General features: G+C 37.3%; 11 protein-coding genes, 1 long non-coding RNA gene and 1 pseudogene across 24 annotated transcripts; 7 read left to right on the top strand and 6 right to left on the bottom strand.

The window, feature by feature from the left end:
* Positions 1-13,075: 13,075 nt before the first annotated feature.
* LOC107631461 (serine/arginine-rich splicing factor RSZ21) lies at positions 13,076-16,288 on the top strand. 4 transcript variants are annotated; one of them, XM_016334918.3, is made up of 6 exons: positions 13,076-13,277; positions 13,368-13,478; positions 13,986-14,074; positions 14,252-14,480; positions 14,804-14,929; positions 15,047-16,288. In XM_016334918.3, the coding sequence occupies exons 2-6, from the start codon at positions 13,390-13,392 to the stop codon at positions 15,051-15,053; spliced, it is 540 nt and encodes a 179-aa protein (XP_016190404.1). In that variant the 5' UTR covers positions 13,076-13,277; positions 13,368-13,389; the 3' UTR covers positions 15,054-16,288. The 4 variants fall into 4 exon arrangements, with proteins under 4 accessions (XP_016190404.1, XP_016190407.1, XP_088362872.1 ...); XM_016334921.3 differs by having other exon boundaries at positions 13,077-13,277; positions 14,252-14,468; XM_088506746.1 differs by having other exon boundaries at positions 13,155-13,293; positions 14,252-14,468.
* Positions 16,289-16,501: 213 nt separating this feature from the next.
* Positions 16,502-19,105, bottom strand: LOC107631462 (spermidine synthase 1). Its single transcript, XM_016334922.3, has 9 exons — positions 18,894-19,105; positions 18,537-18,613; positions 18,305-18,427; positions 18,078-18,182; positions 17,790-17,862; positions 17,629-17,700; positions 17,323-17,518; positions 16,951-17,077; positions 16,502-16,812 (listed from the first exon to the last, which is right to left on the bottom strand). Exons 1-9 carry the CDS (start codon positions 19,030-19,032, stop codon positions 16,747-16,749), a joined length of 978 nt encoding a protein of 325 aa, XP_016190408.1. The 5' UTR covers positions 19,033-19,105; the 3' UTR covers positions 16,502-16,746.
* Positions 19,106-26,418: 7,313 nt separating this feature from the next.
* On the top strand, positions 26,419-30,524 carry LOC107631463 (benzaldehyde dehydrogenase, mitochondrial). The gene is made up of 11 exons (XM_016334923.3): positions 26,419-26,865; positions 27,432-27,569; positions 27,740-27,882; positions 27,987-28,140; positions 28,231-28,460; positions 28,588-28,677; positions 28,950-29,123; positions 29,216-29,353; positions 29,672-29,809; positions 29,904-29,965; positions 30,039-30,524. Exons 1-11 carry the CDS (start codon positions 26,799-26,801, stop codon positions 30,310-30,312), a joined length of 1,608 nt encoding a protein of 535 aa, XP_016190409.1. The 5' UTR covers positions 26,419-26,798; the 3' UTR covers positions 30,313-30,524.
* Positions 30,525-39,144: 8,620 nt separating this feature from the next.
* Positions 39,145-41,630, bottom strand: XTH33 (xyloglucan:xyloglucosyl transferase 33). Its single transcript, XM_016334924.3, has 4 exons — positions 41,085-41,630; positions 40,904-41,004; positions 40,580-40,788; positions 39,145-39,749 (listed from the first exon to the last, which is right to left on the bottom strand). The coding sequence occupies exons 1-4, from the start codon at positions 41,317-41,319 to the stop codon at positions 39,374-39,376; spliced, it is 921 nt and encodes a 306-aa protein (XP_016190410.1). The 5' UTR covers positions 41,320-41,630; the 3' UTR covers positions 39,145-39,373.
* Positions 41,631-50,437: 8,807 nt separating this feature from the next.
* LOC107633837 (uncharacterized) lies at positions 50,438-51,826 on the top strand. Its single transcript, XM_016337433.2, has one exon. It carries the CDS (start codon positions 50,438-50,440, stop codon positions 51,824-51,826), a length of 1,389 nt encoding a protein of 462 aa, XP_016192919.2.
* Positions 51,827-57,606: 5,780 nt separating this feature from the next.
* Positions 57,607-59,354, top strand: LOC107631469 (uncharacterized). The gene is made up of 3 exons (XR_002359868.2): positions 57,607-58,271; positions 58,501-58,779; positions 58,874-59,354. It is a non-coding gene; the product is annotated as an uncharacterized LOC107631469 (long non-coding RNA).
* Positions 57,935-61,035, bottom strand: LOC107631467 (putative serine/threonine-protein kinase PBL1). Of its 3 annotated transcripts, XM_021119650.2 has the most exons (9): positions 60,927-61,035; positions 60,127-60,668; positions 59,952-59,993; positions 59,750-59,863; positions 59,554-59,652; positions 59,034-59,255; positions 58,849-58,964; positions 58,489-58,749; positions 57,935-58,241 (listed from the first exon to the last, which is right to left on the bottom strand). In XM_021119650.2, the coding sequence occupies exons 1-9, from the start codon at positions 60,998-61,000 to the stop codon at positions 58,050-58,052; spliced, it is 1,662 nt and encodes a 553-aa protein (XP_020975309.1). In that variant the 5' UTR covers positions 61,001-61,035; the 3' UTR covers positions 57,935-58,049. The 3 variants fall into 3 exon arrangements, with proteins under 3 accessions (XP_020975309.1, XP_016190412.2, XP_088366035.1); XM_016334926.3 differs by lacking the exon at positions 60,927-61,035 and having other exon boundaries at positions 60,127-60,814; XM_088509909.1 differs by lacking the exon at positions 60,927-61,035 and having other exon boundaries at positions 59,750-59,806; positions 60,127-60,814.
* An 884-nt stretch (positions 61,036-61,919) lies between these two features.
* LOC107631466 (splicing factor PWI domain-containing protein / RNA recognition motif (RRM)-containing protein) lies at positions 61,920-67,717 on the bottom strand. Of its 3 annotated transcripts, XM_088509928.1 has the most exons (8): positions 66,443-66,583; positions 66,190-66,237; positions 65,443-65,699; positions 65,188-65,340; positions 64,506-64,914; positions 63,671-64,345; positions 62,994-63,592; positions 61,920-62,385 (listed from the first exon to the last, which is right to left on the bottom strand). In XM_088509928.1, exons 3-8 carry the CDS (start codon positions 65,695-65,697, stop codon positions 62,137-62,139), a joined length of 2,340 nt encoding a protein of 779 aa, XP_088366054.1. In that variant the 5' UTR covers positions 65,698-65,699; positions 66,190-66,237; positions 66,443-66,583; the 3' UTR covers positions 61,920-62,136. The 3 variants fall into 3 exon arrangements, with proteins under 3 accessions (XP_088366054.1, XP_020975308.2, XP_088366052.1); XM_021119649.2 differs by lacking the exons at positions 66,190-66,237; positions 66,443-66,583 and adding an exon at positions 66,927-67,717; XM_088509926.1 differs by lacking the exons at positions 66,190-66,237; positions 66,443-66,583 and adding an exon at positions 65,833-65,888.
* A 16,032-nt stretch (positions 67,718-83,749) lies between these two features.
* On the top strand, positions 83,750-86,171 carry LOC107633775 (protein FAR-RED IMPAIRED RESPONSE 1-like; annotated as a pseudogene).
* A 13,526-nt stretch (positions 86,172-99,697) lies between these two features.
* LOC148572584 (uncharacterized) lies at positions 99,698-100,120 on the top strand. Its single transcript, XM_088508525.1, has one exon. The coding sequence runs from the start codon at positions 99,698-99,700 to the stop codon at positions 100,118-100,120; it is 423 nt and encodes a 140-aa protein (XP_088364651.1).
* An 18,513-nt stretch (positions 100,121-118,633) lies between these two features.
* On the top strand, positions 118,634-125,020 carry ULP1D (UB-like protease 1D). 2 transcript variants are annotated; one of them, XM_088509312.1, is made up of 14 exons: positions 118,634-119,208; positions 119,446-119,500; positions 119,856-119,953; positions 120,044-120,300; positions 120,836-120,884; positions 121,078-121,169; positions 121,253-121,285; positions 121,381-121,476; positions 122,084-122,186; positions 122,876-122,973; positions 123,500-123,622; positions 124,017-124,131; positions 124,236-124,343; positions 124,484-125,020. In XM_088509312.1, exons 1-14 carry the CDS (start codon positions 118,888-118,890, stop codon positions 124,673-124,675), a joined length of 1,740 nt encoding a protein of 579 aa, XP_088365438.1. In that variant the 5' UTR covers positions 118,634-118,887; the 3' UTR covers positions 124,676-125,020. The 2 variants fall into 2 exon arrangements, with proteins under 2 accessions (XP_088365438.1, XP_088365439.1); XM_088509313.1 differs by lacking the exons at positions 124,017-124,131; positions 124,236-124,343; positions 124,484-125,020 and adding an exon at positions 123,746-123,984.
* Positions 125,021-129,889: 4,869 nt separating this feature from the next.
* On the bottom strand, positions 129,890-134,914 carry LOC107631310 (uncharacterized). Its single transcript, XM_016334717.3, has 20 exons — positions 134,860-134,914; positions 134,659-134,764; positions 134,124-134,161; positions 134,009-134,031; positions 133,724-133,830; positions 133,578-133,629; positions 133,402-133,486; positions 132,970-133,060; positions 132,601-132,639; positions 132,439-132,503; positions 132,283-132,345; positions 132,064-132,119; positions 131,906-131,979; positions 131,700-131,792; positions 131,509-131,610; positions 131,217-131,297; positions 131,017-131,105; positions 130,899-130,914; positions 130,337-130,447; positions 129,890-130,237 (listed from the first exon to the last, which is right to left on the bottom strand). Exons 2-20 carry the CDS (start codon positions 134,749-134,751, stop codon positions 130,118-130,120), a joined length of 1,398 nt encoding a protein of 465 aa, XP_016190203.2. The 5' UTR covers positions 134,752-134,764; positions 134,860-134,914; the 3' UTR covers positions 129,890-130,117.
* A 1,427-nt stretch (positions 134,915-136,341) lies between these two features.
* Positions 136,342-140,120, bottom strand: LOC107631311 (Radical SAM superfamily protein). Of its 5 annotated transcripts, none has more exons than XM_016334719.3 (9): positions 139,868-140,120; positions 139,709-139,791; positions 139,100-139,202; positions 138,777-138,874; positions 138,493-138,623; positions 138,084-138,192; positions 137,586-137,777; positions 137,366-137,502; positions 136,342-136,923 (listed from the first exon to the last, which is right to left on the bottom strand). In XM_016334719.3, exons 1-9 carry the CDS (start codon positions 140,061-140,063, stop codon positions 136,635-136,637), a joined length of 1,338 nt encoding a protein of 445 aa, XP_016190205.1. In that variant the 5' UTR covers positions 140,064-140,120; the 3' UTR covers positions 136,342-136,634. The 5 variants fall into 5 exon arrangements, with proteins under 5 accessions (XP_016190205.1, XP_016190204.1, XP_088364970.1 ...); XM_016334718.3 differs by having other exon boundaries at positions 139,709-139,797; positions 139,868-140,117; XM_088508844.1 differs by having other exon boundaries at positions 138,493-138,633; positions 139,709-139,797; positions 139,868-140,095.
* Between the last annotated feature and the right edge of the window lie 2,545 nt (positions 140,121-142,665).

Genomic DNA, 142,665 nt, shown 5'->3' with positions numbered 1-142,665 from the left:
AAAAATAATATTGATTATTATCTATTTTATTTATTTAGATTTATAATTAAATTTGATATAATTGTAGCAAGTATCTATAATTAATAGTAACATGATACTATAACTTTAAGTTGTATAATATAATAAAAAAAAACGTAGCAATTTATATTTGCTTCCTATATAGCAGTAATATTATATATTTATATATCTCTTCTTTTAGCTCTCTTTCCTAAAAATATTGGCACATAATTAATGTAGATATATAACATATATACTGACTGTTCATACCCTGGGTCGAGCTGTCCAATCCGGGATGTTAAGCGACACGGCGACCGACCTCTTCAGGTCCGACTATCCGATCTCTTCTTAAAGGATTGGCCAAATCAACAGAAAAAGCCCAATAAAGGGCCCAAATAGAGGAACACGACCCAAATCCAAAGGCAATTCAAGCCTATAGAGATAAAGGCGGTTCCCTTGAAGATAAGCTGACTTCACTTGAAATAAGATAAGATAAGACAAGATAACTACTTATCTTATCAGAAAGGTCAGCCCACACTATTATAAATACACTGGAGCACCCAGGTATAACTCATACTCTGATTCTACATAAAACCTGCTTAATACCCGTGCTAACTTAAGCATCGGAGTCTCTTGCAGGTACCCCCCACCCTCCGGTGACCAAGGATCAGCAGTGCTGTAAGTCCAGCAAGTCGGATACAATAGCTCCGGCCGCCATCAGCCAGCCGGACACATTATCTCTGACCAGTACAGAAGATCTCGTCCGAGATCGACCTCCAGTTTCAGGTAACCCTCGGAACATTGGCGCCGTTGCCGGGAAAACTGGAAGTCATCCCACCACCATGGCGGACGGCCATGACAACGACCACGATTCAGATCTGGAAAACAGAACGCCGCACAAAAACGCGGACACCACACTGAAAGATACCCCAGAATCCAACGGAGATAAAAATTCATCAAATCCGGGAGCAATAGAGGCGCTTCAAGATCGGTTGAAACAACTTGAGAAAGAAACCCAACAACAACAAGAGATCAGAAAGGATCTACAAAGAGAGATACGACGACGCCGAGAATTGGAAGAAAAACTACAGCAATTAGAAGCCGATCTCAAATCAAAAACCCCTCGGACTACTCCTGAGGAAAAGTCACGCAAAGAACAAGATCCATTCACAAGGGAAATCATGAAAACCAAAATTCCAAAAGACTTCAAACTCCCGGATATGATTTTGTACGACGGCACCACAGATCCTAACCATCATCTCAGCAATTTCAGAAGCAGAATGTACCTTACCGATGCCTTAGATGCCGTTCGCTGCAAAGCTTTTCCAACAACTCTCACGAAGACAGCAATCAGATGGTTCGACAACTTACCTCCAAAGTCCATCTCAAAATTTGACGACCTGGCCAAAAAGTTCTTGGCTAGATTCTCCATCCAGAGGGATAAGGCCAAGCACGCCCCCAGTTTACTGGGGATCAAGCAAGGAGATCGGGAAAGTCTCTGCAACTACATGGAAAGATTCAACAAAACATGCATGGACATACAAAGTTTACCAACAGAGGCCGCCATCATGGGACTCATCAATGGCCTGCGAGAGGGACCTTTTAGCCAATCTATATCAAAGAAATACCCTACCTCCTTAGACGAAGTACAGGAGCGAGCAGAAAAATACATCAACATGGAAGAGAATGCTTGGCTAGGAGAAACCTCAAAATCTGGGGCCCCCTATCGAGACAAAGACAAGGAATCCAAAAGGAAAGAAGATCGACAAGGGGAGAAAATAAAAAAATACCATAATTACACTCCTCTCAAGGTATCCCTGGTCGACGTATACAAAGAAGTCTGTCATACGGAGAAAATTTCCCCAGCACGGCCACTTAAAGGCAAAAGAGGAGGAGGAAACCGGAAGGAGTATTGCGAATACCATCGAGTCCGAGGACACTCCACCAACGAGTGCTTCGACTTAAAGAATATCATAGAAAAATTGGTGAGAGAAGGAAGATTAGATCGCTTTCTGGCTACCCGAGATGATGACCAAAGAAAGAGACGAAGGGACGAAGATGACGGACGAGCTGAGCGATCACCTCGGACACCAGAAAGACACGTCCACATGATACACGGGGGATTCGCAGGAGGCGGGATCTCCAAATCATCCCGAAAAAGATATCTCAAAGAAGTATATCATGTCGAGGGAAAGGAGGAAGCACCCGACATCCCTGCGATAACATTCACTAAAGAGGACGCATCCGGCATCATCTCAGGACACGACGACCTCATGGTCATCACTATTATACTGGCAAATGCCAATCTACACCGCACATTAGTAGACTAAGGAAGTTCTGCCGATATCTTATTCAAAACAGCCTTCGACAAACTCGGCTTAGACGAAAAGGAGCTTAGAGCATACCCGAATAGTCTGTTCGGACTAGGAGATACCCCGGTACAACTACTAGGATACGTATCGCTACACACAACCTTCGGAAAAGGGAACCAATCCAGGACCCTCAAGATAGACTACATCGTGGTCGACGTAAGTTCAGCCTACAATGCCCTAATAGGTCGGACAACACTCAATCAACTCGGTGCAATAGTCTCAACTTCACATCTATGCATGAAATTCTCAACTACAGAGGGGATAGCCACGGTAAAAGCAGATCAAAAGATGGCACGCCGTTGTTATAACAAAAGTCTAAACCTCAGAGGCAGAGGAGAAGAGTTTCATACAATTGAGCTTGACGGAGTTCAGCGACGAGGAGAACTCCGTCCGCAGCCGGAAGGCGAGATAGAGAAGGTTCAGATCGGAGACATCTCGGACAAAACAACTAATATCGGAACGATCCTAAGAGGAGACTCAAAAGAATTACTGATACAATTCTTACGCGATAATGTCGATCTCTTCGCATGGAAAGCCGCAAATATGCCGGGTATAGACCCCAAGCTAATGTGCCACAAGTTGGCGGTCTATCCGGGATCCCGGCCGGTACAGCAGAAACGAAGAAAACTTGGGCCAGAGCGATCCCAAGCGGTGGAAGAGCAAGTACAGGCACTACTGGAGGCAGGATTCATAAGAGAAGTCAAGTATCCATTATGGCTAGCCAACGTCGTCTTGGTGAAAAAATCAAATGGGAAGTGGCGAATGTGTACCGATTACACCGATCTCAACAAAGCCTGCCCAAAAGATCCTTACCCATTCCGAAGTATCGACGCTCTGGTAGATGCCTCCTCCGGATATAGATACCTCTCGTTTATGGACGCATACTCGGGATACAACCAAATCCCCAATGTATCCACCAGATCAAGAAAAGACCTCATTTTTAATGCCAAAAGCAAATTACTGCTACATCGTAATGCCTTTCGGTCTCAAGAACGCGGGAGCTACTTATCAAAGGCTGATGAATAAAGTCTTCTCAGACCACATTGGAAAGATCATGGAAGTCTATGTGGATGACATGTTGATAAAGACACAAAGCGAAGATACATTATAAGGAAGCACGACATGCGACTTAATCCGGCAAAATGCACATTTGCGGTAGAAGCAGGCAAATTCCTAGGTTTCATGCTCACACAAAGAGGAATTGAAGCAAACCCGAATAAATGCCAAGCCATACTCAACATGAAGAGCCCGACCTGTGTCAAAGAAGTACAGCAACTCAACGGGAGATTGGCCGCCCTATCCAGATTCTTAGCAGGGGCAGCGATAAGATCTCTCCCCTTCTATGCTACTTTAAGGAAGGAAAAACAGTTCGAATGGACGACAGAATGCGAACAAGCCTTCCAGGACTGCAAGAAGTTCTTAGGACGACCGCCTATCTTATCTCGACCACGAGAAGGAGAACCACTCGTACTATATCTCGCAGTAGGAAGCCGGGCAATAGCCTCAGCACTAGTCAGAGAAGACGAAAGAGGGCAACAACCCGTCTACTTCATTAGCAAAGCACTACAGGGATTCGAGCTGAACTACCAGAAAATAGAAAAGTTTGCCTATACTCTCATTCTAACATCTCGACGACTTCGCCCGTACTTCCAGGCTCACACCATTAAGGTTCGAACCAACCAGCCCATAAAAGGAATATTGCAGAAAACAGATTTAGCAGGCAGAATTTACAATGGGCAGTCAAGTTATCAGAATTCGACCTCCAATATGAAGCTTGGACGGCCATTAAATCACAGTATCTAGCCGATTTTATCGCAGAATTCACAGATGCCTTGGAGACCCCCACAGAATGGAATCTCTACGTGGACGGTTCTTCAAATAAGACTGGAAGCGGCGCAGGCGTGATAATAGAAAGCAACCAAGGAACCCAAGTCGAGCTCTCCCTCAAGTTCGGGTTCCCGGCCTCAAACAACCAGGTGGAATACGAAGCGTTATTAGCCGGTGTGAAGCTGGCTACAGAGGTTGGAGCTCAAAAACTCAACATTTACAGCGATTCACAAGTAGTTACCTCGCAGATAACAAGGAGCTATCAAGCCAAAGATCCCACAATGAAAAAGTATTTGGATAAAACCAAGGAACAGCTCGGACAACTCGGGGAATATAAAATCTACTACATACCCCGCGAATAAAATGCCCGAGCTGACGCACTCTCAAAACTAGCCAGCACCAAACCAGGGGGCAACAATAGAAGCCTCATCCAGGAAATGCTACAGAACCCGTCAATATCGGAAGAGGAAAAAATCCTAGCTATCACAAGTCAGGATCAAGAATGGATGACCCCCATAATTAACTACCTCAAAGCAGAGATGCTCCCCACAGAGGAAAAAGAGGCGAAAATATTAAAAAGGGAGGCACAGTACTACACTATTATAAACAACATCCTGTACAAAAGAGGGATCTCAATACCACTACTAAAATGTGTGCCGACCAACAACACAAAGGAAGTGTTAGAAGAAGTACACGACGGCATGTGCGGCAATCATCTCGGAGCACGAGCTCTTGCCAAAAAAGTACTCCAAGCGGGATTTTATTGGCCAACCCTACAGAAGGAAGCTATAGAATTTGTAAAGACATGTCCACCATGTCAGAAACATGCCAACTTCCACATCGCCCCGCCAGAAGAGCTCATCAGTGTAACCTCGCCCTGGCCATTTGTAAAATGGGGACTCGATCTTCTCGGACCCTTTCCCCAGGGATCAGGACAAGTAAAATTCCTCATAGTCGGAGTAGACTATTTTACAAAATGGATAGAGGCAGAGCCCCTAGCCAACGCCACTGCTCAAAGAAGTCGGAAATTCCTATACAGGAACATTGTCACGAGGTTCGGAGTTCCATACTCCATCACCACAGACAATGGCACTCAATTCACAGACGCATGCTTCAGGAGACTAGTAGCCGACTTGAATATAAAGCACCATTTCACCTCCGTCGAACACCCTCAAGCCAATGGACAGGCCGAAGCTGCCAACAAAGTCATATTGGCTGGGTTAAAATGGAGACTACAAGATGCAAAGGGAGCTTGGGCCGAAGAACTTCCGCAAGTCCTATGGGCATATCGAACAACGCCACACTCCACGACAAATGAATCACCCTTTCGACTAGCATACGGAGTGGAGACAATGATCCCAGTAGAGATCGAGAAAGGGTTACCCAGAGTAGTCCACTACAATGAAAAGGCCAACTCTCAACTTCAGAAGGAAGAACTCGACCTACTACCTGAAATTCAGGAAAGAGCTCGGATCAGGGAAGAAGCACTAAAACGTCGAATGGCTTCCAGATATAATCAAAAGGTAGTGCCAAGAAGTTTCACGGAGAACAACCTCATCCTAATCCGAAATGATATTGGAACAACTCGATCAGGAGAAGGAAAGTTGGCAGCAAACTGGAAAGGACCCTACCGAGTTGTAAAAGTACTCGGGAAGGGCTACTACAGACTGTCCGAACTCGATGGACGAGAGCTTCCCAGATCATGGCACGCCTGCAACTTAAGAAAGTACTACAGCTAGAAAAGTAAAAGATCTCACCATTGGATGCACTCTTTTTCCTGAAAAGGTTTTTTAATGAGGCACCAAGTTGAGACACAAACGCTATAAAGGGATGAAAAATTCCCACATGTACATATTTGCACGTTCCTTTGAATAAATATATATTTTAGATATTCTACAAGATTTCAAGACGCATTAATCTGAAGTATTCATCGTCCGATTATAAAGCAACAGATCGGCAGAAATTGAAAAAATAATTTCACTGCACGATCACGATAAAGATAACCGTCTGATAAAGGTGAAAATGCGATTCACCCAAAGGACGATCTAGAGATGACAACCACTTTCTACAAATCGGCAAAGATGAACACTGAAAAATGTAAGAAGTTATCGAAAGTGATCTAAAAAAGAACCTGCGAGGTCTTACGGATTGCTAAAATAATAACTTAAAGACTGGCCGACATTAAGAAGTCGGACCAAGTCTACCCAAGTTATAAGTAAACCCTGGAAAGAGGTCTAGCCAACCCTATTAAAGATGATTACTTTAACTTAGAAGGGCCCGACATAACAAAGTCAGCCCAAAACTAAAAAGTTATACAAGTAGTCCCTGAAAGAGACATGACAAAGGTCCAAAAAAGAGGACTACAAGCATAACTTAAAGGGGACCGACATAACGAAGTCAGACTCCTACTACTAAAAAGTTATTTGCAAAAATAACTTAAAGGAGACCGATATAACGAAGTCGGACTCCTACTACTAAAAAGTTATTTGCAAAAATAACTTAAAGGAGACCGATATAACGAAGTCGGACTCCTACTACTAAAAAATTATTTGCAAAAATAACTTAAAGGAGACCGATATAATGAAGTCGGACTCCTACTACTAAAAAGTTATAAAAGTAATCCCTGAAAGAGACCTGACGAAGGTCCAAAAAGGAGGACCACAAAAATAACTTAAAGGAGACTGACATGACGAAGTCGGACTCCTACTACTAAAAAGTTATAAAAGCAAATCCTGAAAGAGATCGGACGAAGATCCAGGAAAGAGGATTACAAAACGACTTGGAGGACCAACTTGAAGAAATCGATTATAAATCGTCATAAATACGAGCAAGAGCGAGAAAATCGAAAAACAAGTTGGACCCACATAGCCATAACCTCAAAAGACCCAAGTTACAAATAATAAAGCAAATCCGAAGAGGACGAGCAGCAGGGTTCCAACATCCTCAGAAAACAAAAAAATACCAAGTTAAGTGCAAAAGCATGATATAATCTACAAAGATATAAAGCTTCAAAGGCCACCAAAATCTACCTCAAAAGCTGGAAAGTTACTTTTGTTGGTCAAAACAAAAAGTTGCTAGGCAAGCAACGAGAAAGTACCAGCAGTTAACAAAACATAAAAAGTTTAAAAAGCCCACAAGCCGGGCCAACTACATAAATATCCAGAATAAATGGGCTAAGGGTCAGAAGACTTTCTAGCAGCATCAGTCTGAGGAGACGGAGGACGAGTCTAGAGAGGAACAGCATCTATAGTACCATCATCCCGGTTTAAGATCTGACAGTCAGGATCGGAAGCGGGAGGGTCGACCTCGGCAGGAACAGCAGGAATTGACACCTTGGCAGAGGACACAGGGGGAGGTTCAACGTCATCATCATCCTCGTCATCAGGGACAATCTTGCCATCCCTGACGACGTTATCTAGGCTAAAGAGGGTCAGGTCGGCCTCGGGAGCAATAACCCGAACTTGTTCCTTCAGGTTCTCATAGGCAGCAGTTACACTACCAACAAGATGACCTTGAAGTTCGGAGTAATTAGCTCGGGCATTCTCCAACTCCTCCCTCAGGCGCAATACCTCCCGGTAAGATGTCACATAACTATCCTTATGTCTCATAGCCGTGTCTTCGGCCAGCCTCACAGAAGCCGCCAAAGAGATGGAACTCGCCTTCTCATTCTCCAAATCTTTTTCCAACTTGGGCACCTTCACCTCAAGCTCCTCCTTCAAGCCTTTCATCCGATCAAACTCCTGTTTGGCCTCCTCCATAAAAGCTTTAGTGGCATGGAGAGGAAGACTTTGAGTAGTTCGATATAAGACCGCTCCCATGTGGGCCATCTTGATACTACTCCGAGTTATGTAATCAAAATGATGAAGAAACGACACGTCGTCCATGGGGAGAACACCATAAGGGTCGATTTGTTGATCTACAAACTCGACCGCATCAAAGTTAGGAGCATCAAGGTTGAAAGGCTCAATTGTTTTTTGCTTTTTACTAGGAGGAGTACCAGAAGCTGCAGCAGAAGATTGTGGAGGATCGACCAGACGAACCCGAGGAATAGGAATTGCTTTCCTCAGTCCGGGAGAACTCAGCACAGGAGGTATCACTGGAACCTGAGAAGATCCATCTCCGGCCGCCTTGGCCGAGATGTTTAGAGCAGCAGTGGCCTTCTTCGCCTTCTTGTAGGCCTTCATAGAATCATTATTTTTCGACATCTCTGAAAATACAGAATCAACCACAAAAGACAAGTTACAACATAGGAAGAGAAAAGCTCAGAAGCAAGTATAAAAACAAGTCAGACAGTACCCAAAACAGTTCGAACCAAAGATAGATCACTCAAGAATCTTTTTGTATCCAGATGGGGAGGTTTCCCCCACAGATCTTCAAGAAAAACTACAAAGGCCCGCTCAACCTCACTAAGCATCTCCCATGTATAACGTGGCACTCTCACATTCTTTTGCCACTCTAGAGGAAAAGCGGGCTCATCATTTTCATCAAGAAAAAAGGGGCGGACCCCCTCAACAGCACGAACTCGGAAGAAATAGTTCTTAAAATCTTTAAATGACTCATCATACATGGCAAAAACTTTATGCCCCTGGGCCGATCTGAAAGAGACCCAGGAAGCTTTCTTTTTGGAGGAACCTCTGGGCTTGGCCGAGACGAAAAGATAAAGGAAAAGAGTTTCAGAAGGTGTTATGCCTAATTCTTGGCAAAGCAGTTGAAATATTTTGATAAAACCCCAGGAATTTGGGTGAAGCTGGGACGGAGCAATGTTACATGACCACAACAGGTCGGTTTCAAAAGCAGTAAAAGAAAAAGTAACGTTTAATTGGCTAAAGAAGTATTCATAAGCATAGAAGAAGGGACGCTCCCCCTCGATGGAAGTCAGAAAACAAACTCTCTCATCAGAATCAGGGGCAACAAGCTCATAATCCCCCTCACGAGCACGGTTACCACAAATCCTATGGCGCTTCCTCAGCTCTGTGCAAAATTCAGCATCCACAACAGAAACACACAACAAGACAAGGGAGTCCAGCCAATCGGACATCCCCTCGGGAACTCTGGAAGACATCTCTACAATATTATTGCGAGAAGACATGAGGCCAACTAATCCTACAAGTAAGAAAAGAAGATGGGATTACTAAAAACATCTCGGACAAGGGAGAAAACAACTCAATACGATACAGGCGAACACATAGAAAAAGAGAACTCCAAGACTCAAACAAAAGTCCTAGGGTATCCTTTGGAGGCAATAATAAAGCAAGGTTTCTAGTAGAAATCTACTTCTCGCACCCCAGCATCTCTCAAAACAAGAAAAGATGGTTTCAAACAGCAAGCATTTTCCATCAAAATAAAACACAAAAGTCTTCAAAAACATTGCCTTACAGAAAACATCCCCAAAACATCAAGTACACCAAGAAGAAACCATAAAAAATGCAAACTTTCTTGGAATCAGGCGAAGCAACAGTCAAATAAAGCAAGAAACAGATACGGATTCTTCTGGATAAACGGTATCAGAACAAGAACAACAAAGAACATGCAAAGCATTAAAACAAAAGCAAAAAAGGATCATGCAGAAGATAAAGAAAACTCCCAGAAACGCACATTTCAACAACAACAGGACACAATGAAAACAGAAAGGTCCAAACTTTTCTCTAAAGGAGGATCAAAATCAAAACCTCATCACAAAGACAAAAGCAAAGCACGAAACGGGACTAACCTGGAGGCGAAAGAAGCTTCGAGGAGAAAAATGGAGGTGCAGAAACGGAAGCTGCCCAGAAAACCGCCGAGCGAAGCCGCAACGCAAGAAAAGCAGAAATATGGGTGAAAGGCAGAGAGCGAGAGAACAAAGAAAGAAATTGCGGAGAAGTTACGAAAAGAGTGAAGGAGAGAAACCGTTTCTGGGTTTTCAAAAATCAAAATAAAGAGCCAAAGGGAAACGGGGTAATTAATGTTAAAATTAATGAAAACATTAAACCCTCGCACGTTCCCAAAGCGCCGATATAAAAGCGCGCGCTTTTAGAGGAAAAACGTTCTACATTCAAAAAGCTCTACAAAGAAAAGAATCGACAAAAGTGCTCGAGTTCGGCTTCGCTATAAGAAGTTCGAAGTCAAAAAACTTGACCTCAAAGCAGAAGATCGAGCTCAAGCAGGGGCACTGTTCATACCCTGGATCGAGCTGTCCGATCCGGGATGTTTAGCGACACGGCGACCGACCTCTTCAGGTTTGACTATCCGATCTCTTCTTAAAGAGATCGGCCAAATCAACAGAAAAAGTCCAATAAAGGGCCCAAATAGAGGAACACGACCCAAATCCAAAGGCAATTCAAGCCTATAGAGATAAAGGCGGTTCCCTTGAAGATAAGCTGACTTCACTTGAAATAAGATAAGATAAGACAAGATAACTAACTTATCTTATTAGAAAGGTCAGCCCACACTACTATAAATACACTGGAGTACCCAGGTATAACTCATACTCTGATTCTACATAAAACCTGCTTAATACCCGTACTAACTTAAGCATCGGAGTCTCTTGCAGGTACCCCCCACCCTCCGGTGACCAAGGATCAGCAGTGCTGTAAGTCCAGCAAGTCGGATACAACAGCTCCGGCCGCCATCAGCCAGCTGGACACGTTATCTCCGACCAGTACAGAAGATCTCGTCCGAGATCGACCTCCAGTTTCAGGTAACCCTTGGAACACTGACCAATTATCTCCATTGAATTAATCATAAAATTTAATAAAAGATAATAACATAATTTTTATTTAATTGTAGCAAGTATCTCCATTAAAAATTAAAATTTCTCTATTAAAAAAATTATATACAATTTGCGTATAAATGGGGCTGGGATTGGAGACTATATATCGATATCAAACATAAAAGCTTATTGCACGTATTGTGGAACAATATATATATAAAAGAAAATATTTATAACAAAAAAATATTTAATATATATGATTTAAATATTTTTATGTATAATTAATATATATGTATAAATAAGGAAATACTTAGAATTATTTAACAAAATTAATACATACGTATATATAAATAAAGAAATTATTGTAATTTTTGAAGATTACACATGAATTTATTTAATTTCAAGCTAACTTTTCTTCTCCTTAATGAGTTTATATTAAATTTTTTGTTTTTCAATGTTCATTTTCTTTGTTTATTTTCAATGAAAAAGTCATTAAGTGAGATATTCGTAAAAACCATCAAGAGAAAAGACAAAGATAGTTATTAAGAAAAAGTCAGAAAATTATGTCAAAACTCTTTTATATATTTTTTTGTTTTGTACACATGATTTTGAGGGGATTCCTTTGTTAAGGTGGGTGAGTACTTAGTGGTTGCAAATCTAGGAAGTGAACCTAGCCAAATATAACTTGGATAAAAGTTGAGTTTGTCCCAGATAAGATTAAGTTGAATCCTAAAAAAATTGGTATTTGTAATCATTGTGAATGATAGTGAAAATTTCACCACTATTGTGGAAAAGATTGGATGTAGGTTACATTACACATGGTGACTAAACCAAGATAGTGTGATTTTTTCTTCTCTATTCTTCTTCTATTTTCTTTTGATATGAGACAAAATAAAAGTGTCTCCTATATTGCCTATTTCATAGAAATCATAACTATTCAAAAGTAAAGAGTTGTTCTATTCTTGATCACATCATGAAAAGATAAAATAAAATTATCGCCTAAAATTTCAACTTAACAGACTTAATAGCAACTAAGTTTTAATCAGAAGCAAAAAACAAAAGAAATTAAAAAAGAAGGTCATAGATTCAACTCTCTTTTTTTAAGCCATTTACAAATTTTCAAAAAGAATGATGTGATAAATGGAACTTCTTATATAATAAGTGAAACTCTAACATTAACAAATGAGTCATGTCATGGTTTTTTTGTTAACGGTACAAATCTTTGATCACGACTAGATATTTTTAATACGTTTTTTAATTATTTGAGTGCATTTTTTATTATTAACAAAAATTCAAAAAAAATTATGTCAACGTCAAGATAATTAAAATGTATTTTTTGAGATTTATTCTTAATTGAAAATTACTTCTATAGAACTACAAATGGTCAATGAATTGTTTATGGTCGGCGAAATTTTTGAAGATTTATCAACACGAAACAAAGATATAATGAATATAATATATTACATGGTGTTGTAGATAGTTGTTTTGGTTTTAAATGTCAACTAGAAATTTCATCATGTTAGAGGTGTGGGAAAAATCTGGATGCAACGATTGTGGAGAGAATAGAGGTTGAAAAAAAAGTGAGTTGGGTGTTAGAGAGATGGACCTTTTGAAATTGTGTGGAAAGTTTACAACGAGGAGATTACTAGTACAGGTGCATTGGAAGAAGTTGTGAATGGCATAAAAATATGAAACTTTGATCGTCGGTGAAATTGACCATTTGAATTAGCAATGTACTTGGACCAAAGGAGAGATCATCGCCAAGAAAAGGAGTAGAACACTAACAAATGAGAGAACCAAAGTGTAACCAGATGACAGAAGAAGAAGAGATAAAGAGAAGATCATGAGGAAATCAGGAAGCAATGCAGGCTAGTGTGGTGGTTTTATGTTGAAATCAGCTGACTTGTCTGTTTAAATAAATGTTAAAAGTTTGAATTTTAACTTATATATATAATAATTTATTGACCAACAACAAAATTTGTAAGTAGAGATTAGATTAATGTTAAATTAATTTTTAACTTGTCGAGTAAAAATATAAAATTAATACTAAATTAAAATTAAATAGATATATATTTAGTTCTTATTTGTGAGATATAAAATCACACTTTTTTTATGTATATATTTTTTTGGGGGTGGGGGGTGGGGGAATAGATTTTTCAGGTATACATAAGATCTCATTATCTTTTCTCCCATTTTGGGATACGATGAGCCCAAATTGTAGGCCTATATTTGCCCGAAACTTTGACCAAATAAAATCAGCCCGAAACGACAGCGTAAAGGTGCAAAAAATACGCAAAATAAAAAGGTTTTAGGGTTTTAGAGCTCTACGATTTCCCTTTCCGATCATCCAGAAGATTCGTTACACTTTCAGCTAAGCTTTGATTTCATCCTCGGTATTCTTCTTTCTCTGTAAGGATAATTGATTTTCACGTTCACTTCTCGAACTATCTGTTCCTCCATCTAAGCTTTTTTCGGTCCTGTAGGGTGGTTCTGATTTTATTGACGATGGCTCGGGTCTATATTGGGAATCTGGACCCTCGTGTGTCTGAGAGGGATCTCGAAGATGAATTTCGTTTATTTGGTGTTCTTCGGAGGTAAATTCTCTTCAAAGTTATTTCCTTTTATTTTTTTTTTCCCAATGAAAATCACTTATGTTGGTTACCAAATTCAAACTCGTGTAAAAGGAGTAGTAACCAAATTAACAGTTTCTGACATAAATTAAGTGGTTATTTTGTTCATAAAACGAGTATATATGTTGCAAAATTTATACCAACAATTTATCTTTTTTAAAAAAGCAAAAATCCCGTAAATAAAAGGTTCTTTTTTGTTTTACTGATAATAATATTCTTTTTTATTATTTTATTTTTCTAGTAATTCCAATTGAAGATATGTATTTTGTGAAGTTCACTGTTCTCTTTGGCAGCTGAACTCATCAGTTTTTGTCTATTTCGAGATAATAGTTTGTATCTGTGTTTGTTATTTGTTTGTGCTAGTAATGCTTCTAAACCTGCGTTTTTTTTTCAATGGTTCACGAGTCTTGTTATATATTCATGGTTTCTTTTACATTTCTATTGGCAATAAATATGTTAAATTTGATGCAGTGTCTGGGTTGCTCGTAGACCGCCCGGATATGCATTCATCGAGTTTGATGATAGGAGGGATGCACTTGACGCAATTCATGCCTTGGATGGTCAGTTTATTTCCCTGTTAATTCAATTTGTCATTATTGGTTCGTAAACTGTGTTTTCTCATAAATAGTTGAGATGATACACTTCACTGGTTAAAGTGCCAAACTTTTAGAGAAGCCAAATCTTTTGCTTTGCTTCATTTAAAATTTTATTAATGCTATTTTTTTAATCTCACGTAGGGAAAAATGGGTGGCGTGTAGAGCTTTCTCATAATTCTAAGGGAGGAGGCCGTGGTGGGCGTGGGCGTGGAAGTGATGACCTTAAATGTTATGAATGTGGTGAACCTGGACATTTTGCAAGAGAGTGTCGCTTGCGCGTTGGTTCACGTGGCCTGGGTAGTGGAAGGAGGCGAAGTCCAAGTCCTTATTATAGGCGTCGCAGAAGTCCAAGTTATGGGTATGGCCGCAGGTGTGTTGTTGACTGACATGCCAAATATGAACTAGAATGCTATGCATTTCAAATAAATTTTCAAATTTCTATGCCTTTTAGCTTGCATTTTCTTTATGATTTATTTACTCTGATTGCACAATAGTGAACTATTGTTTGCTGTGTTAGAAAGCAACATGATATGGTAAAATGAAGTTTGTAAATTGACTAACCAGCCTTGTCTTTGAACCATCCTATAGCATGCTTTGGATATATTCTTTTCTTCTCATTGTTTTGTTGCATTTGGATGATTCATGAAAGCCAGAACTTGATATTAATCCAATGAATTTGCTTCATTTTATTAGGAGTGTTAGTCCTCGTGGGAGAAGATCTCCAAAGAGACGTAGCATATCACCTCCTTATCGGGGTCGCAGCTACAGCAGGTCCCCTCCATACCGACATGCCCGCCGTGATTCACCTTATGCCAATGGGTATGCCGTATGCTTTACTATGTTTAATTAAGTTGTCATGAATGACGTAAGTTAAATAATAGACATGAGATCTTGTTACCCTTGTTAATTTGGATTCTTCTGATATCTTGCTTTCAGAGATTGAGATCGGATGTGAATGGATCAAGTGCTGAATGATCATTATGGAACGCTGTGCTATAATGTAGTTCCCCTAGGATTGACTGAGCACACTGCCGACATGTTAGTTATGTTGATGTCATGACAATGGTAATGGGTATTGATAAACTCTTGGATTTTTATGGCTTTTGCATAGTGTTGTTGCCACAAAAGGGTGCCCTGGGGACACTTTTTTGCGTGGGCTGTCACACTTGAATCATTGAACCTTGAAGGTCACTTCAGTCTTCCTTACTTTATATTGCATGTTAATTGTTCGCTGGTAGTCTTACTAAATGACTATGTTAATATTTAATATTTCATAAAAGTTACCTAAATGTCTTGTGTTTCTTTGTTTTGAGGTTGATTATCGGCCATAACAGCATCATTTTGCCACTTACTCCATCTTCTTGTCTGCTTCTCTGCTTCACAATCGTCTCATGTTGTTGCTTCGGTATATAAGCTGAATAAAAGTGCAACAAGTTGGTTGCATAGGACCTTTTAGTTCTGTTCAGGACAGGAATGCTGCAGATGCATCCTCCTTTGAATTGGTGAACTCTTTGGTGATTGTGGATAGAATTTAGTTATTTCCATCCTGCATCGTCATGAAATTGACTCAAATCGGTTCCTATTTAGTGACTAGCTATACATCTAGTGTCTACTGCTCGCTATCATGTGTTAAATTGATGGGCTGCTTCTCATTGTCTGCTCTATGACTGTTTCTTTTAATGGTTTATGGTCTGCATGCTACACGATTGGGATTGCAATGGTCAGCATCTTGGTTGTGTGCAAGACTATTTTGGGTGCTCTATCCCCAGCAAGCCAGCATGCGCCAAGCGCCATGTGTCTTTGATTGTCCACTTTCTGACTGTGTCATTCCATCTCGGTTGATGATTTTTTACTTGCATCTGAATGTGTCTGTCATCTTCGGCTCCCGGGATCCTCGTGCCTAATTGTCTCGTATCTGCTATCTGGGGTTTTCTTTTAGTCTTCAGCACTTGATCAAGTGTATGAAGAACTCCGCTTAGATTGACAGCATTGATTGCATTGGATGGTTGATCTTGAGGAATTTACTGTCTGTTGGCTTGCCTATTTGACTATTGTGAACTTGTGAAGTTTAGTTGTTTTGCCATACTACTTTGCTGTAATATAATGATAATTTTCTGCTGTTCTGTTGATACATACTAGCAATTAAATACTAATACTAACAATTAGAATTCTTTCTCTGACCTGCTTTAGTTTTTTCAAGCAAGCCGAATTTAAAGCATGCATTATAACTTGAAGGATAATTGCTATTCTTTATCCCTTTTTTTTTCCAAGTTAGAGTGGTAACGTCATTAGGTGTATTTTAATTGGAGAATAGTAACTAAATGGTAAATACTATTTCTTATTTATATACTAACACGAACGAGTGTTGACAGAGATTTGTTCATGTCATAGTTTTTCAAGTTTATTTTCGTCTTGTTTTATTGATTCAAACATCTATAGTGGCCTTAAATAGTTAAATTTAAAACATACGTCAAACAAGAAACTAAAATATTTTATGTGGAAAAGTAACTGATAGTTGAATCCATCAACTAGTTATCATATAATTAATAACCAATTTCCATAAATAATATAACTCTTCAATGTCGAGTTTATTCTATCTAGTAAAGTTGAACGCCGAACTTGTAGTATTTATCTTCTCATTTTGCTTTGGAAACAAGCTTCCTCCTAGCAAAAGATGGCAAACAGAAAGATGCTGTATGAATCTGCAAACAGAAAGTATTAGTAATATTGCAAGGAGCTAAGGATAAACGAAATTTGGAACTAGTATAGCAAAACAATGATCCAAAATAGTTATACGGTATGGATCATTTTAACTCCAAATAATTGAGTTTTAAGCTTACCTCAGAGTTGTAAAATTTCATTGGTCTTACTGACTTCTGAAACTCTTTTTCATCTATGGGATTCACTGGATGCTTGAAATCCACAGGTGGTCCCTCAGTTGAGCAAAGCATAAAACCAATTATTCCGCTGAAATGAAATAAAACAACAAAACAAAAGAACCATAAAAATGGATTATCCAGTCTCGCTATCTCTATACAGAAAACAGATTAAATCACAAAACATTGTAAAGAGCCTAAAGACAAAAAGATAAAAGAACTATGGGGGAACTATCACAATTCAAACCTGAACAAGATGTAATCGCATAGGGGGGCATATATTGCAGAATTTGAAAAGGAAAGATGAGCAAAAGAATTTTGTAAATAGACGCATACCTTGGGTATGTAGGAACTGTGGTCCAAGCATAGTTGACGGAGCCTTTGAAAGTCTGGCTACAATTGGTGACAATGCCCTCAATTATGTCCATATGAAGCCATATACTTTCTGCCTGAGTACTTACAACTCCTCCTGGCCGAAGAGCCTTTGCAACCAACTCGAAAAAGGGCTTCTCAAAAAGCTCTTGAGCAGGACCTTGAGAATACAGAAAGTAACCTCTCTTTAACAAAACGAAACAATTTAAGTGGCAAACAAAACAGAGTAACAAAAAAGCTATACTCAAGTGCATTACATATGCTGCATACCAATAGGGTCAGATGAATCAACTATAACTGCATCATAAGTTCCTTCTGGAGCTTCCTTCAAGAATGCAACTCCTAGAACCATCAACAGAAGAGCCAGCATGAGATAACTTAATTCCCAAGAGTAAAACACTGAAGGGACAAATTAGAATTGATGATCATACCATCCCCAATATGAAGTGACACACGGGGATCATCAAAACCTATGGCTACATCAGGGAAGAATTGCTTGGAGACCTGCATAAGATGAATTATTGAGTGAATGTACATATAGTACATCTTTATTCCTAGACAGACAGACAGAAGGGAATAGATCAACAATCACCAAATCCACCCTTAAGGTGGTTATTGCTGTTCTGTTCCTTCTTGCTTGGGAAAAAAAATCTAGAAAGTGTACTTCATACTTGTTTTAGAGAAATAGGAAAAGAACTGAGTATAACTGTGTTGCTTACATCAACAACCATCTTGTCAATTTCGCAAATGTCTATCTTTTCAACTGATGAATGGCGTGATACTTCTCTCAAGACCCCTCCATCTCCTCCACCAATAACCAAGACCTAACATTAAATACAATTAGAGGCAGTAAAAAACCACAAATTTTGTTTGCTGAACATGCAACATAGACATATACCAAAAAAATAAAAAAAAAAATCATGGAAGCATATAAATATGGAGAAACCTTTTTAGGATTTGGAATAGAGCAAAGAGGGAGATGAGTGATCATTTCTTGGTAGGCACATTCGTCCCTTTCAGTGAGCTGTATGACTCCATCCAAAACAAGAACCTTTCCATATGATGATGACTGCAAAGGACATTATAGAATTGCATTGACAGCATAACCAGGACAACGAAAAAGCTCGCGGAGCGAATGTAATAGTAACTTTGAGGCTGATTGGTGGAGCCTCATGTACCTGGAACACCATGACATTCTGGTATTCAGACTTGCCTTGAAACAAAACTTTTTCCACTTTCAATGAGTGTGCTTCTCCTGCAGAATGTACAACCATATTTGATTTTGTGAGTGTATCACAAAAGCAAAAGTAGTTTTAGTTGCAGAAAACAAAGATAAAACCGATTCTGTTTCTACCTACAACAAATATATTTCTACCTAAAGCACTGGATTTGTAACAATTATGGCCAAAAGTGTATAATTTTGTTACTGCAAGATGCATCATGAAACAAAATTTGATCAACTAGTCAATCAGAACAAAACCATGCATCAAAATTAAGCAGACCAAATTGGAATCCATTAAAAGAAAAGAACGAACCAGGCCACATTGGACTAATTTCGGAGAACCAGCCTTGAATGAGGGATGATATTCCAATTCCATCGGAGACAGAGACAGCGTTCTCTTCTTCTTCTTCTTCTTCTTCGTGGTCTCTTTGCCTCTTCACTTCCGAAGCCATACCCTCACTGATTTTCAGTTACGACCGTGTTTGTCTCTTTATTATTGGGGGAAAAACGAATATAGCATAAAGCGTAAAAATAATGAAGAATCTGCTTTTTAATCAGATGCTGCGTTCCTGCTTCGTCTTGTAACAAATATTATTTTATTTGGTAAAATATGAACTAATTTAAAATAAAAAATTACTTATATTTTAATTTGAGTATTTAAAAAGGTGAAAACTCAAGTGAAATCCACTTCACGTGAAGTTGTCGTTAGATGAAAATTTAGTTAAATCAATCAAATCACCTAATGATTCTCAGATATAATGATTCTCAGATATCATCTAACGTTATTTTTTAATCACTTATATATCCCTGCCTCCCATGCTAATGTTTTACATATCTATGTATATATGGCCATGCAATATGAGCCGTGATTCAATCATATCAATGAGATACTACATACTTATAGTGTTTTTTTACCGAATACAGATAATGTGAATTTTTTTTTAAAGGATATTTTAATTTTATTATTTTGAAATAATATAAATTTTTGTTAAAACATTTTTAAATAATAATAATAATTAATTTTGTAAACGTTTTATTTAAAATATTAATTTTCAAACAAAATTAAGAGATAAATTTGACTATAACAAAAAAAACATTAACTACCTTAATCTTTTCCAACATCTACAATAATAAAAGCAAGAGGATATACTTGATTTTCTTTAAGAGAGACGATTAAACCAAAATGCTAGAATTTATATATGCGTTTTGTTTAAATGTAATTATTTTTTAAATTAATATTAATTAAGTTTTATTGGTATTTTAGTTAAATAGTATATGCAAAAACTTGGGTCACTACAGTGGATATCACATAATTCTGATTTAGGCAATTTATGTTGGTTACTCCTATCGGTTTAATTTTTTGGAATAAGTAATTTTATCATATAGTATCACAGTACTTGTTCAAAAAAAAAAAAATCGACATAAAAATCAAACAAATTCAAAAAATAACTATAACTATTTATGTTTTTTTTTACTAACTTAACCTTTTAGAATAAATAGTTTTATGTCTACCATAATAGTCCCTTCACATAAGTCCCATATGTGTTTATATTTTTGGATATCTACTTTGTAGAATCAAGATGCTCTAAACTCTAAAATAAAAATAATAATAAAATAATAAAATAAAAAATTAATCACTCTTAAATTAAAATAGAAAAATACATATTTTATAAAATTAATAATAATTAATTTTTTATTTTATTATTTTATTAATATTTTTATTTTAGAATATCTAAATTCATTTATATTATAGATTTTTTTTCATTATATTATTGTCAATAGAAGTTGCTTACATGTGTAAGACTAAGAACTCAGAAATGAGAATGGAAGGATTCTTCAATTTTTGTCAAAGAAAAACGCCAGTCCTTTGCCTAGCCAGACAAAAAAAAGCCGTATTTTATTTTTATTTTTGCTTTTGACAAAAGAAAAAAAAGGGTCAAAAACCATTATATCGGTGTATATATATATTTTCCTTTATTTAAAACTAAAAGGGGAAAAAAAATTCCTTTTGCTTTTCTCCGACCAAGCAGGATTGGAGGAACACATCACATGCATGGAGCCGGAAATGCTAAACGAATAATTTTATCTTTGATCATTATTGCAACCACTTGAAATACACGAACATATTATTGATATGATCTATTGGGTTGAGTTGGCTTTACTATTTAATCATGCGATCTAATTATATATTGTGGTCATATCATCAGTATCACTCAGTAAATAATTAATTATTTGTTATCACATTAATTATTGATTATCCGTTATATATAAGAATAGGGTACTCCGTGGGACATAACATATAATTAATCATACAGTGTATGATTGTAAGATACAGGAAATCACATATATTATGTTGGTATGGCATATTTGCTTAGTTGTTACCTATTTTGAATATTATAAAACTTCAAACACTAGACTCTTAAGTTTCTAACATATCTAATTACTCTTCCTCCCGAATTGGAGATTGCAAAACCAAAACCATTATTGTCTTTGTTGCGCGTGAGAGATTAAAACAGAATAAACTAATAATAAAGAGACAACATTTGTGTGTGGAATGGGGATGGTGGATTAGTCATTAGCTCTTTAGCTCAGTGGATAGCCATTATATTTTGATCTCTATTTTAATACATAAATTCTTAATTATTATTTTACTCTTAAAAAAGTTTCATCAATACATACTTTTTAAATTTCTAAAAAACACTATTCCATTATCCGATCCATATACTTAATTAGTGCTTCATTTTCTTATTATTATTTATAGACAAAAGTTTGGTACATCTAATATAAGATTAGAAACATATTTTAAAAGAGTATGGGTTATGAGTTAACAAATCCAAGTATCAGGATAATAAACATCTCATGTCATGAAATTACTTATTCCAAAAATTTAAGTTGATTTTGGGGTTCACTCTTGAACTTTTGAATCTAGAACTCTAATATCATGTCATACAACCATTCATCCCAAAGTTTAAGCTGATAGAAAAAGGTAACATTAATAGTTATATCTCTAATACTCCCTAAACTTCCATTATATTCATTATTTCATTGTACAAATATTTTATTGGCTCCTCATACTTTTCCATTTTAAAAAAATATGGTTCGAGTATTTCCTAATATTTATACAATTTTTTAGGTGACATCTAAGACTATATTTGTTTATAGACAAAGAATATTAAAACATAAAATTGTGTTTGGTAAATAAAATATAAATAAAATTTTATGTTTAGAAATATTAAATTAATGTATTTTATATTTATTTTAATAAAAATGATATAAAAATATTAATAAAAATATAATTTTTTATTATTTTTGTTAAATTTTTATTATAATAATTATTATTATATATTTTTTAACTTTTTTAAATAAAAAAACAAAAATAAATTAAATTTTTATAATTTATTTTAATTTATTACTAAATAAAATATAAAAATACTATTTTTTGTATCTTATTTTTAATATATGATCTTATCATATTTTTAAAACTAAATACAGACTAAAGTATTAAACTTATTTAATTAGATTTTTATTGATGAAAAAAATCGACATATTATTGTGTCATTTGTGTGCATAGATATGTCAAAACTTTTGATATAGGGACAATGACGGACTGCTATTGCAAATGCATATGTCGGCTACTTTTCGCGCTGGCTCAATTGACGTTTCGCAAATCACAATTCATTTTTAAGAAATAACTAATTTTTCATAAATTACAAAATTCAACATATAGATTTAAAACTAATTTAGCACATTCAAAGTAAATAATAAAAATAAAATTGAAAATTTTATCTAATGCATTGACTGATAAATCAGAAGTTTAATGAAAATTAAGACAGAATTAATCAGCAAAAATAGAAAGAAAACAAAGATTAATAGTTTAATTAATCTGATACATTCGTTAATTAAGTATTTAAGTATGTTCTTTTAACTGATTATTTATAGAGTAAATATATTATTTTAATTGATATCATTATACATAATTAAATATTTATATCAAATGTTTTATACATTAAACTCAAAATATTAAAAATTTCAATGAATCAAGAATATGATTCATTAATCTTTATAGTTATCATAACTCATAAGTTTGAACATTAGAATTAGCTTTTGAAATTAAGTTAATTTCCGTCATTTCTACTATAAACGCTATTAGGTAGTACTCAACAGTCAACATTCAACAAAGCTACCAAATATACAATAAAGGTGCATCCCCATTATACCCTCTTTTGTAGATCGGCTAGAGAAGATAACCGCCACATCATGTTGCCATCAGCATCTTTTCCTTTATCTTTTACATTAATTACTAGAGTTTAGTGTTCTATTTTTAAGGGTTAAGTACTGAAATCGTCCCTAAGGTAAGGGGCGAAAATCAAATTTGTCCCCGACCTTTTTTCGTTATTAAAATTATTCTCAACGTTCAAAAACGTTTTAAAATCATCCTTCCCCGAATTCTTGGACCAAAATACCCTCATCATCATCATTCTTCTCTTCACCTTTCTCACCCCACCACCACCACCACCAACAACAACAACCAACACCAACACCAAAAACATCAAGCAACAACAACAACATAACTCAGAAAATCAAAACTCAAAATTCAACAACAACAGTAATCAAAACTCAGCAATAACAAATTCAGTAACAACAACAATAAAAACTCAGCAAAACTCAGCAATAACAATAAGCAATAATCAAAACTCAACAACAATTCACAAAAAATTCAGAAATTCTACAACAAAAATCCAATAGAACAGTGGCGGATCTCAGGCGGCAGGGCGGCGGTGCAGCGGTGGCGGCGGCAGCGAAGATCGGCGGCGTCCGTGAAGACCGGTGGCGGCGGCGAGGAGTCTTCCCCTTCCCCCTCTTCTTCCCGAAACCCCCTCTCCCCTCTTCTCCCTTCGCGTTCCCTTCCCCCTTTTCCCGAGGAGCAGAGCGGCGGCGGCGACAGCGAAGAGCAGCGGCGGTAATGAAGACCGGTGGCGGCGGCGAGGAGAGAAGATGGCGGAAGTGGAGGCGGCGAGAAACGGCGACGAAGGCGCGGCGGTGACTGACGCGATGGCAGCAACGAAGGCGCGGCGGTGACTGGCGCAATGGCGGCGATCCCCTCCCCCCTTTCCCCTTCCCACTCCTCCTCCCCCACACCCCTTCCCCCACCCCCGCGTCCTTTCCCCTTTCCCCCCTTCGCCGGCGCCGTCCCCCCTCCCCCTTTCCCCTTCCCCTCTTCCTTTTTCCCCACCCCCTCTCTTTCTCGCCCCCCTTCCCCCGATTCTCTTCTCCCTCAGCCTTTCTTTTCTTTTTTTTTTTATTTTATTTTATAATTTTTGAATAAAGGGTAATTTGGTAATAAAAAAATAAAATTGGTAAAAAGGACGATTTTATAACGTTTTATAACGTTGAGCATGATTTTAATAACAAAAAAAGGTCGGGGACGAATTTGATTTTCGCCCCTTACCTTAGGGACGATTTCAGTACTTAACCCTATTTTTAACTTTATTAGTTTTTATTACACCTTATCGGTACTTTTAGATAACTTTCAATGCCCTGAAATAAAAGCAAAATGACAGGACTACCCTAAATTTAATTATAGTTAGAAAAACAGATAAATAGGTTTTTGATTTTTTAATTTATAGATATTTAAATTTTTGAAGATTTGAAAATACATATAAATTTTTGATTTTTTTTAAAATTTAGACATATTAATTTCTCATATTTATTTGGGTCTGTCAGACTCAACGAAAAAATCAAATATAATTTTCGTTGTATTGACTTAGTTGATACGGATGTACACATGAAAATTTTTTTAAAATTGAACAAATTAAATTTAGGAATCGAAATGTTAAGATTCTGAAGAGGGAAAATGCTACTTGTACAACAAAATTCAGTCTTTAAATTTAATATTTTATTATTTTAATTTTTTAATTAATCATATTTTCTATTTTTAAGTAACCACTTTTATTTTGAATATTTATTACTGTAAAATTTATAACCACTTGCAATACATTAATTTTTTGCAAACTAAACCATAAAACTCGTAATAACTTTTCGTGTACTAATTTTTAAAAAATCAATAAAGTTTTTAAAATCAATTAAACTCATTCAATTATTTTTTTATTCAAAACATTCAAAATTCATGTTAAAAACATATCTAAAATTAAATAAACGACATAAACACGTTCAAAATTATTTATTAACACATCTAAATTATTGTCATCGTAGTTTTAAATTACATGTTGAACACAGAAAAAATTAAACTCAAATACACATCTAAAATTATAAGAATGCACTCTAAATATTTTATTAACACATCCAAAACTCATGTAAAAAAGTTATATATATGTACATAAGAATATAATGAACAACATAAACACATCCAAAATTAAGTATTGACGCATCCAAATTAGGTTAACATTACAACTCTCAAATCAAACATATGAGTGCAAAAAAAATTATAATCACAAATACATTTAAAAAAAATACAGACACTTCCAATATTATACATAAATTTACAAAATAGAACCTTTTATTAAGCGAAAAAAAAAAGGAATAACATATCTTCATGAATGAACTCAACCAAATTTTTTTAGAATTTTGCAAACAAAAATACCAGAGACAGAAGGAGTGCGATGTGGGGGAGGAGACAGGGGGAGGCGCGGGAGAAGGGGCGGTTGTGCGTGGTGCGAGGGAGGAGACCAGGGACGGAGAGGAGTCCATCAATGGAGGAGGCGTGGGGTGTGCGCAGGGAAAGTGCGCGTCGCAGGGAGGAGCGCATCGCTGAAGAGGAGCGCATCGCCGAAGGAGGAGATCGAGTGCGCAACACGGGAAAAGACGAAAGCGGCCACAGATGAGGAGGGGAGGTGCTGGATCTTTACGGAGCGAAAATTTTACTAGTGATTTAAGATGGTTTAAGATTTATTTTAGAATTTTAAATTCTAAATTTTAAATTCTAACTAATTTGATTTTTAGATTGTATTTAAATTGTAATATATTAATAATTAAATATATTAAATCTGAAACAAAAATTTAAAATTTAAATTTAAATTTTAAATTTTAATTTAATTTAGTTTGTATTTTGAATGTGTATTTAATTTTAAAAAGTCACTAAATCTATTTATAATTTTTAGATGTATTTATTTTATTTTTTAAAAATTATTATAATAAAAGATTGAATATTGTACAACTTTTAAAAAATACCTAGTTAAATTATTTAAAGAATTTAAAAACTTAAATATATTTTTAAAATTTTAAAGACTTAAACGTGCACAAACCAAAAAAATCAGATATTAATTTATCCTTCTCTCGAGTAGTTAAAATAATAAACTCATGTTGCCAAATAGTATGCCATTAAGATTTAATTCGAATGAGTTGACCATCTGTAAAAAAATATTTTGTCACTCAATTATGCATTATTTTATTAACTACAAATTCAGTTTAAAAACTATAAATTTAACGTAATATTTTTAAAAAACGTTTTATAATACTAAAATTAATTACCAAATTAGTATGTAATTATATATATTTATACATATTAATTCTTATAACTTTTAATTAAATAGTCAATCATAAGAATAATCAAATTTATTTATAATAAAATATTAATAAAATTTTTATATATTAAATATATATTTTTATATACAATTGATAATTGATTCTGATATATATATATATATATATATATATATATATATATATATATATTAAACAATAATATATAATATTATAATAATTTTAAAATCACCAAGCACTCAATCCCTTAATCAAAAGGGTTAAAATTTCTTAAGAAAAAATATATATAATAATTGAAAGTTATATTATTTAACTATTAAATTTAATATTATGTATTTGTTCTAGTAATAATTCATGATGTTAAAAAAACATAAAACAACTTCCAAGTTCCAACTATCTGTAGTTCTCAAAGTATGTCCCAAATATTTTTTATTTCTCAAATGGATGACTATTGCGGCAAAAGAATTAATCACCTAGATTGAATTGAAGAAAGGATAAGTTATCCAATAAAATAATATTAAGTTGATAATGGAAAAGTAAAAGCAAATGGAAAGAAAATATCTACCATAATGTGAAAGGCAATGAGCAAAGCATGAGAGGCAAGTGTATACAAAACAAACAAGTTTGGTTGCTCATGTCATGCATTATATGAGTGAGTGAAAGAGTGCGCTTTTATTTTCATTTCACATTCACACAACTCTTCATTCACCAACCAGCCATGGCTTCTTCTTCAACCAGGATCTCCAGGCTTCTCTCTCGCTCCTCCGCCTCTCTCTTTTCGCGAGGTATACTTGCTTCTTTTCCCCCTTCAACTTTTTTTACGCTGTAAATTCAAAGCTCGTCGTTTTTGTTTTTGTTTTTGCCCCAACATTTTCAACAAACAAAAAATGATAACTTTTTCGTGCCATTTGATTCCCTATCGAAATTGGCTTACTGGGTTTGTTTTCATTAATGATGATAAAGATCGCCGCAGAATTTAATAGGAGCTTGGTGAAAATAAACACGTGTGGCAAAAATGGGGGAAAAGGGTGGAAAGAGAGAGAGTTCATTGATTGCTTTGTCCCTTTCATCAACCACCACCACCACCACTATTCCGATGATTCCTATGTTTTTTCTTTGTCCACTGTACTTTTCAGTTTTTGTACTGCATCTGGGTCTATGGGGTGTAACATTCTGAAGGCTACAACTCATTAACTCATCTTCATGGCATTTATTTCAGCTTTGTCATAAATAAATAAGGGTTGGTGTTTTTTGATTTGGGATTTTCAATAAAAAGTTTTACTTTTTAGGCCTTACAAAGGCGTTGACCTTTTTGTTTTGGATGTTTGGAACGAAAATGGAAATCTTTCAGGTGGGAAGGGTTACCTTGGTACAGGATTCAGCAGATATAGCACTGCCACTGCCCTTGAAGAAGAACCAATTAAACCAGCAGTGCAAGTAGAACACACCCAACTCCTGATTGGTGGGAAATTCGTTGATGCTCTTTCTGGTGAGCTTTCCAATATTTTTTGGTGTTTGTTGTTGATCTTGTTTTTTCCACTATAGTTGGACATGAAAATCATAAAGTTTGCATCTTTTACTGCCAAGAAGAAAAAAAGTGTTTTGAAGTTTTTTTGTGGGGGGTATCTTACCAGTGTTGGGGTTCCTCTTTGGTATCAGGTAAAACTTTTCCAACCTTGGATCCAAGAACAGGGGAAGTGATTGCTCATGTTGCTGAGGGTCACTCTGAAGATGTTGATAGAGCAGTTGCAGCCGCAAGAAAGGCATTTGATCAAGGTCCATGGCCTAAGATGACAGCCTATGTAATTCATACCATTGGACCTTTATTTTATTCTTTTTATTAGTATATAATCTTTGTATGATTATCCGGTTAAAATCCCTTTATGTTTACTTTGATTTTGTATAGGAAAGGCAAAGGATATTGTTGCGAGCCGCCGATCTGCTTGAGAAGCACAATGATGAGCTTGCAGCACTTGAGACCTGGGATAATGGGAAGCCATATGAACAATCTGCTCAGATTGAAATCCCAATGCTTGTTCGCCTTTTCCGGTACTATGCCGGTAAGTAACTTAAGGGATTCAGAAATTGCTCTTCCTCCTTTCATTTTACGAGCAACAATGCTAAAATTTGTTAATCTTGATGTTCTCCAGGTTGGGCAGATAAGATCCATGGTATGACAGTTCCGGCTGATGGGCAATATCATGTGCAAACATTGCACGAACCGATCGGTGTTGCTGGTCAGATCATTCCCTGGAATTTCCCTCTCCTCATGTTTGCTTGGAAGGTTGGACCGGCATTGGCCTGTGGCAATACAATTGTTCTGAAAACCGCTGAGCAGACACCATTGTCTGCTTTGTACGCAGCAAAACTATTTCATGAGGTGGGACATATTCTCTATAAATGGAACCATGCTCATTTACTGGTTTGGAAGATATAAAGAGGCTTAGTTTAAATTAAAATAGCTTTGATGATCAATCTTTCTTCCAAATTTATAATCTGTTTGGCAGGCTGGACTTCCTGAAGGTGTTTTGAATGTGGTATCAGGCTTTGGTCCCACTGCCGGCGCTGCTCTTGCAAGTCACATGGATGTGGATAAGGTGCCAAAATATTTTAATTCTGCAGTGCCATTAGATTCATTTTATTGATGTCTTTGTTACTAAAATAAGTTTCTTCTGTAGTCAACTAGATGCCAAGAATATACTTCAGACCATGTCCCCTGTAGTCTCATGAAATTCTATAACAAATTTCATTGCAATTAAATTTTCAATTTCAGTGTTTAGTACTTGATTTTTACCCCATCTAATTATCAGACATCTAGACATGATAATGTCTTCATAGCCTGAATTTTGGACAATTGCTTCCTTCACAGCTTGCCTTTACTGGTTCTACTGATACCGGGAAAGTTGTCCTTGAGCTAGCGGCTAGAAGCAATCTTAAGCCAGTAACTTTGGAGCTTGGTGGAAAATCTCCTTTTATTGTATGTGAGGATGCCGATGTAGATCAGGCGGTTGAGCTAGCACACTTTGCCTTATTCTTTAATCAGGTATATTTATAAATATAGAATTCTTGCGACAAAAACAATTATCTTTCCATAGGATTAAGCAGATTTTGATTGGTTCTCTTTAAAATATCCAGGGACAATGTTGCTGTGCTGGGTCTAGGACATATGTACATGAGCATGTATATGACGAGTTTGTAGAGAAAGCAAAGGCTCGTGCTTTGAAACGTATTGTTGGTGATCCATTCAAGAGTGGAATAGAGCAAGGTCCGCAGGTAAAATTTCAAAGAATCCTTTTCATAAAACCTCATGCACGTGCTTAGTGCTTTTTCTCCGAACTGTTTTTTTATTGTGTGAAATAGTGACAATTTGTTATCAATTATATGCTAAGTTAACTCAAGTGCCAATTGCTGATGAATGGAAAAGTCTTGAATGTTTTAGTGATTGCTATGTTATATACTTGATGCTTCTGAGTATAGAAATGCACATAGAATGCTACATTGCTGCCAATTTCATATTCCATTGTTTCAAGATGCGAGTCGTTTGAAATGCGTGGCTATACTGATGATTTCATTTATGATAACAACCATCAGATTGATTCTGAACAATTTGAGAAGATACTGAAGTATATCAGATCCGGCGTTCAAAGTGGAGCTACACTAGAAACCGGAGGAGATAGACTTGGCAGCAAGGGCTTCTATGTTCAGCCTACCGTCTTCTCAAATGTTGAGGTATATCATCTAGTAGTTGCTCTTCCATCTTATAAATGGAGGCTGAAGAACAACATTTTTAGTGTCATTAATTGTATTTTGTTACAATGAACAGGATGGCATGCTGATTGCAAAGGAAGAAATATTTGGCCCGGTGCAATCCATACTAAAATTCAAGTAATGCGTCTTATTTTCTTCAAATAATGTTAAAGTTTGTTTCTTGGACTAATATGTGTGTTAATAATCTCAGGGACCTCGATGAGGTTATTGAAAGAGCGAACAACACGCGGTATGGACTGGCGGCAGGGGTGTTCACGAAGAACATAGACACGGCAAACACGCTGACGAGAGCGTTGAGAGTTGGAACAGTTTGGGTGAACTGCTTTGACACATTTGATGCAGCAATTCCATTTGGTGGTTACAAGATGAGTGGGCAGGGAAGGGAAAAGGGAGAGTACAGCCTCAAGAATTACTTGCAAGTCAAGGCAGTTGTTACCCCTTTGAAGAACCCTGCATGGCTTTAGGCATTTGCCATTACTATTTACTACTATACATCAATAAATAGGAGGAACTCCAATCATGATGATAATGAAAATTTTCTTGTGTTTTTTTGCTTTGTACACATGTGACATTGTTTGTTTATGATTTTTTAGTTGTCACTACTCTCTAGTCTTCTATCTCTATCCTTTCTCCCTAGAATTCTTCCACAATGTAATAAAAAAGAGAGATATTTTCAGTTGTTGCCTTGATGGGGATGGTCCATAATGTCAAAAGTTAATCACACTAAGGGTTTATTTGGATAGGTTTATAAGTGATTTTTTTTAACTTTTAACTTATGAAAATGTACAGTATTAATGTCTGGTACAATTTTTAAAATAAAATTATAATTTTTTAAAAAGTTATTTTAGTACTTAAGAAAAAGTTAAAAAGAATGACTTCTTTTATAATAAAAAGTTTTTTATCATTTTTTTTTAAAATAAGTATTTTTAAAATTAAAAAATTAAATATAAAATAATATATTTATAAATTATTTTTAATATAAATATTTATTATTTAAGTTATTTTTTTAAAATAATTTAATTAAGTTGTCTTATTTAAATGTGACTAAAAAGAATATTATTTATAATTAAATATTAAAGAGATACGTATGAAACAAATACTATTGAATGTAGATAAGAAAGTCAGAGTAGTGGGAGTGTGGGAGCCTCGTGAGTTGAGCCCTGGCGGCACAGTTACTGCCATCTCTTTCTGTCGCTTTCTGTGTTGATACAGCCTCCACGTGTCTCTTGTCTTTTTCCTCACTTCTTAAATTTATAAATTATTTTTCCTTTATCTTTTTAACACCACAATAGAAAAAGTCAACATGAAATGTTCCGAAACAACAAGTCATCCAACCTTACTCATGTGTCATGTCTCATCTAAAATAACAAGTGAACTAAGCCTCAGAATGGTCCCTGAAGTTACACTCATGCTTCACAGTAGTCCCTAAAATTATTAATTACTCAAATTGATACCTGAAGTTAGACGCCGGGACTCAGTGTTGTCCTGTCGGCACATTTTTTCTAGGTGGCGTCATCGGAAAGCTGATGTGGCTAATTTGGTGACACGCGGGCAAGGCTAACGGCTAGCTGAGGTGGAAGAACGAATTTTATTGACTCAATTTGGTCCCTAATGCGAAGTTTAAAATCCCTAATTTCCAAATCTGAAGATCAACCTCCAGTGCCCTTCTCTTCTCTTCTGGTCTCTTCCGTTGGTTTCTCTGCAGCATCTTGATACCCAGACGACAATGGCTAGCGTGAGCAATGCTGCTGGAAGCTCGAACAACCCACGATCGTTTGGAAGCATCATGAGAAGAATGAACAGGAACAGGGATTCGCGTTTGCCAGAATGGTGCAGATGCGGTTTGAGACCAGTGCTGCGATGGTCAATGACGGATTCTAATCCAGGGAGACCCTTCGTGGGTTGCCCAAACTACAATGTAAGTGGTTGTTGTTGTTGTTGTTTGCTGTAATTTTGGATATAAATTTGGTTGATTCTTTTACCTTGGTGCAGACTGTAGGCAAGAAGTGGTGTGGTTTGTTTATGTGGATTGATAAAATTCTTGAAGAAGATGTGATCACATGTGATGGTAGAGCAAGCCCTTCAATTGACAATGAAGAATGGAAGATGAAGTTTGCTTGGAAACTTGGAAGATTAGAGTCTGAAGTTAGGGTTCTAAAAGTGGGTGGAGTTTTGGTGTTTGTATTTATGCTGCTGGTTACAGTAGGTATTCTTATCTTAAAGTTAGATAGGCAATTTGGCCAATTGTATCTGGGAAGAAACACATGAATTATGCATGTTGTTGCTGTAGTTGTACCTGTCAGTTTGTTTGAAAGAAATGAAAATTAAAGTGATTGAGACTAGTGTGCTTGCATATGTTGTCAATAAAATAGGAGTTTATAGTTTTTGGAAAGCATCTTAATCGCATATGAGAGTGCAAAATAAAACCAAAAATCTGTCACGTATCTCTTCAAGAAAGTCATAATTCATATTTCATACTGTAGTGATTACATCCAAAATAAGGCATTATAAAGCCAGAACAATAGTCACCAACTATATCAGAGTTTTCAAAACATAAGTGTCATAAGTTTTCAATCTCCAACACTGAAATTGTAAGCAAGAAAGCATACACAGTACATTACTTCAGGCAAACAGAGAAATAAAGACACCATACTGTCCCTAAATACAAAAAACTAAGTCACTAATTCTTGGTTCTGGGTGGCTTGAATCCCGGATTAGGCACAAATCGCATTGCTGGTAGATTCGTTGCTGTTTCAGTGCTTGCAAGCTGACTGCTTGTTGGGAGAGTGCTTGCAGATGGAGTGGTTGCAGATGGAGTACTTGCAGATAGAGGAGATGGAGTGCTTGCAGATGGGGTGCTGGATGGTTGGGTGGTAGCATTGGGTGTGGACAACTTTCTCTTAGGAGGCAGTTTGGATGGCCGAACAGCAGGTTGTTGCACCTATGTATGAAACACCAAAATTTTAAAGTGACTAAGATCAACCTGATCCTGTGACACAGCTGGGGCATTACCACCATTTACAGCAGCAGTTGGAGCAGAATTGTTGACCTCACCTCCATTAGCATTAGAATTAGTAGCAGCAGCAGCCGCCGCCACAGCAGCTGATTCTTCATCAACGGCCCTCTTATGACAGTTCCTCTTTGTGTGACCAGATTCACCACAATAGCGACAATGTCCTTTTTTATGAACTCTTTTCATTGAGGTCTTCTGCTTCTTGCCTTTACTTGGCTCCTCATCAGCATCCTTTCTTCTTTTCTTCTTGATTGGCCCTGGCTTCTTTTTGAACTTTGGTGCTTGAGGTCTATTATAAGGTGATTTCTCCCACAGTGCCTGGCCAGGAATTGGATTTATATGGAAGCCATAGGTGTTGTTGTATGCTTCCATGGTCAACCAGCTATGACAGAATTCATCTGGCCTTCTACCAGCCCTGGCCAAAGCAGCACATGCATGCACACATGGCTATAGATCTCATGATGTACATCCTGACCTCCTCCAGCAGTGTAATAATAGGCTTGGCTCTAGGGTCCTTGATCCGTGAGTTGAAAACCTCACATGCATTATTGCAGATATTGTCCATTTTTGGTGCAATGCTGAAGAATGTCCTGCTCCATGAATTCTTTGGCCATTTGCATAGATAACTCCAAGCATCCTTATTTAGCTTTTCCAATTTTTTCATCCCTTCCACAAATCCCTCTTGAGTCGTAGACCTTGCACACTCCCAAAGCAAACCTCTAAGCTGATTATCCTTCCACTGTTTGTTGAAGTTCCTCCATAAATGCCATACACAGAATCTGTGATGGACATTTGGGAGCACATCCTGAACTGCATGAATTAGACCCTGCAAATCCAACAAGCCAGTCACAAAGTTTCAAATCGAGCCTCAAAATGGCCCCTAATGTTATTTTAATGAACTCATAGTGGTCCCTAAAGTTGTGTAAGTGACATCAACTTGGTCCTTAGCTTAGCTGAGTACACAGATACTACCCCTTATAATGCAACTATCAACTATGCAGCATTCAACAATTACTCAATCTAAGTAAACAGATTTGTGTTTATAAAGCAGCAGATATTCAATTCAACAATTATTTAATTCACATAACTTGGTCCTTAGCTTAGCTGAGTACACAGATACTACCCCCTATAATGCAACCATCAACTATGCAGCATACAACAATTACTCAATCTAAATAAACAGATTTGTGTTTATAAACCAGCAGATATTCAATTCAACAATTATTTAATTTACACATGTTATTCAATTTATACTACTATTATTCACTACTCAGCAGCAGGTATATCTAAGAATGACAACTGTTAGTTAGGATAACTAGCAATAGATATGCATACCTTTTGCATGTCTGAAATAAAACACCAACCATGTTGCTTGTAGTCACCCAAGTCTTGGTGCAGCAATTCCAGAAACCATCGCCAATTCTCCGTGTTTTCGATGGACACTATTGCATAAGCAATCACATAAATGTGATTGTTTGCGTCTTGACCAATTGCAGAGAGGATTTGACCACCATGTTTTGTTTTTAGAAATGCTCCATCCAACCCTATAAGTGGTCTGCAGCCAGCCTTGAACCCTCTTTTACACCCATCAAGACAAATGTACATCCTATCAAAGGTTGGATCTTCATCAGGATTGGGATGAGGTGTAACCCCAATACTCACAGTGGAGCCAAGATTAGTTTTCAGTAATGTCAACCCGTAATCCCTAACCATACCATACTGGGCAGCAGCATCTCCATAAACTATGGCCCTAGCATCCCCTAGAGCCCTTGTCAGTGAAGACTTGTTGAGGTCTAAGTCGCACTTGCTCTTAAAGTACTGGGCAGCTTCACAATGTCTAAGGTTGGGATATTTTCTTAATTTCCTAACCAGTTTGCAACCCAGCCACTTCCTGTTAGCTAGCCTGTTCTTAGTCTCTCTAGGACAAGTGTGATCGTCCATAAATGTCTTGATCTGCCAACAGTTACCCTCACTGTCCATGGAAGCATATACTACCCAGCCACACTCCTCTCCCTTACAAACAGCCCTCATCCTTAAATTGTCATTCTTCTTCCACCAGATCCGCCTTCCCTGCTGGATACAGTACTCACGAACAGCTTCCTTGAATTCCATCTTAGAATTAAATTTCATCCCAACCTTTAGTTTAAGCTCACCAAACCTTCCTCCTTCCCTAAATACCGGAAACACCTCATCTGACTCAACCTCGTCTAACTCATCCTCAGAGTTTGGTGGAGTCTTCATTTCCTCAGAGTGCCAAGACTCTTCACCATCAGATTCATCATAAGCTCCATCTTGAGCATCATAATATGCTCCCGTTTCACCAACCTTCGGAATCGGGCCAAAGAAGAATTCATCATCTTCAGACCCTGACTCTGCACACACAATCCCATCATCCTCAAGCATAACTGAACTCTTTTCATTAACATCTTTAGCATCACTCTTCTTTCCAGTTGATCTCTGCCCAACCACTTCTTCTTCCTCACTAGAGACATCATCAGCAGCAGGCCTATACGGTTCGTCCTCTACACTGTCATAACTGTCATGGGAGTCTGAAGATTCTTCCTCACTAGACAAGCTAACAAACACAGTCTTAAGATCATTTCCCTTAACAGATGCTCTTCCAAAAGTTCCAGTTGCAGCTGATCTTGTTAAAGGCCTCCTAGCATGTAATGCTGCATTCTTTACTTTCTGAGGGCCTTTTTTTGGTATATCAGACCTCCTTGATTTTTGTGATGTTGATCTTGTTACAGGTTTTGAAGTGGGCTGGGCCGTTGACTTTGGTGGTGGGTTGGGCTTCATAGTAGGAGCAGCAGTGGAGTGGCCCAGTCTTTTTGGTCGTGGGTTGGGCTTAGAAGTAGTGGCAACTGTGGGTTTGGCCATTGTTTTTGGTGGTGGGGTGGGCTTAACACTGGGAGCAGCAGCTGTGGGTGCTGCCATTTCTTTGGGTGGTGATTTGGAATAACTAACAGAAGTTGCAGTAGTGTGACTCTTATGCTTTGGTCCTGAAATACCTTTACCAGTAGGCATAGTTGGAGGGATTGTTGTTGGAGTAGGAATTGTGGTGTTCATTGCTTCTGAGGTTGGAATTGGTGGTAATGTGGTGAAAATTGTATTGACTGTCACATTGATGCTGGGGTATGTATGTGGAATAGGGTCTGGTAGCACTATCAACTCCTTGCCTTTGGATGATGCTAGTCCTGTTTTCTCATTAAACACAGGTTCAGAGACCCCATGTTCATAATACACATGGACAACTCCCTTGTTGGTCTGACCAGCATAACACATCTCCATGAGCTCTTTGTCATGTGTCAAAGCTCTAAGCCCTCTTTGCAATGGCCTATTAGGCACCAGCCACCAACAGTGAGTCACATTGTCATACCCAAGTGTCTTATAGTAGTCTCGGATAAAAAATACATCCACAGTGTCTACGTCAACTCTCGGCAACTCAAAAATCTGTCCACCACTGTAATTCACAGCTCCATCACGCTCTGTGACGAATAAGCCTCCATGGTGAAATATGATGGTAATCCAAGGATCTTCCATCTGCAATTTAGAAACAAAATTTCATGATCAACCTCATCATCTTCAACCATATTAACAAGTTGGAAACTACATTAACTGTAAATGCAGCAGAGCATAATAGATAAGAAATAGCATTTCCCTATGACAAACAGCCCTCATACAGTCAACACCTTCATTAGCCTAACCACTCTGAAAACTAGTTGCGATCAAACCCTAGCTAAATATTGCGAAACACAAACATGCATACCCACAGATAACACTCCAAAAAATCGTTTCTAACTACTGAAGAGATTAAACTAACAACCTTAACAAAAAACAGAACATTCCTTATATCACATTATATTTTTCCTTTTTTCCTTACCTTTTCCAGAGAGATGGGCCTTCGATACAGTCTTTGTTTGAGGCAAATGATGATATCCAATCCTATATAGCAGTCGTGCTCCACATAAATCGCAACAGTTACCACAATCCAACCACCGCCATTGACGAGTAAAGGGGAGCAGGGGTTTGTGTTGTATTTTGAGGGAGGGAAGACAATGCGTTACGTTAACGTTTGATGGGGGAGTCTTCAAAACCAACTTTTGGAGTGAAACGACGTCGTTTTCGGCCATTTACGCGCCACCAACAAAATTACGTCGTTTTAGCCTTGCCCGCGTGTCACCAAATTAGCCACATCAGCTTTCCGATGACGCCACCTGGAGGAAATGTGCCGGAAGGACAACACTGAGTCTCGGCGTTTAACTTCAAGTACCAATTTGGGTAATTAATAATTTTAGGAACTACTGTGAAGCACGAGTGTAACTTCAGGGACCACTCTGAGGCTTAGCTCATAACAAGTACACCTCCATTAACTGCTTGAAATTAAACTACCAAACGCCGCCTCCTCTCCTTCATTCTTCGCCTCATACTCTGTCGTTACTCCTACAAGTCTTATGTATTTTAATTTTTTTAGGAATATTAAGTATTTATATTTTATGTCACTTCTTTAGTTATCACCTTAAACCTTCAACTCCATAATAAATCTCTTACCACTCGTCCACTTGTTTTTAAATTTTTTTCTTGAAATTACTTTAATTCTGAAGTTGCTGATTTTAGTGACTTCTCCAAAATAAGCTGTCAAACCGTCAAACCTTTCAGTATTAAATTTAGGTGAATACTTAGATGCAGTCAACTTCACGTGAAGTTAATAACTGAGAGTCATTATATAAAAAATTAATTAAATTAGTCAAATAATTTAACGATTCTTAATTATCAATTTTATATAAAGTTGATTGTACCTCAATTTTCACCTTAACTTAAGGAGTACTCTCTCTCTCAGTATTTTTTATTTTTTGGTGCGCTCTCTCTAGTAGTAGTAGTATAACGGAGTAGTTTCCCCCTTTTCTCTTGTTTATTACATTTGGGCCGTCATGCGGATAAGTCCAACTCAAGACATTGGGCTTTGGACCCAAAAAGGAAAGTGTCTTAAGATGTTGTTTGAAAGTGTTTTTGTATTGTTTGAGTTTTGGTAAGCCGAAAACATTGAACTTCTGGCCAAGAAACTTGAGTCAATGCAGTAAGTGGTGGACTGGAAAAAAAAAATAAAAGGAAAATGAAGGAAAAGAAAAATATAAGAAAGGACTATTCATGACAAAAAAAAAAAAAAAAACAACAGAAAGGACTATTAGATTTTTTTTTTGGTGTTTTTTACTCAATCAGATAACCCAACTCTGTTATTAAGAAGGCGACTACTGACCCAAAAAAAAATAGAAGACAACTACTAAACTAACTTAGATTGGTCGAGTGGTCAGTTTACTGTTCGAATCCCGCCTTGTGCATGCAACAACTCAGTGGTCAGCGACAGACTTTTAAATGGATACAAAGTTTTACTCAAGTTTGTTTACAATATATATTATTTTGCGATACTAGAAAAATGTATACACAAAAAGAATTTCTCCAAAAGATAACATGAAAGATAATAAGAGGACTCAAAATCTCTAATCTCTATTTTAAGACTTGTGTCCCACATGGCTATATGCTATGAGAGTGACTAGCCAAGGCTGTGTTTACTGCTGCCGATTGCCGAAGGTTCCAAGGAAGGGAAAAAAAAAAAAAGGTTTCTGTTTAGTGTTTATACTCTTTGTCTACTTTCTTCTTTCATCTTTTTAAGTTTTATATTAAAATAATTTAAAGTTGTTATTGAAATCTGCAATTCTCAACGTTCTATTCAGATGGATCTACCCCTGTGCTGGGCACATGCCACATGGTATCCACCCAATATATCATTACAAGTCACAGCAACATGCTTATTTAAGGATCTATATTATAAATAAATAAATATAAGAATAATGTTATATACATTATTTTAGTGTATATATATATAAAAAAAGACAACGTTTATATTTTAAAAAATAATCAAATTTAACTTTTCAATAAAATGTAATGGATTTTTTTTTTCATTCCTTAACAGTTAACATGTGCCTTTATAAAAGTTAGAAACACATAACCCAAAACGGCCATACTGTATTTTTCTGAATTGGTAACATATTTTGTGCATGTTTTCTTATCATTAGGTGACCAACATTTTGATGTGATCACAACATGGGCATCATCACATGGGTAGTTGGGTATGTGAATATCAAAATTCAATGTAAAGTAAAAATGGCAATAGAGTTTACTATTAATTAACCAGTAATTATAATTTGGTATTGAAGACTTTTACCTTTTATAAGTAGAAGAAGGAAAGAAAGTACAAGAAAGTTAACATCATTTCACAACTATGTGAAGAAACTTGAATGCGAGTGTATAAATATAATGAAGTATTGTTATTGTAGATACATACATAAAATTACATGCATTATACATTGACTTGACCATATTGAATGTTCTATTGAAACCACAACATTACTATTATTCCCCATTCCCCACTCAGGTGAAGAAAAATAATAAAAAAAAATTGGAAAAGTATAAGTATGAGAAAAAAGAATAGTTAAAAATATTTATTTATGTATTTAGTGGCATTCTGGTGGCATGACTTTATATCTGTTCTTGTCAGTACAATAGGAGTAAAACATGAGCTTCTTTCTAGCCCAATCAAGTGCTGCCAGCTGTTGTGGGGATAGCTTGGTAAATTGAGGTCCATTAACAGGGTCTACACCAGAAGAAGGGGTGGATTTAGAGCATGCTAATGGATCAGAAGTGCAGCCAGTGAGTTGCATCTCTGAGAATGAAACAACAAATGGTGCATACTTATAATCAACTGGGTATTTTCCACCATGTGTGGCCCATTCTGAACCATCCCATATTGTTGCATACACCGACATCGGTTTTGATGGGAAAACAGTCCCGTGTATGAATTCCCTCACTGGAATGTTGTCCACTAGGAACCTACATAAATTCAAATTACAATTCTTTTCACAACTACTCCACTTATATAATATTAATATATCAATTAAAATATTTTATCTTTTGACTTTTATCCTTTTTTTTCAAGAATATTCTTAATATTTAGTTACATTTTAAATTATCTCTACACGTTAATTTCATATAAAATATCAAGGACAAAATTGAAAACTAACCATAAGAATAGTTTTGAGATAAATCGAAAAAATTAGGGACAAAATTGAATTAGTAGAAAACGTTAGAAATAAAATTGAATGAATGTTAGGAGTATTTTTAAAAATAATCGTAATCATTAAGAACAAAAAATATATTTTATCTAAATTTTAATTTACTGTTACGATAATATAAAAGTTTTTTAATAATAACATTTAATTAGATTCAATTAAAGAAAAGTATTCTTGATAGAGACTTATGTTTATGTGGAGTTAATAATTAACAATGATTAGATAATTTAATATATTTAATTAAATTATTATTCATTAATTTTTAATTATTAATTAGACAACTTTCCATAAGATTCTACCTAGTAGTCAGTAACTTTTGTGTTTTAGGGCCAGCATTTAACCATCAAAACAAAAGTGAGTTATCTCCTACCATTAAAAACACTATTAATGACCAATTGATGGTTACAAAATACCAAAATTGCTGCCCCATCATTCCTTTTTTTTTTGTTTTTTAAGAAGAAATTTGTGTATACTAGTGAAAAATAATTTACACGTCATCCAAGATGATTTGTTATACCAAAAACTGTAGAAGCTATATGATGAGATTACTCTGTTTTGGTGAAGGAGATGATTAGTGATTAAGGTTCTTACACTGTATGATAACTGTTCCACAAGATGCTATAGTAATGGTACTGCTTTGTTGGGTCGAACCAGAAGTAGAACTTTTCTTCTCTTCCAGTGCTCACGCTTCCATTGGCATACACATTTGTTTGGATAACCCAATCGTTCCTCTTGTCATGCCCAAGGAGTTCGATATCAATCTCATCATGGTTATGAGGGAATTTATCTGCATTAGACAACTGGTATATATAACACTTTATCTAGTTAGTTTCACAATGATTTTCTGTTAATTATAAACTAATATCTAAGCTTTGACTAATTAATGACTATATATAATATTATTAGGTAGCTTACATAGAAGGCAACTACAACTCCAGATGATATACCAGCTGGTAATTTGATTGCAGCACTGAAGAATCCATAGTAGTAACTGCTTTTGGACACCAATCCGGAGCCTGCAATAGAAGAATAACCATGTTTGAAGAATTGATTATATAATACTAGCGGCTTAACAGGCACGGACGCACGGACGCACCTGAGAGTTTGTCGAGAGCCAGAGTGGCCATGGTCCCATTAGCAAGGAGCTTGACATTGGAGGCCCCAAAAGCATTAGAAAAAGCAGGATCAATTGGGACACGAGGGAAGGAATTAGTCAAGGGTGTCACAGTTGGAGCTGTGAAGGGCCTAGTGCGTGAAGAAACCACGTTTGATAATAAGCATATTATTATGAGAGGTGAGAAGAGAAGGTTGAGTTGCCAAATTAGTGCCATGTCTAGTAGTGTATTATGAGTAGAAAAATGTGGCCTATATATTGGGGTGTGGTGGTGATGGTGGCTTAATACTTAATCTATTTTGCTTAGTTGTTTTGTAGCTGGCTATTATTTTTGGTTAAGTGATCTGATTTGGATGGTAAAGGCAATGTATCAAAAAGAGTCATGTGAGTATGATTTCCTTAGGTTTGGGCGTTTGGCAGGGTTGTTGCTCTGTAGGGTTGGCCTTAAAGTTAGGGGGAGCATGGAAATCGGGTGAGACATCTTGTTTAATGTTTGATGGCCACCCTCACTCCTAGTCTCACCCGCATGCTTGTTATTTCTTACATAAAAACTAAAAACTAAATAAAAATATTAGTAATTTTTTTTTTTAATTTCCTAATGAATTATTGCATGTACAATCTAAATTGGTCAAAAATATTTAGTAGTTAATGTTTTTTTTTTTTTTGTATTTGTCTTGAATTTAAGTTAATACTAATCAATTATCTGTTTTTTTGGCTAAAAATGTTGGTATTTTAGTATTTGGCAGAAAAATATTATTTGTGCCCAATTTTAATGTATGGTTAATAACAACCGGTATAAGTCTTTTTACTTGCTAGAGTAATGTATAGGCAATAAAAAGGGATATTAAGGAGTTGTTTGTAAGTAAGTTTTGTAAGCATTTCCATGGTAATGGTATAGTTGATCAATATTTTGGAACTTTTTTTTTTCTTTTTCTTATTTAAGACAGATATAAAATTATTGATATTTGATTAAAGGAGAATAAGGTCCAATTTGGTAACCAATTTAATTAAGTTCTTTTTGATAAAATAACTTAAACAATAAATGACTCTGTTAAAAGTAATTTATAAATAAGTTATTTTATGTTTGTATTTTTAACTTTAAAAGTACTTATTTTATAGAAATGTGATGAAAAGTAGAAGTATTATGAGAGAAGTCATTTTTTTTAACTTCTCTATAAGCTCCTAAATAGCTTTTTAAAAAATTATAATTTGATTTTAAAAATTGTACCAAACATTAATACTACTACTTTTCATAAGTCAAAAGTTAAAAAAAGTTATTTCTAGAGTTTCTAAACGGCCCTAAATCTCTTTCATTCGATTATTGATATTTGAACGAGTGATCTCCACCAATTAATAAATGTTATGAAATATGCTATGATATTCATTTTCAATATAGGAGTTTTAGGTGGGACTAATAATGTGCGTTTATATTAAGGTGAATTCTACCCGACCCCTTCTAAAATAATATGTAAGTTACCCTTCATGATGTGTCATATTTTAATTGATCATTACTTAACTATAGTTGGGTTATTTTGTAATTTATTATTTGAGATGGGTAATTGTATAATTTCTTAAAATATTAAAATTTTACCCCATTAATTGAAGCACGTTCTCACGCAATCTCTTTCTACAGTGCATTGTTTCTTAACGGGTCGTTGAATTCCCATGGCTCGTAACTTCCCTATTCTTCCCAGTATAGCCAACGCGGACTTCATTGCTATCTCTTGTCCTCTCACTCAATCCCCCTTCTTCTTTTTTTTTTTTTTTTTTTTTTTTTTTGCCATGAATCACTCTTTATCAACATCAACATCATTAATGGTTAGTTCGGTTATTAAATTTTTTCATTAAAAAATATATATTTATTTAATTACAAGATGGAATATATATTCATATTTAAAATATAATATAATAAAATAAATTTATTTAAAATACTTAAAAATATAATTAAAATCATGAATATATAAATATAATAATAAAATTTGTACTCTAAACAAGTAAACATATTTTTTATCATACATAAATTATTTAAAAAATAAATATATTATTAAAATTAATAATACAAATTTAAAATAATAAAATCCAATTTTTTACTGTATTTATTATAATATTTTTATTCTTTTAATTTACAATTTATTAGTACTTTATTATTTAATTAATGATTAAACAAATTATTTTTATAAAAAATTATGTTTTGTATTATCTTATAGAAGAGACCAATATAGTAGTTTAAAAAATAAAGTAAAAATAAAATTTTAAATAAAAAATATTTAATATTAAAATTTTTAAATATAAAAATAATTTGTATAAATATTTAAAAGATAAATATAAAATATATGCATAAAATAAATAAAACAGATAAAATGGAAGTACACATGAGAAATAAATAATTATTTTTGTCTCCTTTATTTATTTTAAACATGTATTTTATATTTATATCCTGAATATCTATATAATTTGCTTTTGTATTTAAAAATTTTAATATTAACTATTTTTTATTTAAAATATTATTTTTACATTAATTTTTAAATTGGTATATTGGTCTCTTCTTTAAGATTATACAAAAAATATTTCTCATGAAAATAATTTGTTTAATCATTAATTAAATAATAAAATATTAATAAATTAAAAATTAAAAGAATAAAAATACTATAAAAATTACTTGTAAGAAAGTTGAATTTTATCATTTTAAATTTGTGTTATTAATTTTAACAATTTATATTTTTTTTAAATAATTTATGTATGATAAAAGATATGTTTACTTGTTTAGAGTACAAATTTTATTATTATATTTGTATATTCCTGATTTTAATTATACTTTTAAGTACTCTTAATAGATTTATTTTATTATATTATATTATATTTTACATATGAATATATATTCCATATATTATTTTTAATAAAAAAAATTTAATAACCAAACTAACCATTAATTATATTGATAAGGAATGATCCATGGTTAAAAAAAAAAAAGAGATTGAGTGAGAGGACATGAGATAGCAATGAAGTCGGTGCTGACTATACTGGGAAGAACGAAGAAGTTACAAGCCATGGAAATTCAACGACTCGTTAAGGAATGATGCACTGTAGAAAGAGATTGCGTGAGAACGTGCTTCAATTAATGGGGTAGAATTTTAATATTTTAAGAAATTATACAATTACCCATCTCAAATAATAAATTACAAAATAACCCAACTATAGTTAAGTAATGACCAATTAAAATGTGACACATCATGAAGAGTAACTTACATGTTATTTTAGAGGGGGTTGGGTAGAATTCACCTTATATTAAGTATTTTTATTAAAAAAAAAGAAAAATAATTTTTTATTTAAATGAAGAGTTTCAAAGAATTGTACATTGACTACATTCAGAAAAAGGCTAAAAAATTTAGATATGCCATGCCTGTGTGTGTTATGCATTGCTATGGAGGATGGGGGTGCTATACATGAATGTGGGATAGAAGAAATCGGACTATCCGAATTCTGTTTAAAAAAAATTGAATTACCAAATCGGATGGTCCGAGTTGTGAGAGAGAAAAAATTTAAAATTTATCATTAACAAATCGGACTGTCCGATTAGTGTTTTTTGTTTTTCAATACAAAGAAAACGGACCCTCCGAATTGGTATATAAAATATTTTTTCGAACACATGAGTTGGTATAAAAGAAAACGGACCCTCCGTGTTCCTGTACTCAACTCCCTCGGTCCGAGTTGTACTCCCCTAACACCACATGCAGGTAAAGCTTCTGTACTCTCCATAAAACTGCAAGACACCAACCTCTCCTCCATATTAAAAATAAAAAACCTCAGAAAAATGAATGGAAAGAGGTCCATAATTTGACTTAAGTTGGATAAAGACTTTAGGCGCAGTGTATGGAGTTCCCAATTTCCCATTCTTGTAATGGGAGCTGTGATCCGATTGGAAGCAACTCATTCATGATTCAACTTCAAAGCGTGTACGTACGTCTTGATTCCATTGCAAATCATTTTTTGCATTTCAATCAATCGTAATCACTTTTTCCTTCTAACTCATCATTACAAAATAACTTTCATTTTGTTAGTTAATTAAGGATTTGAATCTTAGTAAACTTGTTAGGATTTTTTTTTTCTTTTACGAGTGGATTTCGAATAAGAAAAATTCTTATGTGCTTTAAAAGGACATTAAACGTTTTAAGTTTTTAACTTATATTATTTGTTTTTTTGACATGTTAGTAATGTAAATTTATTGCTTTTATTTTAAATCAAATTTTTTAAAATTTAAATTTAATCAAATTCGTATTCATTGAGTCGTACGTAATGTCCCATCAAATTTACATATCTGAAATTGAATTAAATTGAATTGTCATGGCATACAATGATAAAAATGATTCTTTCAGTCAAAAAATCCAGCAGTATATAAATGCCCTGGTGATTCCAAACTGGGTAGTTGGTAGGTAAATAAACAGTTAAATAAATAACTCGAGAGAATCAAATGAGGGATCCATGAGCTTTGATTAATTAATTTAATGATATATAGTGCTAATGACTAATAATAAGTAATGAGGAATGATTTGCATTGCATGGTTAGTGAGAGAACAAAAAATGTCAAAGTATCTTTATGTCTGAAAGTGACCAAATCTGACAGGAGTGACTTAGCTGGCATGCAGAGGAATCTGATACGACTTAAAGACTGAACAGTCTAACCAGCTTAAATTGATTTAGTGACCAAATTCACTGTTAATTTAAATAAATATTAAAAATTTAAATTCTATTTTATATATATAATAATTTATTAATTTATTCTTAAATAAAATTTATATCTATAATAAATTAATTTTTAATCTATAAAATAAAAATGCCGAAGACAACAAAATACTGCACAGTTACACGTATATTTTATGCAAAATATTACCCTTTTAATAATTTCTTGCTATTAAAATAAGAATTTAATTTACATGCATTCTAAAAATACATAATAAATTTATTATTAATAAAAAATTTAAATATTTTTATTTAATAAATAAAAATAAATATATTAAAAATTTAAATTCTTTATATTTTTAATAAACAAATTTTTATTTTATAAATTTAATATATGTCTTTTAGGCATAAATTAAATAAACCCTTAAAATAAAGAAATATTTTAGTACTTGTATTTTTAATAAATAATTATTTATTTGATACATTTATCTATCATATGTTTTAAAAAATAGATTAAAATTATAAATTTAAAATTTTTTATTAAAAATATAAAAAATTTAAATTTTTAATATATTTATTTTATATCTATTAAATAACAAAATTTAATTTTTTTTTATAATAAATGTATCATGTACTTTTAAAATATATGTTAATTAAATCCTTTTTTTATATACTGAAAATTTTTTAAAGTAATAATAAATAATAGAAGAGGTTGCAAAGTTGCAATAATGTTGCATGCATCCCATTAAGGGAAAAGGACATTGTGAATTGAAGGCGGTGGTAATGGCGTTATATGCTGATTTATGGCACGCCCATTTTACTTTTCTTTTCTCTTCTCTCCTCTCCTCTCCTGCACTCAATTGCTGACTGGGTCATAAATAGCTAAAACCAAAGAAAAAAACAAGCTAAAGATCGAGATGGAGATGGTGATGGAGATGAAATCCAATAGGATGACGCATTTTCAATTATTATTATTATTATTATTAGACAATTTTTTGTGTTTTTATTAAATGAAAAGTGCACTCTATTATTATTATATTTATTTTATTTTATTTTTTCTATTAAAAAAAACAATCTTAACTCTTTATTGAAACTATCCTATACAACTGGCTCATACAAGTATACAGCACATCTATATAAATAATGTATGTGTTTTTAAAGAGAGAAACACAATAATATATTTTGTTACGGCCTGGCCCAAACCACTAGCGGGCCTGGCCCAAACCACTAGCGGGCCGGCCCGATTCGAGCACTACCCGACCCGAACGGTCAGGAGCGAGGCGCTCAGTCGTCGACTCAGACACGCGTCCCTGACAGCTATGCTACAGCTGTGGGAAGGAAGCATCGAAGAAGGTGGGCTTGTCCTTGATGGGCCCACCTCTAACACAGTATATATGGGGAAGGTCCTACCCTTCCCCCAAGGTACGTCACATACCATTTACCCATTTTTCGTCTGCACACTTTGCTGACTGGAGCGTCGGAGTGTCTTTGCAGGTGACACCCCCCTTCTCCATACGAAGAGTTCAGGACGTCGACTGCACCCCCTTCAACCCAACAATCCGGAACCAGGCGATTCCCCTCTCATCAATCGAAGTACCAACCCGATCCGTCCGGTACCCGCCATACCGAACATTGGCGCCGTCTGTGGGGAGCGCCTGAATGGACGTTGTACTGGGCCCAGGAGGAACAGCCCACGAGACTGAGCGCAGAGGGGAAGCCTCCGCGGCCTCTCCCCGGCAACGCACGAGGTCCCCTCCAAGACAAACCACACGATCTCCTGAAAGGCGCCCCTTCGGGGGAACTGGCGACAACAGCACCAGAATAATGCAAGAACTACGCCACAGGATGCAAGACATAGAGCGCCGGCTGGCAGGCCGAGAACATTGTCAACAAACTTCCGAATCGAGCTACTCCCACTCCGTCTCGAGAAGCCGCTCCCGAGGAACAGCTAGCCCACAATCTGAGCCCGAGAACGCTAGGGAAGGAGGACGCGCGAGAAGACGCCACGACCCCCTCATATACGCCAGGCACGACAGGCGTACCACAGAGCGAAACTGCGAGGATGCTCGTCGGGAGGACGACGAGGGAAGAACAACCAGAACGCGGGGACCAATGATAATGGGCGCAACCCCATTCCATCGTTCCATCCTCGAGGTCTGGCTGCCAAAATAGTTTGACAAGCCAACTGACATGAGGTACGACGGAACCCAATACCCGCAGGAGCACCTTACGGCTTTCGAAGCCAGAATGAACCTGGAGGGAGTGGGAGACGAGGTAAGGTGTCGCGCTTTCCCGGTCACCTTAGCAGGACCTGAAATACGGTGGTTTAATAACCTCCCGCAGGGCTCGGTGACCAGGTTCTCGGACATCAGTCGCGCCTTCCTAGCCCAATTCACAACCAGGATCGCAAAGACAAAGCACCCAATCAATCTACTTGGAGTGACCCAGAGATCCGGCGAGCCGACCAAGAAATACCTAGACCGATTCAACGATGAGTGCTTGGAGATCGACAGGCTGACGAATTCGGTTGCAAGCTTGTGCCTAACGAACGGACTTCTAAACGAGGACTTCAGAAAGCACCTCACCACGAAGCCAGTGTGGACAATGCAGGAGATCCAATGTGTAGCCAGGGAGTACATTAACGATGAAGAAGTCAGTCAGGTCGTGGCTGCCAACAAACAGCAGCCCTCTTACAATCAAACCCGGCATCACGGGAGCGGAGAAAGAGAAAAGGAACACGCCAGGGACGGCGGTCCGAGTAAGACTCCCAGGCCGTTTCCTCGTGTCGGGAAGTTCACTAATTACACTCCCCTCACCGCGCCGATTATGGAAGTTTACCAACAAATAGTCGAGAAGGGGATCTTGTCGAAGCCCCGACCTCTGAAGGAACGAACAGGGGAGAACAGGAGCCTCTACTGTGATTACCACAAGGGCTATAGGCACAAGACACAAGACTGCTTCGACCTGAAAGACGCACTGGAGCAAGCGATCAGGGATGCAAAGCTAGCCGAGTTCTCCCACCTCATTAGGGAGCTGAGGAGACAGAATCGCGACCACGAGGGCAAAGACAACACCCGGGCAGCAAAGCGATGCCAAGAGCCGGAGGACAACGACCACGGCCTTACCATAGTAAACATGGTAACGGCGAGAAACGCGGCGCCTAGGTCCAAGTCGGCACATAAGAAAGACGCTAAAGTCCTGGCGGTTTCCACATCCTCTGCGCGAAGCCCCAAGAAACTTCCATCCATTTCTTTCGGCCCGGAGGACCAATGGTTCGACGAGGTCGCGGAAAATCCTCCCATGGTCATTACGGGCAGAGTGGGAACCGGCCTCATCAAGCGGATCCTTGTAGACACGGGGGCAGATTCGAACATCATGTTCCGCAATGTGTTCGACACCTTGGGCCTAAGGGACGCCGACTTAAAGACTCACCAGCACGGCGTTGTAGGGCTCGGCGACCACTTCATTAAGCCGGACGGGATAATCTCCCTGCCGACCTCCGTGGGACAATGCCAATGGAGAAGAACGGAAATGGCAGAGTTCGTGATCCTACGAGACTCCACGGCCTACAACATCATCCTAGGGAGGAAGACCATCAACGACCTAGGGGCAGTCATCAGCACAAGGATGCTGATAATGAAGTTCATAACTGAAGAAGGATCAATAGGGTTTGTAAGGGGAGATCTGGAAATGGCAGTCGCTTGCGACAATGCCAGTCTCTCGTTAAGAAAGAAATCCAAAGAAGCATCAGGAGTGTTCCTCGTCGACTTGGACGCCAGAGTCAGCGACAAGTTGAGACCCGAACCAGAGGGGAACCTGGAGAAGTTTAGAGTCGGCGACACGGAGGAGAAGTTCACCTTCGTGAACAGAAATCTCCCTCACGAGCTGAAAGAACCTTTAATGGAAATGATCAGGGCCAACAGTGACCTATTTTCTTGGACACCGACCGGCATGCCGGGGATAGACCCCCAACTCATGTCGCACCATTTGGCCGTCAAGCCAGAAGCCAGACCGGTGGCCCAGAGGAGGAGGAAGATGTCACAAGAAAGAGCAGAAGAGGTGGCCAAGCAGACAGCCAGCCTCCTCGAAGCAGGATTCATCCGGGAACATGACTACTCGACTTGGATGTCGAACGTAGTCCTAGTAAGAAAGCATAATGGGAAATAGAGGATGTGCGTGGATTATTCTGATCTCAACAAAGCATGCCCCAAGGATTGCTACCCCCTACCCAACATTGATGCACTCGTCGACGCGGCGGCGGGGTACCGGTATCTGAGCTTTATGGATGCTTATTCCGGCTACAATCAGATACCGATGCACCAGCCAGACGAAGAAAAAACGGCATTCATAACTCCAGGAGGAATCTATTGCTACAAGGTAATGCCCTTTGGCCTGAAGAACGCAGGGGCCACATACCAAAGGTTGATGAACAAGATATTCGGCGACACCATTGGCAAAACGGTGGAAGTCTACATGGACGACATCCTTGCCAAGACCACCCAACCCGAAGACCTTCTAAGTGACCTTGGAAATGTGTTCGCGGCCCTCCGACGACACGGCATGAGGCCCAACCCTCTCAAGTGCGCCTTTGCCATGGAGGCCGGGAAGTTCCTAGGATTCATGATAACCCAAAGGGGGGTGGAAGCCAATCCTGAAAAATGCCAAGCAATACTCCAAATGAAGAGCCCAGGCTGTGTCAAAGACATCCAGAGACTGGCGGGAAGGCTCACCGCGCTATCTCGTTTCCTCACGGCGTCAGCAGCAAAGGCCCTACCTTTCTTCAACTAACGAGAAAGGGAATAGCATTTGAATGGACCCCGGTATGCGAAGAAGCATTCAACCATTTCAAAAAGATACTTGCAACACCACCTGTGCTCGGTAAACCCGTGGTCGGAGAACCGCTCTACCTGTACCTAGCGGTAACGGAAGAAGCGCTGGCGGCGGTCTTGGTGCGGGAAGAAGGGAAAGTTCAACAACCAATTTACTTTGTGAGTAAAGCGCTGCAAGGAGCAAAACTTAGGTACAGCAAGTTGGAGAAACTGGCGCTAGCACTCCTAACCTCTTCCCGCAGACTACGGCAATACTTCCAAGGTCACCAAGTGGTCGTAAGAACGGACCAGGGAATTCGTCAAGTGCTCCAGAAACCCGACCTAGCGGAAAGGATGATGACCTGGGCCATCGAACTATCCCAATATGATTTAAGATACGAGCCTCGACATGCAATTAAGGCGCAAGCAATGGCGGACTTCCTGGTGGAAGTAACCAAAGACCCAACCGAGGACACGGGCACACGGTGGAAGCTCCATGTAGACGGAGCCTCCAACCAGACATCTGGAGGCGCTGGGATCATCTTGGAAAGCCCAACCGGGGTCATCTACGAACAATCGGTCAAGTTCGAGTTTTCCGTATCGAACAACCAAGCAGAATATGAAGCCCTTCTAGGTGGCTTGATCTTAGCCTGGGAAGTCGGGGCCACGATACTAGAAGTATGCAGCGACTCACAGATCGTCATGTCGCAAGTAAATGGAAGCTACCAAGCCAAAGATTCGATGTTGCAGAAGTACTTGGAGATGGTCAAAGAACTGAGCAAACAGTTCGAGGAGGTCACGGTCCAACACGTTCCGAGAGAGAGGAACACACGGGCAGATCTCCTATCCAAGCTAGCGAGCACGAAACCTGGAACCGGCAACCGATCCCTTATTCAAGGCATCACGAAAGAACCAGCAGTTGCCCTCCACCTGACCAAGATAAGCCCCTCCTGGATGGACTCCATCACCGATTTCTTGCAAAACGGCAAACTCCCTGGAGGTGAGAAGGAAGCTATAGCGTTGAGAAGGGAGGCTGCCAAATACACGGTCATACAAGGGCAACTGTTCAAAAAGGGACTTAGCCAACCCTTGCTGAAGTGCCTACACCCCGACCAGACGGACTACGTGCTCAGAGAAGTCCACGAGGGGGTGTTGTGGTCACCACATCGGTGGCAAAGCCCTAGCGAGGAAGCTCATCCGAGCTGGATATTACTGGCCGTCAATGATGGAAGACTCTAAGGAGTTCGTGAAAAAATGCGTCAAGTGCCAAGAGAACGTTAACTTCCACAGAGCACCGGCCACCGAACTGAGCCTGATGACGTCCTCCTGGCCCTTCGCACAGTGGGGAGTCGACCTCTTGGGACCTTTCTCGGTTGGCCCAGGGCAAGTCAAATATCTCATAGTCGCCGTTGACTATTACACCAAATGGATAGAGGCCGAGCCACTAGCCACCATCTCCTCGTCCAATTGTAGAAAGTTCATGTGGAGGCAGGTGATAACTCGGTTCGGCATCCCGGAAGTCGTCATCTCAGACAACGGGATGCAATTCACCGACAAAAAGTTTGTAGAATTCCTTGCCGGCCTGGGCGTTAAACAAAAATTTTCCTCAGTAGAGCACCCCCAGACAAATGGACAAGTCAAGTCCGCAAATAAGGTGATCTTGCTAGGCCTCAAGAAGCGGCTAGACAACAAGAAAGGAGCATGGGCCGAATAGCTCGCCTCAGTCATCTGGTCCTACCGTACAACCTAGCAGTCCGCCATGGGAGAAACCCCTTTCCGCCTGACATACGGGGTAGACACAATGATACCCGTAGAGATCGGCGAGCCGAGCCCACGGTTACTTCTCAAGGGGGTGGAAGAAGCTGTAGAGAAGGACCTAGTAGATGAGACCAGGGAGAAGGCCCACTTGTCAGAAGTAGCACTAAAGCAAAGAATGGCCCTGCACTAAAACACCAAAGTGCTCAAGAGGGAATTTGAGCAAAATGACCTCGTCCTACGGCGCAATGACATCGGCCTACTGACCCAGGGAGAAGGCAAACTGGCGGCAAACTGGGAAGGCCCCTACAGTGTCAAAGAAGTGATTGGCAAGGGCGCCTACAAATTGGAGAAGCTCGATGGAAGGGAGGTCCCGAGAACTTGGAATGCGGGTAACCTAAGAAGGTTTTGCCCCTAGGTCAAGCATGCCGGCCAGGCGATCTAACGCGCTTAACCACTTACCTTTGTATCCGCCATGGTAACAAACTTGTTTAATTACCGGTTAATGTTCACTTGTAGTTTCTACCAATTTTACTTTTATTTTTCTTTTTCCTACTTACACATCACACAACAACAAGTTCCACGACGCATTAAACAGAACCATGATACGGCACCCCGGGACTGATCACCCCGGGAGCCACCCAAACTGAAGCCATAACGAACGACTACAACGATAGCAAAAGGCCACAACCTGGCTTCGCTGAATTACCAACACAACGGTAAATGAACACGAGCGGAAAGCTCATACCAACAAAACGGTAACAAAACAAAATGAAAATACTATCAGACAGGAAAAAGACAATAATCACAAACCGACCAAGCGACTCTTAATGTATAACGAAGTAAGCTTCAAAATTTCTACAACAAAACCACAAATCCATACAAAAGCACAAGGTGCAAGAGCACATTTCTTGGGCATGTCAACAATCTTGCCATCCTTGATCGTTTTGAAAACCCCAATTGCCGACGTGTCGAAGTCAGGAGCCACGATCTTCACTTGGGCCTTAAGAGCCTCCTTAGTCATGAAGATCGCGTTCTTCCCTTGCTCTCTGGTCACCTTATGTTTCTTCTTAAGCTCCTCAACCTCAGCTTGAGCGACCTTAGCCAACGAGACGGCCACGTCGCGCTCTTTCTCCAAAGCCACCACCCGACGTTGCGCGACATTAAGTTGGCTCTCCAGAGTCATCTCCCGCTCGGTTAAACGGGACATGGTGTCGTCGGAGGCCTTCAGCTTCTCTTCGGCAGACGTGACTTTCTCCTCAGCGGCCTTCAGTTTCTTCCCCGACTCGGACAGTTGCTCCCGAAGAGTTTCGACTTGAGCTTGGAATTCGTTATTGGTCGTGACAGCTGATTCGAGCTTCCTGCGCAACGACTGCATCTCCGACAACTCGAATTCAGCCTTCCGAGCTATTGCGGCATCGCGGAAAAGGGTACGGTACATCCACCTCACCTGCCCCGCAAGCTCGGTGCCAAGAAAATGATCCTCTGTGCCGGAGAGCAGCTGCGAATCTATGAAGGTTCTGGCATCAAAGTTCCGCTCCATGACGGTAAGAACCCCTTCCGGGCTGGAGGATGCCATTTGCCTTTTGGGGGTGGGGATAAGCTTCAAGTCGTCATCCTCTTGTCGAGCGGAGGTCGAGTGCTCGGGGCCGGCCGTCTCCTCACGGATTGGAGAAACGCACGCCCCGTCAGAGTTCTTACCCGTCATCTCGGTGTCACGGGGTGACGGGGTCGCCTGATCTTTATCCTCAGAAGGGTCATCCGGTTTCTCATCAACCTTCTCTGCTTCCTCCTCGTCGTTGTCCGCCAAGAAAGTCCTGAACAAATCCTCAAGCCCTGTCATAGAAGCAGACATTTCCACTGCAACAAACAAGTAAACAAGTTAGTCGTGAAACCGAGACAACCAAGCGAATGAATGGAAACGCAAAAACACAAGGCAAAACAACTCACAAACATAATTCCTGGCGACCTCCCGGTCACCCATCAAAAGGTGGGGATTCACATAGTTCTTCCCAAAAACTGCCAACAACATGTCGGCGACCCTCTTGTCCACAGCGGACATCCCCTTATAAGATACCTTTATGAATGTGTTGGATCCCGCCCCAAAGCTCCAGTACGTCAGAATGAGGCGCTCCCCTTCTAACGACAACCAAAAGGGGTGACGACCATTGACCGGACACACCTTGAAATATTTATCTTTAAACCCATGATAAGAGTCCTCGAACAAGCCGAAGATCCTCCGACCCTGGGTAGATCGGAAGGACATGAACCCTTTCCTCGCCTTCCCCTCCTTGGAAGGATTCGTGAGGTTGAAGAAAAAAAGGAAGACGTCAACAGATACTGGCAACTCCAGATATTCGCATACCATCTCGAAACAGCGGATAGAAGCCCAACTGTTCGGATGCAGTTGCGATGGCGCCACGGATATCCGATTAAGAAGCGCCATCTGGAAAGGAGAAAACGGGATACGAACCCCAACCTGAATGAACATGTATTTATAGAACCAGATCCACTCGGGGACCCGAGGGGAATGGAAGTTAAGCTCATATAGCCGTTCGTTGGGGGCAGGAACAAAGACGTCATAATTGGCTTCCTCGTCTGTCCCTCCGCACAAGTACTCGCCTTGTCGGAACTCCGTCAACTCCCCCTCATCCATCTGATTTGGCGAATCCTTCACGCCGGAAGTCACCCAGGCGTAGGGGTCGTAATTCGCAGCGGAGGGAGAAGCCCGAGAAACGATGTGAGGCATACCTACAGTGGGGGTACCACTCCGTTAGTCTATGAGGTCGGGAGTCCAGAAAAAGTTCAGAAACTATATTTGTCCTATTCAACAGCTAAGATCAAGCATGGCTAAAAGCTAAATCCAAACAAAGCCTACCCTGGAATGGTAACCCCCCTAACGCACCTACTTGACACTAAAAAGCCATCTATTATACAAAATCAAGCAAACAGCATGCAAAACCAGGCAAACAACATGCACATAGAAGACCGAACAATAAACATAAAGCAAATAAACCCTGAACTAATTATGAAGATTCGAAGGAAGAGGAGGAAGAGAGAATGCGCAAGAATGCAGAAATGACACTCTGGAGATTCAAAAGGAGAAGATGATGGAAATGGTTAGAGTAAGGATATGAGAAGAGAACGAAATGCAAAACTGTTTAAAACTGCCACTCAAGAAGCGGGAAAGGCCTGGGGACAAAATGATCTTTGCGCACAGGATTTTCCAACCCATTATGAGCATTTAATGCTCCGCACGAGGAATGAGGCGACAAACGGTCACCTCAGCAACAAACAGACACGCGCGCAAGAGGCACGTCCCCTCCACGGGCGGCCGACCTGGCGACAACACACGGAATAAGAGATAATGCGCCACCAACCACCTTCACGATCATTGCTGGCGCGTTGGGGGCACTATTACAGCCTGACCCAAACAACTAGCGGGCCGGCCCGACCCGAGCACCATCCGACTCGAACAGTCAAGAGCGAGGCGCTCAGTCGCCGACCCGGACACGCGTCCCTGACAGCTATGCTACAGCTGTGGGAAGGAAGCATCGAAGAAGGTGGGCCTGTCCTTGATGGGCCCACCTCTGACACGGTATATATGGGGAAGGTCCTACCCTTCCCCCAAGGTACGTCACATACCATTTACCCCTTTTTCGCCTGCACACTTTGCTGACTAGAGCGTCGGAGTGTCTTTGCAGGTGACACCCCCCTTCTCCATACGAAAAGTTTGGGACGTCGGCTGCACCCCCTTCAACCCAGCAATCCGGAATCAGACGATTCCCCTCTCATCAATCGAAGTACCAACCCGATCCGTCCGGTACCCGTCATACCGAACATATTCTAAAAAAATAATCTTACTAGGAAAAATAAAAATATTTACTAAAAAAATTTTAATTTTGATTTTTTTTATTCTCAAATTTAGATTTAGTCTAAATGGAGAAATATTCCTAAACTAATTAAAGGCGGCGAATAATTGGAAGAAAAATAAAAAGGTCACAACCCATCACACACAGTATTATTGATAGCATGGACAAAAAAGTGTGCAAGTTGGGCCAGCTTGCATATATATATATGTAAACGGGGAAGGGTTCAAGTCTCCATCACCTGTATGTTGGTGTCACGCATTGGAGTTTAGTGTTATTATGATCAGTCTCAATTTGATCTTTATCCATTGTTGAAAGCTATGTTTGAGCTCTAGCTCAATTCTAAAATTTTTTCAAGGTTTTTTTATCATTGGTATTTTAAAATTTGAAGAATGTTAGAAGATAGTAGAATTTATTATTTTTAGTCAGTAGTTAGCCAATAATATTTAATAGTGTTGAACTGCCGAACTAAAAATATTGAACTATTAGTTAAAATTATGGTCTCTTGAGTATTTTTCTAAAAATTATTCAAGATCATATCAAGTATTTTTTAGATGAAATCAAACATTAATAATAGGAGTTTATTTAGGGCATAAACTAAATTTATTATTAATAAAAAAATTTAATATTTTTATTTTAATAAATATATTAAAAATTAAATAATTTTTTATTTTCTCAATTGATAGCTTTAACATATTAATTAAATCTTTAAAAATATATTTCCCCTGTGTCTATAAATAGGTAATTTGGCATAGGTATTAGTCAATTTTTCATTACGCAATAAAATGTGACAGTTGAAATTATCATTTTGGTTCGATACAGGACTATGATAGTATGATGTAGACTTCTCTATAAATTAGGTTTGCATGAGATATTATTAAATTTTGTATTTTTAGACTGTTTTCTTTCTTTCTTTCGACTAATATCCTTCGTCCCTTGTTATGTAATGAATCTGATATACTGTATACATACTGTATCAATCGAAGAATAAATAGTTAGGAAATGATATGTGATCTGAATTGAGAATTGTAAAATAAATATATATAGTGTTAAATTTATTTTTAATGTATATTTTATATATCAAAATATATTTAATTCAGGTGGTTGATTTAGTGTACATGTAACGTAGTTATTTAAAATAGATTCGGTTTAATTGGATTCCATATATGCAAGTTAGAGATATGGATATGATTGCAAAATATGTGGGTTGATTTAATTTGGTATTATTGCTATTATTAATATTTGGATTTATTTTAAGGCTATTTAATCTTGAGGAACAAATCATTTGTGATAAGATAAGATATGTTTTAATATAATTAAATATCAACTATTTTAGATACTATTTAGGATTTTTTTTATGCCTACATAAATAGTGAACTGCCCTATAGACTAAGTAGTTTTCACAATTCAAGAAGAATGAGAGAGGATTTACTCTTGTTTGTTTATGTCTGACAATCAATTTCTGTTCTTCTTCAAGTAAAATATGTGATCTGCTTTTGTTTGTTTGTATGTTATTTTCAATTTTAAGGACATGTTTTTCTTCTTATGGCTTCATATATACTTTCCAAAATAAAGCATGGAAACTAGAGAAATCAAAACTCCACTTTTTTGCCAGCTTGTGCCTATGCTTAATTACTGCTTACTCTGCCAAGTTCCATAGCTGCTTAATAACTTCTATTTTTTGGTTATTTATTTTGATATATAAAACATGCTTCACATAATATTTTATGTGGCTAGAAAACAAATAAATGCATAGATGTTCATAATTGTCTATACAACAATTTCTGTTCTTTCCTTTTGATCATATATATTCTAGATAATGTAATAGAGTGTGATTATTATGATGATGAGATATCTAGTGCCTTTTCTAGACTATGTAACACTTTTGCTATAGAGGGCCTTTGTTCCTTGAGCCCTATGCAAGACAAAGCTAGCTTCAGTATGATGCCAAATGCTTCTGCAGAATACTCTCCATTGAGTTTAGGGTCTGCAAATTCTGAAATATCGCCACCTCTAGCAGAATCTTTGGCCTGAAAATCCAAATCCATGGATGAATTATGGTAAATGCTAGTTTGGTACTTATAGATCTAGTTTGTCAGATACACATCCTAGGATCATAAAAAATGTCAAAGGTAATTTAGTGTTAAAATTGCTAAGTACACTATTTTAGTCTTCACAATTTTAGTCCTTGAAATATTTTTGTGGGCCATTTTATTTTTTGGTTAGTAAATCATCAATCAACTGTTATACTAAATTACTGATATTATGATTTCTCACCATTTTACTTAGTGACATTGGTCTGTGAAAATTGCTGTGAAGGAGCCTTTGTCCTGATAGAACTTGCAACAACACTATGCCAAAGCTGTAAACATCTCCAGAGGCATTCACATGGTGATTTGTCCGATACTCAGGATCTATATAGCCAAATGTTCCTCTCACTTCGGAGCTCACATAGGATTGATCCACTTCCATAACCTTGGACAACCCGAAGTCTGAAAGTTTTGCTTGAAAATTGGCATCAAGAAGAATGTTTGCTGGCTGATCATAAACCATACATTACAAAGAAATGTGAGTTCTATTTGACTAGCTTCTTTCTTAAGATTCAATGGCCTTAAAATCCCAGATAAGATTGTATACCTTTATATCACGGTGAACAATGCAGCCACCTGGGTAGGTTTGTAGAAACTTGAGGCCTCTTGCACTATCAACAGCAATCTCTAGTCTTTGAATCCATGAAAGAACTTTATCATAGTCTGTCACAGTTAACTAATCAGTTCAAGAACTTGTATGGACAGAGGAAGCTTAGAAGGAAAAATAATTACCAAATAGCCAATGTGACAGGCTTCCATTGCAGCACAGTTCATAGACTAGGAAGCATTCAGATTCATTGTTTTCGCAGTATCCGAGCAGCGTAACAAGGTTCGGATGTTTAACATGGGAAAGGCTTTTCACTTCTCTAACAAATGTTTCCATGTAACTTCCATTGGTAATATGTTTCACTGCAACATGTAGACCATTGGAGAGTATACCTTTGTACACTTTCCCTGGAATTGAAACAAAAAATCAAAAATGGAGATTTTTTTCATTTCATGTTACAGGTTTTATGATTCATGAATAATATTATTATCTCAGCTTAATATGAACATGACTGTTATCATTTTCCTTGTCATCATTGTGTAGTTTATGGTACAATTCCTATGAAGACAGTTTTCTTTTCTAACTTAATCTGATCATAAATGTAAATACAGAAAACTAACACTAACATTGTTAATCAAACTCTTGAACTTGTATATTATTTACCTGATGATATCAAATCCCATATATCTCAAGGCATATTCTTACCTGCCGAACCTTGGCCAATGAAATTCGCGGCGCTGAGATTGTTAGTTGCTACATAAACATCCTTCAAAGTTATTTTAACTGATGCTGAATCCTCATAAACTGAATTACATCATATCATGGTGTCAAATAAGAGATAAGGAAATAAATGTTTCAGGACCATAAAAGAAAATTTAGAAGGCTATTTTTTCATGAGTACCTTCTAGTAATGTGGGAGTTGTAGCACCTCTTTTTCTTTTGACAAAAAATGCAAGTGCTGCAAGAAGTACTACTACTGTGACTCCAGTTAAAGCAAAGGCTAGAATCTTGAGACCTGTAGTCATCATATTCTTTTACATAATCTATTATGAATCTAAGGAGAGAATTTATGTCTCACATGTTATAAGGCTGAAACTATATACCTGGCTTAGCATTGCCCCCCTTTGCTTGAATTTCTTGCTTATCTGTGAGAGGTTCATCAACATGCATATTAAGTCTATAAACATCTGTTGTATACTATTATGTAATTTTAATGAATTTTTAATATGTATACTAAAATCTTAAAAGACACTATCAAACTATAGTTTAAGACCTCACCTTCAGAAATGGTGTTTCCCCCTATACATTTATAAACTTTCTGAATTGATTCTCTATCATAAACTTTGATGCTTGTCATTGAGATAAGAACAGCAAACCTACAAACATCATCACTGAAACTCTGTGATTCTGATTCCTTTGTATCCTCTGATCTTACAACTATATCCTCCCATGATTTCAAGCATGAACTGCAGTTTCCATTTGGCTTGTCATTCATACAATCTTCATCTAATCTCCTTAAATTTTCACCAAGCTTCTTGGTGACATCCATAACAGTGTAATCAGAGCAACCGCCAGCTCCCCTTGTCAACTTCTTGACCCCGCCGCAGAGCTTAAAATTCTTCGCCGGCACGAAGCAGTTTTCTTGCTCTGAGGGGTTCAAAAATATCTTTCCAGTTTTGTTAGCATGATGCCCCAAGGCATATAGATAATCATCAAAAAGTGGTTGACAACAAGTATTGATGAATCCTCCCCAACTATGATGTTCACAGTTTGAGTTACTCAAGGTTGAAGAGTATTGAATGTTAAGGACACAATTGGTGCTGGCAGAATAAGTTTGAGAACACAAAAGAATAAAGGTATTGAATAAAAGCATGAACTCTTTCCATTGAAACATCATTATTACATTAGAGCTTGAGAAATCTAACATGGTCTGCATGTTGATTTCGATGTAAACAATAAATGGTTACTAAACTATGAAAATGTCAAATATTATGACACTTTTTAGATGAAACCAATATATATAAGATAGGGATATGAAAGATTTTACAAATTATTAATACAAGTAGTAGATACGCTACCTTGGAGTTGGAGTTATGTGAAGTTGAAGGCATGAGAATTGAGCAAATGGCTTCAAGGTGGTCCTTATTGTCATTTTCCTCTCTTCAGCAAAAAATTATGTAGTTTTCAACCTGCCGCTTCTAATGAATTGCCGTGCATTTGGAATTTATGTATGTAACATTTCTATTTTCAGCTACGCGTGTGCTTGTTACATTTCCATATAGGATAATAGGAACAAGAAATGCCGGTTGTTTCATGCATTGGAAGCAAAAAAAAAAAAAAGAAAAAAAAAAGGATTTAAGCAAGAATAATTCTAAACTATTGTTTTTTTTTTATCATGAAAGACTAAGGACGAATAATTCTAACCATCAAATATTGGATTAATTTAATAAAATCACCCAAAACATTCGATAAAACTACATAAAATTTGTAATCTATTGGATAGCTTTGTCAAGTTAATTCAATCTTTGATGGATATTTAGTTTACTTCTTTTATAGGTAAATTGTCAACATTGAACTATTTTAATGCAATGCATATCTACATTTTTATTATTATTTTTATATCTTCATACGAATAAGTGAATAGCCACCATATTCAGAATGACAAAAACACACAACAAAAATCCATCCACAAATTTTTAATTCTTTTACCTTCTCCATTTCAAGACTATTCTCTACTCTACTCTACACTGATGGCTAAAGAATATCATTTTACAAAATATGAATAGTGTGATTGCACTATTCTCTTCTCTACTCTACTATTACATATTCTGTTCCACGTTCTCAACTTCTCATCTCCAAAGCTATCAACGTAAGTCTGAGTAACGTTCAGAGCAAAATTAGACAACTCAAATTGTTTATGATCAGAGAGTGTAATCATTATGAAGTTAGGGTGACACCCCTTTCTTTCATGCAGCCAAGGACTATGTACTGTTCACAGTTCACTACTTCACTTGACAAACAAAAGAAAAACGGCCAACACCGAAGTTCTAACTTTTACACTATTCTCAACATGACAAAAAGTGCAGCCTTCTCATTAAAGGAAACGAATTTATCCAAAAGCCTAATTGAATCTCGGATCAGTATTCAGTAGAGACAGAAAAAATTACATTAAATTGTTTATGGCTAACCGGTCATGCAATTAATTTACAATTTAGGATGAAGACATGGGGACGGTGGTAAAAATCTCAATCCAGCAGAACTCTAAACTTAAAATCCTGAGAGAAATCATCATTTCGTCCTCAAAGCAAGCCCCGTCTCTACCTTCTTTATTTCAAAGATAAGCATCCTCCACATCTTGAGAACAAACATTTCAGCTTCTTCATCTAAAATTATTTGAAGACGTTCTAGCATCTGGGATGCTTTCACATGTTCTTGCGTACTGGAAACAATGTAATCTATCAATGTATTTTCTTCTTCCCCCAAAAACTCTTTGATCTTCTTTGAAATCCACGGTCTCATTCTATCGTGCAACTGATGCTGAAAAATAAGATATTAAGTCAACAATTTGGAGCACAATGAACTTTTCTTTTTTCTTATCGGCTACACAACACAAAGACAAACCACCAAAATATAAATGACAATAAAAATGCAAGAATTTTTTAAGCTCAATCAGCACAAAAATTTCAATCCCAAAAATATTGTCTAGGACTCCTCTATCCATAGTCAATACTCCATCGTACATCCATTGTGCACTCTATCCAGTTATTAATGTTTTGCAATTCAAAAAAACATGCACAAAATAGACTATGAAGAATAGGTCATGGTTTTCCTTCTAAACGTATTGTGGTAAGTTATTTGCAAAATCATTCTACAGAATCTTCATAACTTTTAAAAGTTTCAACACTTTTCATATGGTGCCCCCATTAACGATGCCAAAAATATACTCTAATAGAAACCAGAATATGTTCAACCTTTCTTCCCACACCAAAACCCACCCCTACCACCCCTAAAAATAGGGCTTGTACAGTTGTACCCATCTCCTATCCAGCACCATATGGAAAAGAGGTAAAACAAACATCTTCCAGATATATCAAGAGCAAGTAATCGCACAAGTCCAAATGCATCCACAGTTAAGAATCACATACCTTGTCATACACTGCCCAGTTTATCTCATACGAGAACAGTTCCTCCTTGGTCTTTGGAATCATATCAATTAACTGTTTTGCATCCAAGAGTCTCTTGTTATCCGAGGTCTTTACTTTGTCCAATCCATGATCTCGATCTCTGTCACGGTCAGTTTTCTCCTTGTGGTCATCTCTGTTGTGGGTGCCATCTTCATCACTCCTGTCCCTGTCTCGGTGATTAGACTTCTCACTTGAACGCTTACTTCTATCTCGTTCTCCATCAAGCTTCTCTTCTTTGAGATTAGCACTGGATATACGCTTTGCAAATTCTGCAGCAGCAGCCAAATTTGGAGGTGTTGGCCCAGCGGAAGTAGGTTGAACAGCTTGCAGTTCCTCAGTTGAATAATCAATTGGAACCAAAGGCCTCATTTTTTTGTCCTTGTGTGCATCATCATCCTCCTCCTCGTGGAAAACAGAAGGGACAGTTGTTCTTTTTCCGGACCCAACTAGACCAAATCCCAACTTCTTTGCAGGAGCATTTGCACTTGATCGTGCATCATTTTCTGAGACAGATGCCATGGCTGATTCATCATTCATAGCGTTTAGTGAATTGACATCACCTGCCATGTAAAGCATCCGATTGTTAATACAATGAGAGAGTAAAAGAAATAACAGAGAATAAGGCTTATAAAAATTACCTATATGGCCTTCATGATTATAATCAACTGCATTATTGTGTTCTGTAACAACATTTTTTACTTCATTGGCAGCCTCTTCAGTAGCCATGGCTTTTTCACCGCCATTTATAGAATGGTCAGATAACAGTTTCAGTGCATCTCTCTGCTGTTGCCGTTGCTGATCCTCCTCTGCCTTCTTCTTGGCCTCGGCAATTTCTTCCTCTTCTCTTTGTCTGTCAACCAAGTCGTCTTCCTTTTCACGCAATCTCTTCTTTCTCTTCTCCTCTAATACACTTCTACGCCACCGCTTCCTTGAATCGTCGTCCTCATCTTCTTCATCATATAGTATCTCCTTTCTCCGTTTGCGTTCTCTTTCTTTTTCCTTGTCCTTTTCATACTGGCGCTCTTTCTCTTTCTCCCTTTCTCGATACTCCCACTCTTTCAAACATGATTCATACTGACGCTCAGCATCCTCAATCCTCCTTCTTTGTTCCCTTTCTTTCCTAATACGTTCCCTCTCTGCTTCTCGTTCATATCTTTCAAGCTCCCTGTCCTTTTCCCGTTTTAGTTCCCTATCTCGGTCCCTCTCTCTGCTTCTCCTGTCATGCCTTCTATCAGGGGTCTCAGGCTTATCATGTTCACTAGTTTGTTTGATGTCACTGTTTGCATCTTTTTCAGTTTTATCTTCATTTCCTTCTACAAAAATTGAACAGTAATCTCCTGATAAATTTTTCAGAAGGGGGGGAAAAGCAATAAAAGAAAGAACTGCAAAGGACAATGTATCTCATTGATATAATATGATCTCGACGTATCAAAAGAAACAGATAATGCGACTTTTGTCTACAATAAATCTCACCATTCCTCCCCATAGCCTCATCAGAATCTCCATCTCTTGTTTTAGCTGGTTGTTCTGAAGTTATTGCAGAGCCATCACCAGGCGTCTGTGCAGGCGGTGGAGGCAAAGGTCTTGTTTTCAACCTCTCCTCTATCATGTTCGTAATCTTTTCCAAAGCCTCTCGATCAGCTTCCCTATCATCATCAGTGACAATGCCGAAGGTAGCAAAATCAAGGGATTCCTTGTTATGTGAATCACTATCCTCTTTCTTTAAGTCCTCGGCATCAGATTTCCCACCACCATCAGAAGGTTGTGCACCTTCATCATCTTTTTCAGCACCTGCTACCTGGGTTTCTTTTTTCTTTGAATCTTCAGTTTTTTTCGCAACATACCGCTTCAGATGTTCTTTCGTAGTTTCATTGATGTTCAGCTGTCAACCAAATATAAAAGGATGCATGGCTCAGATATAGAACCAATCAGAAAAAGAAAATGGAGAATAGTCATGCACAAGTTCAGTTTTTTTTAAGAGAACCACAGCTCTTGTCAAAGCAAAAGGATTGCAGGAACAATTGTATAATGACAAATAAAATACCCAGTTAACCCTTTATCATTCATAGTGACAGACAATATCAAGTAATTTGATAACAAGATTAATGTAAACACAACAGCAAAACAAATAAGTGCTATGAAAATGAAGATATACCATTAGCTCTTGCCCATCAATATTTAATTTAGTAAGCAAACGCAAGGCACGAAGAACCCCTTCATCAGTCTCAAACTCACAAAAGCCAAAGCTTTTAGGCGTTCCATTCGATAAATCCTGAGGACGTTTCCAGCTCTTAACTGGTCCACATAACTTCAGAGAAAGAAAACTGTCTTAATAAATGTTGTATACAAAAAAAAAATATAAAAAAAATCTCCACTCCCCAGACACAAGGACAAAATAGTCACAACTTACCTGAAGAATAGAAAGCATGAAATCATTTTCCACAGTAGGTGCAATCTTGCCAACATAAACCGTGATTTGTGGCTTCTCAGCTGGAGTAACACTAGGAGCAACCACAGGTCTGACAACAGGAGGAATAATAGGGCGAACTGGAGGTACCCCTGCAACAGGGGGACGTGATACCGGGAGAACATTAACCGCTCCAGGTACTCGAGGAGGATATACAGGACGAACCATAGTTCCATATGGAGGAGGATAACGAGGCATTCCTGTACAGATATACAAAAACATCTATGCAAATATATTAGAAAGGGTCATAAATGGATGTGCATTATAACCTAATCAATACAACACTAAGGATATATGTGGAAAAATGCGACAAGAACAATGGAATGCTGTTACCACACATCAAAAGCATAATAGAGATGGCAGCACAGCCAACAATCACCAGCTGAAATGACAACCTGAAGAAAACATTAAGAAATACTATCGAGTTTGAAATTTACGGTTATGTAGAAAGCGCTTACCTTTTCTAGATCACTTGTAATATAGTGGGCTTCTCAAACTATCCCATCAACCAAAGCACATGTGACATGAGACTATCCACGTCTCATGTACGCTTGGTTTAAATAAGAAGAAATTCTAGTTGAATTCTAAGTGGTTCTTTTAACTATATATATAGAACCCATGTCGCAGCATTAAAAATGGGAAATGAAAGTGCAATAGAGGAAAGATAGAGAATTGAAAAGATTGCAATACCTTAGCACACAAGGCCAACGTGCATTCAGTTGCAAACATGGTCGACTTCTGGAATTCATAAAACCATTGAAGGGAAAGTACTCTTACAACTAGCACAAAGTAGCCTACTAAAATGAGCATGACACAACCATATATTATTTACATCGACAGAAGAACAAATATTATTTTCCCATTGTGAGTATCACTCTTTGTAAACTTTCATTTCCAATTTTAGTAAAAGACAAAGCAAGAAACCTGGCAAACACGTGCATACCAAATTTAAACGAGTTGTACTGTTGTAGATGTAGGTCTGTAAGCAATATGAAGCCTCCCAACCTTTCTCACCGAATTCAATCAAGAGAGTCAAGACACTGTAGGAGAAAACATCCTGTCATCGATACCCCTTTCTCGACCAACAACAACTTTTCTTAATCCCTCCCCAATTCATCTGAAACAAACTCCTCCCACACTACGAAATCCTGAATTATTATAAGATGTACCAGTAAAAAAAAAAAGGTTTTCTTTTCCTTGTCTTTTGCTGAAACAGTCAACAGCCTCCTTACATTTCAAAGTGCTAGTAAAATACTACTAATTATCAATCTTAACGCAAGCAAAAACATATCACATTGACATCAACGATTCGGAACAAGCACTAAATGCACAAACACGCATAATCACAAAATATCAACAACAAAAATAATAATAATTGAGCAATTAACAATAATAAACAGTTGAACTATGGAAGCAACAAAACCCACCAGCAGGAGGTACACCCGTTTGAGGAGCACCCGGGATGGCGGCGTAACCGTTTGGCATCGCGTAGGGCGGTCTCAGGGTTGGGATGGCGGGCTGGCCGGGAGGAACCTGATACGACATCATTGGCTGCATGTGCGGCACAGACACCGGAACCGCAACGCCACCGGCAGAAGAGGCGACGCCGGGAGCCATTGCAGCCGCAGAGCTAACACCAGGAGGTGGAATCGACGGATTCTGGTAGGCAAGGCTCGGCGGAGCGGCGCCTCCGGATGGATTTGGCAACGGGGAGAAGTGCGGTGCCTGAGGAGGCAGCGGCCGGAAGGAGGGGGCGGCGGGAGGCGCGAAGGGAGGTCCAGCGGAGACCTGAGGCGGCACGTAGGAGAAGGTGGGATGGTGCTGCTGCAACGGCGGCGCGGGCGGTGGCGCGGAGAGCAGAGTGGGATTGGGATTAGGGTTTGCGGGAGCCGGAGATTGAGATAGGGATGTGGAAGGTGGAGCTGGATCAGGTTGTGATTCAGTGTGCTGGGGTTTGGGTTCTAGGGTTACGGCGGGAGAGGAGGCGGGATCCGCCATGGAAAAGAGAAGAAGAAGAATAAGATTAAGATTGTAAGGGTTGGTTATGTGAATTGCGTTTGGAATTCAGTTATTATTGGTTTTCAATGTTAGTGGTGGTGAAATTGCTGTGTGCCGTGCCGTGCCCTAGGTAGAGGTTTAGTTAAAAGCTGTCGAGGGTTATGTTGGGAGCGAATTTGTGATCTGCTGCTTCGCGGCGTTCACAAATCCCAATGACGAGGTTTCGCTTAGGAGTGCTTCATGCTTTTATTGCTGATCAGCGAGCGAGGGAATAAGAATGGCTTTGGTGGGTGCTCCCCTAGTTGATTCACTCTCTTTCAAGTTACTTTTTAAGTAATATTTTTTTTTGGTGACTACTTATAAAGTAATATGGTATACTATTATTAGATGACTGGAATTAAAATGTTTGTAAGATATTATAAATAAATAAGATAAAACTATAAATATATCCTGTAATATTTTTATAAGATTTGTTTGGGTAAATTTAAAAAAAAAAAACATCTTTTTTTAAAATTATTTTTTTAAAAGATTTATAATAAAATAAAAATAATTTTATATTTAAATATTTCATAAAAAAATATTTTTATTTATTAATTATTTTAAATATAATAATATAAAAATATTTTTTATTTATTTATTATGTAAAAATATTTTTTTATAATTTTTCAAAAAAAATTAATTCTTTTACTTTTATTATTAAAAAATTACTAAACATGCTAAAAAAAATTTATTCAATTTAATAGCACTCAATTAAATACATAAAACAAATATTTTTAGTAGTAAAATTCTGACGTGTCTTTCATCAAGTTAATTCTCAACAATGCTTCTATCTTAGCCAATCAACATCATTTTATGCCTTCTATAATCCCATGTCATTGATTTCACATAATGTATAAGTATGAAATTTCAAGTTTTAAATTTTGAATTCAAAATAAAAAAAAAAATTTTCTTCTCTTCTTCAAATTTTGTTTTGTTATCATTTTTATTTTCTCTTCTTCTATTTTTTTTTCATTTTTTTTTCAATTCACTAATTCTATTTTTCTATTCTTGTTTTTAATCTAAGTTAGAGGTACAGATTATAGAATTTGTTCGGTTAGTCGGTTTCCGGTCGGTTCGGGTGAAGATTCTGGGAGACGGTTGGGGCTCGTCAGGTTGTGGACTACCGGCCGGAGATGCGCGAGGTCCCGAGTACTTCGTGTGAAAAAAGGGGGGTGCCACCTGCAAAGACACTCCGACGCTCTTGCAGTAAATGTGCTGGCGGAAAGGATAATGTGATATGTGACGTACCTCGGGGGAAGAGCCAATCTTCCCCTTATATATTGTCAGAGGTGGGCCCTGTAAAGGCAGGCCCACTACTCTCGAGGCGCTCCCTTCACAACTGTGGGAGAGCTGTTACGGACGCGTGTCCGGGTCGGGTGGAGCTCGGGTCGGCCCAAGCCAGCAGAAGGTTTGGGCCGGGCCGTAACAGTGCCCCCACGCGCCAGTGGTAGCCGTGAGGACTATTTGTGGTGCGTTCTTTCTCTCTTCATAGGTCGTCGCCGGATCGGCCGCTCGTAGGGGGGACGTGTCCCCTGCGCGCGTGTCCTTTGGTTACTGAGGTAACCGTTCAGCGCTTCGTTCTCCGTGCTGAGCATTGAATGCTCATAATGGGTTGGGAATCCCCGTACGCAAAAACTATTTTGCCCCCAGTCTTTCGCGCTCCCTGGGGATAGTTTTAAATGGTTCGTTTTCGCTTTATTCCTCTTTTTTACACTCCTGCTTCTTCTATCGTCTTGCTATCTCTTCCTCCCTCTTTCGAAGATCTCAGAGCACTGGTGTGATATCCTCACGCATCTTCCCTTCGTCTTTCTTAGTTCCTCGCAACAAATTCAGGTAATCCTTCGTCTTTCTTAGTTCCTTGATCTCAAAGTACTGTTTTCGCAGCTCCATCCGAACAGTTGGGCTTCTATCCGCTGTTTCGAGATGGTCTGTGAATATCTCGAGCTGCCGGCGTCAGTGGATGTCTTCCTCTTTTTCTTCAACCTCACCAACCCCTCCAAACAAGGGAAGGCGAGGAAAGGGTTCCTTTCTTTCCGGTCCGCCCAAGGTCGGAGCATATTTGGTCTGTTCGAGGACTCTTACCATGGGTTCAAGGACAAATTCTTCAAAGTTTGCCCTGTTAAAGGTCGCCATCCCTTCTGGTTATCGTTAGAGGGGGAGCGCCTCATCCCAACATATTGGAGTTTTGGGGCGGGGTCTAATTCGTTTATTAAGGTGACGTACAAAGGGATGTCCCCTGTAGATAAGAAAATAGCTGATGTGTTGTTTGCCCTCTTTGGGAAGAACCCCGTGAACCCCCATCTTCTCATGGGTGAACGGGAGGCCGCCAGGAGCTATATCCGTGAGTCGATTTGTTTCGTGTTCGTACTGTTTATTATTGCTTGTTTTTCTTGATCTGACGACTGACGCGTTTATCTGTTTGCTGCAGTGGAGATGTCTGCCTCTGACAGGGCTTGAAAATTTGATGAAGACCTTCTTCGAGGAAAGTGACGAGGAGAAGGCCGAAGAGAAAGACGCCAGGAAGTCGGAGGGGCCTTCCGGGGAGAAGGAGGGTCAGTCTGTGCCCTCTCCTCAGGATACCAACATGTCGGGCAAGAACCCAGAAGGGGCGCAGGCTTCTCCCCTTCCCGAGGTCGTCGTTGGCGGGCACTCATCCTCTGTCCATCAGGAAGATGATGATGTGGAACTCATCCACACCCCTAAGAGGCGGAGGGCGTCTGCGAGCCCGGAGGGGACTCTCACCATCATGGAGAGAAATTTCGATGCTACAACCTTTATCGACTCGCAGCTGATCCCTGGGACGGAGGAGCATTTTCATGGAACCGACCTGGCTGGACAGGCGAGATGGATGTACCGGACTTTGCTCCGGGGGGCCGTGATAGCTCGAAAGGCTGAGTTTGAGTTGTCGGGAATGCAGGCCCTCCGGAAGAAGCTCGAATCTTCTGCCAAGGCAAACAATGATTTCAAGGTGCAGGTTGAGCTGCTCCAGAGCCAGTTGTCCGAGATGGGGGAGAAGGTCAAGGCATCCGAGGAAAAGACGACATCTGCCGAGGAGAAATTGAAGGCTTCCGACGAGACGGTGGCCCGTTTAGCTGAGCGGGAGATGACCTTGGAGAGCCAGCTGAACGCCGCTCAGGGTCGGGTGGCGGTCTTGGAAAAAGAGCGTGACCAAGCCGTGTCGTCGGCTAAAGCCGCTAAAGTCGAGGTCGAGGAGCTCAGGAAGAAGCTGAAAGCGACCAAAGAGCAAGGGAAGAACGCGATTTCTATGACTGAGGATGCCCTGAAGGCTCAGGTGAAGATCGTGGCTCCCGACTTTGACACGTCGGCCATTGGGGTCTTCAAGATGATTCAAGATGGCAAGATTGTTGACATGCCTAGGAAGTGATCTGTTGTAACTTGGATATTTTAGTGTGGATTTGTTGATCATTTTGCTGAACGTTTTGTAATTTGAAACTTTACAACTTGTGCTTATCTTAGTCGTCTGGCCGGTTTGTCATTATTATCTTTTGTCTTTGTTTGTTGTACTGTTTTCATTACCGCCTTTTCGGGGTGGGCTTATTGCTTGTGCCCGTTTTGCCGTTTTACATTGGTAATGGTTTTGGACCGCTTTGGTCGTGTTGTCGCCGCCGTTAGTTATGGCTGTGGTCCAAATGGTTCCCGGGGTGATCAGTCCCGGGCTGCCATTTTAGGACGCAATCGTGTGAAACACGTATTGGGAAGCAACAGATAAGTAAGAAAATATTTTGACAAGTGAGAATTAATCGTCAGCTAGACAAGTTTGTTAACATGGCAAGTATTCGATAGGAGTAAATAGCTAAAAAGTAACAAGGGCTAAAAATTAACATGTGAACAAAGCAAGCATATATGAGCCCGTTAGGCCTCCTGGTCGGTGTGCCCGAGTTAGGAGTAGAACCTCCTCAAGTTACCTGCATTCCATGTTCTAGGGATTTCTTTGCCGTCAAGTCTCTCGAGCTTGTAGGCACCCTTGCCAAGCACTTCTTTAATTCTGTAGGGACCTTCCCAATTTGCCGCCAGCTTCCCTTCTCCAAGGGTCGGTAGACCGACGTCGTTGCGTCGCAGGACGAGGTCTCTTTCCTCAAAATCCCTCCTGAGGACTTTAGCGTTGTAGCGCAGGGCTATTCTTTATTTCAACGCCGTTTCTGACAAGTGGGCCATCTCCCTCGTCTCCTCCACCAGGTCCTTTTCCACCGCTTCGTCCACACCTGCGAGTAGTAGCCGCGGGCTCGGTTCGCCGATTTCAACGGGTATTACCGCGTCGACCCCGTACGTTAGGCGAAAAGGGGTTTCCCCCGTAGCGCTTTGCTCGGTTGTTCGGTAGGACCATAGGACCGAAGCGAGCTCGTCGGCCCATGCGCCTTTCTTGTTGTCTAGGCGTTTCTTGAGGCCAAGCAAGATGACTTTGTTTGCGGACTCCACTTGTCCATTTGTCTGGGGGTGTTCCACTGAGGAAAACTTCTGTTTTACTCCTAGGCCGGTGAGGAACTCCGTAAACTTCTTGTCAGTGAATTGCGTCCCATTATCCGAAATGACGACCTCCGGGATACCGAAACGGGTTATCACCTGCCTCCACATGAACTTCCGGTAGTTGGAGGAAGATATGCTGGCCAGTGGCTCAGCCTCTATCCATTTGGTGTAGTAGTCGATGGAAACTATGAGGTATTTGACTTGCCCTGGGCCAATCGGGAAAGGTCCCAGAAGGTCAACTCCCCATTGAGCGAAAGGTCGTGTGGTCGTCAGCAGGCTCAGCTCGGAAGCCGGCGCCTTGTGGAAGTTGGCGTTTTGTTGACACTTTATGCACTTTCTGACAAATTCCCTCGAGTTTTTCATCATTGATGGCCAGTAGTATCCGGCTCGGATGAGCTTCCTCGCTAGGGCTTTGCCCTCGATGTGGTGGCCGCAACAACCCTCGTGGATTTCTCTAAGTACATAGTTCGTCTGGTCGGGGTGCAAGCACTTCAATAGGGGCTAGCTGAGCCCCTTTCTGAACAGTTGCCCTTGTATGATTGCATATCTGGCCGCCTCCCTTCTCAATGTTTTGGCCGCTTTCTCATCGTCAGGCAGCTTGCCGAGTTCCAAGAAGTTTGTGATGGGGTCCAACCATGAGGGGCTTGACTTCGTCAAATGGAGGGCGACCGTTGGCTCCTTCATCATGCCTTTGATGAGAGACCGGTTACCCGCTCCTGGCTTCGTGCTCGCTAGTTTGGACAGGAGGTCCGCCCGTGTGTTCCTTTCTCTTGGGACGTGTTGGATCGTGACCTCTTGGAACTGACTTGTCATTTCTTTAACCTTTTCCAAGTATTTTTGCAGGAGGGGGTCCCGGGCTTGGTAGCTTCTGCTTACCTGCGAGGTGACGACCTGTGAGTCACTGCATACTTCGACCTTCGTCGCCCCGACTTCCCGAGCTAGTATTAGCCCGCTTAAGAGGGCTTCATATTCCGCTTGATTGTTCGACACAGGGAACTCGAACTTGGTCGATTGTTCGTAGATGACTCCTGCCGGGCTTTCTAAGATGACCCCGGCTCCCCCGGACGTTTGGTTGGAGGCCCTGTCTACGTGGAGCCTCCACCGTGTGCCCGTTTCTTCGGGAGGATTGCCCGTTACCTCTACTAAGAAATTTGCCATTGCCTGTGCCTTGATTGCGTGACGGGGCTCATAGTGCAAGTCGTATTGGGACAGCTCAATGGCCCAGGTCATCATCCTTCCAGCCAAATCGGGTTTTTGGAGTACTTGACGGATCGCTTGATCCGTTCTGACGACCACACAGTGACCCTGGAAGTATTGCCTCAACCTTCGAGAGGAGGTTAGGAGTGTGAGCGCCAGTTTTTCCAGTTTGCTGTACCTCAGCTCTGCTCCTTGTAGGGCCCTGCTTACGAAGTAAATCGGTTGCTAGGCTTTCCCTTTTTCTCTTACGAGCACTGCTGCAAGTGCTTCCTCTGTTACTGCTAGGTAGAGGTAGAGTGGCTCTCCGGCTTTGGGCTTTCCGAGCACCGGAGGTGTTGCTAGGGTTTCCTTGAAGTGGTTGAATGCTTCCTCGCAGGCTGGGGTCCATTCAAATGCTATCCCCTTTTTCATTAGATTGAAGAAGGGCAGGGCTTTCGCTGCCGATGCGCCGAGGAAACGGGATAACGCCGTCAGCCTTCCTGCCAGCCGCTGGACGTCTTTGATGCAACCCAGACTCTTCATCTGGAGAATCGCTTGGCACTTCTCAGGGTTGGCCTCTACCCCTCTTTGGGTGATCATGAACCCCAAGAACTTCCCAGCTTCCATGGCAAAGGCGCACTTGAGCGGGTTGAGCCTCATGCCGTGCTGTCGGAGGGAGGCGAACACATCCCCTAGGTCTCTTAGGAGGTCATCGGGTCGTGCGGTTTTTGCGAGGATATCGTCCACGTAGACTTCTACTGTCTTGCCTATGAGCTCATTGAATATCTTGTTCATCAGTCTTTGGTACGTGGCGCCAGCATTTTTTAGACCGAACGGCATCACCTTGTAACAATAGATCCCTCCTGGCGTTATGAACGCCATTTTGTCCTCGTCGGGTCGGTGCATCGGTATCTGATTGTACCCAGAGTAGGCGTCCATGAAGCTCAGGTATTGGTATCCCGCTGCTGCGTCGACGAGTGCGTCAATGTTGGACAGGGGGTAGCAATCCTTAGGGCATGCCTTGTTGAGGTCGGAGTAGTCCACGCACATTCTCCACCTCCCACTGTGTTTTTTCACCAAAACCACGTTAGACAGCCAAGTCGAGTAGTCCAGCTCTCGGATGAACCCTGCTTCAAGGAGGCTGGCTGTCTGCCTGGCCACCTCTTCTGCCCTTTCTTGTGACATCTTTCTCCTCCTCTGAGCCACTGGCTTGGCCTCTGGCTTGACGGCCAGATGGCGTGACATGAGCTGGGGGTCTATCCCTGGCATATCGGCTGGTGTCCAGGCGAAGAGGTCGGCGTTGGCTCTGATCATCTTCATCAAAGGTTCTTTTAATTCATGGGGGAGGTTTCTGTTTATGAACGTGAACTTCTCGTCCTCGTCGCCAACCCTAAATTTTTCCAAGTCCCCTTCTGGCTCAGGTCTGGGCTTGTCATCTATCCTAGCATCCAGGTCGGCAAGGAAAACCCCAGATGCTTCTTTGGATTTTTTCCTAAGAGAGAGACTGGTGTGGTCGCAAGCGACTGCCGTTTCCAAGTCTCCTCTGATGGACCCTACGAATCTGTCATCGGTAACAAACTTTATTACGAGCAGTTTCGTGCTAATCGCTGCCCCGAGGTCATTGATGGTTTTTCTCCCCAGGATGATATTATAAGCAGTGGAATCTCGTAAGACAACAAAATCGGCCATTACCGTTCTTCGCCTCTGTCCTTGTCCAAGGGAGGTCGGTAGTGAGATGATCCCATCTGGCTTAATGAAGTGATCACCCAACCCTACCACACCGTGCTGGTGGGTCGCCAGGTCGGCATCATGTAGTCCCAAGGCGTCGAAGACGTTGCAAAACATGATGTTCGAGTCCGCCCCCGTGTCCACTAGGATTCGTTTGACCAGTCCGGTTCCGACTTTGGCTGTGATAACCATGAGGGGACTTTCCGGTACCTCATCGAACCATTGATCCTCGGGGCCAAAAGAGATGGATGGGTGTCCCCGGGAGCTCCTAGCAGATGAGGAGGAGACCGCCAGGACCTTGGTGTCTTTCTTCTGCGCCGATTTCGACCTCGGGGCAGAATTCCTTGCAGTTACTACATTTACTACCGTGAGACCGTGGTCGTCTCCCTCTGGTTCTTGACGTCGTCTTGTCGCCCTGGACCTGTCCTCACCCTCGCGATCCCGGTTCCGTCTCCTCGGTTCCCTTATGAGGTGGGAGAAGTCGGCAAGCTTCCCGTCCCTGATTGCTTGCTCCAGGGCATCCTTTAGGTCGAAACAGTCTTGGGTCTTGTGCCTGTACCCCTTGTGATATTCGCAGTAGAGGCTTTTGTTTCCCCCCGTCATGTCCTTCAGAGGACGGGGCCTCGATAGTATCCTTTTCTCGGCTATCTGTTGATAGACCTCCGTGATTGGTGCCGCGAGGAGGGTGTAGTTGGTGAATTTCCCGACTCGGGGAAACGGTTTTGTCGTCTTGCTCGAGCCGCCGTCCCTAGTGTGTTCCTTTTGTCTTTCTCCACCATCGTGGTGCCTGGTTTGGTTGTAGGGGGGTTGCCGTTTATTGGCAGCCACGACCCGGCTGACCTCCTCGTCGTTGATATACTCCTTAGCCACGCACTGGATCTCCTGCATTGTCCAGACTGGCTTTGTGGTAAGGTGCTTCCTGAAGTCCTCATTCAGGAGCCCATTCGTCAAACATAAACTCGCCACCGAGTCCGTCAAACCGTCAATTTCCAGGCACTCGTCGTTAAAACGATCCAAGTATTTCATGGTTGGCTCCCCGGCTCTTTGGGTCACCCCTAGCAAATTGATCGGGTGCTTGGCTTTCGCGATCCTGGTTGTGAACTGAGCCGGGAAAGCATGGCTGATGTCGGAGAATTGAGTCACCGAGCCCTGCAGGAGGTTATTGAACCACCGTATTGCAAGTCCCACCAGGGTGACCGGGAAGGCGCGACACCTTACCTCGTCTCCTACTCCTTCTAAGTTCATCCTGGCCTCGAAGACCATTAGATGCTCCAGGGGGGTCCTGCGTTCCATCATACCTCATGTCCGTTGGCTTGTCAAAATGTTTTGGCAGCCAGACCTCGAGTATGGAGCGGTGGAATGGGGTGGCCCCTATTATCACGGGTCTCCGGGTATTCGTTCTCCCGACGAGCGTCTTCGTCCCCCCGGTTCGTCGTACGTCACCTTTCACGTCTGGCGTAAATGACAGGGTCGTGACGTCTTCTCGCGCGCCCTCTCTCCCCGGTGCTTTCTGACTCGACCTGGGGGCTGGGCGTGCGTCGGGAATGGCTCCTGGAGCGAGATCGGGAGTGACTCTGTTCTGGAGTGCGCTGGTCGCGTTCTCGGTCCGCTAACCGGCGTTCTAAGTCTTGCATTCTATGGCGTAGCTCTTGCATTATTCTGGCGTGGTTGTCTCCGGTCCCCCCAAAGGGGCGTCTCTCATGTGATTGGGTTGCGTCCCTCGGGGGTGATCTCGGATGTTGTCGGGTTTCCGTCCCGGCGGCGTCGCCTCCGGGTACGGCCTCGCGGCCTGCCTCCGTTTCGACTAGCAGAAGGTCCATGGACGAGTCCCCACAGATGGCGCCAATGTTTGGTTAGTCGGTTTCCGGTCGGTTCGGGTGAAGATCTTGGGAGACGGTTGGGGCTCGTCAGGTCGTGGACTGCCGGCCGGAGATGCGCGAGGTCCCGAGTACTTCGTGTGAAAAAAGGGGGGTGCCACCTGCAAAGACACTCCGACGCTCTTGTCAGTAAATGTGCAGGCAGAAAGGATAATGTGATATGTGACGTACCTCGGGGGAAGAGCCAATCTTCCCCTTATATATTGTCAGAGGTGGGCCCTGTAAAGGCAGGCCCACTACTCTTGAGGCGCTCCCTTCACAACTGTGGAAGAGTTGTTACGGACGCGTGTCCGGGTCGGCGATGGGGCGCCCTATCCCTGACCGCCCGGGTCGGGTGGAGCTCGGGTCGGCCCAAGCCAGCAGAAGGTTTGGGCCGGACCGTAACAGAATTTATATACACACAAAAAATAGAAAATTTATTGTACAATGTCAGTATATCCTATAGTTCTAACATTCTAAAAAGTCATCGCGGTGGAGAAAAAGCCAATGGTGATAATAGGGTGTTACAGCGATAGATGAGGTGGTGACAATAGTATGGCAATGGTAGTCATAGTAGTTACAGTGGAGTTTCTAGTGATTATCGATGTTGAAGTAATGGATATAGAAGAGAAAATTATGGAAGATAGTAGATCGCTGAAAAATATTGAATGACGAACACAGAAAATACATGTATAGTGAGACTATAAAAAATAGAGAACACAACATCAATGACTAAAATAGAACAGTAAAATCTAAGCGGTAACCAAAACATATTTATATGGTTTTTTTTTTGTATTTTAGTTAATTAATTAAATAAATTATATAAATAATTATTATTTGTTTAATATGCAATTTTTTGTATTTTAAATTTTAAATTAAAAATTAATTTGAAAAAAATTCATTTGTATATGTTTGTTTTTCATTCTCTGCTTTTACATTTATTTGTCTATAATTTTTAAAATATTAACTCTATTTATGAATTTTCATTTATATTGATGGTAGGTTCTGATGGAATACTTTACATCTTTGTAATTCAATCCTAAATTAGTTCAAAAGACATGATAACATATAAAGATAATCATAATTTCATAAAGATTATTGTCGAATTTGAATAGAGCCATTGTATTAGCAATAGAGATTATTCTTGGGTTTGAATTCTGTAATTTTTCTTTTTTCACGTTCTTTTTATTCATTATTTTCTACAACATCAACTCTTTTGATGAAAAAAAAAATAAAATCCTACATCAGCTTTGGAAATTATAATCATGTAGGACCGTTAAAATGGGTCAAATTCATCCGTTTATCCATTTAATGGGTGGGCTTTGCCTATTAAACCTGTTTAAATTTTGGGTTAAACGGACTAAACCCGATTAAATAAAAAAAAATATGAGTTAAACGGGGTGACCCGTTTATATTTTTTTTTTATCAAAAATAGTTACACTTTTAGCCGATATTTCTCGTGATTCGACCCGAAAATCTAACCTATCAACTAAAAAATATTATTTTTTTAAAAGGTTTTTGACCTAAAAGTGATAATTTTTGTCAAAATATTTTTCAAAAAATAAAATAAAATAATAAACGGGTTGGCCTGTTTAACCCATCCGGCTGACCATAAATGGTCTGGACTAAAAAATTATGGCCCGCAAAATGAAGCGGGATTAAACGGTCCAGCCTATTTAACCCACGAACTTAACGGACTGGGTCTAAATAGACCGGACTAATCCGTTTGACAGTCCTAGAATCATGTTTAGTTTATTACAAAAATATTGATATGACCAAACACTTCTTTTTTCATTTAATGACAATTGAATGACTACCATAAATTAATTTATTAATGGAGGTAAAAATGGTGATATGCAATATTATTAGTGCATGGCGTGTAATCCCAAATGTGGATCTGCGATACACAGTAACCTGAAAAACGCAGGTTACGTTTTTTGTGATACAGAAAAAGTAAAAGTTGCAAAATGCAGTTTGCGTTTGTCAGAGAGGGCCATGCAGTGGATGAAACGTGTCCCAACTCCCTGCAACCTGCTGTGTTGACTATCTTGGGAAGTCATCAAACACAGGTTGCGTTTGTCAGTCGTCAATCTACAATTGTAGGTTGCAATTGTCAGCACCGTGTATACATGCGCGACACATGTTCGTCGAGGGCGTTAAGAGGGCCTTTAAATTGAAAAACGCAGGTGGAAGAGGGAAGAGTTTAACAAAACGTAAGGGTGGGTGGGTTCCATTGAGAAAGTATGCGCTGAAGGAGGAAAAGGGTTTGAAGAAAGTGTGGGAGGAAAAAGAAGAATAGAAGGTTTAGGGTTTTATTTTATAAAAAAAAATGGTTCGTGATTTTACGTTACCTGAAGAACACATTATTTGTACAACCGCCACTAGAAGTGTACATTTATATTTTCTGTACAGGTGTGTGCCATCAACCTGCACCAATGGCTTGTGGTATCTAAATGCTACAATATACGGATAGAAGCTCCAAAAAACACAATGGAGAGAACTCTTACACCTCGAACCTCCTCACTCTCACGGTAAACGGGGAGCGTTTTTATTTGAACACGAGACCTTAGCATCTTCGCAGTCATTGCTTTCAATCATACTGGCAGAGTCTGGTAAGAAACTTCCCAATCACCAAAAATTTTGGCCATAGATTTCTGCTTTGCCAACCAAGCCTTGCGGTAACTTATAGTGTAGTTGAACCTATATTGAACTTCTACAATAATAGACTTCACCTTGATCGACGGGTCTGCTTCAACCAACGGCCTAAGAGCATCTGCAATTGTGACTGAGTCCAACTTGGCATGGTCTTGTGAAAGAGTGCCTATTGTGCACGTGTGTTTGCCATTGTATCTCCTGATCTCCCAACAAGCTTTCTTTCGAATCAAGCTAGCTCGGATAAGTCAATCGCACCCTGCACCATAACCCTTGTATTTCGCATAGAATGTCTGCAACTCAGACTCATACACAGTGTAATCAACTCCTCTAAAGATAGTATAGCATTGGACTGCAGATATCACTGACTCTCTAGAACCAAATTCCATTCCGACATTAAACTCACCATCTTCCACCGCAACGTTGCCTTCACCTACGACATGCGCACCACCATCAGTCAAAGAAGGCAAGTAAAATACACACTAGTGGTAACTTGAATTAATAATCATAACATACCCATATTCGCATACTTAGGAAATTTTGGGGCATGCATGACTTCGAGATCCAGAGTCCGCATAAAAGACAAAACGCCAAAGGGGTGCTGACTTACAATCATTTGCGCCTCATTATGTACCGCCAGATTGCCTGCCAAGTCTCCGTCATCGTTTTCGTCATCGTCTTCATAGTTGGCTTCGAACTCTTCTTCACTGTCGTTGTTATCTTCTTCCCAATCTATATTCCCGAACTCATCAACAGTGACCTCCTCGCCAACCGCGTCCAGCCCCGACTACTGTTCAAACTCAACGTACAACTCTATCTTCGGCATGTGAAATCGGGATTGTTGATAAATATAGAACATCTGCTGCATACTTGCATCGTCATTGATGGGCATTATTTGAAACTGTATTAGCCCACCAAATACTTGTATAGGATTTCTGTATAAAATGTTGATCACCCTTTTTGAAATGTGACTTTATATGTTATCACAAAGACCATTTTGCAACTCTACAAAACTCATGGTGCATGGAATAGCAAATGAAAACGGACATTTACAAACAAAAGTCACTCCTTCGTATGTGTTTGGTATAATTTCACCGTTATAATAGAATCGCAAATTTGCAATACCTTCCATAACTTCCACCTCACATAACCCAACTTTTTTACACAATTAACTGCCAAAAAAATTCACTACTATGACATATATGCAAAAAAGAGGACTATGAGGAGAAGTGGAGTGAGGAACTTTGAATGAGTCCCACTTCGTATTTATAGGCAACACTCTTGCTTAAAATATTTTTCCTTCACAAAACACAACTTGCGTTTGATGCTTTCAAAAAAAATTTTTCTGACACTTTAAAAACGTAACCTGTGTTTTGTGGCCTTCAAAAAAATTTTGACACAACAAAAAACGCAAGTTGCATTTTGTTTTTTCAAAAAAAATTCAAATCACTAAACGCATGTTACGTTTTGGGTCAAAAGGAAATAGAAAAAAATTGAAAACTCTCAAAAAGGAAAAACGCAAATTGCGTTTGTTTAATTTCATAAACAAAAAAAAATAAAAAAAGAATAAAACGCAAGTTGCATTTTATGCTGACATTATAGTAGTGAAAATTTTTTTTTATCTATCAATTTCATTGCATTACACAAAAAATTTTTCCATATAGAAAAAAATCAGCTAATGACTACCCTACACTTCAATTTTGCAAAGGACATGATAAGAAAATTTTGATAATTATTTTTAGGTGCTTTGATTTTGGTAATAAATATTTAATTTATTCTTTGTTTTTTTTTTTTTTGTAAAATAGTAAATTGATGCTTCTCATAGAAAATAAACATTTTGTTTTATTTTTATCGTAACATTCCTTATTCTTATTAATTTAGAATTTCATCATCAATTTAGATTAAAAAAATGACTGAGTGCAGAAAATATTTATTGAAACCATTAAAACTAATTTCATGGAGGTTTATTTTAATTTTTAATATATTTTGTAGCCATTTTTAATGTTTTTGTATTTCGCATCGGACGTTGGAGTCACTAATCCCGATCTCCCTTTCACTATGTCTTTAATTAGGGAGATTCTACTATGCTGAACTCATTTCCTTTCTTTACATGCTGATGACAAATGGAGAGGCTGCTGCAATGACACACGTTGAGAGAGACTGCCCAGAAAAGCTAGCTTTCTGCTTTGCAACAGAATATAGGTTCCACACACTTTTATTTATCGGTTACTTTTCAGGTGCTTATGTTTCTAACGTTGAATTAACTAAGGTGTTAATTTTTTTTTGTAATTAAGGTTGGTAGTTGTTGCAAAAACTGTGATGGGTTATTTTACAAAAAAAGGATTTGGGTTTAGCCAAAAACGGCCTTTGTCTTATTACTAAGAGTGGATTGTAAGACCACAAAAAAAAAGGATTGGATTAGATTGACCCAAAAAAAAAAAAGGTATGTTTATCATGTTACAAAATTTTTTGTTTTGCTGAAAAGTCTTAAATAAAAATATCATAAATAAAAAGTCTATAATAATGTATAATTTAATAATTAAAGTTGTGACCATATTTGTTGGCAAGATAAAAGATAGTGATAATATAATTTTTGAATTGAAAATGAAGTGTTAACTTTTTTTTTATGAAATTAAAGAGCATTTTTTTAAAATGAATTGTCAATAACAATCACCTTTATTTACTTGTAACGTAGAGAGTACGGTACTCCCAGTTATTTTATTACTCGGTTTTCTTATCGCTACATTTATAATTTTTATTTTTTTTAAATTGTTAATAATTTCAATTAACATAAATAAGTGAATGAAAATACAAATAAAAATAAGAAACATAAATATGAGGGGGAAAAAGTAAAAAAAATATTATAAAAATAAATTAAAATAAAATACGAAGGCTATGAAAATAAATAATCATAAAATTAAATAATCAGTAAAAATTATTGATATACATAGTATGGCCTATAACAGAAACAAAGGATATCAGAATGTTGATTGTAATTTCTGTAATTTTGTTGAAGTGGATTTTTTAAAAATAAAAAAAGGGAGGAGGAAACAATACTAAGAAATAGAAAACGAAATCTTAGTAGAGGGCTAAGAAAGGGATATCCTGAATGACAAAGAAAATCCTAGCTTCTACGGAGGTGTCATTTGTGAGGCAGTGACTAGGTCCCCACATCTTCCACGCTGCCGAACCTGAAGAAGCCTTCTTTGTCCATTGCTGGAACGTGTCAAATGGCTCTTTGTCACGCGTCGCCCATGTTCTGACCCCGACGGTGATCCCACTCTGGTCGCCTGAGGATTTCACGGTCTGCCGTGGAGGCCTGCACCGTCGCCGTCGTTGAGTTGAGTGTTCCAGGTATTGCCGTGCTTAGTCCGCCGTTCAGCCGTCATAGGATCTCCGTCTGAGTTGAGTATTCCAGGTATTTATGTTCGTGGCTGGTCCTCGTTCATGTTATTTGTTGAAGTGTTTAAAATATTGTTCAGGTGGTTTTGAAAGTTAATGATTTTCTTATTATTAATTTGATATTGAATAAAATTGTTCTTGAGGATCTGTTCTTCGAGTGTGTGTCAGGCAGCTGAATTTTTTGCGAAATTGCTAACATAAGTATTGAGTTTGATCTTAGTTCGAGTTTGTTGGTCGTCACGAGCTGGCAATTTGATGAACTGTTTGTGAGGCGATGTTCTTTGGACTTTTTTTAGGTTGCTGTTTTTGGTCCCGGCTATAAAGTTGAATAATTAATTGAAGAGGACATAACGGTTTTGATGTTGTTAACGTGTTCATATGAGCAGTTAATGTTGCTAGGTTGCTCTTTGTTAATGTTCTGACTATTGATATGTAAAATTGATATGACCTTGTGTTCATTTCTTTTTACAACCTAGCTGGAAATGCTTCAATTTCTTTCCTTTTCAAGTAGGGAGTTTCTAATTTGCACTCAACTAGGGGTACTTGGTTCATGCATGTATAGTTTAGACTCTTTTTACAACCTTGGTTTAATGGGATAATAGCTGGAAATGCTTCAATTTCTTTCCTTCCAAGGTAGCGAGTTTCTAATTTGCACTCAACTAGGGGTACTTGGTTCATGCATGTATAGTTTAGATAGAACATGTATTGTAGGAAATTGTAGAGTAATGAGGTTTTTATGAGTATTCAGATTATGTAATGTTTGGAGTTGCAGATGGATGCGAATAGAGGTGAGGCGATAGGGGAGTGCGGGGGGTGGTGTAAGTGACGTGAACGAGGAGATGAATGCGGAAGAGGTTGGTGGTAATGAGGTTCAGGAGGAACATTTGCCTGAAGGAGAACCAGGGTTTGACTTGAGCGCGGATGATATTTTGAACCAAGTTTGGAAAAGTGTGGAAGATGCGTATGAGTTTTATCGAAGGTATGGAAGAGTCAACAGATTTGGGGTACGGAAAGGGGACTCAGGTAAAGATAGCCACAGTAATGTTGTGAGATATCAATTTTTTTGTAACAAGGAAGGATTGAGGGAAATCAAGCACTATAACAGGATTGATAGGCAGCGGGGACACAAACCAGAAACACGGACTGGCTGCAAAGCAATGCTATCAATATACTTGGAGAAGAGTGAGCAGAAATGGAAGGTTAGGAAGGTAGTACTGGATCACAACCATGACCTAGCACCTGTTGGGATGTCTTACCTGATTCGCAGTCATCGCAAAATGACGGACGCGGCAAAGGCTCACATTGACGGGATGCATGCGTATGGAATTGGGACGTCGAAAATCTTGGGTCACATGGCTGGTATGTCAGGTGGATACTCTTTGTTGGGATTTTTGAAAAAGGATGCGTACAACTACGCGGACAAGATGAGGCGGTCACGAATAGCTGATGGTGATGCGAATGCAACGTTGGTTTACCTTGAGGGAAAGGCTGTTGTTGACCCTATGTATGTTGCACGCTACAACCTCACAAAAGATGAAAGGCTTGGTAACATGGTTTGGGCTGATGGGAATAGCCGGTCTGATTTTCAGTGTTTTGGAGATGTCTTAGCGTTTGACTCCACTTATAGGAAAAATAGATACAAACGTCCAGTAGTGATTTTTTCAGGCTCAAACAACCATAAGCAAACTACTATTTTTGGTTTTGGGTTGTTGATTGATGAAACTGTATCGTCGTATACGTGGATGTTACAGAATTTGCTAGAGGTTATGTGCCAAAAGAAACCTTGTGTAGTTGTTACTGACGGGGACAAAGCAATGATAAAAGCTGTGAAGTCGGTTTTACCTGAGGCAACCCATCATTTGTGTGCGTGGCATGTGGAAAAAAATGTGACATCAAATGTAAAAGACGAACGCCTCCGCAGTTTGTTCAAGCGTTGGTTGTACATGGACATGGAGGTTAATGAATTCAAAGAGGATTGGGCTGCAGCAATTGAGGAGTTTGGGCTGCATGACAGTAGTTGGGCAAGGCACATGCATGAGAAGCGAAAGCTATGGGTAAAGGCGTATTTACGTGACAAGTTTTGCGCCAGATTCCAGACTACGTCGCGATGTGAGGGAATAAATGCTGTGGTTAACAAGTTTTCGAAGTCAAGCCATACTATCCTCGAGTTAGTGCAAAATCTAGAGCTAGTCGTCCATGAATATCGGAACAAAGAGATGTTGCTACAATTTAACTCCATTTACACCAATCCGGTTATGACCACATGTTTGAGGTCAATAGAGATAGCTGCTGCTAGTGTTTATACTCGAGAGTTGTTCGCATATGTTAGGAAAGAGATTGAAGGAGCTGGAGCAGTTAATCTACTTACGAAAAAACGGTGCTTGAATACAACCGTTTATTATCTAGAGGAATATGAGAAACCTGATGTTCAGGTAATGGCCGCCTTCGGGAGAAGTACTGGAAAACTCGACTGTCAATGCTTTTTTTGGGAAAAGAACGGGTACCCATGCAGGCATATGTTCTTTATGATGAAAGCAGCGCATCTGCAGGAAATACCTGAAAGATTGGTCCTGCGACGATGGAGAAAAGATGCCAAAGATATAGATCAATATGGTGAGAAGGTGGACGATCCCACCTAAAGAGGTTTTTTGGTTAGACATGGGGCGCTCCACACAAAGGCTCAATGGCTTGTTTACCTTGGTTCACAAGATGAAAATTTGTTTCGAAAAGCAATCGATGGCATAGTTAATTTGTGCAATACTCTGGAATTTGCATGTCGGGGGTTAGGATATGAACGGGACACAAGGGGGACGAAGAAGGTGGTACGGGATCCCAAGGTTGCGAACCCTAAGGGCGCCCCTCGACTGGCCAAACAAAGGCAATTAGGCAAGAGAAGGCGATGTGCTAACTGCAAGCACGTAAGCCATACGAAAAGAAAATGTCCCCAGGATAGGGGGAAGAAGTCGTCAGCAGCTAACGATGCGGACCAGCACGGTGTGGCCGGAGCAGAATGCCAAGATGATTCATCTAGGATGACACCTGCGAGTTTCAAGGTATTCACTTCACATGGTAGTTGTCATGTGTTCTTTACGTATTAGCAATGTCATTCAACTAACTTCCGTCTTTCAGAGGGAACCTGGCCATGGAAATGCTGGAAATTATGCACGGAACCTAGATGACTTAAGGAGACAGTTCGCTGATTCGACCTCCGGCAACTACGTAGGAAACAATGCGAAGGCAGGATGCACCTTCAATGACGATTGGGCAAACGAGGTTAGGATGCCTGCATGTGTATATGTATCATCGTTAAAAGCTTGCGATGATCCAAGTATTTAGGGTCATGTTGTATGCGAATAACTGTTGACTGCGAAAAAATTGTTATGAACAGTTGCTTCCATAATGATGCAGGTTAGGGTCTTTCTCGGAAGAATACAGAAAGGATCACGCAAAGGTTGGGGGAATACCGATCACTAACAGATGCTATCCCGCTAAACAATGTATGGTTCCCTTGTCACTGGCATGGCAACGAGAAGCATATTATATGCAGAGTTATTTGAGTCTGCTTAGTTGTTGGTGTATTGTTCCAGGGATCTGGTGTTTGTTATTTTTTTCTAGCATCTTATCTCAACACCGTAAGTTGAGGGTGGCTATATTTGTTAACCTGCCTTCAAGTATAATTGATTTTGTTTTTGTAAAATTTTGCAAGGCCCAATAGCAATGATAACATGTGCGCCTCTATAGAATGAATTTGGGGCTTGGAGGTTACCCAATCGTGAGAGTAAATAATGATATTTGGGCTTGAGGGGTTACTTGTTGGGCTTTTGATAATGCAGCCCATGTCACCTTAATAACAATTCCCCAACCTGAGGAGTAAGTCGCTGGGTTTATGGTAGCAACCACATGGCTTGATTAAAAACTAAACCTGGGCCGGGTTAGTCAGCTTTTGGGCTTTAAGTTATTATTGCCAAAAAGGAAATTAGTAAACTGGGTTCAACCCACTAGTGTATCGAATGCTACGGGCTTTTGGTTCCATATTATCATTCTTGCCCAGAACGGTAATCATAGTCTTCCATAACTTCCTAACTTGTTACAATTTAATCATAGAATGGCTTCCAATTATTTTATAAAATTCGCTTGAAACGAGTGCGACGATGTGGATCTTATTCATCACTTCTCAATGTTTTTAGCTAGGCATTAAGAAACAATAGCAAAAGAGTTGCAAGTTTTACAATATATTCATGCACATGTAGGGAATATCTAGTCAGTTTAATACATGTACTCCTATTATAATAGTTGAGTCATTAGCATAAGAAAGATTCATTTGCGGTGGCACAGGGCCTCATATTGACAAAAGCGAGGCCCCAAGTATATCCCCAACGAGACACGTGAGGTTCACGCAACTTGGTGCACAATGCATCATAGCAAAATATGCAACTAGGTGCACAATTCATCATAGCAAAATATCCACCGCAACAAAATATCTACGATACCACCTAGAACGTCAAGCTGCCACTACGGGATGGACCTGCATCGGCCGGTGCATTGTTGCCATTGTGACGACGCTTGGAACGGGACATATTTCTGTCCCAATCAGCCATGGCCTTGCGACCTACCTCGCGAGCAATTGGGTTATGTCTACCCATGACCAAATCAAGAGCAAGCCACATCCTAGTCTGATTGGTGACATCCTACAATAGCCATCATTTAATTGGTTTAGCTAATTCCGGACAGTAGCAACAACGATTTCAAGCAATGACAACTACAGTATCAATTGAACTAGTATGTAGGTAAGATAGGTTTGCAACGTAACAACAATGGCATCTAACAATGTCTATTAAAGCATCATTTCAATTTGGCAGTGTTTGTTACCTCTAACATGAAATCTCTAAACACCCAAGATTGCATCATCCACTGAACAACCCACACTCCACAGTCGTTTCTACACGGGAAAGTAAAGTCACATGTGTTGTTATTACATTATTATTTTAGGGTTCAACAAACAAAAACATGGATTAGTATGGTACATACGAGCCCTCAATTTGGTGGCCAACCTCCGGCTCGTCGAGGTCGAATGTGGAGGGATGTGGTTTATAATGTCCCTTATCGCTCTAGAACCTCGTATCTTGCAACATATTCTCTATGAAGAAGGCCTGCAAAGGTCTCAATTTATTAGTTGTACTCAAAGCTACTAAGGTGGAAACATTTATTAATGCCTGAAATGCATGAGGAGTTGATAAGGGTCACGTGCTATGTACTCACCACATATTTCATTTGAGCAATCCTGGCTTCATATTCCGACACATTCTTCGCAGAATCTAGGTAAATTAGCCTGCAGAACACTAGATCCACAATCATCAGGTACCAATGTTGCTCCCTGTACATTGGAACATATATCTACACAAATGAAGTAAATAAGTTACTAACGTAACGGCAAAGGAATATTGTCAATTAAAATGCAGAAATAAGTTGTTACCCGATGCAAGTTATCCGCATAGCCCATAAAGTTAGACCGGATGAACTCGAAAGTGTCAATGCTATGGTTCACAGGACTTAGCGCAATTTGCTGGACGTTGAAACACAATTTTACGTCAGACACATACACGAGTCAACCGCCTCAGGTTTTGCTAACGGTGACGTACTCTCTATGTCACAAGTGGAAAAAAGAGATTGCCGTTGACAAGTAATTTTCAGAAAACGTCTAATTTCATAATAAACAATGAAAATTAAAATTTAATTTCAAAATTTATAAATGTTAGCAAATTTTTAACATTCCAATATTGCTTAAAATAAATTACACAACACCAAACACCACTTTATAGGCATAATGTAATTAACCATGGATAAGAAATCAAAAATCACTATGTACCATAGCTTCTCGGAACCTATGTTCAATGTTTTTTTTTTTACTTATTCCATACGTAATCAGACTATTATTTCAATTATCAAACCGGAATTATGTTATCGCTATCTTTCATCCCGAGAAGGAAAAGTTGTCATAATTCTAATCATAAAGTTACACATTTTCCACAGCCTTTTCTGTAACGACAAATTCATTTCAAACTTCTCATGAAAAGAAGAATCGTTAGCACAATTTACTGGATATGGGGACATAATTTTACCGCAAAGGTGGTTGGCAAAAACCACTTAGGAGACATGTTGTCGAAGCTGAGCATGGAGGCCACCATGTTGATAACCTGTTGCCACAAAGACGGTTATCCAAGACTGCAACTAAGGCTTCCCACACACCAACGTATAACAACAACGTATGTGAACCACTACTTACGTCGTCAACAACTTGCTGCCCCGGTCTTAGGCTCCATAATGTACGCCGATCACCCTGTGCGTGCTCATCCGCAACTAGAATCTCCCTACCACAAGAAACATTAAACAAGCATGGTCACGCTCCGATACATGAATACATCTCAAGTGTAACATTACGACAACTCACATTCACCAAGCCATGTCACATACATACGTACCGTTCATCCATATTCTTCGAGAAAATGTAAGCGGCCATGACAAACTCCGACCCCTGAAAATGCATTCCGTCTGGTGGCCGAAATGCCAACTCGAGACACTACCCAAGCAAAGCAACACAAAATCCGTGTAAGTAAATTCTAGTAGGACTAAGACCAGGAAAATTCACATAGGAGAGAAATATTACTAAATACCCAAACATTAAATTCATTACTTGCGGCATATCAGATGCAACATGGAAGGCGAGGTGTGTGTGATATGTGAACAACGACCCATGCTCAGTTTGGCAGACGTCACTACCTTCAGTTGACGCAGAATCCTGGTTTTCAAATGTTAACTTGCGCTGCACCAACAGTAAATGATGAAGCAAATAACTTGATACTTTTGGACGTAAATTGCCAAAACAAAAAAAACTTCACTTACTTTTAGCTTAGCGGATTTAGTGGGGCCACCGTTTCGGTTCTTTTGTGTCTGCCTCTGGCGGGCCGTGTCCCCTCTAGTTGTGGGCTTCAGTGGCGGTGAGATCTTTACGGCACCACGTTTAACTCCCACAGATTTCTTGCTAACCAAAGTCGCCTCTGGTTCATCTGCCGCCTTTGCCCGCGTCTTCTTACACGCGACCATCCGTGCGTTGCCTTGCACGCCTTCTTTCTTCAGGTCGGCCAGAGAACCAACCGCAACAATTAGAGATTAGAGAATCTTCCCATGTTCCACTAGGATCCCAGAGATAGTCCTAATGTCTTCATTTAGGGTCTTCATCACCTCCCTGGTCATTTTATTCTGGTTTATTATCTGCAATATCCATACAGCTACATACGTAAGCTAGACTTACTAACAACTATACACCTAATTCAAACCTATGGCCACAACATGTTGTGCAGAAAACCAACCTCCTGGAACATGCGGATAAACCTGATGTTATGATCGTCGTCGATTGTCCCGTCACCACCGTCCGTCCCTTTAGCGACCTCACTGCTCGAAACACAACCATGTGTTAACTTGTCAGAGGAAAAATAACACACACCACATAACAAGAATCACAAAGGTTTATTACTAGGATTGCATTACTCACCTTGCGAGAGAGACATTGTCATTTTTCTCCTTCAGTGCATCAACTTGTTCGTTCATTTTTCCAAGTATCTCTTCCACAGTAGCACATGTCTCCATTGCCGAAACTTGCATGGACTATGGTTATGAATAGTTCCACATGTGTTATATGAAACCATGAAATGGGCTCATATCATATCATGGCCCATTAGTGACCTAGCCCAACTGAACAGACACAACTCCATCATTATTCCTTTAAAAAAAAGTTACTCCTACATTTCTAAATATATATTATTCCCAAAAGAAATATATTTTTTTATTTACCAAAGAGGCTTATAGAAGAAGCAATCAGACTGGAATGACTCTTTCAATCACAACCTGCTATGCATTTTCCCCATGTATGCAGTCATAGGCCTTAGGGTAACGGCAACATGACCGTTGACATGACTACTGACATTTGTTTAAGTACACGCCACTCTCACCAGAAGATAATTTTCAAAATCTTTCTTTCGTAATGACTGTATGATTTAATAACTAATAAATCCTATCACTTTTTCTCTTAAGAATAATAAATATGTTTAAATAAATTCCAATTATAATTGTAGATGAATATTGTTTTTTAGTTTTCAGTGTTGCCTGTTTAATTTTTTTGATATATCTTAAATAAATTAATTGACAAAATTTATTCAAAAATACATTAACTGGCATGTCAAATACAACAATCATCTACAACATTAATAGTTTAAAAATTTCAAAAAAATTATATTATTCATGTACTCAAATCTTAAAAATACAAACATTAAATTTAACCGTTACTATTCATGTATAAAAATTTTAAATACAACATTCTTTTACAAAATTAATCTTTTTAAAAGTTAGACAAACTTTTATTACTCCATGCAAAACAATTCCACCAAAAAATACGGACTGGTCACTCATTAGTGTATTTAGGTTTGTTGATTTTTTAAATTTCATTATCAAAAACTTTATAAGTGACTGTCAAATAAAAAATTATTATAACAATTATTTCTTTCACTGATGGTTAGAAAGATTGCTAGTATTGATTTTTTGATGCAACAACGGATTCTTAATTTTAGTTATTAATCATCGAATTAGAAATTTATTCCAATTTGGTGCAAGTACAAATTTGAAAGAAAGACCGGTCATCACCTTGATTACAAACTTAAGCGGTTAATTGTCTTAGCTTATTATTCTATTAGTTTAGTTGGACAATATTAGCTTCTTAATTTAGTTTGTTGCATCTCTTTTTTTTTTTTGGGAAAACAAATTTTCGAAAAAATAAATTTTAAAAGCTCTTTGGACTCGAGAATCGTTTTCAATACACTGATCAACATCCATCTAATTAAGCTTAACAAACTTACATATTTCATACAGCCAGTTGATAAATAAAACTTAACAATTACTTCATTAAACCTAGAGGGAACCCAACGGAAAACCCTATTCCATTAGGACCCAAATTAAGTGTCTTTGTGGTCAAAAGCCCAACCAAAGCACCATCTTCATTGTCCCTTACAACCCCATAAAGGCAGGTCTCTCATCTTATCAAATAAAAAAGAACCTTTAAAAAAGAACCACATACAGAAAGACTATTAGGCGTAATCTATTCCTCTAACATTTCCCCAAACATTTCAACTTGTCCCCTAAGCTCCTCGTTCTCAAGCTCAAGTTTACGAATTCGGTTGTTCAATCGGTCAACTTCTTCCTTCTTCTCCTGATTCAACTGGGCCGTGACACGTACAACAATGTGATGATTGTAATCACGAATAGTATAACCCATAGTAGAAAGAATCTTATCCAACATTGTGAACGAAACTTCTTGACGAGCAAAGTGTTCGCTGTAGCACAACGGACCGTGAGCCACAAGATCGAGTCCTCTTCCATTGTGGGGGAGCACCACCGTGAAACCAAAAAGCACATTATCATCCTTCGGGTTGATCTCGTGGGGGACAAAAATTGGGAGACCAATTTGAAAGAACGAACACGCTCTCAACAACATTAGTTCCATGTCTTCTACATGCATGAACGCCCTCTCACTTGCTGGCTCTACCACTGCACATTAACATCACACTCACTCTGGCATTAAAAGCTTGCTAAATGAAAAACTTAGATAAAAGTATTAGAAGTAAAGTTTTTGCATCTCACCTCCCTGTTCAACAGGGTTGCTGCCACCATCACATTCCTGGCAGTTGGATGGAACTATTCCGGAAGATACTAGCTGCGATGAAGACATTGAACAGAAGGCCACCTCTAACAACTTGGAAGGTTTTCTTCTCACTGTTTGAACAGGCGGTGTTGGCTGTCGGGCGGGAGATGCTGCGGCGCTGCGCAGCCAAGCCACGGCCTCAGCCAAATTACGGAACCCACGATGTTCGCTGTTTCGATAGCCATTGACTTGTTGCTCACACTCTTGCCATGAGCGATAAACGCCGGGAACCCGACCCCTTCGCACCGCGTAGAATGGAAAACGACCACCGTCGGTGCTCATTATCACTTAAGTATACAAAAGAAAATGTGTTTCATAGAGCAAGGAGACAGAAAGCACCCCTGACACCACTAATATCTTCTTTCTCAGCTAACACTAATTCGTAGAATACATAAGGAGAGCATTTTATAAGCCACCTAAAAGTTCATTCCAAACAAAATAATAATAATAATAACAATAATACTAATAATAATAACAACTAACATAAATAATAACTATAACAACATTATTAGTAAATAATTGTCTTACTAATAACCATCATAAATAAAAATAAAAAATTTAAACATTTTTTCTCTAACGATTACAATATTTACATCACACCAACATATTCTATCACTAAGACAAATGTTGGCAGGTTGATTTAAAACTTTGTTTACATAAAAGATGAAAAAATAGAAGGAGATAAAAAGAGAAAAAAAATGACCACCTAAAACTTGGGAAAAAAATTCGGTTTTTAATGTCTTAATGGAAAAAAGAAAAAACAGGTCTCAGGAACAACATAACTAGGAATATCATTATTCATTATTTCTGTTGGTCTTTCATAAATACAATAAAAAATTATATTCTAAAATATTTGCTTCACACTATTCATCTCACATCTGTAACGATGACATGAGACTCTCTCCTATGACACATTACTCTAAGTCTCTAATAGACTGTTTGCAAAATTAAATTATTGAACAATAACATTTAATACCATAATTATTGTTTCTGTTATAGGTCATACTATGTATATCAATAATTTTTACTGATTATTTAATTTTATGATTATTTATTTTCATAGCCTTCATATTTTTATTTTAATTTATTTTTATAATATTTTTTTTTTACTTTTTTCCCCTCATATTTATGTTTCTTATTTTTATTTGTATTTTCATTCACTTATTTATGTTAATTGAAATTATTAACAATTTAAAAAAAATAAAAATTATAAATGTAGCGATAAGAAAACCGAGTAATAAAATAACTGGGAGTACCGTACTCTCTACGTTACAAGTAAATAAAGGTGATTGTTATTGACAATTCATTTTAAAAAAATGCTCTTTAATTTCATAAAAAAAAATTAACACTTCATTTTCAATTCAAAAATTATATTATCACTATCTTTTATCTTGCCAACAAATATGGTCACAACTTTAATTATTAAATTATACATTATTATAGGCTTTTTATTTATGATATTTTTATTTAAGACTTTTCAGCAAAACAAAAAATTTTGTAACATGATAAACATACCTCTTTTTTTTTTTTTGGGTCAATCTAATCCAATCCTTTTTTTGGTGGTCTTACAATCCACTCTTAGTAATAAGACAAAGGTCTTTTTTGGTTAAACCCAAACCATTTTTTTGTAAAATAACCCATTACAGTTTTTGCAACTACCAACCTTAATTACAAAAAAATTAACACCTTAGTTAATCCAACGTTAGAAACATAAACACCTGAAAAGTAACCGACAAATAAAAGCGTGTGGGACCCATATTCTGTTGCAAAGCAGAAAGCTAGCTTTCCTGGGCAGTCTCTCTCAACGCGTGTCATTGCGGCAGCCTCTCCATTTGTCATCAGCATGTAAAGAAAGGAAATGGGTTCAGCATAGTAGAATCTCCCATTTAATTATCATTGCTTTTCCAGTTGACACTATAACATTATTTTTGTTTACTTTAGCCTTCTTAAATTTATATTGAGCCCCAAAAATTTATAATATCCTAACCTATATTTTGTGTATTGGAGATTAAGGTTTTACGAATTTGGATGTCAATATAGATTTCAATTGATTAAGGTTCACAAATTAGGTTATAATATCAAAGAGATGTCTAATATCATATGTCACACCACTTTCTTTTTTTTTTTGGAACTTACGATTTTTTGGATGGAAAACAAAACAGGTTAAGATTCGGGTAAACGGTAAGCAAATATCGAATACGACCGAGCTATAAATGGACCAAGGAGTCAAACATATGTATTAAGAATTTTGCTAAGTAACTAACTAGGAGTCCAACTAATTTCTGCCAACTCTTAATTGGCTAGATCCAAAAACTCAAATTACCAAAAAATTATCTACCCAATTATCTAGCTTTTACTCTAATTACCCTGATCGATTAAAAAAATCACTGTTTCACCTAATGCCCAGTTTTTCACCATTATGTTTCACTTCTCTAGTTCCATACCATTGGCGAGCTTCCTCTACATGGCGACGATTTCCTCATCTCTCCCCCTAGTCATCTTCTCTCCCACAACTAACATCAATCAGCGCCGTCCAGTGCTCCGGCGAAGAAGATGCTGCCGTCGCGTGCGAGGAAGCCATCCACGTCGACCGTGACGGCACTTGCTGCTGCCTCTGCTTCGAATCCTTATCAAAGATGCCGCCACGGATTTGTCTTCTCCGGTGGGTGGGTCGATGCTCCACCTCCTTCAGCATTCATCTCATGGGCGTGAAAGCCATTGCTGTCGCCAGGACGCAAACTCGTGTCCTCCATTTCCGTCGCATGCTGCTGCTCTACTGCCACCTAATTCATATCTGGTGTGTCTTCCTAATACGTCGGATGTGTCCTTTGGGTATGTCTTCCTATGCGTGTATCTTTTAATAGAAGTGTCTTTTATACATGTGTCTTCTAATGGAGGTGTCTTTGGAAATACGGAATTTTGGTTCGCGGCTTTGGGATGTGGCCGAACTTGCGGGGTGAAGGTGCGTGCGATCTCGATGACAATTCCGTTGCGTGCAAACTACCGTTGCTGGCTGATGACGGCATCGATGGCGTTATGGAGAGCGTCGAGTGTTTCTTCCGAATGCATTATGGTGGGCATTAGGCGCGGCTTCCCGTCGGTAAAATGGTCAAGAATTCAGGTGGAGTGGATGTTGGTGTTCTGTGCAATGATCCAGGCTGACTGAGGTTTTGAGGGGGGGTTCGGTTCGAGGTGGGGGTGTGGGTTGGTTTCTCCAAATTCATGTTATGTGAGTATGGAGTTGCTATTTTAGGTTATTTTTATTTTTCAAATTTGTAATTAATGTTGATCATTACTATCAGAAATTAATTTCTAAATGGATAACACAATGGTGAAGTGCAGATAAATGGATACATGGTGTGATGTCCACAAATGTGGACCTGTGAAGATCAGAGACATGCAAAACGCAGGTAACGTTTTGCAGGCGTTGGAATAAAAAAATGCAGGCCCTGCAAAACACAGGCTGCGATTGGTGAGGGAAGGAAACCAGCAAACGAAACGTGCCCTGCATGCCGACAGGAGCAGTGCTTGACCAACTTCGGACTGCGCAAAACGCAGGATGCGTTTGTTAGTAAACCAGAGCCAAACGCAGGTTGCGTTTTGCATGCTCCCTAGCTGCATGCGTGCCACGTGTTCTCGGAGGGGATTCAGCTGGGTCCTTATAAGTGAGAAACGCAGATTGAGAGGAAAGCAAAGTTACTAAAGCAAAACTAGTTACTGAAGAAATAGTTGAGGGAGAGTGAGGAAGCTGTGAAAGAGTTTGTTGAAGAAGAACAAGTACACAGTATAGAAAAAAAATGGTGCGTGACTATACCAAACCAGAAGATCATATTATTGAGTATTTGGATCATCCTCAATTTGTAAGTAAATTTTTTTTAATATGTAACAATAAATATAAAGATTTATTCGAATTTTATTTATTTGTGTTGTAATTAATAGTATTGAGGTTATTAATATTATTATAACTAATATTATGTTGTTATTAATTTCTCATTACGGTTTAATTTTTTAATATTGTTATTATATTATTATTATTATTAATAGGCAAATTAATCTCTGTATTGTTAGTGACGTTGTTGTTGTTGTTATTATTATTATTATTATTATTATTATTATTATTATTATTATAATAATAATAATAGTGGGTATGTTAATGAAAATAATTTATTAATAATTTTTAATTTCAATAATGTTTAATAATTTATTATTATTTTTTAGTGATTTATTATTATTTTTTATGATAGTAATAATAATAATAATAATACTGTTAACAGTAAACGGTTTTTTTAATAATGTTTACGTAGAAAAAAAATTATTACGTTTAATACTTTAGTAATATTTTGTAATAATAATTAATACTGTATGTTTATAACAAACCGTTTAGGTTATAGATATTATAATAAATGTTTATTATTATTGTTATATTTGGGTAGTTATTATTATAATTAGAGTGTTATTATGATTATTCTATAATACTGGTTATAATATTGAGAATAAGTTATTATTAATTTTTAGTAATTAATAATACTGTTTAATAAATAATAGATAAATTTTTGTGATTTTTTAACAATTTATTATTATGTTATAATCGATATTATTTAGAATTTAATAATTATCATTATTTTTTTGCAGGCTATCATAAATTTGTTGCCCAGAAAATTGGATCCGCCAGATACCTTTAACGAGGTAGCTGCATCGACATTAGCATTGACTGGGTTTCAACACGTTTCGCGAGCAGGCGAAATGAGAGGTCATTCTGCACTACCGAGTGCTTTGGTGGAACGCTGGAGGCCGGAGACTCACACGTTTCATCTTCCGGTCGGTGAAGTGACGGTGACGTTGGACGATGTGAGTTATATTCTTAGTCTCCCGATTAATGGGGAGGCTGTTACGGGAAGATCAGATACCACCAGTTTTTGGTGGAGAACTGCATTGCGTGTTTTGGTCGGGAGCCTGGTCTGAACGATCACGTGTTGGGAAAGGTTAATATTGCTTGGGTTCGGCAGTGCAGAGACACCGAGCCGTGTGATACTCAGGAGTCTCTCGAGCGGTACGTCAGAGCGCACATTTTCTGCGTGCTCGATACAATTGTGTTTCCGGATAAGTCGACCGTTTCATTGAACTCGAAGTTTCTACCGCTACTTCGGGATTTTCCCCGGATTTCAGGGTATAGTTGGGGAGCAGCCAGTCTGGCACACCTATACAGATCGTTGTGTCGTGCCTCACAATACAACTGCAAGAAAATGGATGGCCCACTGATACTACTTTTTGTTTGGGCGTGGGAGCGTATGCCGTTCCTGGCACCTATACCCCGTGATCAACTCGGCAATATTGGTATTCCACTAGCGCGACGGTATTGGCTTTTATCGTTATTGTTATTCTTATTATTATTATCAAGCTTATTCATATTGTTGTTATTATTATTATTATTATTATTATTATTATTATTATTATTATTATTATTATTATTATTATTATTATTATTATTATTATTTTGTTCTTCTTATTAATATTGTTATTCTGTTTTCGTTAGGTGGAGTCATTGGCGCCGACATACGAGATATATACGGCGGCCTACTGCACATTTTAGGCGAGGACTCGACGACATGGGAGTTGACGACGTAAGTTGTACCATTAATGTCCAATGTTTTTATTCAGAAGAATAGTTTTTCTAATCGGCCTCTTGGTAACTATTGTGCAATTTATATGGCGGCCATATATGGGAGTGGGGATTCCGGATGGCCTCGCTCCCCATATGGTTATGTGCTCCACCCAATCGCCTCTAATGTCATTCGAGTGCATAGAGTGGCACGCGACAGACCGGGTCAGACGACAGTTCGGGATGCAGCAGCTACTACCAGGCCCCGCGTTCGACCTTGGTTGTGATCACTGCAAGCGGTTGACAGGAGCACAGAACCATGAATGGGGACAGATTTACAGTCAATGGGTTAACAGATGGACATCTGACCGCTATAACACATTGCAGCTAGGCGAAGAGATTATTGACTTCCATCCTCTCCCAGTGTACTACGACTGGTACACGCAGCAGTATGAGATTCACTTGCGACTGTCAGATAGAGTTCTAGGCGAAGAGGTTGGCGCTGATGAACCACAGCAGCAACAGGAAGAACCAGCTGACTCTCACCAGGAAGTCCCGCCTCATGAGCAACAGGAACATGTATTGTTTTTAATTCCTAGTATTATGATTATTAGGTTTATAAATAGTTATCAGTAATTACTATTAATTGTATTTAATTGTTAATTAGGTGCCGGCATATGAGCACCACTATCAGGTCCCGGAGTATGAGCACCAGTTTCAGGACCCGGCATATGCCCAGCAGTTTCAGGACCCGGCATATGTCCAGCAGTTTCAGGATCCAGCATATGCCCAGCAGTGGCCAACATATCAGTAGCAGGCAGCATATATACCGGAACCACAGCCGCTTCAGGCACTTGAGCCCTACATACCACATCTGGTAATTCCAGCCGAGGGTCACTTTAGCCCGTTGGGTGGATTGGACACTGTTCATACCCTGGGTCGAGCTATCCGACATGGGATGATCGACGACAAAGCGACCGACCTCTTCAGGTCAAGCGGACCGACTTCTTCTTAAAGAACTCGGCCAAATCGACAGGAAATCCCATAAAGGGCCCAAGTAGAGGAACACGACCCAAATCCAAAGGCCGTCCAAGCCTATAGAGATAAGGGCGGTTCCCTTGAAAATAAGCTGACCTCAACTCAAAGATAAAGATAAGATAAGATAACTAACTTATCTTATCTAGAAAGGTCACTCTACAACTACTATAAATACACTGGAGCACCCAGGTATAACTCATACTCTGATTCTACTAAAAACCTGTTTAATACCCATGCTAACTTAAGTATCGGAGTCTCTTGCAGGTACCCTCCACCCTCTGGTGACGAAGGATCAGTAGTGTAGCCAGATCAACAAGTCGGACACGACAGCTCCGGCCGTCTCCCACCAGTCGGACACGTCGGTACCGATCCGTACAGAGGATCTCAACCAAGATCAACCTCCAGTTTCAGGTAACCCTCGGAACAGACACCATCAGCTTCTCTGAGGTCCTGAGAGATACATATTTTCTCGGCCCGATGCAACCGCAGGAAGGGCCTGCTATATCTCATCATTCTAGTGGTCGTCGCGCCACTTCAGGTCATACTAGTGACTTCGACTTTGATCACTCGACGGGTCATGTAGATCTGCCTGGTCCGTCCGCACCACCACGCGGCCAATTATTTGATTTGAATGAGTACCTGCAGCAGGAAGAGGGAGACTTGGGATACGACTTGCAGCACTGGTATGATCTTGGTGGATCGAGTGCTCCGGGGATGAGTGGCATTGGTTTGTATGACACTGGTTGTGCGAGCATGACAGATTTCGACAGTGGTCCTGACGTCGACAGTGGGCTAGACGCCGGTGTGTCTCAGGGTCATCCGTATAACTTACGGACACAGACTGCACCTTCGAACAAATACACCCCATCCTTGTATTCGAAGAAGGTGCCGAGGAAGTAGTTAGTTGCAGTTGATCTTGTATTCAGCATTGTATTCAGATTTGTATTCAGTGTCGTATGTTATATTTAGATGATTCTATTCAGTATTATTATTATGACATATTTAGCTTTGCTCCTGTATAACTCTGTTTGGATCGAGATGTTTGTTCTCCAAAAAAATAAATAACAAACTTAAAAACTTTACTTATTATAAATTGTTAACTACGTTAAAGTAAATGACGAGGTTACAAAAAAATAACATATAATTGTGAAGTATGTCATAAGAAAGTTACATTGAAAAGCCTAACCACTAATGACCTCCAGCGGAACTTGGACCTGCGCGCTGCGGACATCGGCTGCGGCTATGTCCCTCGTGTCCACATATAGTGCACCGGCGAGGACCACACATATCCCGCGAATCCATCTCATTCAAGTATCGGGTTGACTTCGGCCTTCCTTTCGTCGCACGCCTCAATGTCCAGTTGGCGATCACCTTCGCTCCTTCGTATCTATCCCACGTAGATAGGTCACCCATCGGAACAAACTCGCCTCTGTACACCTTGCAAATTTCAGACATCTTGTACACATCGTGCACATACACTTGCCAATCAAGACGCTGGTTGGCGCAACATGCAAGCACGTGGCAACATGGAAGTCGCTCGACCTGGAAATGGCCACAGTCGCAGTGTCGTTGTGCAAGGTTAACAGTGTAAATGGTACCATCTTGCATTTCGCGAACCTCAAACATCTCGTTGCGCCTGTCGAACCGGTTGACCACAATGTTTTCTGCACGTCGGAAGCTTTCTTCAACTCTCTTCGTTGCAAATTCTGAATACGTGAATCCGTTGCGGAGACGCTCATGGGCCTCGGTACTCTTCCGAGTGAACAACTCATTCAGCCAATAGAAAGTTGACCGGACAAGGGCAGTCACAGGAAGGTTACGTGCACCCTTCAGGACAGAATTTATGCACTCTACCAAGTTTGTCGTCATATGTCCCCAACGATAACCACCATCGAATGCCAACACCGATCTCATCACACCATTAAGTATATGCCTCACCCCGCTCTTTGAGCCTTTGGTAGTTTTTGTTGTACTCCTGCTCCGTCCTAGAATAGCCTGTTGAACAAACCATTTAATCATAAGCAGATGCCACAAATTTGAAATTTACTATGAATTGAACCATAACATTGAGTTGAAATACCTGTGTTCACCATGAGTTTATGCAAATATGGAGCCTTGAACCTCCTTAAGAAGTTGGACCCGATGTGCCTGATGCAGTACATGTGCTACGCCCTTGGTGGTAACCATGCACCGTTACTGCGAGCTATTGCAGCGTCGATGGAGGTATGGCGGTCAGAAATAATACCCACACCATCAATGGTAACAACATATCTCCGCAAATTGGTTAGGAAAAACTCCCACGCGTCTGCTTTCTCGCCCTCGACAATCGCAAATGCAATAGGCACAATGTTTTGATTCCCATCTTGTGCAACCGCTACCAGAAGTGCACCTTTATATTTTCCGTATAGGTGCGTGCCATCAACCTGCACCAGTGGCTTGCAGTGTCTGAATGCTACAATACACGGATAGAAGCTCCAAAAATGTGGTGCAGAACTCTTACACCTTGAACCTCCTCACTCTCACGGTAAACAGGGAGCGTTTTAATTTGAACACGAGACCTTGGCATCTTCACTGTCATTGCTTTCAACCATACTGGAAGAATCTGGTAAGAAACTTCCCAATCACCGAAAACTTTTGCGACAGCTTTCTGCTTTGCCAACCAAGCCTTGCGGTAACTCACAGTGTAGTTGAACCTACCTTGAATTTCTGCAATAACAGACTTCACCTTTATCGAGGGGTCTGCTTCGACCAACGGCCTAATGGCATCAGCAATTGTGTCTGAGTCCAACTTGGGATGATCTTGTGAAATCGTGCCCATGGTACACGTGTACTTGCCATTGTATCTCCTGCTCTCCCAACAAGCTTTTTTTCGAATCAAGCTAGCTCGGATAAGCCAGTCGCACCCTACACCATACCCCCTTGCATTTCGCATAGAATGTCTGCGGCTCAGACTCATACACAGTGTAATCAACTCCTCTAGAGATGGTGTAGCTTTTGATTGCAGATATCACCGACTCTCTCGAACCAAATTCTATTCCGACACTAAACTTGCCATCTTCTGCCGCAACGTTGCCTTCACCTACGACATGCGCACCACCATCAGTCAGACAAGGCAAATAAATTAAGCACTATAGAAAACTTGAGTTAATAATCATAACATACCCGTATTCGCATACTCAGGAAATTCTGGGGCATGCATGACTTCGAGATCTAGAGTCTGCATAAAAGACGGAACACCAAACGGGTGTTGGCTTACAATGGCATACGCCTCATTCTGCACCACCGGATTGCCTGCCAAGTCTCCATCATCGTTTTCGTCATCGACTTCATAGTTAGCTTCGAATTTCTCTTCGCTGTCATTATTATCTTCTTCCCAATCTATATCCCCGAGCTCATCAACATTGACCTCGTCGCCGACCGTACCCATCCCCGACTGTTGTTCAAACTCAACGTACAGCTCTATCACCGGCACGTGAAATCGAGTTTGTCGATAAATATAGAACATCTGCTGCATGCTTGCATCGTCAGTGATGGACATTATTTGAAACTGTATCAGCCCACCAAATACTTGCACAGGTGATAAACCACTATTTTATGGTTTATCTTGTGCTCAATTGAGTGATTTTTATCAACTATTTACCCACTTATTCATACTATTTGCATGGTTTTACGTTTTCCTTCCTAATTTTATGCTACGATTGAAAACATGTTTCCTGGGCCTTTAAATTGCTAATATTAATCCTCTCTTATTACCATTATATGCCTTGATATGTGTGTTAAGTGATTTCAGAGTTTATAGGGCAGGAATGGCTTAGAGAATGGAAAGGAAGCATGCAAAAGTAGAAGGAATACAAGAAACTGAAGGAACCAGCCTGACCTATTGGTACTAAATCGACCATAACTTGAGGTACAGAGATCCAAATGACGCGGTTCCATTTGCGTTGGAAAGCTAACATCCGGGGCTTCGCAACGATATATAATTTGTCATAGCTGCTCCGAAGCCAGGCGACGCGAACGCATGGATCACGCGGACGCGTGACCTGGCAGAAACACAATCCACGCAACCGCGTGGATGACGCTTTCGCGTCACTTTCCCGCGACCTGTACGTACCAGAATACGCTGGGGGCGATTTTTGGGCTGTTTTTGACCCAGTTTTCGGCCCAAAAAACACAGATTATAGGCTATAAAGTGGGGGAATGCATCCATTCATGAAGATGTCTTCCATCATTCACTTTTCATAATTTTAGATATAGTTTTTAGAGAGAGAGGTTCTCTCCTCTCTCTTAGGATTTAGTTTTAGGATTTAGGATTATTTCTTCTTCATCACAGGTTCAATGTTCGTTTAATTTAGTTTATCTTCTACTTTTATTTATCCTAGTACATTGGTTTATTTATTTTTCTTATTGATTCTCTTCTTTTCCAATTTGGCTTATGAACTTTCCAATGTCAGACTTGATTCTCTTTATTTAATGCAATTTGAGGTATTTTAGATTTATCACTTCTTCTATTGTTTGTTATTAATTGATGTTCTAAGTTAGATCCGAACTTGATTTTGGAGTTGATTAATATTTGGAGACCCTTGAGTTGAATTGTAATTGGGTTTATTGTTGGCTGGCTCTCTAGTCACTAACGCTAATCCTTCCCAAAGGAGAGGATTAAAACTTGTGAATAGAAGTAGACTTCCAACTTACTTGAATTTCTTTTACTTTACTTGGTAAAGGATAACTAAGTAGAAGCAACCTTCAATTATCAATTGATCTTGAGAAAAATCCAACAAGGATAGAACTTCCGATTGATCTCTCCTAATCAAGGCTTTTTATTGTTATTATTTTATTTCCTCTACCATTGCTATTCTTGCTTTTTATCTTAATCCGAAACCCCAAAACACACTTTTCTATAACCAATAATAAATCACACTTTCCTGCAATTCCTTGAGAAGACGACCCGAGGTTTAAATACTTCGGTTATCAATTTTAAAGGGGTTTGTTGCTTGTGACAACCAAAACGTTTGTAAGAAAGGATGATTGCTTGGTTTAGAAACTATACTTGCAACGGAAATTTATTCTGAATTCTAAACCGTCAATCTTCCATTCTTCAAAATGGCGCCGTTGCCAGGGAATTGCAAACATGTGCCTTATTATTGGTTATTGTAAATATTTGCTTTTTGTTTGTTTATTTGTTTTTATTTTTGTTTTTATTTTTGCTTTTTCATAAATTAAGAGATTATTGGTTTTTATTTAGTTATTAAAAATTTTTCAAAAATTTGTTCTTCGTGTCCATCTTGACCTTCAAGTTGTTCTTAGTTGTTCTCTTCGTTTTGATCTAAAAATTTTAAGTTTGGTGTCATTTTATTGTTTTTCTCTTTCCTCATTTAATTCAAAAATATCTTTTCTCTTTATTTTAATTGAATTTTCGAAATTTGCAAAAAAAAAAAATTCAGATTTCTTTTTTAAAATTTTTATCTTATCTTATCTTAGTTTTAAATTTCAAAATTCAAATCTTTTTCAAAAATCATATCTTTTTCAGAATCTTATCTTATCTTATTTCAAAAATCAAATTTCAAAATTCAATATTTAAATTTCAAACTTCAAATTTCAATTTTCAAATTTCAAATTTCAAAATTTAAATTTCCAAATTTAAAATTCAATTTTCAAAATTTATTTTTCAAATTCAAAATTTAAATTTCAATAACCTTTTAATTTAAATTTATTTTTTTTATTTTTATTTGTTATTATGAGTTCTCACCCCCATTGCTTTGAGTTTGGTCCTAATGCTATTGCAAGGAATAAAAATTATAACAGGAACATGCATCAAGGTCAAAACAATCAGAGATGGAAGGAGCCACGAGGATCTGATCAACCCTTTCGGCAACATCACCTTCCAAGATACCATGGACAACGACCATCCTACAATGCATGCCAAGACAATAGATATGGTGGACCCCCTTGTAATTACCAGCAAGCTCCATCATATGCCAATGAACCACATCCTTAAAATAGCTTTGGACCACCATACTCACAAGTCCCTTTCCGCCATTCACCTCTATATGACCCTAACCCTCAACTACCATACCAACCACCTTATGAGCCAAATGAACCGTACATAGAACCACTCCCATTCCAACACAATTACTCTCATAAACCACCACCTCAATATACAACATCTCCTTATCATTATCAAGATGAACCACCTTCCCACCATGAACCCTTTCTCCCAACAAATGAACCCTCCTATCCACCCCAAACCTCCATGGAGAAAGCACTTGCCGATCTAAACTCTACTATACAAGCTCTTGTCGCCCAAATCGGACTACCAAATACCTTCAACAATCAACCCTCAAGTTCTAGTGCACTTCCTTTTCAACCACAGAATGATCTCTCCATCCCATCACCACCATCCATGGAAGAGTACCCACATCCATCAATCCAAGAGCAACATGATCCCAATGATGCTATTAACATGGAACAAGAGAGAATGGATCATCTTCGCGAATCCATACTTCATAAGGAGCTAGAGGAGGCCCTAAAGGTAAAGGTAGTAAAGACCCTTGAAGTTGAAGGAGTGGTTGAAGAATGAGTGAAGGAAGACACCAAGGAGGAGTCTAATTTTGTCTTAGAGCAAGAGGAGGCCCAAAATGTGGAGATAGGAGAGACCCTTGAAGATGAAAGAATAGTTGAAAGGAGTTGTCATGGAAAGAAAATCATCAAGGATGAGTACAATTTTATATTAAAACTACTAGACAAAGCAATAATTATTGAAGAGGAAGAAGTGGTTGAAGATCTGGGAGATGCTGAACCTCCATGGAAAAGTCAAGACATAGAGCCTCCTTCCAAGACAGTTGCATTTGATGTTGAGGAGGGTGTACAACCTCCAAGGCGTGTCATGGTTAAGGAATTGGAAGAGGTCGATCAAGAGATGGAGATTCAAGAAGAAGAAGCACAACCTCTCATGCCCTTGGAAAGCAGTGAAGAGGAGATTGAATTGGAAGAAAGCTACTAAGAGAAAGAGGTTGATATTGAAGAAACTTGCAAAGAGGTTGAAGTTGTTAGAGAAGAGCACAAGGGAGTGGAGCTTGCAAATTCGTTAGAAATACCTCCCCCTAAGTTGCCATCATCCTTCACAACATTCAAGTGGGTAAAATTCATATCCCTTAGCTTTCTAATTCCACTTGAATATGGGCTACTGGAGACGGATGGTCAACTTAGAGCTCTTTGTGGCATTAAGAGTAAGAGGAAGATGGTCAGTGGTAAGAATTGTCCTGCAAGGTTCATTATGGTTGGAAGCTTTAAGTTTAAACGCAAAGGTTGGTGTAGAGCTCAATTGAATGGGTCTAGGAAGTTGTTTGGACGCTTCAGTGAGAATTCTAAAGCTGAACCACCCGGATGGAATCATGATAATCAACTTGAAGACGGGTGTAGAAACAAGATTTGGGATCCAGGAATATATGAGGATCAACTTTGGGAGCTCAAAGCTTGTGAAGAACTCTATCAAAACTTGAGGAATTTACTTGGTATTGATAGAGCTTATTGGAAGTCCAAGAATTGGTGGAAGTTTCAAGACGAGTTCAAGCACAAGCCACCATAACAAGGAGCTCACCAAATGTCCAACTTAAGGACTTTAACTAAAAGTGCTAGGTGGGAGACAACCCACCGTGGTATGATCGTTCCATTTTCAATCTTATTTAGTTTTGTTTGTTTTTGAGTTTTATTTTATTTTATTGAACCTGGAATTATTCATAACATCCGCATCAGCATCTGCATACTGCATTCTGCATTTTGCATTAAAAAAAAAACACGGATGCGGCAGCGTCGCTGACGCGTCCGCGTCACCAGTGCATTTTGAAGAAAAGAGAATTGAACAGAGAGTCACGCAAGAGCGTGGCTGGAGGCGTGCCTTTGGCACAAATTGATCCACGCGACCGCGTCGCTGACGCGTCCGCGTCATGTGGGAAAAATGCCTCCCATGCGAACGCGTGGCCCTATGAAATCGACGTAAAGAGGTGTATGGCAGAAAGTTATGATGGAGTGGGGCTGGAACCATGCTAGCAGCACAAGCCCTACCACGCGAACGCGTGCCCCATGCGTCCGCGTAATTTTTAAAAGAAAGGTCATTCACGCGATCGCATCACCCACGCGACCGCGTCACCCAAAAATCTGGCGAAAAGAGTTTCGAACAGAGAGTTGCGCGAACGCGAGGCTGCACTCGCGCCAATCGCACAAATCAGGCCACGCGATCGCGTGACCCACGCTTCCGCGTTACCTGACCTTATCGCGCACCACGCGACCGCATCACTCACGCGTCCGCGTCGCCTGCGCCGCACAACTCATCCAAATCAGCGCTAATTATCTTCTCTTTTCTTTTCTAATCCTAATTTCTTCTATCTTTTCTTCTTTCTTTCTTACTTTATTTCTTTCACTTCTCATTCCTTTTCACCTTCATTCTATTTTACTTAATTTATTTGCATATTTCATTCATTGCATTTTAATTTAGTGCATATTTTTCTTTTCTTTTCTAAATTTTTCCTTTGGTGTTGATTTTCTTATTTAACTGTTGCATCTTCTCTTGAATTATTTTGGGTGCTTAGTGACTTGTTTTATTCTGGTTAGGTAATATTATTTAAATCAATGCCAATCTTTTATATCTGTATTAATTTTACATTGACATGACTTTATATTTTCTCTCCTTACCCACACTCTCTTCCCTATTGTTGCAAATTTTTGCACTCTTGATTTTCCATGTACTTCTACTGTTTTCTCACTTGCATGTTGTAGTTACCATGTAATTGAGACCCTCATTATTTGGCATTAACCCAACCATATTTTATTTTATCTTTATTTCTGGGTTACTATTCTTCTTTTTCTCTTCTTTCAGGCTGGCCACCGAAGACGAAAAAAGGGAGAAACTTCTAAAAGGGGAGACAAACAAGTCCATCTGCACAATCCTTGAAGAAAAGCATCAGTTGGAACAACCCGTCCACCTGCACATCTCAGCATGCACCGAGGACGATGCAATCTTTAAGTGTGGGGAGGTCGATACCGATCTCCATGGGTTAGCTATTTTCTTCTTTTCAACACCATTGTTTTATTTTCTTTGTTTGTTCATTTTGCATTTGCATGTTTAATTGCATGTTTGTTTGATTTTATGCATTTATCTACTGCTTGGTTGAGAAATAATAAGTTTATTTTTAAAGACCCTATTTTTGAAAAATTTTTACTAATTTAAAATCAAAATTTTTGTGTTAAACTTATCAGAAGTTGTATTTGGAACATGGTTTTTGAGCCAAAGAACACACAACCTGTGAGATTTTGAGCTTATTTATATGGTTACATTATTTAACCATAAATATTTTATTCTTGTGTGTTTTCTTTTCTATGATTGTAATCTTTGCTTTGTTCCACTCTATATGTCCATTATTTAGTGTATTTACATGCTTGCATATGATTGAGGCCATCATTTGAATTTTTTCTCACTTATCCCTAAAATCAGCCTACCTTTTACATCACCCTTGTTAGCCCCCTTGAGCCTTTTAATCCCCTCTTGTTCTATAAACCACATTACTAGCTTTAAGAAGAAAAACAAAATAAAAATCCCAAGTTAAATCTTTGGTTAGCTTAAGATAGAAATTGTGTATTATTTAAGTGTGGAAAATTTTATGGGAACATGGGATGATAGAAACAAAGTAGGAATTTAAAAAGAATGAGTTATTTGAAAATTTGGGAAGCATGCTCATGTGAAATCAAAATACCATGTGCATTGAAAAAAATAAAAAAAATATATTAAGTAATTAAATAAGGGGATACAAAAAAAAAGAAAAAAAAAAGAGAGAAGAAAAATAATATTACCCCAAATGCAAAATAAAAAAGAATCAATGCACATGAGACAAAATTCAAAAATAAGTTTGATACATGAGCATGTAATACAAAAGTGGAAAAAATTTGGGTAGCTAGGTAAAGTATTTTTAAAATTGTATAAAGTATGTATATGTTAGGTGAGATCTTAGACTAATCAAGGATTCACTTTATAAAGCTCACTTGGCCATACATATATCCTTACCTTTACCTCAGCCCCATTACAACCCTAAAAAGACCTCATGATGTTTGCATTGGTACATTAAATATTTGTTGATTGGTTAGATGAAGAACAAAGTTTAGAAAGCATGACTAGAGAATAGTAGAGTGAATTACCCTGTACACTTGAGAGATTAGAGTGTATATACACTACCAGTAAGGGTTAAATGCTTGATTCTATGTTCCCTGCTTTCACGAGCTATCTTCTTACAAGTTTACCTGTCTTTCATTGTATAATTTGAATTAGTGGAATTTGATTCATATTTGTCTTGGAAAACTTATTTACTTTTAACCAAGTAGGTAGAAACATCTTAGCATGTAGTTGCATTCATATAGATAGGTTGCATTTCATACATTCTATCATTCCTCTTCACTTTTATAGCTTCTCTTGAGCTTAGCATGAGGACATGCTAATGTTCAAGTGTGGGGAGGTTGATAAACCACTATTTTATGGTTTATCTTGTGCTCAATTGAGTGATTTTTATCAACTCTTTACCCATTTATTCATACTATTTGCATGGTTTTACGTTTTCCTTCCTAATTTTGTGCTACGATTGAAAACATGTTTCCTGGGCCTTTAAATTGCTAATATTAATCCTCTCTTATTACCATTAGATGCCTTGATATGTGTGTTAAGTGATTTCAGAGTTTATGTAACGACCCAATTTTCAATATGTCTAGATCATACCGGAAACTGAGCGCTACCAATTTGTCTTCCTAATTATTATCTATTATTTATCATATGAGCCTGATTCATTGTTAAATGCGTAGTTAATTTGCGTGGTGTATTTTTTTTGAAAATGTTTGGATTAATAGACAGAATCATTTATAATCAATTCACAAGTAATAACAGATAAAACAGTTATAAACAACCACACAAAAATACATAACAAGTAGTTGACAACATTCGGTGATTCAGCCTTTATTAGCATATAGAATGTTAGTTAGAACACCCCTAGATATAGCTAAATAATATCTATATACATATATATATATATATATATATATATATATATATATATATATATATATATATATATATATATATATACAACATCCCAGGTCCTGACCTGTTCAAGAGGTCCCTAAGCTGGCACCTAGGCTAGCCTAGACTCTATACTCACCTAGTCCCTCTAAACTACTAAAGCGAGGGAAAGTACGTTCTAGGTCTTCAAAACTCAAGTCAAGTGGAACATCATCAAAAGATAGAACATCATCTGCTACTCCTCTGCATGATCAGACTTTTCCACAGGACGTCTCTCTGGTACCTCATGAAGTAGCCACACAATAGGAATCTCATACACATGATTTAGGTTAAAGTGCGCATACGAACGGGGTGCAGACGTTGGCTGGTCTCACAGTATATACATATAATCAGAGAACGATATTCACCCTAAACTCAGAAGACTGCCTAGAGCGGAATCCCTTTTTGCGTACAATCGTCAGCGAACTACGGAAAGAAACTCTTACTTCCATCTAAAGGGGAAAGGGAGAGAGAAGGGGTAAGAACTGGGGAGTTCTTAGTAGGGCCGGGGTTATTAGTTACGTTCATTTACTTGGGGTCGATTAGTAGACGAATAACATAATATAGCGAAGCAGTAAACAGAAGATAAAGATAGAAAGAGAAAGTAGAGAGAACAGAAAGCAGAACACAAACAAAAGAATATAAGAAAATAAAACACAAAAATAGCATACAAGCAGACAAACATAAAGAAGTAGATCACACACAGAAAGGAATGCAACAGAGAATGATGCGCAGACAAGAATGATGCATGTCTAGCCCTAGCGCAGGCCATGAGCTCATGTGCCGGTTGGCTGCCCGCAATCCCGACATTTATTCGGTCACGAGTAATCCTGATTTCCCGGATACGATTTTCCGTTCCTAAATAAATGCGCATATAATAATAGCCGCTCATTTGAGACAACCTCTGCTTACTGCAGAAAAATATATATACTCTGCTCTGCTCTGGGGAAGTGGAAAATAGCTGTAGGTGACTTAATTTCCCTACAGAAGCTCTGGGTTGCATTAAGCAACTAATATATATTAAATATAACTCAGGGTTGCATCAAGCAACTAATATATATATATATATATATATATATATATATATATATATATATATATATAGCTCTGGGTTGCATCAAGCAACTAATATATATAAATATCTCTTTATTATATTACTCTTCTCTTTATATCTCTTTACTCTGTTCTGGTTTCTCTTTTCTCTGTATCTCTTTTCTCTTCTCTGATTACTCTCTTCATCTGTATCTATATTACTCTTTTTCTCTTTATCTCTTTACTTTACTCTGGTTACTCTGTTTTCTGTATTTCTCTACTCTGTTCTGATTTCTTGGTTTAACGTATGTATTTAAAGCTTATGTAAATTTCGGTATGAACAGTTAGCCTATCCCAAGTATAGGTTCATTAAGTCTATACTGAAACAGTTTAACTTTTCATATAATACATAACCCTATTCGCAATTCCAAGACTAACTATGTTGCCCTAATTCGTTCACTAGTCTCTGTCTGTTTTTCTGTCATTAAAACTTTACAGACTTTTTCTTCGATTTTTATCTTTTCTTCAACTTTTTATCTTTTATTTATCTTTGCCTCACTAATATGTTTTTACCACTCCCTAAGTGTTTTATGAAGATAATTATGAGATTCTGCGCTTAAAGTTTTCTTTCTAAAGCTTTTACAGAAAACTGCCTTTTCCGCATTATTTTATTATTTTTATTAAAATATTATTTTTAATTAAATATTATTATTTAATATTTTATTATTTTTTTATTATTTTATCATTAAATTTTTGAAAAATTAACTTACTTTTATTTTTAACCTTTAAAATTCACTTTTTACCACCCGTAACTTTTAATATTTCTACTTTTACCACCCTAACTTTCAGAAATTACCAAACAACCCCTAAAACACCAAAAATTTTACTTCCTTGCCCTTTTTAAGATCTAAGGCCTGTTCTTCATTGTTCTTCATCACACTCAAAGTGTTCTTCATGTTCTTCAGATTCTTTCTCTGTTTTTACCCGTTTTTCAGTCTTTTCAGCAACCGATTTTTACCATAATTCAAAATAAAATTACAGCCACTAAAACCCCATCTTTTCTACATGATTTCAACATAAATTGAACCTCAATTTAAGCTTAGGGTTTCGTTTTTCCAGCTGCCCAAGAATATGAACTTTAAAGCTTGAATTTCATCAAATTTCATCAAAATTTCACCAAATTTTCACCAAGAATCAATCATATATGCAACCAATTTTTAGCACAGCCAAATAATACAACTTTCACACAACTCAAACACAAATAATCAAGATTAATTTCGTGACACCCTACCTGGTCTTGCTGCTCCTAATTCAATCAAACTTTCAGGTGGTCCTTAAACACTTTTTCCTCCTAAATCACATCAAGAAAACACATATTTAAGCATGTTTCCTTGAAACTAAATCAAAAGAGAGATGGTACAGCCAACTCACCTTGATCCCAGCCTTGATAAGTCATATGATCATGTAGAGAAAGAAGAGAGGATCATTTTGGTCGGATTGAAATTTTGATTTGAGTTTTAGTTCAGAAGAAATCAAGCTTTGAAGATTAAGTGTTCATGAAAGTTTCTCTCTTTTCTCTCTTGTTATTTTCGGCCAAAATGATGAAATGAGACAGCCTTGGAGGTCTTGGGGGTGTAAGGTGAGTTGTGATTGGTTGGCTTGGAGGTGGATTAAAATAATATTAAAATATCTCTGGTGTACAACTACTAAAACTAGGTGTATCGGAACACTCGTAAAAATATCTCTAAAAATTATTTTCTGAGCTACTAGCATAAATGACACTAGTAACATATTTATTATGAGAATAGAACATGTATAATGAGGCCTTAGCATTGCTAAATTCATCAGAGAGTGCTGGTGCTAAGCTGCACCAGTAAACCGTAAATCCGGTTAAACCGATTTTCTGTTTTTAACAAAAACAGACCAGGTAACCTTATAATATCATTCAAGAATTTTCTAATACTAATATAATGATAATATTATACTATTATCTCTCTCCTCTCATGAATCGAGTCCGGTTCGTCAAACAGAGACTATTTACGAAAATCAGAATCAAAACTGCCAACCGATACGGTTCAAAAACTAGGTTCTTCGTGATTGCATTATCGAGCTTGCCTCAGAGGAGGTTCTAGCTTAAGGATGACATAATGATAATGAGGATTGAAATGCTTGATGATATAGCAGAGCTGTTCCCTTTACTAATCTTCCGGAGAAATCCGTACTTTCAGAAAAGATCTCATGTACTCGAAAATCAAGGTTATTACAGTTTATAGGGCAGGAATGGCTTAGAGGATGGAAAGGAAGCATGCAAAAGTGGAAGGAATACAAGAAACTGAAGGAACTGCTAAAGCTGTCCAGCCTGACCTCTTGGTACTAAATCGACCATAACTTGAGGTACAGTGGTCCAAATGACGCGGTTCCAGTTGCGTTGGAAAGCTAACATCCGGGACTTTGCAACGATATATAATTTGTCATAGCTGCCCTAAAGCCAGGCGACGCAAACGCGTGGATCACGCGGACGCGTGACCTGACAGAAACGCAATCCACGCAAACGCGTGGACGACGCTTCTGCGTCACTTTCCCGCGACCTGTACGTACCAGAATACGCTGGGGGCGATTTCTGGCTTGTTTTTGACCTAATTTTTGGCCCAGAAAACACAGATTATAGGCTATAAAGTGGGGGAATGCATTCATTCATGAAGATGTCTTCCATCATTCACTTTTCATAATTTTAGATGTAGTTTTTAGAGAGAGGGGTTCTCTCCTCTCTCTTAGGATTTAGTTTTAGGATTTAGGATTATTTCTTCTTCATCACAGGTTCAATGTTCGTTTCATTTAGTTTATCTTCTACTTTTATTTATCCTAGTACTTTGGTTTATTTATTTTTCTTATTGATTCTCTTCTTTTCCAATTTGGCTTATGAACTTTCCAATGTCAGACTTGATTCTCTTTATTTAATGCAATTTGAGGTATTTCAGATTTATCACTTCTTCTATTGTTTGTTATTAATTGATGTTCTAAGTTAGATCCGAACTTGATTTTGGAGTTGATTAATATTTGGAGACCCTTGAGTTGAATTACTCAAGAGTTGAATTGTAATTGGGTTTATTGTTGGCTGGCTCTTTAGTCACTAACGCTAATCCTTCCCAAAGGAGAGGATTAGAACTTGTGAATAGAAGTAGACTTCCAACTTACTTGAATTTCTTTTACTTTACTTCGTAAAGGATAACTAAGTAGAAGCAACCTTCAATTATCAATTGATCTTGAGAAAAATCCAACAAGGATAGAACTTCCGATTGATCTCTCCTAATCAAGGCTTTTTATTGTTATTATTTTATTTCCTCTGCCATTGCTATTCTTGCTTTTTATCTTAATCCGAAACCCCAAAACACACTTTTTCATAACCAATAATAAATCACACTTCCCTGCAATTTCTTGAGAAGACGACCCGAGGTTTAAATACTTCGATTATCAATTTTAAAGGGGTTTGTTGCTTGTGACAACCAAAACGTTTGTAAGAAAGGATGATTGCTTGGTTTAGAAACTATACTTGCAACGGGAATTTATTCTGAATTCTAAATCGTCAATCTTCCGTTCTTCAACAGTATTCTTGTACAAAATGTTGCTCACCCTTTTCGAAATGTGACTTTGTATGTTCACACAAAGACCATTTTGTAACTCTACAAAACTCGTGCTGTATGGAATAGCAAATGAAAATGGACATTCACAAATAAAACCCACTCCTTCGTGTGTATTCGGTATAATCTCACCGTTATAATACACTCGTATATTTGCAATATCCTCCATATTCTAACTTTTTTTACCCTTCTAATAACCGAAAAATCTCACAAGCACAAGCATCAGATACATGAAAGAAAAGGGAATGGGAGTACAAGTGAAGAAGAGAAGTGAGGTGCGAGTTGGTATTAGCTGTGTTAGCTATTTATATGCAAGGCTCTTTATTAAAATATTATTTCGCATACAAAACGTAAGCTGCGTTTTGTACATTTTGAAAAAAAAATTTAGGCCCAAACAAAATGCAACCTACGTTTTCTCTTCTTCCAAAAAAATTTGAACAGCTCATCTAACAAACGCAGCCTGCGTTTTACTTTTTTTAAAAAATTAATAAATCTTTTTTGACAAACGCAACCTGCGTTTATGCCTTTTTTTTCTTAAATAAAAAAAATATTCAAATGCAAAACGGAAATTACGTTTTGTTTTATTTGAAACAAAAAAAAAAAAACAACGAAATGCTAGAAAATGAAAAATGGAAGCTGCGTTTTTCTCCTGACACCCATAGCAGTGAAAATTTTGGCTGTTGCTCCATTTCATGGTGATACACCATAAGCTTCTCTATTTGCAAAAAAATGAGCCCATTACTATATTATTTTTATTTAAAAATTAATTATTAATTATTGTCGTTACAACTTGACCGATTATGAGTTGGTCTCTAATATTTTTCCATGCGTTAATTAAAGGGTGAATAAATTACAATTTAAACATTAAGATTAAGAGTGACCAATTCTCATGGTGGACTCTTTATGATTTACTCTAACTTTACACAATATTTTCTTTTCATCCAAAAAATCAGAAATTAAAAAAAGGGTAAAACTGAGGAAATAACAATCGATTTATTTTGTCAAATATTTTTTATATTTTTAGGAGCCACATGTTTATTTTTTTATTTGAAAATTATTTTGTCAAATAAAAATTTTGGATAACAATATGGTCATTACCCAAAATAAGATTACTTACAAAGTTTATTGAAATAAATCTCTTTCCTATTTTCAAATTATTTAATTATTGACAAAAATACTCCCAATTTATAATACCAAAAAAATATTTTTAAAATATTAAAGATTTATGTGTATATTAAAGACAAATATTAAGATTATTATTAGTAAAAATATTTAAATATTTTATTTTAACAAATGTATTTAAAATTGACATTTTTATATTTTTTTATAAAATTTTCTTAATTATTAACAATAACGTTTGCCCATGTTAACTAAATCTGATATCTAAAACTGCACGAAACATATCCAAACATAAAGAAAATTAGTTTTCGTTAACAAAAGCAATTAGGATCACAAACAAAGCTTTTGTGGTCGTCTACCACACCAAAATTCGCAAAGGATCATGTTTATGGCTAAATTAACAGAGACAATATTTTTTCACTTTTTCTTTAAGGAATTATAGATCGGATATTTTGGTATGTAACAAATTTTTTTTTTTTGAAAGTCATCCAAAATTAATCCATCTGATAAATTGACATCTCTATTGTTTTCAATCAATTTTTAATATACGTATTAAATAAATAAATACCTAACAAATTTTATTATAACACAATTATATTCTAAAGTATGATGGTAAAACAAATCACTCTACTTCAAAATAACAAAACGACTAATCTATTTAATGAAATTATTTTTTGAAAAGTTAAAAAAAAAAATAAAATTTGTTAAAAATCAAAATGTTTAATCTGAAATTCTTCTATGTCCATCTTTAGTGTTTATGCTACTATTTATATATTATTTAATATTGTTTGAGTATTTTTATTATTATAATAAATAAGTAATATTTTTGTGGGCAAATAGATAATTAGAAGGTTTTTTTTATCCTAATTATATAAATTCTTTTATATAATGTATTAATACTCAAATTTATGACAAATTTTTTATTTTGGTCTCTGAGATTTATGCGATTAATCATTTTGATCATCGAAATTTAAAATTACTTGTACTGGTCTTTCAAATTCAAGTCCGGGTATCAATATGATTCCTCGACTCTTTTTGGCGATGACTAGACAAACAGAATGCTGGCACCCTCTCTGCCACCGTGGATGATGAGTAAATGACGTCGTTTATCATTGGCACCCAAACAAGTCAGAAATGTCGTCACTTTGTATATGAAGGGAGAAGAAACAATGGAGACCAAAATAAAGTATTATTCTTCTTCTCTACCTCTACTATTCTTCATTTCAGACTTGTTTGGCCGCCAAGGATAAACAACATCGTTTACTCATCATTTAGTATGACAAGGAGGCTCCATCTCAGCACTCCGTTTATCTAGTCATCACCGGAAAGAGTCGAGGGACCATATTGGTGTCCGGACTTAAATCTAAAGGATTGATATAGGTAATTTTGAATTTTAGAGACCAAATTAAATAATCGTGTGAATCTAAGGGACCAAAATGGGTATTTACTATTTAGTCCAAATTCATTTTTAAAAGATAATTTATTTTTGAGAAAATTCCACTCCTTCTCCTGCGAGATGCTAAAATGAAAATGACACTTTTCTCCCCTCTATTTTATAAATGTACATTCTCTTTCCTTCTAACTTTTAAAAAACCTCCTCTTTAATCCATTTTAAACTTTTTGTGTTAACTAATGTTAACTTTATCCATTTTTAAAGAAAAAGTAAATTATTTTTTTAAAAAATATTCATTAGCAAAAATTTTATTTTTTATCATTAAATTTTGCTTACCAAAATACTCTTTAATAAATTATTCTTTTATTGATTAAATTGTATTTTTAAAAAAATTAATAATTATATTATTTTTTTCTAAAAAATCCTTCAATAATTTTTTAATTATTAAATTATAATTTTTCCAAAATTTTTGTTAACAATTTTTTTATATTTTACTATTAATTTTTCGATATCTATATATATTATTTTAACATTAAATAAAAAATTTTAATAAAATTATTTTTCAATATCAATATATATTAGTTGTTATATATATTAATAGTAATAAGATTTTTTTATTTAATATTAAAATAATATATATTGTTATCAAAAAATTAATAATAAAATATAAAAATAATTGTTAATAAAAATTTTGGTAAAATCATAATTTAATATTTAAAAAATTATTGAAGTTAGGTATCTTAAAAAAAAATAATTTAATTATTAATTTTTTAAAAATATTTTGATAAAAATACAATTTAGTCAATAAAAAATAATTTATTAAGAGGTATTTTGATAAACAAAATTTAATAATAAAAAATAAAATTTTTGTTAATGGTATTTTTTTAAAAATAATTTATTTTTTCTTAAAAAATAGATAAAGTTAATATTAATTAATATAAAAAATTTAAAATAAAATAAAGATAATATTTTTTAAAAATTAAAAAAAAAGAGAATATATATTTATAAAATAAAAAAAATAAAGTGTCATTTTAACAAGAGAGGAGTAGAATTTTCTCCTTATTTTTTTGGAAGATTTTATTTGTTATATTATTACGGAAAAGTGAAAACATACAATTCTAAGTTTTGAGAAGGAATTTGAGTATATATTAATCGGCTGAAATATTTTACCCTTAACAAAAAGTGTGAAGTTCCATCGTTCTCTGAAAAACTGTGCCACCCTAGCATAGCAGCGCAGGCCACCACACCGCACCGTAAAATGGATTCTCCGCCGTTACTTCCTTCATTCCAATTTTTTACGGATTGCTGATTCATTCCAAAAATACCCTTCACTCGCTGAGTTCACTCGCCCGCTCGCTGAGTAACTCACTGAGAGTTAAAAAAGATCAAATGAATGGACCAACAACGCGAACCTAACTCTAATTCGCAGAAGAAGCGCCGTCTCGACCTTGACTGGGAAGCTCTTCTCCCCCGCCACGGCGACGCACCGCCGCCGGAGATCGTGGTCAAGCCTATGGCCTCCGGTAATTCCTTCTCCCTCGACGATGAATTTAGATACTTAACCGACCACCAGCTCATCGAAAGCATTCGGAGCAAGAAGCAAACCTTGAGAATCCATCTCCCGAAGTTGAAGGATGGAGGTGTCAAGATTCTCGATACCATCAGGCGACAAGAGGAAGAGCTAGCTCGCCGGAAAAGGACGCCACACGTCCAGGTTTGCCTCTTAATATACAAAGAAACATTCATTTGTTTTTTGTTTTTTCCTTTTAAAAATGTGTGTTAATGTGTTGTGTGAGTCGTTGGTTTTGATTAGCCCGCGTTAATCGATTCGGTTTTCGCTTCAATGAGCATTGCGCTGTAAATTCATGTGGTTTATTGATGTCGAAGGACTTTTGTTCTAAGTTTAGTTACTTATATTTTGTTTGATTTTTCGTTTTCCTATGTAGAACAGGAAGTTGTTGATGCTGATGATAAACCGAGAAATGCTACTGGCTCAAGTGATGTTGGTGAGGTTTCTGTTTTGGTTGAATCAATCTTGTGGCAATGCCTATTAATTAACTATCAGCTTAACCCCATAGAGCCTAATCATATGGTTGCTAATAGAAAGTGGCTGTTGAAAATGGTCTATGAGTGAAATTGAATCTTTTCTTGCCATTGTTACTGGGGCATTATGTCATGGCTTTGCATTCGTTGGTTAAGGTGTAGTAAAGCATCTTCGGTATTGTAAAAGTTTCTCATATCAGATTATCAATTTGGACACCAGATGCTTAATGTTTGTTGTGATATATCTGTAAAACCATGCAGTGACGTGTGATTGAATTATTTGTTTGTGGGATACTGAGAAACTGGATGTTTTTGAAGGTGTGTCTAGTGACTCGAGACAGAAGAGTATCTCATCTCAAGTGCCAGTTCAATCCCAATTTGCATCTTGTTTTTCTAAGAAATTGGAAGGAGCTGATGTAAGGTCCTTTGCAACATTTGCAAGATACTCCATTTGTCCTTTTTGACTTACATGTCAGTACCCGGTTTGACTGTTATTTGTTAAGCAGACGGATTGTATGGTGGTTGACACATCTGGAAAAGAGACTTCACAATTCAGACATTGCAATAACCAGACAATAAAAGACATGGGAGAACCTAAAAGAGGAAGGAGGCTTCGATCATCTTCTAGAAATGAGCCATTTCAATGCGCTACCAACCTTTCCAAGAATGATGCTTTTAATGATGGTAAAAAATCCAGAGCAGCTTCCAGTATCTCTACTGCGAACATTGGGAAAAGCCTGTCAAGATTCTTCGCTCCAGAAGTGTAAGAGAAGAATGTCTTGCTTCACTGTTTTTCATTGAAACCCTAGCCATGTTGCCATTGTTAGTTCACTTGACATGTATCCTTTGCATCTCTTGTACTGAATATTTCTTTTTCTAGTATATGCCAATTTTAGTTAAATTTACCCAGGGGCATCCTATAGTTTATAAGGATAATGGTGTGTGGGATTTCTGCCTCTGTATTTGGGTCAGTGCCCAATACAAATTTGGGCTAGATGAAGAATAGCAATCGGTTTCATCTGAAATTATTTTGTCTCCTTGTCCTTTTTTTTTAAAAACAAAGTTTTTTGCTTTCATCCTCTTCCTGTGTAATCTAAACTCATGATCTGGAGAATCTGATGCTCAATTGTTCGGGTACTTAAGTAAGCCATTAATATTAATATGGTTTTCTTTTACCCGTTTACTATCTGAGCCGAAGATGTTACATATATGATTTGTTATTCATGTTTCTCACTGGGAGTTTTCAAATGAATGAATTTGTTAGTTGTGTTCTAATTTGATTTTTTCCTCTCTTGTAGGAAGGAAACTAGACAGGCAATTCAATCAGATGACTCAAGGTCCAAGAAGGTATATTTATAATATATTATTTATTATTTATATTATATATAAAAAATGTCTCATATATCCATTCACCTTTGGCAGTTAGAGTGATTTATACTAGAACCCACAGTTTGATTAGTAGTATGTTGATAATCAAAGACAACTTTAGCTTCATTAATAATTGATTTGTGATATGTTATATATAACATGTTTTAAACAGGGTCAGCCCATTGTCCTTGATGATGATGATGACGATGATGATGAACCTTATGTGCTAGAGAAGACAGAGCAAGAAAAAAAACTTGCTGAATGGTATATATATTTAGTCATTTCATCTTCAGCAATATGTCTATGAAATTTGTTGTTTTATCTGATTTGTATGTGTTGCTTTTCAGTGCGAAAGATGCTAAGATGTATTACCCATCAAGGTACTCCAAAGTATAGAACTTTGTACTTTAACCATCATTGTTTAGATCCACATTTTTCTTGTATGACCTTTAAACTTACCTTTGTGATGGCCCAGTGACGATCCAGAGTCTGTTGAAATTTGTTACTCAGACATAGATTGCCTTGCTCCTGAAGGCTATTTGACTTCAACTATTATGAATTTTTACATACGGTAAGTTTATTTGTACTTTCCCTCCATTTCTCCAAATAGGTTATTAGTGTTAATTTTTTTATTTTGTTATTTTGAAGTGAAATATGTAGTTTGTGTTTTCTTTCTCTTGTTAACCTATATTCATAAGATGTGATTTGGTGGGGATGTATATGGATAGAGCAAAATCGTTGCATATTTGATAGGATAAATTATAGTTCTTTTTACTACTGAAACTATTTAGTCTTTAAGTTCAGTTGTCTGTCTGTGTATGTAGCCAAATATAATACCCAGAAATTTGATATTGCTCCACTAGTTTTTCCTACCAGAGTTGTCTGCCTGTCATTACTATTGCTTTGATTCCTAAACCAATGTGCTGTTTTTGACCTTTTGTGTGTGTGTGTGTTTGTTTGTGTGTGGCTATGCTTAGCCAAATATAACACCAAGAAATTTGATATTGCTCCACTAGTTTTTCCTATTGGAGTTTTCTACCTGTCATTACTATTGCTTTGATTTGTAAACCAATGTGCTATTTTTGACCTTTTGGATGACTCTAGCTGAAAACTTGAACCATACTGCAGTATGATGTTAGCTTTTAATATCTCTACTTATGACATTTTCACTTTGCTAGATATTTGAAGCAGCAAGCATCTTTGGCAAATAGATCGTTATCCAAGTATCATTTTTTTAATACATATTTCTACAAGAAGCTTCAGGAGGCTGTTTCGGTTAAGGTAATATATTATCTTTATGCACATGCATAGCTGTATTTATGTCATTATGTGCATGTATGGCAATAATTTTCTAATTATTTGCAAGTAGAGTTTAGATGTTTAAGATCATCACATTCTTAATTGTTCTATTCTAAAAATAATATGCCCTTTACTGGCTGCTGGTTTGACTGATAGCTGATAACGTATTAATGATGTTTAACTTCTGTTATTAAATATGTTTTTACTTGATAGTTTTGAAGGAAACATTTAATTGATCACCATACAAGTGCAAATGACTGATCGAAGAACTATTTCTCGGGCAGCATAAACTATTAGTTTATCACTTGTATCATGACCCTTTTGCAATGTATTTTTTTTTTTTTTTTTTTTTTTTTTTTGCAATGGTTCTTTCTAGAAGACATGTGAAGTTACTATGGGGAAAGTAATCTGGAAATTGGAGTGGGATATTTGATAGTTCATTAGTTAGAATGCATGATAGAGAACAAGTGAATAATAGGTGTAATTATTATTCTTATTAACAGTTAAATTTCAGCTGGGTATTGTCTGCATTTCAAGCCTAAAGGCTTTTTTATGTGAGGGAGGGTATAAGAGACAAACTGCATCCACGTGCCTTAACCTAGCAACTTAGGCATTTTGGAGTGTTAATTTTTAGTATGTTCTCTAATTCATTTTCCCATTAAATGATATAGCAAAGTGACAGAGCAACATTCTTTGTCAAATTCAGAAGGTGGTGGAAGGGTGTAAATATATTTCAGAAGGCCTATGTTTTGATTCCAGTACACGAGGAGTAAGTTTTTTCCTTAGCAGTGAAACTTCATTTTGTAAGTTATTAAATTCTTGACTGCGAGGAAGTTCTTTTGTGCTTTCTTTTGTTTTAGGTTATTATAGGAAGAAAATACAATTCTTGTGATAGGGAAAGCCCTCTAAGGTCAAGAAATATATTTAATACTTGGGCTATAGTGTCACCTCATTTTACACTGACTTGAAACTACAACTATGGCTTGTCCGACTAAAATAAGGGGCTGATATGCTCTGTAGTTAGTTTTTCTTTGATATATTTTAAGTCTCTTCTGCCTTATAATATTTTCATATTAGAAGAAATAGTGGGAGAAGAAAAACTGGTAAGAAAAAACAAATGAAGAATGGGTTATTTAACTGTAAATTTTTATAGTTATGTTTTCTGTGCTCCTGTGAATGCACTTCATGCCCAATTTTATATTGGCAGCAGGGTAATTTTTATTGTTATATTTTAATCTCTCTTGTCCATTCTCTCATTTCCGGATTCTTTTTCTTCTGATGTTTCATGTATTCAGTCTTCATTGGAGCTTGATCATTATTTGTATCCCGGATAAAGGTGATGAATCAGGGCCAATCATACTTCATCTGGATTCTTTGAGTCTTCACTCTAGCAGATCACTATTTGATAACATCAAAAGGTTAGGATGAAGTAGCACTTGATTTATTGTATACCATATATGTGACATATCTAATTCGTTTGTGCTCTGGTTATTAGTTCTTAAATATCTTGTGACTTCACTACCATCCTATGTTACAAGTAGGTACTTTTCTTATGTGCTTGTAAGTACTGGACTTGAAAGCCAGATCCAGCTAAACCTCTTGGGTAGTGTGTTTGGTGGGTATGACAAATTCAGTTAAGTCCACTACCACCTACCTGGGTAACCAATTTCCCTGATTTATTGTTTTTGGACCTGGGGCTGATAACAAGGCCATTTGACTAGGTCGACGCACAATCTAGTTTTTGCTTGCTTTGTTAGTCATTTTTTTACATTTCAAACATCGAAGTTAATGTAGCGAAATTATGCTTTGTAGCTTTTTGATAGAAGAAAAGAACTATTTGGATCAGGAACATATGTCATCAGATGTTTCAATTGCAGACAGGATATGGAATTGCCTTCCCCGTCGAATTGAAGCGCAAGTTATCACGGTAAATTTATGTGCTGTAATCTAGCATATCGTGTTTGTGGTAGTTTGAGGATGATAATATGATTTAATTTTATTTCCACTTTTTATGCGTGTCTTTTGCACCAGGTTCCCCAACAAAGGAATGATTATGATTGTGGCCTTTTTGTATTGTACTTTATTGAACGTTTCATTGAATGGGCACCGGAAAGACTCAAAAAGAAAGATTTGGCTATGGTAATTAGTGTTGGTCTTACTCCCCCCACCCCACCCTCACACACACCCCCACCACAAAATAAAAAATTTATTTTATTTTATTTTATTTTGATAGTTAAAATAAGAGAAGATCTTATCTCTAATAATTGATCAATTTGCAGTTTGGCAAGCAGTGGTTCAAACCTTCAGAAGCATCCAATTTGAGAGTGAAAATCCGTAAACTGCTCGTGGAAGAACTTACAAATTCAATTGACCGTAATTCTTCTCCAAAGTGTTCTCCTTCATTATTTTCGGGCACAAGTCCAACTGAATGTACTGAGACAGCCAAGGACCCTGATCTAACCACCGCATGAATTAGAATTTGCATTTTCATTGGATGAAGAATCTTTCGACAGTTCACATAATCGATGTTATTGTTTCTTCACCTGTACAGACATCAACTATCTGGTACTTTTTTTTATCACCGAGTTTCCCACGGTACATGGAAAAAGGTGGCCGGCAGTTTACTATGCGTAAAAACACACATCCAGTTTCTAACCATTTCTTGTGGATAAGAGTTCCTTCCACTTTCCAAATGTATAGTAGGACAGGTCAGTACAGAGATGATAGTCTGCTAGGTAGGCTCCAAGGTGAATCTACCAATTATTTTGTACTTGAATCGCTGAGAGTTGGATTAATATTATAGGATTCCAATTGAAGTTTGATGCGGTAACTCATTTGATGTTATGTTTCACCATATCGTTTTAACTTGCGGGTTTGTCTTGTTCACCTTAGTCCTTAACGTTGTCAGTGTCAGTACATGAGTTTAAGAGCAAACTAACACCACCAATTTGAGCTAATTTGGCTAATGTCTCGATATTTTATAAGTTGTGTGATAAGCGAGCTCTCGAGTCCTTGCAGTATAACCGAATGAGGCATCTATCATAAACTGTCTTTGGTCCTTGGCAAAATTAAAACAAGAGGAAAACAATTATTTTTCATATACAAGTCATTTTTTGATACAAGTTTATACAAATAATTTATATTTATGTGCACACGTTCTTTCTCGTGCCGTAATTGCACCTTCTTTGTTATTTTTCTCTTTCATTATCGTCATCATCAGCACCATCTCCTCCTCCTTTTCTTCCTTTTTTTCATTGAAATTTCTTTTCCTTCTTTCTTTTTCTCTTTCTCTTCTATCATCAGTTATCTCGTTGTTGAAAATAATAAATAATTTAAGTTCAGGTTGTCAATTGAACTTGAACGAAATTGATTATTGTTTTAAATCCAATCAAGTGGCTGAGGTATGATTCGATTCTAGTTAATTTTTTCGTTAATAGTTTATGATTCTGTAGGTGAATAATGTTTTATCGTTAATGGTTTGAATTGAATGTAATGTAAAAGTTCTGCATTAAAGAAAATATTTTTCTGAATTTGCAGCAAATTTAGATGTAATACAAAGATATGGGTGTAACACAAAGATATTCGAGTATATTGTTTAAGAATTTTTTGTGTATGTGTGCTGATAAGTTTTGCATAATTAAAATTCTTCATCTTCCTCCTCCTCATCTTCTACTGCTTCTTCTTTTTATCATCATCATCATCACCATTTTCTTCTTTTTTTTCTTATTCATCTTTTCTTTTTTATTTTACCTTCTCAAGTTTCTTCTTGTTTTACTCTTTTAACAAGAATAAAAACAAAAAAAACCAAACAAAGAAGGAACACATAATGCTGCAAAATTACTTAGAAGATGATGAACTTATATTCATTCAACTAAAAGAAAAAAAGGAATAAGGAAAAGAAGAAGAAAAAAATGCAGCATTAGAGGAAATATTTGTCTGTAATTGTAGCGAATTTGGGTGTAACACGAAGATATTTGAGTGTAATACGAAGATATTCGAGTGTATTGTTTAAGAATTTTCAGTGTATGTGTACTGATAAGTTCTGCATAATTCAAAACTCTTCCTCTTCCTCATCTTCTAATGTTTCTTCTTCTTTTTTTCATCATCATCACCATCTTCTTCTTCTTTTTTTCTTATTCATCTTTTTCTTTTTATTTTATCTTCTCAAAATTCTTCTTATTTTACTCTTTGAACAAGAATAAAAATAAAAAAATCAAATAAAGAAGGAGAAGAAACACATAATGCTGTAAAATTACTTGGAAGATGATGACCTTACATTCATTCAACTAAAAGAAAGAAAGAAAGAAAATAAGAAAAAAAAGGAGAAAAAATGCAGTATTAGAGGAAACATTTTTTTGTATTTGCAGCAAATTTGGGTGTAACACGAAGATATTTGAGTGTAACATGAAGATATTTAAGTGTATTGTTTAAGAATTTTCGGTATATGTTGCTCATAAGTTCTGTATAATTCAAAACTCATCATCTTCTTCCTTCTCATCTTCTGCTGCTTCTTCTTCTTCATCTTCTTATTTCATATTCTCAGAATGCTTCTTAGGAGCAAAAAAATCAAATAAAGAAGAAAAAAATAAATAATGTTGCAAAATCAATAAAAAGAGGAGGAGGAAAAAAAATACAGCAACAATAACGGTAATAAAAAAATGACGATGAAGATCACGCAAAGAAAAAGGAGGAGAAACGCAAAGAAAGAATGAGAAGAAGAAGGAAGAGGAGTAGGAGGAGGAACGCGGGATACAAAGAGAAACAACGTGATTTCACGCGCGCGTTGAGTTAAGTGACTTGTATGACTTGTATGCCAAAAAGAGCTTAAAGAGCTTAAATCATAAGGACTTTTATTAATAACAACTTATAAATAAGTTATTTTGTGTTTAGATTTTTAGTTATAAAAGTACTTATTTTAAAGTTATATCGTTTGGATAAATAACTCAAAAAAATAATTTTTTTTTACATAAGAATGTGTTACGGCCTGTCCCAAACAACATACGGGCCGACCCGACCCGTGGACCACCCGACCCGAATGGTCGGGCTTGAGCTACTCAACCTCTCACCCGGACATGCGTCCTGACAGCTCCACTACAGCTGTGTGAAGGAAGCTTCGAGGAAGGTGGGTCTGTCCTTGTGGGACCCACCTCTGACATGGTATATATGGGGAGGGTCCTACCCCTCCCCCAAGGTACGTCACATATCATTCTCTCACCTTTTCGCCTGCACACTCGACTGTCTAGAGCGTCGGAGTGTCTTTGCAGGTGACACCCCTCCTCTCCACGCGAAGAGCTCGGGATGTCAGCACACCTTCTCCAACCCAGCGACCAGGAACCAGGCGATTCTCCCTCGATAACCGAAGTACCAACCCGAACCGTCCGGTACCCCGACTTACCAAACAGAATGAATATTAAAATAACGATGATAACAAATACTTTCCAATATTAAATGTTAATTTTACATAACCTAATCACTAAATATTGTGTATGATATGGTAGGTGAAAATAAAAAATAAATATAAAATGTGTGTCAATATATATTTTGTTGTTTTTTTATTTTACTCCTATTAGAACTCCCTTCTCCTTTATTGAGGTCAAGAACTTGTTATAATTAACTATGAAAATAATAGCAAACTATAAAATCACATGTGAAATAAGTAAAATTAAAATTGAAATTTCATACCACAGTTAAATACAAATTTAATAATAAAAAATAGAGTGATAAAATGATAAAAAAATATTTAGAAGGAATATATGCAGTAGGTTGTTCAGATGCAATATTGTCTGAAAATGAAAATGGTGGTAGAGGATCAATACCTCCATCAGATGAATCATTATGTGAAAATGGTGAGGTTTGGAACATTGCGTGAGAATGATGGTGGAAGGCAAGTGCTTCTAGCAGAGTTGCGTAAAAATGGTGGTGAAGGATAAGTATTTTTCACAGAGTCCAAAAGGAAAGTAGATTTTTTTGTTTTTGAAATTAAATTTTTTTTAAGGAAGTGGTAGAATGACTTATCGAAAAGTAGAGAAGTCAAATATTTATTTCTACTTGTAAATTAATTTTTCGAAAAGTTAAAAGTTTTTTTTAAAATAGTGGCAAACACGCAAATTGTGACTTTTCATAATCTAAAAGAAAAAAAAAAAAAAAAAGTAGCTTTTACTACTTCCCAAACAGGCTCATGTGTAGTAGTACTAAGAGGAAAATACCAAAATAGTATTTGAAGTTTACATCCTTGATAAAAAAAAATCTCAAAAGATGTTAATGATAAATAAGTTATCGAAAAATTTAAAAATGGGATAAAAAAATTATATTAAATATATATTTTAAAAAAGATTTAGAGATCATATTTTGATATAAATTTTTACAATCATTATTAAAAAATTAAGATCTTTTTATTTTTAAAATTTAGTAATTTTATGTCAAAGTGAATTTTTTTAGAAAAATTTAATTGTGAATGATAACATTTTTTTAAAAAATTAAAAAAAAATCTAGAGATTAAATTTTGTTTTAAATTTTTTTATTGTGAATGATAACATTTTTTGAAAAATAAAAAAAATTTAAAGACCAAATTTTGTTCTAAATTTTTCTATGCACTTTCTAGATATTTATTCAAATATCACAAAAGATTAGATCAAATGGATAAACTATTTACTAATTAAAAAAAAAAATTTTGTTTATTTACAAAAAAATATAATATTTATTAGTTATTTTTATCACATTTTTAGATCATTCAAAGATTATTTTATCGATAATATCTTTAAAAAATTTTGTATCATCTTTTTTATACCAAATTAATAGTTAACCCTTAAAACAAAAACAATTCCGTGAAACCCAACGTCATAGTTCTAACAACTAAGATATAAAACAAAGGTTCTAATAGAAGTCACGAGTTCAATAACAAAATTCATTCCATTAGATAACATGGGTACTCCTTTCAAAAGAAATAAAGTACCAATCTACCACTGTCTTTCTTTTTCAGAATGGCAATGCAATTTTTGACAAAAATAAAGATCTATTTCGATTTTTGTTTTTGATTTTTATGAGATAATATTGTCTTTCTGTAATACTATTGTTATCTGTTAATAGAAATCGTTGATGTATTGTATTAACATTTTGAGTTAGATGTTAAGTGACAACATAAAATAGACAAAAATTGATTTATTCCTAAATCTAAATTAGTTAAAGACTTATTTGTCTTTATTCATTCCAATAAAACAACATCATTTTGATGTTAAATTACTTAAAAGTCTATTTATCAGAAATCTATTTGTCCTAAAAAAAGTTTATACAATTTCATTTTTAAATTAATTTATATTTATTATATTAATAATTTTTAATAAATTATTTAATGTATAGTATAATAAATATAAATTAATTAATAAATTAATCAAACTTAACATATAAACAAATTAATAATTAATTTAGTAGTATTATAGAATTATAATTAGAATTTAAAATCTCTTGTCCTCCTTATTATATAATAATAAATGATATATTATTAGACATTAAAAAAATATATTCTTAAGGTCAAAACACATTAATCTTTATCTATTTTTTTTTCTTATTACTATTTTTTTTATATAAAAACATTCAAACCTACTTAAAAGAATTTTTAAAATTACAAGATAAAAAGCTACGGCTCTACAAGTAATATCAAATATCACTCATTATTTATTAGCACATGCTTTAAAAAGTAACTACTTTTTATATTATCTGTCTGAATAGTCATCTAAAAAACAAATGTACGATTATGTAAAAAAGTTTTATAATATCAGTTCTAGACGTATAATATACACAATTCATTACGTAAAATGGTTACCATTTTAACTAAGAGCCACTACCTACGTATATCGTTTGATCTGAGAGAGTTGTGAGTAGAAATTTACAAATTCAAAGCTGGGGGGGTCAATAGGTTAGACATGCAACTGATGGCATCTTCCGCGTTTCTTCTTCTCAGGAGTTTCGTGCACTTGCGCTTTTCTTCCAAATATCTTGTACTGATAATTTTCAAAGGCAGCAGAAACAGCACCAACCTACACCATCATCATCATCATCAACAACAACAATAATAACTACTTGTGAAAATATAATACTTTTGCTGTGGTTTCTTCATTTTGTCACCAGGTACTAACCAGTTCAGGCTTCTTACTGTATACCCTCACTATGATGTCTTTGTTGAAAGCTGGCAACAAATGACTGATGCGATAGTCTGGGATTGGGAACTTTTCTTTGCTCTCGTAATCCTGGTCAATGGAGAAAAAAAACTGTTATGCTCTTCACTATCGAACTCAAAGTTACATCTAGAATATGCATGATATAAGATGCAGTTTGGATTTTGTAATGTGATGTCTGTGGGCTAAGCTTGGTTTACAACTTGGAAGAATGTTCAAAATGAAGAGACAGATTATACTTTGCCAACATGCAAATCGAATAGCACATGGAGGAATGAGGATTATCAAAGCCATTACAAAATTTGGATTGCAACATAACAATATCGAGCAATTACAGGTATACCATAACCACCTATTGGCCAAAAAATTGATTACATACATACTAATAATCTTTCCAAATTAGACTATTTTGCTTGCCTTTTGTTTAAGTTGTTACATGTACTACAAGATTTGCAATCACCATTCACACACCAACGTGCAAAAGTTTAAATGAAATATAACTCTAGAACATAAATAACTGTACCTTGAAGAATTTAATTCTGGATCAGGAGATTCATGCACAATAAAGAAAGAACATTAGTCAATGCCCATACCATATAAGAAAGTGCTTTGACTTATGTCACCATTTCTTTGTCAAGTACCTTTCGAGAGGGTTTTCTGTTCCGTATGTCAAATCAATTTTAACATTGCTCACAGCAACATCATCTTCCTTCAAATTTATGCCATTTGTCTGACAAGCCAAAAATTAAAAAACTGATATATATCATGAATAATAAAGTAACGAACCCCCTCTCTGCCAAAATAAATAAGCAAATAACTAGTTAAACGACTATTTGTGAACCTGGGAACAAACAATATCCTGGGGTGTGATGTTTCTGAAGTGGTCAAGTCTGTCCTTTGGTACTGAAAACTCATTGCAGAACTACAAAGTGGAGTAAAATGATATAGTTTAAATAACATGTTAGCATGCGCTGATGATGATAATTATCTACTAAGCAATACTACAATGCTACACAGAAATATTCAATTCTCATGTCCTGTAAAATAGACAATAGTAAAGGAGAAAAGACAATGAAAAAAGAAACAAAGATAGAGAGTTAAGGATCTATGCTAGAAAATGTAAGGTAGAATACCTGGTATATATCTCTTCTGCGAATGCGTCGGATCAAGTCTTGGGATTCCTTGAGCTCTTCTCGAGGAGAAATCTCAATTGCTTTAAGAATCGAGTCATCTAACTGCAATATATGGCAAGAGAGAGATATTTCCATGGTGCTACTGCTACGTTCGAAATCCCAACTCCAAAAAATTTAAAATTATTACAGACCTTCCAAAATTCAGATGGTTGATGAATTGAGGAGGCAATATCAAGATATGGGTTTGCTTTCACCAGCGCATCTATGACCATCAATTCTATTGCCTGATAAAGGAAACAAAAGTCAACATTGAAGTGGTTTTCTCTCGTTGAAAGGCGGAATAATTGGATTTTTGCTTTTGCATCAGTGAAGTTAGTAAAATACTAAAATCACTCACTTGTACTTTTGCATGTGTATAGACAGTTCGATGCAAATCAGCCCGCGTTGCAAATAACTTGTGAATTGTCAGATCTGACCAACATGTCAAACTGAGATAACATACGTACCATAACTTCCACCCTAACAATGATATCAAAATTTTCAGAATGTACTAACAATCTTTGGCACGATAACATATTTCATCGTCAATGACTTGCATTGTCTCCATCAATCTGCAAAATACAGTAAAATTATTTTCAGTTATCATCCCTTTTGAAAAGAGAAACTGGATAAAATATGGATGCTTCTGCATAGTTCAGGAATCAATAGTAGAGTAACATTTCTGCACAAAAGAGCAATCATTGTCAAACTCAAAGCATTCATCCTAATAAATACCTTTCAGGCTGAAAGTTGCAACCTAGGCCACAAGCACGACAATCACGAACAATGTAGTCAAACCTGAAAATAATGAATTTTATAGTACTATTATCAAAAGCACACATATCAATAACAGTCACACAAGACGAGGAAGAAAGGCAGAAAAGTATGTACTTATCAACATCAATTCCATTGCGACCATTTGCCACAATATCATACAAGAACTGGTTTCCCTTTGCCTAAGAAATTCAAAAAGGAAATTTTAGGAGTAGTAAGATGGTAGAGAGCAAATAACTAACATCCAGAAGAGAGACAATTAGAATTAGGAAGACCTACATTTTGTGTAGGATTGCCACAGCTTGAAGTGATCATTTCCTGCCACAATTTAAAACCGCATCAGAGCTCCTTATCTATAAACTGGAATTTTCTAACTATAGATGTGTTATATGTACAGAAAGAGAAACATAAGAACCTCAACAAGTAAAATAGTTCAAGGAGCCAAAACATATTAGATTACAAAATAGCAGAAATGTAATGATGTTAATATGGTCCAAAAATAGAGTATCATTGCACTCCAAGAATTTCTTAATTGTGCAACATGTCAAGAGGAACTGCCCTTTCTCACCGATCACAGAATGCTGCTTCAAAAAACCATGAAACAGAAGTACGAGTGTATTCATTTGATAGCACACACTAAGGTCTAACCTTCACTTTCTTGAGGAGTTCAGGATCAATATCAATATTGTGTTCATCAACCATGTAATCTATCATCTTCGCTGACATTTTCTCATGGGACCTGAAAGTAATGTTAATTCAAAAGGATGAATTCTCAACCAACACATAGTTGCAGGTTCTAGAAAATCAATTTAACTCCTTAAATAGAAATAAACAAATCCAGAAAATATGTAAAAGTTACTAAGTCATAATGACAGAATCCGTTATATCTCTCTTCAGTTTAATGGATAATGTGAAGCAAGTCCCACAAACATTGCTATATTTCTTTGTTCTAGTTATAGACAATATAATTTTTAGGAATGTTGTTGGAAGAAGCAGGAAACATGTGCTATTAATCATGTGAAGAAACTTCAATGTACAGAAGTCAGAAAACCTGAGTTAACAAGAATATCGTAGAATTACCATTTGTCACCATTAGAGACCCGGGGAAGGAACTTGCCCTCAAACATGTGGCTGAAGGGACCATGGCCAACATCATGCAGTAATCCTAGGCAGAATATCATATCATATTAGTAATAATAACAAAATAGCGGAATTAGAAGTGTCAAAACAAATAACTCTCCAAAGATGTCAGGTACCAGCAAGCTTTACTGCCATCACATCACAATGTTCAATACCAAGCTCTGGGCCCTAAAAGCATAGTAAGATTGTTTAACAACATAATCTCATATCATCTTGCCAATAACAAGCATATAGCAACACAAGGTAGTTTATATATATTTACTTGGTATTTTTTTATTATGTCAATAGCTTTGCCGGCAAGCCAATAAACACCAAGTGAATGCTCAAAACGAGTGTGTACAGCTCCAGGGTAAACCATATGAGTTAGACCTGTATTACATTAAAATCAAAGATTCAAAGTTAGGGCTTAATTTTGATCGACTAAGTGCAGACTTCCTCACAACATCTATATGCTCTGCCATAAAACTATATACTAAAGTTGATAAACATAGAGTTATTTCATGAATCCTATTTGACTACTTCATTCACATGTAGTAAGTTGACTCACCTAGCTGCTTCAAATCACGAAGTCTGCATAAATTTAAAACAAGAAAAAAAAATAAAGTTAAAAGAAGTAAGAGAGTTAAGTAGTAGTAGTATATAGTTTGACTATGCGCACTTGCCTCTGAAATTGTTCGGTGTCAACAAATTTCAAGAAAATCTGCAATGAACAACGAGAATTTCAGGTTCAACCAAAATCAACGGAAACAATAAATGATGAAAAAATGTACCACCAGAAAAGGCTAAAATAAAAATAGTCCATCCGGTTTCTGAATTTACTATTATTACAACTTTCTCATAGTGAAAATCTTCATTTATTATTCTCTTTCACTTTCGATTAAGTTTAATCTTGTTTCAACCGATGTTATATTGTTGATCATAAATTCACAACTATACGCATACTCCTGAGGATTTCCGAATCTTCTCTTAGTTAGAGGATTACACTCCATCACGGAAAAATCTCATTCATACATACAACTATTCAGTTTACAGCCACAGAATCTACACCTAATGTTATAAGTAAGCAAAAGTGACCAGAAACACGAAGAGGAAAAAAATAACAACAAGCGAAGCAAAATGAATTTAGAGAAAATTTTGAATGAGAGTTATGTTCCATTTTTTGTTCCTAAATAGTATATAAAAAAAGCTGTTGATTACCGGCTCGAGGAAAATATTGCCATGGACGTTGTCGCGAACGTGCTTGAGCAATGTCCTTTCAACAGCGACGACGTCGTTTGCAGGAGCAGCCATTGAATGCTGATTGCTGAGCAACAACAACGAGTGAAGCAAAGAAGAGAATGAATCGTGAGGCTAGAGAGAGAGAGAGAGAGAGAGAATGAGAAGAGGTGTAACCGTAACTGTAACTGCAAAGGGGAGAAATGGAGAACCAGAGAAAGAGTGCGGGTTCTGGTTACGTATTGTTCAATGTTTTATGTTCATCAACATCAGGTGAAAACCCCGCCAAGTTTACATTCATTCCTCACCTCAAGATGAAGCGCGTGCACCACAACTCCCCGAGCAAAATATCAATTTCCTTTCCCTTTGCTTCGCTAAAAATTCAAGCTAAAAAAATTAAAAATTAAAAAAAAAAATTATGTGTGTGTAGTAAAAAAAAGTTAATTATGTGTTGAAAAATAAAAAAAGGTCAATTAACTATGTAGTTATCTCAAAAGTCATAAAGCATAAACATTTGGTTAAATAGCATTATTAACCCAACTATGCCGAAAATGACATAGAAATTATTTAATTATTTTATTTTTTTCTGTATTATTTTGTTTTATTTTGGTGTTGAACTTTTTTTTTCAAAAAAAATACCGTTAATTATTTGTTATTTTCATGTTTTAATGCAATACATATTGATTATTCTTTTTTTATCCTGCACAGAATGTGGAGCACAATTAACAATGAAATATTTATATTATAAAATTAATTATTATTAACTAAAAATATCTTAGTAAATAATTTTGCAATTAAATTCCTAACTTTTATTTTACTTGAGTCTTAGGGGTCATGCAGATAATCGGAATATATGGCGTTGCTGGTTTCATAAGCAGCACTTGATGATGGTTGCAACTTGCATGTAGTAATTTAAGGAATATTAACTACTCAGTTTTACGAACAATCGCACTATTAATATTACTTGGTTTAGTATACAGACCCCGAACGTTTTTTAAGTTCCCATGTAATGATTATTATTAATAAAAAAAAATGTAAGAAGAAAAAATATTGAAAATGGATCTTTTTAATTGTTAAAAAAAATTGACAACCTAAAGTATGATTCTTAATCTTCATTATTTTTTCTCTCATATTTATTTTTGATTCTACTTATAAAATTAATCGTGAGAGATCACACTTTACTCTTTTAAATGTTAAAAAAATAAAGAGAAATGGAGAAGATCCATTCCCAAAATGATTGCTTGTTGACGGTGAAAAGGACCTAGTAAGTTCCCTAGGCAAACACGTTACACTAACTAAAAAAAAACACTTGAAAGCCCCTCCTCTAAAGTTGGACACCTGTACCTGGGAAGAACAAAAGAATATTCTATGCTCACTTCTTTAGGATAAACTTAACCAACAAGAAATGCAGGTGTTAATGAACTAAAAATAAAAGCGTGTTATGTTAAAAAATGCCTTGTTTTCATTATTATTATTATTATTATTATTATTATTATTAGTATCATGTTAAAAAAAATAAATATATATATATATATATATATATATATATATATATAGAGAGAGAGAGAGAGAGAGAGAGTGGCTGGCTCACAACCAGCAATAGATCACAGTTTACAGATGGAAATACTAGCCAGAGTCGTGCCAAAAAATGTAACATATGCAAGAGCCACCACAAGTTTTCCCTTTATTAATCAAATAATCTGAAAATGCAAGCAAACAAAACGTGATACAACACCAGAGTTGACCAAAGAATTTGGATGCTCCACGGTTATGAAAATATATCATACATCATATATCAAATTTATTGTGAACAGTAGGGATTTCCAATATGGAAATAGATAAATATAACAATCCGACTAGCTAGTGCTAAATAAATTTTGCTTTCTCAATGTCAAGTCTATGTGGGATTCATCTAATAACTGTTGGACAAATTTGTAGCCACATCTATACGTAAAGAATCAAGCTGAATTTCCAATAGCCATTTGGAACTGCTGTGGTACGCGGAGCAACGGTGCCTGAATGGTGCCGGGCTTGCCTAACTGACCACAGGCAGCCATCTGATCGTCGCCACGACTGAGCCGCAAGAAGACTGTGCACCCTCCACCGGCCAATGTGTTCCGGAACTCAATCATCCTCTCCTCTTTTGTTGGTCTGAAGAATGATCCACTATGCGGGTTGAATGAGATGAGATTGATCTTGCATGGAATTCCCTTCACAAGCTCAATTAGCCTCTTTGCATCGTCATCACTGCATAAAAGATTACAAGTTAAGGGGGGAAAAACTACTGAGCAAGGGAAAAGGGAAAGTCACATAAAGATTTCATCAACAACAAACGACCCATATTCCACTGGCTGGAAGAATATAGATATATGGATGAAGATTTTAAACTTAACAGCCACTAGTCATAGAACAGATAGAAGGAAAAAAGGTGCTACAAAATTTTATTAAATATCATGAAAAATCCTACTTAAACATTAAGCTACAAGGAACCGCCAATATAATAGCAGAGCATCATGCAATTTGGAATTCTTTGCTCCATTCCAATTCAAAATCTTATGGATTTTAATCCTAAAAAGTCATTTATGACCCTGTTGTGTGTGGACCAAACAAATTATTCTGAACTGAAAGTCTGAAAAATAGTTTGTCTGGCAACATGACAATGAACACTAGGGGGCAAAAGCAAACTAACCTGTCATTAATTCCTTCAAGCATCACATACTCAAAAAGAACTTTATAGTTGCGTTTCGAGCAAAGCTCCTCCCGAAGAGTACCCAGAAGCAAGTCCAACTTATACTTCCGATTTATAGGCATGATCCAATTTCTCACCTGAAATATTATATTCAAGTTTGATCAACCCTCCCTCCCTGTCATCAACTTTTTTTTTTTCATGTAATTAATAATAAATTTACCTCATCAGTAGTGGCATTCAAACTAACAGCTAAAGCACACTTGGATTCATGAAGGAAACGTCTGAGCTGTGGAACAAGCCCACTGGTAGAAATAGTGACCTTGCGGGGACTGAATTGAAGCCCTTGCTCATCCACCATAATATCTGCAGCTTTAATGACATTATCAATGTTATGTAGTGGTTCTCCCATTCCCTAAAAGAAATATATAGCTGGTATTAGCATGTAATCAACAATAACATAAAATCAAAAGTTTAAATAGGGACTCATGGATAATTTTATATGTTAGGAGACAGGAGTAGCGAAAATAAAAGATAGAATATCTTTCCCCTCATATTTTAGAGATATTTTTCTATCACCACATTGACATGTTAATGTATGAAGTGTGAACAGAAGTAGCAGTCTATTATCTAGAATTTAAGAATACAGTACAAATTCTGATCTATGCAGACTGTTGACATGAGGTAAGCTTTACAACTGTCAACAAAATTATAGACCTACCATAAAGACAACATTAGTGATGGAACCAACTTCACTGGTAAGCATTCGACGGGCAAAAACTGCCTGTTCTACTATTTCTGCAGCAGTAAGGTGTCTCCTGAGACCCATTCTGCAAAATATTTAGGTGTGTTTCAAACTTGCAGGCAAAATAGAACAAGAACCAAGATTCAAATGTGATAAAACTGGACCAGCGAACAAGTGAGTGAAGGAAAGAACAGTAAAACAATAGAGGAATTATGCGTTGTTGCTACTTATTATAAATGGTTACAAGTGTTAAGGTCCATTCTAGAGACCACTATCCTCTCTTAAATCCTAACTACTCATATACCAGCTAACTCCTAACTAATCAGATGTTTGATTCCTATCAGAATGTAGCCAGTAAATTGATCACAACAGAAAAAGAAGTTACCTTCCAGTATAGCAAAATTGGCAATTCATGGCACAACCAACTTGACTTGAAACACACACAGTGGTCCTGCCTCTATCGCAAGGTATGACAACTGTTTCTACAACCATCCCATCATCCAATGCGAACAAAATCTGCAATATCCTGTGAGATTAACAGTCAACACGAAGACTCTCCAAAAATGCATCACAAAAGAGTGGGAAAAATGGATTGCAACATGGATTAACAGATGAACGTATGCTGTAAGAAAAATAGAAGGCAAACACAGTGGGAAAGATCATTTCAACCTTCCTAGTTCCATCAGCCGCTGTGCGAATTTCTTTCAAAGAGAGTGCCCTGAACTCAGCTTTTTCACTCAGCATCTTCTTGAAATCTTTGTTCAAACCTACATGTTTATAACATTGGTATATAAATTACATTTATTAGTAAACTAGAATCAGAATATCTAAGCGAAAGTTGATAGAAAATCATGAGTTTTAACTCATTCAGTTGGAGGATCTGAAAAAGATGGACATTAGCATGATTAACTTATTGAACAGTACAAATTTTCATAAAACAAATGATTTGAACTCGCTTAAATACATGAAGGAGAAGATGGTGAATTATGAACCTTCCAGTTCATCAGTATGAAAAGCCCAAATATCGTTTCCATACATACGCTTCCATAACATCATTGCCTGCCCGGGTCTGTATCCATGAGATTGAACCCATTTCTGTGCAGTAACAACAAAAATTGAGAAATCAAATACCCATTTTTCACAATATATCTCTCTTTGCCTGCTCATGACATGTTCAACAGAAATTCAAGAATAAAACAATTCTACCCGTGAAAGATATAAACTAACCCATTATCATCAAAGATTGGGTAGTTTTGTCAACCGTTTTGGATAGCTTTGTCAACTACCCCAATCTTCAATGGATATTGAGCTAGTTTATCTCTTTCATGGTTAGAATTGGCTGTGCATAAATCTTTGGTTGTCATAAATAGTAGTTTATTCATAGAACAACATAAGATACCGAAACTAAAACTTTGACTTTGTTCTATCCATATTCCATAAAACCTGAAGCAAGCTTAAGAACTGGCATGTCTTACTAACAATAACATATTATTTGAAAATCATCTTATTTATAAAAAAAAAGTACATAGTTTAAGTAAATGAAAACAATTCATATCGAAAACAATGATAAACGAAAGTGAAATTAAAACAACGAAACATACTTGGAGTTGAGTATAAGTCATCCCTTTAAGAAGCACCTTAGAACCATTCCATGGAATTGCATTTGCAACGCAGTCGCCTTCTCCTGCATCTAAAAAATATTGACAAAATTAAAAAGGGAAGTAAAATATTTTTAAAATTATAGAGCGTTAAGTAATGACCAAAATCAGAGAAGTGGTAATGAGAAGAAGAGGAAGAAGATGGAGCTGAAAGAGTTAGGCGGCGGGAAGTAGTGAGAAACGGCGTAGTTAGGGTGGTGAAAGAGCGAGGGAAGGTAGGGATTATGGAAGGAATAGGGTTGGGTGGCACAAGTATCGCCATTCCCATGCGCCTCATCATCCAACTCCTCATACTCATGCTTCATTTCCTCTTGCACTTCCCCATACCCACTCAAAATAACTTCATCCAAATATCTCATAACACATACTTTTTTATTTTTTATATTCAAATTAATTCATCAAAAAGTAAAAATTTTGTTTTTTTTTACAATAAAAGAGTAAAAAGAACTTGCACAAAAATGGACACACATAATAGTTTTACCTTTTACAATTAAATTCAATTATTAATAAGCTAGATTTAATTTTTGTGTGTTGATTTAATTAATTTATTTCGGTCTTTTGAAAACTGAATTCGCGATCAAATCGATCAAATTAGATGTTTAAAAATTTAAAGGTTCAATTCAAATTGAACTAAATCAAAAAGGAGTATTAGGGGACAGTAGGTTTTGTGATTTGTACCCATCAATTAGTCATTATTAATGATGTGAAATTATATCTAATGTGAAATTACTCACTTTTCTTTTGTTGGTTAATTGTTGGTCAAATTTGAATAAAAGTACTGGTCCTCTAGACTTTTTCCTAATGAATATAATAAAATCATATATTTATATAAAATATATATAATTTCGATCGATTAATTAATTATTTAATCAATTTTTTTATTTTTAATTGACTTATCGCTGATTAATTTTTATCAAGGTTGCGAGAACCAGATCGGTCATTGAATCGGTCGAGTGACTGGTTCAATGGTTCAATAGTTCAACCGAAGTTGAACCAATTTAATCAAATATAGAATAAAATTATAAAAAATTCAATACATAATTTTAAAATTTTAAATTCAATAATTTCTGAATTAATAAAATTCAAAATTTAACAATTTCACAAAATGAATTATTCATAATTTATCATTAAAATTTAAAAGGTCATAAACAACTTCAAATATCAAAGTTTATAACTAAAGACAATCAAAACGCACATAAATGACAAACACAAAATGTTTTGCAACCAAAAGAAACAACATTGAACAAACAATACTTCAGCTAAACAAAGACACTACTCATTAGAAGTTATAATCATCATTAAGTATTCCGATGTCTCCATCATAAACAGGTAATTCAAAGCCACCATTTTCAGAAGTACCACCAAAAGAAGTATTTGAGGATTCAATTACAACATCAGGCATATCTACTTCAACTTCCATGTCTCCTCCATCTAATAAAATAGGAAAAAAACTCAATAAGAAATCAATATTAACGACATATATCTTTATGGAATGAAACAAAGTTTGCTATGTCACTCACCATTAAGATACGAAGACATAGCATTATTAGTGTATATTAAACTTTCAATGCCTTCGACATCTCCATTAGTAAATTCAGGATCATCCTCATCTGTCATTACCCAAAAATCTACCGTGTTAATGCTTTGAATGTCAATTTGATCATAATTCCTCTTCTTTTGATGCAACCTATATTGAAGGCGTAGGTTATAGGTGACATAAATAATGTCACTTAACCTTTGATGCTCTAACCGGTTCAAAAAGGCTCCAGTTCCTCTCACATCCAAATGAAGAAGAGATTTGATGAAGAAGACAGATTGCCATTTTTTGTAAATTAGGAACACTTTCACCGTGTAGCCTCCACCGTTCACCCACATAGATATAAAAATCAAATACTTTTTAATGTTTATCACTCAACATATTAAACTTTCAAACTGAACTGAACTTGGATATAAAATAACTTACCAGGTTCGAGTCTTGATTCCGCTCTTTTAGCACTTTTCCTCCCAAAACTTTCTTTACAATTTCGATACAGCTGTATCTCTTGCATTGCGGCAACTGAGTCATCACAAAGTGTTTCAACATCAAGCAAATCAAGTAAAGATCTCAATATATTTGTCTTCTCAACAAATTTCTCACTATATAAAATGCCTGGATTTAAAAAGTACGCCGCCGCATGGAGATCGCGCTTCAAATGCTTATCCCATCTCATTTTTAAGATACTCGTATATGGCGTATAAGCAGCTTTTCAATTTTTAAACACTGTCTTGATAGCATTTTTGCCTCTTTGCATGCCTTCATACACGTATTCTAAAGAGGGTTTCTCATCAACATCAACAAGTTTCAACAACTTAATAAGAGGACCAACAATTTTCACAGTGGTAAGACAATCTTGCCAAAACTTACTATCCAAGACAATTGAACTAACAATCTTTCCATTAGCACTTTTGGCTAATTTATGAGAAGTGAAATATTTGTCCATCACCAAAGCCTGCAAATCTTCCTTGTGATCATATATACTTTTTAAAGTAATGAAAACAGTGGCAAACGTGTGACTCCTGGTCGAACAATTTCTTTCTAACTTTTTCTTTTTCTAAGTCAAGACAAGAAGATCATATGATTGTAAACAAACACAGTCACTTTTGAAGCACGGGAAGCAAGGTCAGCTATGTGAGGAATACTTGCAATATCTTTCAAAATAAGATTGATATAATGGGCAGCACAAGGAGACCAAAATATATTTGGGTATTTTTCATGAATGAGTTTTTCAGCATATACATAATTAGCAGCATTATCAGTGACCACATGCACAATGTTACTAGGTCCAACCCACTCAATAACATCAGCAAACAAATTAAACAATGTATCGACAATTTTTATCACATCAAAAGCATCAACAGTC

Source organism: Arachis ipaensis, chromosome B3 (assembly GCF_059453495.1).
Source record: "Arachis ipaensis isolate K30076 ecotype BB chromosome B3, ASM5945349v1, whole genome shotgun sequence".
Classification (NCBI taxonomy): domain Eukaryota; kingdom Viridiplantae; phylum Streptophyta; class Magnoliopsida; order Fabales; family Fabaceae; genus Arachis; species Arachis ipaensis.
The sequence above is the reverse complement of the archived record's forward strand: the minus strand, read 5'-3'. Positions and strand labels throughout refer to the sequence as shown.

Excerpts from the sequence above, each read along its gene's own strand:
- LOC107631310 (XM_016334717.3), bottom strand. The coding sequence starts at position 134,751 with ATGGCTGCTCCTGCAAACGACGTCGTCGCTGTTGAAAGGACATTGCTC. Across the intron at positions 133,061-133,401 it reads GTCTCTAATGGTGACAAATG|GTCCCATGAGAAAATGTCAG; the intron begins GTAATTCTACGA and ends CATTACTTTCAG. Across the intron at positions 131,793-131,905 it reads ATACACATGCAAAAGTACAA|GCAATAGAATTGATGGTCAT; the intron begins GTGAGTGATTTT and ends TTCCTTTATCAG.
- LOC107631467 (XM_016334926.3), bottom strand. The coding sequence starts at position 60,784 with ATGCAGACCATGTTAGATTTCTCAAGCTCTAATGTAATAATGATGTTT. Across the intron at positions 59,653-59,749 it reads AACTCCCACATTACTAGAAG|TTTATGAGGATTCAGCATCA; the intron begins GTACTCATGAAA and ends GATGTAATTCAG. Across the intron at positions 58,242-58,488 it reads CAATGTCACTAAGTAAAATG|GCCAAAGATTCTGCTAGAGG; the intron begins GTGAGAAATCAT and ends TTGGATTTTCAG.
- LOC107633837 (XM_016337433.2), top strand. The coding sequence starts at position 50,438 with ATGCCAAGCAATACTCCAAATGAAGAGCCCAGGCTGTGTCAAAGACAT.
- LOC107631311 (XM_016334718.3), bottom strand. The coding sequence starts at position 140,063 with ATGAGTATGAGGAGTTGGATGATGAGGCGCATGGGAATGGCGATACTT. Across the intron at positions 139,203-139,708 it reads TGACTTATACTCAACTCCAA|AAATGGGTTCAATCTCATGG; the intron begins GTATGTTTCGTT and ends GTTACTGCACAG. Across the intron at positions 138,875-139,099 it reads TCATACTGATGAACTGGAAG|GTTTGAACAAAGATTTCAAG; the intron begins GTTCATAATTCA and ends ATAAACATGTAG.
- LOC107631466 (XM_021119649.2), bottom strand. The coding sequence starts at position 67,497 with ATGGCGGATCCCGCCTCCTCTCCCGCCGTAACCCTAGAACCCAAACCC. Across the intron at positions 65,700-66,926 it reads AACGGGTGTACCTCCTGCTG|GAATGCCTCGTTATCCTCCT; the intron begins GTGGGTTTTGTT and ends ATATCTGTACAG. Across the intron at positions 63,593-63,670 it reads TAATCATGAAGGCCATATAG|GTGATGTCAATTCACTAAAC; the intron begins GTAATTTTTATA and ends TTTACATGGCAG.
- LOC107631463 (XM_016334923.3), top strand. The coding sequence starts at position 26,799 with ATGGCTTCTTCTTCAACCAGGATCTCCAGGCTTCTCTCTCGCTCCTCC. Across the intron at positions 28,141-28,230 it reads CCTTTTCCGGTACTATGCCG|GTTGGGCAGATAAGATCCAT; the intron begins GTAAGTAACTTA and ends GATGTTCTCCAG. Across the intron at positions 28,678-28,949 it reads GTCACATGGATGTGGATAAG|CTTGCCTTTACTGGTTCTAC; the intron begins GTGCCAAAATAT and ends CTTCCTTCACAG.
- LOC107631461 (XM_016334918.3), top strand. The coding sequence starts at position 13,390 with ATGGCTCGGGTCTATATTGGGAATCTGGACCCTCGTGTGTCTGAGAGG. Across the intron at positions 13,479-13,985 it reads TTATTTGGTGTTCTTCGGAG|TGTCTGGGTTGCTCGTAGAC; the intron begins GTAAATTCTCTT and ends AATTTGATGCAG. Across the intron at positions 14,481-14,803 it reads AGTTATGGGTATGGCCGCAG|GAGTGTTAGTCCTCGTGGGA; the intron begins GTGTGTTGTTGA and ends TCATTTTATTAG.
- XTH33 (XM_016334924.3), bottom strand. The coding sequence starts at position 41,319 with ATGGCACTAATTTGGCAACTCAACCTTCTCTTCTCACCTCTCATAATA. Across the intron at positions 41,005-41,084 it reads GGCTCTCGACAAACTCTCAG|GCTCCGGATTGGTGTCCAAA; the intron begins GTGCGTCCGTGC and ends CTTCTATTGCAG. Across the intron at positions 39,750-40,579 it reads TGGAACAGTTATCATACAGT|GTTCCTAGTGGACAACATTC; the intron begins GTAAGAACCTTA and ends GAATTTATGTAG.
- ULP1D (XM_088509312.1), top strand. The coding sequence starts at position 118,888 with ATGGACCAACAACGCGAACCTAACTCTAATTCGCAGAAGAAGCGCCGT. Across the intron at positions 119,954-120,043 it reads AGAAATTGGAAGGAGCTGAT|ACGGATTGTATGGTGGTTGA; the intron begins GTAAGGTCCTTT and ends TTTGTTAAGCAG. Across the intron at positions 121,286-121,380 it reads AAGATGTATTACCCATCAAG|TGACGATCCAGAGTCTGTTG; the intron begins GTACTCCAAAGT and ends GTGATGGCCCAG.
- LOC107631462 (XM_016334922.3), bottom strand. The coding sequence starts at position 19,032 with ATGGCTTCGGAAGTGAAGAGGCAAAGAGACCACGAAGAAGAAGAAGAA. Across the intron at positions 17,863-18,077 it reads TTGACAAGATGGTTGTTGAT|GTCTCCAAGCAATTCTTCCC; the intron begins GTAAGCAACACA and ends CATCTTATGCAG. Across the intron at positions 17,078-17,322 it reads ACAGTTCCTACATACCCAAG|CGGAATAATTGGTTTTATGC; the intron begins GTATGCGTCTAT and ends ATTTCATTTCAG.
- LOC148572584 (XM_088508525.1), top strand. The coding sequence starts at position 99,698 with ATGCAACCGCAGGAAGGGCCTGCTATATCTCATCATTCTAGTGGTCGT.